We start from the raw sequence: 131,273 nt of genomic DNA on the forward strand, positions 1-131,273 counted from the left end.
CTTCTACTGCAGGAGGCAAAGTTTCAACCCCAAGATCCTGCATGCCTTGTGGCATGATCCACCCCCCGCCCCCCAAAAAGACAAAATATTTGCAAATCATTTAGCTGATAAAAGGCTTGTATCCAGAATACTGTATATAGAGAAATCTCAAAACATGATAATTGGTAAAACAAAACAACCTATGAGCAAAAGATTTGAACAGACGTATCACCAAAGAAGATACATATAGATGGCAACTTAAATGAAAGCATGATCAACAAATGAAAGGATAATCAACATCATTAGTCATTAGGAAATGCAAACTAAAGGCTCAATGACATAGCAGTCATTATATACTTATTAGGATCACCAAAATTAAAAAGGCTGACTGTACCAAATGTTGACAAGAATATAGAGGAGCTCTATATGCTACTCGTGGAGTGGAAAATAGCTCTACCATCCTGGAAAACAGTTGGACAGTTTCTTAAAAAGTTAAATGTACACCTACCATATGATCTAGATGTTCGTTTTTAGATGTTTATCCAAGAGAAATAAAAGTATATACCACCTGAAACTATCACAACATTGTTAGCCATCTATACTCCAATATAAAATAAAAAGTTAAAAAAAATTTTAATAACATATATTCAAACAGACTTGTACATAAAAATCCATAGCATCTTTATCTGTAATAGCCAAAAATTATAAACAACTCAAATGTTCATCAGCAGATCAAAGGATAAATAAATGGTTACACTCATACATTGCCATAGTTTTCAACTATTTTTCAGCTAGAAAAAAGGAATAAATTAAGGATACATGTGATTATATGGATGAATCTCAAAATAGTTATACTGAAAGAAGGCAAACATCATATATCATATGATTACATTCATATAAAATTTTAAAACACAATCAGTAATGATAGAAAGCAGGTCAGTGGTTGCCTAGGGAAATGGGGGTGGTGGGGTGGTGGGAGAGAGTGATTATAAAGGAGCATGAAGAAGCTTTGGGAACTGATGCACATGTTCATTATCTTGATTGTGGTGGTGCATATATATGTCAAAACATCAAATCACACATGTTAAACGTGTAATCCACTGTGGGAAAATTATACCTCAAAAATGCTATTTAAAACAGAATTGCAGGGCAGGAGTGAAGAGGGGGCTTGACTGTATGCACATAATAGGATTTGGGGGCATGACGGTAATGTTCGTCATCTTGATGGGGTCTGGATCAGTCATGTGTATGAATTTATTAAACTCATCAAATGGTATATTTAGGATTTGTGTATTTCACAACATGGAAACATTACCTTCCCCCATCAAACAAACACCACCACCCTGTAAACAACTATTGAACTGCAGTTAATAATATAAATGCTGAAATGTTTAGTGATGAATTGTGTTGATGTTTGAAATTTTCTTCTAAATGCATAAAAAATAAGGATGGATCAACGGTAGGAAGAAGAATGGCTGAATTGATAAGTATGTGATAAAATATGGTGAATTGTTAGGTGTAGAATGTAGGTGGTGACTATTCAGATGTTCAGAGCATAACTCTACTGACATTTTTGAGTATTTGAAAATTTTTATATTTATAAATGTTGAGGAAAAAATTAGGTATAGGGCTTTGGAAGATGTCTTGTGTGAGTCAGGGGTCCCTGAAGATTAAGCTTTATTACTAATACTTTCACAGTGAATCTGCCTCTGCATGTGGGTCTGCCAGAGCATGTATAACCTATAAGGGAGAACTTATGATGTAGTCCCTATAGCTACAGAGAACAAAAGACTTCAAAGATGAAAATAGTACTATGGTAGTACTAATAGTACCCTATGATTAGCTTGAGAAAAGCCTCATTTTCAGTGTTCAACCTGTCCTTGTTGATTCTTCTTTTTTAAGAATGTTCTAGGTTTAAAAACATCAAGAATAAATAAAAAATTAAAAGGAATAGAAATGACCCACAATTTTATTCCCCAGAGATTTATTCCCCAGATTATACGCTCCAATTTATTTTGCCTATTTTTAAAAAATTTTCATTTTATGGAACTATAGTTGCATTAGTTTCTGGTGTATAGCAGAGTGATTCACTTACACATGTAAATATATTCCTCGTTTTTGAGATTCTTTTCTCATATAGGCTATCACAGAATATTGAATAGAGTTCCCTGTGCTATCAAGTAGGTCCTTGTTGGTTATCTGTCTTATATATAGAAGTGTATGTTCATCCCAAGCTCCCAATTGACCCCTCTCCCTGCCCCCGCCTATTGTTGTCTCCTCAGTGATTGGAACAATGCCCAGCACATTGCTGTTGAATGATTTGGGATGAGTGATTTGGGATGAATGATTCAGGCGGAAAGAAAAGCAGTGACAAGTAGAGGTCACCTTACCCAGAGCAAACGTGTAAAAAAATTCAGAACAAACAGGTCACATCCAGGAGACATGGGTTTCTGATAACTCTTAGGCTAATATATTTAGTTTGTCCTATACAGCATAAAAATAACTTTTAATGAAGTGCCAATCTTTAAAAAGATGGACAATTTACCAAAAATGTGACAAAGTGGATGGCTCTGGAAACATTGGGGTCCTGTTCCTATATGATAAAAATAAGCTGCAGCTGAGCAGAGGCTGCCCTTTCTTCCCAAAGTTCACCTGTTCCCTGAAGTCTCTCCTTCGGGCTCAACTCACTTTTTAGGCTCCCACTAGACCTCACAGGGAGAAGGCAGTGGCACCCCACTCCAGTATTCTTGCCTGGAAAATCCCATGGACGGAGGGGCCTGGTGGGCTGCAGTCCATGGGGTCGCTAGGAGTCAGACACGACCGAGCGACTTCACTTTCACTTTTCACTTTCATGCATTGAAGAAGGAAATGGCACCCCACTCCAGTACTCTTGCCTGGAGAATCCCACGGACAGAGGGGCCTGGTGGGCTGCCGTCTATGGGGTCGCACAGAGTCGGACACGACTGAAGCGACGCAGCAGCAGCAGCAGACCTCACAGGTATTAGAGTTTGCAGTCTCTCTCGGGAGCACTCTGGGACCAGATAATGGAGATGAGGTTGGTGTCAGAGATAAAGGCCTTGGGGATCCAAAGGGAGATTCTGTACTTAGTTCAGTGGGAAAGAGGAAGGATCAATGTTTGCCCAGCTGTTTACTGCTGTCACAGTTCACCTGGAACTTAGTGGCTTAAGACCACAGCCATTTATTTAGCTCATGGTTTTGTAAATGGGCCGTCTGGGCTGCTTCTGCTGTGTGGTTCTTCTGGTCTCAGCTGGATTCATCCCTGTGACAGCTGCTGGCCTGGCTAGTCTAGTATGACGGCTCCATGTAACCTCTCCTTCTCCAGCACCCTTGCGCAGCTTGCTCCCGGCGGGGGAGGGCTCCAAGAGACGGGGTGGAAGTTTGTAAGGCCTCTCGAAGCCTGGGCTTAGAACCAAAACATGATCACTTCAACATTCTATTGGCCAAAGCCAGTTACAGCACCAGCCCAGGTTCAAGTGGTGGGGATGTAGATTCTACTTCTTTTTTAAAAGAAAAGCTGTTTATTTTTTAATTTTTAGCTGTGAGGGGTCTTCATTGCTGCGCAGGTCTTTCCTCTAGTTGCAATGAGTGGAGGCTACTCTTCATTGCAGTGAGCGGGCTTCTCATTGCAGTGGCTTCTCTGGTTGCAAAGCACAGCCTCTAGGCTGCGTGGGCTTTAGCAGTTGGGCTCAGTAGTTGTGGCTCCCAGGCTCTAGAGCACAGGCTCAATAGTTGTGGTGCACAGGCTTAGCTGTTCTGTGGCATGTGGGATCTTCCCAGGCTATGGATCAAACCCATGTCTCCTGCATTGGCAGATGGATTCTTTACTACTGAGCCCACCAGGGAAGCCCTAGATTCGACTTCCTGATGGGAGGGGCTGCTAAGTCACAATGCCAAGAGGTTTGAATCCAGAGAGAGACACATTTTTGTAAAACTATCAGAGTTATTATCAAAGGTGTATTTTTGACAGTATCATTGGGAGTGGGATGGATTACTGGAGTTGTTTTCTATTTGTAACAGAGAAGTGCTGCTCCCCTGTATCCATAAATAAATCCATGCTGAAGGATTTGAGAGAAAAAGATGCCCAGCTCATGTTCTTCCAGCTCCTTGTTCAGGGACACAGTTTCAGTTTCAACACTTGGCTTAATAAAAGGAAGACAGTCTCTTTAAGATTTCTGTGAATGAATGAACAGAAAGTTAGACAAGCTCAGGAACTGACAGTCACATTAGAAACAAAGACATTTCCATATTACAAAACAGTGTAGAAACTGCACTCCCCTTGATCTGGCTGGAGTCTAAAACACCATCAGCATTCATGCCTTTGGAATGTGATGTTCCCTCTCACCTGGACAACTTTTGCTAGTTTATTTTTATTTTATTTTTGTAATTTTACTTGGACAACTTTTAAAATACAACTACCTTGTGGGAGATGTAAGCTCACATCTTAGTGTGAATTAGTCTCAGATATTAGATTCTCTAATACCAGGAGGACCTGGGTTTAAGGGAGCCTGGAAAGAGGAGGAAGAAGACAAAGGAGAATTTGAAGGAGAAGAAGGTACTTGTAGAAAATACTGTCAGCTTCTCATCCACCCTGAAGGATAATTCTTCAGGAAGCACCATTGAGTCTGCTCTTCTGTGCTATGAGGGCAAAGAGAAAGTTTCAGGTAGAAGCTAGGCCAAAGTTTTGATTTTGTTAGGGAAATTAAAACGGAAGTAGTCTTGTTCAGGCTTCAGAAGCAGGAGAGCGGGCCGCAGACTGACTTCTGACCCTGCCTGGACCACGTGCCTGCTTGCAAACACACCAATTGTTACCAGGAAGCCAAGCGGCACTTTAGATCAGAGAGGGAATGGGTCTTGGATTTCCTTGAGCCCTTGGAGGCCTGGCCTCCCTGGGGTTTCAGAAAATCTTGTGACTCACGAGGTGAAACAAACAACATTGTAAAAATTAAAGAAAAACCATCACTGCATTTTTGCATGCAGACCGATGCTCACATCAGTGGGCAGCCTGGGATTATAAGCAGGAGATCCCCAAACTGCAATTTGAAGTCTCACCCGTGGGGTAGACGCACTGCCAGGGACCTCTTCCCAACTGGGACTCCAGATTGCTGTTAACGAGGGACTTCCCAGCACTTCTGAAGTCTGGAGGTTGTTTGGCCTAATTTGGTGATGTATGTGCTATTACTTTTCTCTGTTGTTTTTCTCTTCTTTTAATGACTATATATTGAAATGAAATCAATCAATCCTTTATTAAATATTGAAATTGTTTATTGTGTGTGTAACGAGTGGTTTCTTTTGTTAATGAATCTTTTGAACTTAAAAGTAAAACTTTTGGCAAAACAGATTTTCATTCCAAAAGGTAGGGATGGGGGCAAAGGAAGGGGAGGGATGAGATACCCTCTCTAACGTGACTGTTAGAGTGATTCCCGGTGGACCACCAATAAACAGGCCAGAGACTTCTGTAAACAGTGGCGCCATCCTTGGGGGGACTGCCTCCGAAGCCTGGACACCTATCTCTTTAGTTTCTCTCTCAGGCATTTAATCTTCATTTACCAATGCCCTCCACCCCCAGGTCTCTAACTCAGGATATTCTCACCTGTGTGCCTCAGGATACATGCTCAAGAATGTTTACGGGTGAGGTTCCTAAAAGGACGATTAAAATATCCGTAGATAGAGGAAGGGGTAAGTAAAGTGCATGGTTATCTAAGTGGCCTACTATACAGCAGTGGAAAAGAATGAGTTTAAACCATCACATTAGCATGGATGAATTTCAAAACATTTCTTCATACTAACTGATCAACTGAAGAAAGTGGTGGTAGAATATAGCATGATATCACTTACAAAAAGTCCTTATACATTTGTGCTAAGCTGCTTCAGTTGTGTCTGACTCTTTGTGACCCTATGGACTGTAGCACACCAGGCTCCTCTGTCCATGGGAATTTCCAGGCAAGAATACAGGAGTGGGTTGCCACTTCCTCCTACAGGGGATCTTCCCAACCCAGGGATCAAACCTGCATCTCCTGGGGCTCCTGCATTGCAGGCAGATTTTTTACCGCTGAGCCACAGGAAAGCCCATAATTTAGTGTACCTTGGTTATAAAACCATAGACAAACCTTTACCAGAAAGTTAGGATAGTGGCTCCTCCTGCAGGAGGGGAGAGGAATGTAAAAGCAAGGGATGTGGAGGTCCCTTTCTGAGTTAGTGGTAATGTTCAAGTCTTTAACTAGGAGTGGATATGTGATATTCTTTATCTTCGACTTAAAAAAATGCACATATATATTTAATCATTGCTGTACTGTGATACATATCACAATAAAGATAGGAAAAACATGATTTTGTTTCTTTGAATACTGTAGCAACTTCAGTGGAAACACTTCCCCAGTATCTAGATATACTGCATGTGAATCATGTTCTCTTGTATCTGGAGCTTCGTGGAAAGCCTGAGAGATCTGGATCTAGAGTAGGGGAGGGAAACATTCCCATTGAAGGAGATGGTATAGGGAAACTACGGAGGAGCAGCTGATAACATGGTGAAATAAAAGTCTCAGTAGAGGAAATTACCCCAGGGTGTTGATAAAAGAAAAGGAAGGAAGGGAGAGAAAGAGTATCAGTTCATTCGCTCGGTCCTGTCCGACTCTTTGCAACCCCATTACTGCAGCACACCAGGCTTCCCTGTCCATCACAAACTCCCCGGAGCTTACTCAAACTCATGTCCATCGAGTTGGTGATGTCATCCAACCATCTCATCCCCTGGCGTCCCCTTCTCCTGCCTTCAATCAATCTTTCCCAGCATCAGGATCTTTTCCAATAAGTCAGTTCTTCACATCAGGTGGCCAAAGAATTGGAGCTTCAGCATCAGTCCTTCCAATGAATACTCAGGCCTGATTTCCTTTAGGATTGACTAGTTGGATCTCCTTGCAGTCCAAGGGACTTTCAAGAGTCTTATCCAACACCACAGTTCAAAAGCATCAATTCTTTGGCACTCAGCTTTCTTTATGGTCCAACTCTCACATCTGTACCTGACTACTGGAAAAACCACAGCTTTGACTAGACAGACCTTTGTCAGCAAAGTAATGCCTCTGCTTTTTAATATACTTTGTCATAGTTTTCTTCCAAGTAGCAAGGAGTGTCTTTTAATTTCATGGCTGCAGTCACCATCTTCAGTGATTTTGGAGCCCCCAAAAATAAAGTCAGCCACTGTTTCCCCATCTATTTGCCATGAAGTGATGGGACCAGATGCCATGATCTTAGTTTTCTTAATGTTGAGTTTTAAGCCAACTTTTTCACTCTCCTCCTTCCCTTTCAATAAGAGGCTCTTTAGTTCTTCACTTTCTGCCATAAGGGTTGTGTCATCTCCGTATCTGAGGTTATTGATATTTCTCCCAGCAATCTTGATTCCAGTTTGTGCTTCATCCAGTCTGGCATTTCACATGATGTATTCTGCATATAAGTTAAATAAGCAGGGTGACAATATACAGCCTTGACGTACTCCTTTCTCGATTTGGAACCAGTTTGTTGTTCCATGTCCAGTTCTAAGTTCTTGAACTGCATACAGATTTCTCAGGAGTACGTAAGGTGGTCTGGTATTCCCATTTTTTAAAGAATTTTCCACAGTTTGTTGTGATCCACCTAGTCAAAAGCTTTGGCGTAATCAATAAAGCAGAAGTAGATGTTTTTCTGGAACTCTCTTGCTTTTTCGATGATCCAATGAATGTTGACAATTTGATCTCTGATTCCTCTGCCTTTTCTAAAACCAGCTTGAACATCTGGAAGTTCATGGTTCACGTACTGTTGAAGCCTGGCTTGGAGAATTTTGAGCATTACTTTGCTAGCATGTGAGATGAGTGCAATTGTACAGTAGTTTGAGCATTCTTTGGCATTGCCTTTCTTTGGGATTGGGATGAAAACTGACCTTTTCCAGGCCTGTGGCCACTGCTGAGTTTTCCACATTTGCTGACATATTGAGTGCAGCACTTTCACAGCATCATCTTTTAGGATTTGAAATAGCTCAACTGGAATTCCATCACCTCCACTAGCTTTGTTTGTAGTGATGCTTTCTAAGGCCCACTTGACTTCACATTCCAGGATGTCTGGCTCTAGGTGAGTGATCACACCATCATGTTTATCTGGGTCATGAAGATCTTTTTTGTACAGTTCTTCTGTGAATTCTTGCCATGTCTTCTTAATATATTCTGCTTGTTAGGTCCATACCATTTCTGTCCTTTATCGAGCCCATCTTTGCATGAAATGTTCCCTTGGTATCTCTAATTTTCTTGAAGAGATGTCTAGTCTTTCCCATTCTATTGTTTTCCTCTATTTCTTTGTACTGATCACTGAGGAAGGCTTTCTTATCTCCCCTTGCTATTCTTTGGAACTCTGCATTTAAATGGGTATATCTTTCCTTTTATCCTTTGCCTTTTGCTTCTCTTCTTTTCACAGCTATTTGTAAGGCCTCCTCAGACAGCCATTTTGCCTTTTTGCATTTCTTTTTTCTTGGGGATGGTCTTGATCACTGCCTCCTGTACAATGTCACGAACCTCCATCCATAGTTCTTCAGGCACTCTATCAGCTCTAATCCCTTGAATCTATTTGTCACTTCCACTGTATAACTGTAAGGTATTTAATTTACGTCATACCTGTATGGTCTAGTGGTTTTCCCTACTTTCCTCAACTTAAGTCTGAATTTTGCAATAAGGAGTTCATGATCTGAGCCACAGTCAGATCCTAGTCTTGTTTTTGCTGACTGTATAGAGCTTCTCCATCTTTGGCTGCAAAGAATATAATTAATCTGATTTCGGTATTGACCATTTGGTGATGTCCATGTGTAGAGTCTTCTCTTGTGTAGTTGGAAGAGGGTATTTGCTATGACCAGTGCATTCTCTTGGCAAAATTCTATTAGCCTTTACCCTGCTTCATTCTGTACTCAAAGGCCAAATTTGCCTGTTACTCCAGATGTTTCTTGATTTCCAACTTTTGCATTCCAGTCTCCTATGATGAAAAGGACATCTTTTTTTGGTGTTAGTTCTAGAAGGTCTTGTAGATCTTCATAGAACTGTTCAACTTCCGCTTCTTCAGCATTACGGGTTGGGGCACAGTCTTGGCATTCTGTGGTATTGAATGGTTTGCCTTGGAAACGAACAGAGATCATTCTGACTCAATGAAACTATAAGCCATGCCATGTAGGGCCATCCAAGACAGATGGGTCATCGTGGAGAGTTCGGACAAAATGTGGTCCACTGGAGAAGGGAATGGCAAACCACTTTAGTATTCTTGCCTTAAGAACCCCATGAACTGTATGAAAAGGCAAAAAGATAGGACACTGAAAGATGAACTCCCCAGGTCAGTAGGTGCCCAATACGCTGCTGGAGATCAGTGGAGAAATAACTCCAGAAAGAAGGAAGAGATGGTGCCAAAGCAAAAACAACACCCAGTTGTGGACGTGACTGGCGATGGAAGTAAAAGTCCTATGCTCTGAAGAACAATATGGCATGGGCATTGTGGCCAGCACAGCAGGCAGGGCTTGGAAGTGGCTGATGCACAGTTTGGGAAAAAGAAACTGAGACAGAATTAAAGTTTTAAAGACGGGGCTGGGGGACCAAGACCTCTTGGGTCAAGAGCCCTGTTCCTTGGAGCCTCTCTACTTTTACTGAGTGTCTTGGCAAGCACAAAGTACCTGTTGTGCTACAATGAAGTCAGCCTCCTGGGTCCCCGGTCACGTCTCCCATTTTACTGATTACTTTAAACTATCTTTGTTATTTTCTTGTACCAGGGCTCTCACCTAGCTGGAGGTCATAGACCTGCATATGCCTTGGGAAAACATCTTAGTGTGTGTACAGGCAGCGTTCTGAACTGGCGCTGACCCGGCGTTCCAAGGTCCACTCTATGTTTTTCCTTAGCTTAGCAGGGTATGATGACCCAACTGATCAACCCAATGTACCTTCATTTGTGTTACACTGTATTGCTATATTTTGCTTTTATTCTTTTCCCATGGTGATTTTCTCATGGCTTAGCCAGAGCAACAGGTGGCTGACTATTAACCCCTGCACATAGGAACCTGGAATGTTAGGTCCATGAATCAAGGTAAACTGGAAGTGGTCAAACAGGAGATGGCAAGAGTGAACATCGACATTTTAGGAATCAGTGAACTACAATGGCACTGATATGACACTGAAAGATGACTCCCCAGGTCGGTAGGTGCCCAATATACTACTCCTCTGAGCTACAGAAAGCGTACAGGCTGGAATAATCTGCCTTCCCAACCCACTTTAGACTAGACAATGCCCTTCGGGCAGGGTTTCTGAACTCCAGTGCTACTGATAATCTGGGCTGGATAATATTTGTTGTAGGGGTTGTCCTGTGCATCCTAGGATGTTGAGTAGCTTCTGTCCACCAGATACCAGTGGATATGTCCACGCCACCCCACCTCCCCTGAGCTGTAACAGCCAAAAATGTCTTTAGACATTGTCAGTGTCCCCTGAAGGGCAAAACCACCCCTGGTTGTGATACACAAAGAAAATCTTTCACAAATGTTCAGTAACACGTGTGGTCCATGCTCTTTAGACCAGAAAGAGCCCTACCTTTAACAGAGGGCCTCCTGGAGGGTTCATAGGCACGGCAATCATCAATGATCTCCTGCAACTCTGAAGGGCAATCTTCACCCACTGGCTCCCGGTGCCGGGACTCAGCCACCAGCTGGTAGATCTTCTTGGAATCACAACCTGGCGTGGAAATGATATGACGGGAGGCTTAAAGATTGCTCTGGCACCCACACATCCCTCTGGATGCTGCCGGCTGGCATCAGACCTAGGGACTCTGAGAACTGGAGACATAGGAGCTTCCAGTGACCCCATTGACCAGCGCAGGCAGTGCCCACATTGAAGAAGAAAGCGTCCAGGACAGCACTGATGTTTAACTCTAGTCTACCTTCTAAGTCAGCTTTCACACTGGTTACCTTCAAATGGGCTCTTCCCAGTGGCGATCTCCCAGAGGACAATTCCAAAGCTAAAAGAGAAGCAAGAAAATGAACAATGATAACAAGTTTCCTTTTTTCCATGCCCCTGTAGCCATTTCCAGAAAACATAGAGAATTTTCTTTCTTTTTTTTTTGCACTGTGTACCTTGTAGGATCTCAGTTTCCCCAAACCAGGGATTAAACCCAGGCCATGAAGTGGGAGTGCTGAATCCTGACCACTAGCCCACCAGGAACTCCCCACAGTGAACTTTCCCATTACCATCAATCACATTCCAGGGATGCTCCTCCCTAACGGCATTTGACTTGGACTTTCTTGTCAGGTTCATCTGAGAATTGGCATGAGAACATAGACATACCTGTATATTTCAGCTTTTATGTCGTATTTATTATACACATTTTCCAACCTCTGGGGTGAGACATATGCGGCAGAACTGACTCTCTCTGCTGCTTTTCCTCTAGTTTGTCGGCTGATGGAAGTCTGTGTTTTGCTCAACTCAAATCCTGCAAGCTAGAGAGAGAGGTGACTCAGAGGCAGAAGGAAACGGCACGATCTCGGGTGGGAAGTAGAGGGCAGGGACTGGTGCTACACGTGACTGTCAGGGGACGGTCTTTTTCCTTTGGGATGTTTCCAGTGAGGTCTCCTGGCCGTGTGGCTACTCTCCTGGCTGCATTCCAGGTTCGATCTATTATGGTGCATTGACCGAGAGAAACACAAAGTTTCTTCTCTGTAAAAATGAGACAGTGAGGATTACTTGAAATGATGGTTGTCAAGCACCTGTAAAACTTGGTATTTTTTTTTTAATTAAATAGTTGATTGATTTTTGGCTGTGCTGGGTCTTTGTTGCTGTGTGTGGACTTTCTCTAGTTGCAAAGAGTTGAGGCTACTCTCTAGTTGCGGTGCTACTCTCTAATAGCGGGGGGGGGGGGGGGGGCGGGGGCAGGGGCTACTCTCCAGTTTCAGGCTTCTCACTGTGGTGGCTTCTCTTGTTAGGAGCACAGGCTCCAGGTGCATGGGCTTCAGGAGTTGCAGCTCGAGGGCTTCAGCAGTTGTGGCTCACAGCTTAGTTGCTCCACTGCATAAGACTTGGCATGTTGTAGTTATTCTAATATTACTACATTAGATGTGTACAGGGCTTCCTCAGTTGATAACTCAACTCCACTGTGCTAGGATGGACAGGGGTGCCTGGAACTACCGATGGCTCGTTTTCTCTTGGAGGCAGACAAAACAAAAACAAAGAAACAAAAAACCTCCAACAACACAGGGGATCCTCTCCGTTGTATCTGACCCTACGTGGCCAATGCCATGCTCTTAAAGAAGGCACAGCACAAGTCATGGGAGAGGGTGTTCTTCTTGCTCCGTGTACATCTGTCATTAGCACCATTTGTATGCAGGGGGCTGTCTGTGCCAAATGCAGCCAGGGAGCCAAAGCTAGGGGCAAGAATTAGATACTTATGTGGCTCCTCCCTCTTATTCACAAGTTCAGGGAGAGCTGACATCCTCTGACGTCTGGCTCCACACTAACCACCAGGGGTGAGAAGCTGAATAGCACATGTTACAGTCACATGTGATGAGCACCAGGAGAGTGGTATAGACACCATGCTTTGGGAACACTTACTTATATTACACCAATGGCGGGGAGATCCAACCAGTTCATCCTAAAGGAAATCAGTCCTGAATATTCATTGGAAGGACTGATGCTGAAGCTGAAGCTCCAATACTTTGGCCACCTGATACAAAGAACTGATTCATTGGAAAAGACCCTGATGCTGGGAAAGATTGAAGGCAGGAGGAGACGACAGAGGATGAGATGGTTGGATGGCATCACCAACTCGATGGACATCCGTTTGAGCAAGCCCCAGGAGTTGGTGATGGACAGGGAAGCCTGGCGTGCTGCAGTCCATGGGGTCCCAAAGAGTTGGATATGACTGAGCGACTGAACTAAATTGAACTGAGTGGTGGGGAAAGACATCTGAAGGGCAGAAGAGACCTGTCTCTTGTTATTCAGAGAAAGCTATCTATAGATGACAAAGAATATATTCTTTTAGCATTTGGGAACTGTGGACATGGGGTTAACAAAACACTTTCCTCATCTACAGGACAATCTGAATGTCAGTGAACTTTTTATTTCTATTCCCCTGGGAACCTGACAAAAGCAGACTATTACTTATGCTCCTAAGTAATACATGTTGCTGCTGATTAATAAACGACCAGCGACCAGTAAGTCATTTATGGACGAGAGGTCGGGGCGGTGGGGACTGTGAAGAGCTAAAGGGGTGCTGGGCTATGTGGTGACTCATACCTGGCATGCCCCTTGCGGGGATACTGGAAGGCATGCCTGCAGAGTTGTTATAAAAGAATATTGAGGACTTCCCTGATGGCCCAGTGGATCAGAATCCACAGTGGATAAGAATGCAGGGGACACAAGTTTGATGCCTGGTCCAGGAGGATCCCACATGCTACAGAGCAACTAAGCCCATGAGCCACAACTACTGAGGCCCGTACCTAGAGCCCGCAGGCTGCAACTACTGGAGCTTGAGTGCCTGGGGCCTGTGCTCCACAACAAGGAAGTCTCTGCAACGAGAAGCCGTTACTTGCTGCAACTAGAGAAAGCTCTTGCAAAACAATGAAGACCCAGTGCAGCCATAAATAAATAAAAAACGCAGTGGTACCACACACACACACACAAACTCCTCCAGTTAAAAAAAAAAGAATATTGACTCCTGTGAGTCGTGAGGCTTCTAAGCTTCTCCTGCACCCACGGAGATGAGCCTCTTTCTCTCGCACTTGGGCTGAGGGTGAGGAGAATATCTCCTGGAGGATTGTGGGGGCTTCCACGGGATGGAAGGATTTGATGCTGCCAAGGAAAGTTATGACCAACCTAGATAGCATATTCAAAAGCAGAGACATTACTTTGCCAACAAAAGGCCATCTAGTCAAGGCTATGGTTTTTCCAGTAGTCACGTATGGATGTGAGAGTTGGACTGTGAAGAAAGCTGAGCACCGAAGAATTGATGCTTTTGAAGTGTGGTGTTGGAGAAGACTCTTGAGAGTCCCTTGGACTGCAAGGAGATCCAACCAGTCCATTCTGAAGGAGATCAGTCCTGAGGTTCTTTGGAAGGAATGATGCTAAAGCTGAAACTCCAGTACTTTGGCCACCTCGTGCGAAGAGTTGACTCATTGGAAAAGACTCTGATGCTGGGAGGAATTGGGGGCAGGAGGAGAAGGGGACGACAGAGGATGAGATGGCTGGATGGCATCACTGACTCAATGGACGTGAGTCTGGGTGAACTCCGGGAGTTGGTGATGGACAGGGAGGCCAGGCGTGCTGCAATTCATGGGGTCACAAAGAGTCAGACATGACTGAGCGACTGAACTGAACTGAACTGAGGTGGCATGCTGTGTTTCCTGCATGATACCCTTCTGATTGCCTCCAGGTGCCAAATGTGGGCCACGGCCAGTCTGAGTCTGGATGCCTCCTTGGACCTAAGAAGATGTCCTCATGGGTGTTGCAGGACACAGAAGTGGTGTCCAGGCATCTAAGAGGAGACGGCCCTTAGCCCACCCCTCCTGGGTGGGCAGTGGGGGAGACCAGCATCAGAAGGGCAGGGAGGATTGAGTCTGTCCAGTGCAGGGCGTGTGGGGCGCTGTCCAGGCATAGGAAGCGCTGAGCTCAGTTCCACGGTGAAGGCAGAGAAACAAGCAGGCACAGGCTTTCAGGGAAACATGCACGCCTCTCCCAGCACCAAACAGTCACATGGGTCAAACTCAGAGGGTGCCCGGAAGGCCACGCTCACCTTCACGTTGTAGTCTTTCGTCACCAGGAAGCTCGTGCTACTGATATTCCTGTGGAGTTCTGAGGGTGTTTCTGAATGGTGCAGCCTAACGTGACCAAAGGCAGGGTACGTTAGTGACCTTTGCACAGACTTTCTTTTTTTTTTAAATAACCTTTTTATTTTATTTTTGGCTGCGCAGGGTCTCTGTTGCTGTATGGGCTTTTCTCTAGTGGCGGAGAGTGGAGGCCACTCTCCAGTTGCAGTGCTCCTCTCTAGTTTGGGGCTTCTCACTGCAGTGGCTCTCTCGTTGCAGAGTGCGGGCTCCAGACACGTGCGGGCTTCAGTGGTTGCGGCACGTGAGCTCAGCAGTGGCAGCTCCCGGGGTCTAGAACAGAGGCTCAGCAGCTCTGCAGCATGTGGACTCCTCCTGGACCAGGGATCGAACCCATGTCTCCTGCATTGGCAGGTGGATTCTCTACCACTGAGCCACCAGGGAAGCCCCTGCACAGACTTTCTTGAAAGGCATGACAGTCACTACCGGGATAATGAGGTTGGTCAGTACCAAGCCTTCTTCCTGGGTAGGTATCCACGGGTTAGTGGGAAAACCAGGATGCAGAGGTGAGATCTGACAACTGTGTGCTGCACGCTTCTGTGGGGCTCTGCATGGGAAGTGGTGAGCAAAGCAAAGGGCTGAGGTGTGGCTGGATGGTTGGGCCATATCTCAGACCCTTCTGCTTGAAACAGAATGGAAAGCTGGGGTTTCCACCAACTCAGTAAGTGGTGGGGACTTCCCAAGTGGCACTAGTGGCAAAGAACCTGCCTAAGTTCTTTGGATGAATGGAGCTCCTGCCTCCCATTTTGGGCTTCTATCATAGAGTCAGCCTCAGGTTGGGTTCTCCCAGAAGCAGATCATGAGCATGGACTGTACAAGTGACTGATTATGAAGGTATTTCCAGCAATTAAGCCCTCATGCCACAACTACTGAAGCCTGAGGTCTGCAATGAGAGAAACTACCACAGTGAGAAGCCTGGGCTTCACAACTGGAGAATGGCCCCTCTCTGCACAACTGGAGAGCGGCCCCCACTGTGCATAACTGGAGAACGGCCCCCGCTGTGCATAACTGGAGAACGGCCCCCGCTGTGCATAACTGGAGAACGGCCCCACTCTTCACAACTGGAGAATGGCCACTGCTCTGCACAACCAGAGAATGCCCGTGCAGCGACGAAGACCCAGAGCAGCCAAAGATAAATCAGTGAGTGAAATTTTAAAAGAGAAGATGGTCCCAGGAAACCAGTGAGGGAGCTGTGGAAGCAGGGCAGAGAAGGAGGAGAAATCAAGCAAGGGCATGACTTCAGGTGAAGTTCCAGGCTCAGCCTAATCCCACGGGGACCTCTGGAGGATAACTACCCCTCAGGGTTTGTTCTGCATGAAGCAAAGGAGCTGGACTTCTATACCCACACCGGTTGTTCAGTGACTATGGGTTGGGGTAAGGGAGGAGAGGAGAGAAACAGGGTCAGGGACAGGGGGCTCTAAAGTTCCCGGGCATTTTCAGCTCTCAGGGCCTAGAGGCTCTAGCACCCGTGGATGTTCCTCTACCGATGGTGGCGATGAGCTGTTAGCAGCAAATATGCTGAGTGGTGGATGAGAGTGCAGATCAGGTAAGAAGGGTCAGCGGTCCTCTGGATAGGCACTAACAGTGTCCCCTACAGTCCAAATCCTTCTCACAAAACCCACTAGTGTACGAAGTTGAGAAGGATAAACTGTATGATTTCCAAGAAAGAGTAAGGAAGTATTCCCCAAAGTATGGGATAAGTGGCATTCGAGGTGATACATTAAGAAAGGTATTCTTTTAATTCCAATCTTTCTGATTATGTTAAGAAGAAAGTCTCTGTTTGGTGCTGGATATCTTTGACACTTCTCTAAATCTGCTAACATCTCCTCTGTGAAAAGATAATGCTGGTCTGAATTGCAGATCTTTTGCTAGGCGTTTGCTACATCGTTTGCTAGGCAACATTTAACCAGAATTTAATAACCTTGTTTTGGTTTTATTTGTGGTCACCTATTTGTGCTAAGTGATTCTGGTCTCCAATTTATGGTAGTAATAGAAAATGTCCCCTGTTTTTTCCTAACTTATTATTAATATTTTTTTTACAAAGTGAGCTAATCGAAAGAAAAATATTAAATAAATAATGGCATTAATGTGAATACGGTAATAACTACGTATGTGGTCTGTTAGTGACTGACTTTTGGGGGCCCTTGGGCTAAAGGAACCATAGAGTATATGTGAGAGTAGGTAGAGCTGGTGGATAAAATATAGGACATCCAGATGATTTTGAATTTTGAAAAATCAATTCTTAAAAAAAAGAAAGTACTAAAAAAGTGTAGGATTTATATGGAATTCTGTATATCTGAAATTTCAGTAAAAGTATATCTGGTGTCATACTTGGAACATACATTGTACTAAAATTGTTTATTGCTTATCTGAAATTCAAGTTTAACTGGACCTCTTGTATTTTTATTTGCTAAATGTGGTGATTTGCTCAAGGAGGCTTCCAGCCTCTTCTCTGCTTGTCTCTGGGTCAAGCGGAAATGGAGGCAGACTCATCCTCTCCCTCTGGGCGCCCTCTCCCCACGCTGGTACCTGTACAAGCCTCTGGCTGCCCCCACGGCCAGGATGATGCGCTTGGCCAGGGTGAGGTCCTTTTCCCGATCCAGCAGCTCCCTCAGGGTCCCGAGCTCACAGTACTCCATGACGATGGATAACTGAGGGGGCGTCACTGATGGAAAAGAGCCGATCGCTGTGAAGATCCATCCCTGCTCAGAGGTCCTGCTTACTGTAGCCCATCCCACCCTCTCTCCAAGAGACAGACGCAGCTCTGCTGTGTTTCTCTGTCCCCATCTCACATGGTTTGACTCCCTGAATGAGTCCAATACCCACAGAGTCCCCATGCCTCTTCTCTGTGGCATTTGGCATGGCAGAACTCTACACTTCCCCTAGTTACTTGAGTAACTGACTCCCTGACTCAACACTACAACCCAGGAGAGCAGGGCCTGCTTTGTCCAGACAGTGCTCATGGGAAGTTGAATAAATATGTTGAGTAGGGGAGCTCAGACAGGAAGCTGAGGCCTCAGGGCAGGGCCATGAGACGTGCAAGAACTGATGTACACGGAGTGAGTCAGTCACCCTGGCTGTCACCCAGGAGGATAAATATGACTAGAGGTTTCCCTTTAGCCTGGGATTCTATGCTCCAAAGTCAGGTCACCTGAGCCTGTGCAGAAACTTCCAGAGGGGATCAGAAGGGAGCTGCTCTGTCCTCTCTGTAGGCAAAAGCAGCAAAACATAACCAGCAGGAGAAGCCACATTGTGAGAGGAAATGCAGCCACATTAAAAAAATAAAAAACAAAAAAGAAACTGAATCTGACAAATGAAGTTCTTGGTAAAAGGGCAGGTTAATTTAGCTTTTAGATTCACTCTACACTAATGATCAAGGTTAGATTCCTTGTTTGGGTCAGTCAGCTTTGCAATGTTTTATTGCAACAAAATACACTCATCACCCAGGTCAGCATCTGAACAAGCATCTCCTTGGTTCCCAGTGAATCAGCAGGAAGAGATGTGGTTGCATTAGTGCAAACCAGCCCTCAGGCTGAAGCCAACTTCAAGCCTCTTCACTTGAAAGAAGATGGGAACCTGCATCATGGGATGCGAAAAAAATGAATGTCAATAATAAAAGCACCGTGCAGATGCCACCCTTTGAGCTGTTGTAGTAAAACAACGCAGTAACGCACAAAGATAGAAGACAGACCACAGCATACCCAGTCTTCGAGGCACCTCTTACCTGTTTCATCAATGCAAATCCCAAACATGCGCAGGATGTTGGGGGAATCAAATTTCTTCATGGTTCTGATTTCATTATTGAAAGTATGCCTCACTATTCTATGAGAATAAAAAGGGAAAATAGGATTTCAGGTTGGGAGGTCCTTCAGAAAACATTCAGTGTAGCGACCGTCTGTATATGCATGGGGCTTAAGGGATCATCGGCCATTCTTTGGTGGCTCAGATGGTCAAGTGACTGCCTGCAATGTGGGAGACCCAGGTTTGATCCCTGGGTCAGGAAGATCCCCTGGAGAAGGAAATGGCACCCCACTCCAGTATTCTTGCCTGGAGAATCCCATGGACAGAGAAGCCTGGTAGGCTACAGTCCATGGGGTCACAAAGAGTCGGACACGACTGAGCGACTTCACTTTCACTTGAGGGATCATCAGCATCTCCCAGGGGTGAGGATAAGGCATATACAACCTGTTCTAAAGAGTCACCTGGTGATTCTTAGTCAACTTAATATATGCATACCCTATGATGCATCAGTTCCTCTCCTGGCAATACAGCCCCAAGAAATTCCCATACAGGGACATAAGGGATACCTATGGGAGCATTATTTTTGATGGGCAAAAGTTAGAAGCAGGTTGTGTTCTATCACTGGAAAAAGAGGCAAACCGTGGATTTCCACCATGGATAGCAGTCAGAAGCAAAGGACCACAAGCGCAGTATAAGTTTCACGACGCTGAGTGAGAATGGTAAGAAAAGCAGGCGGCAGACGTGACACACCATCATCTGTGAACATTTAAAACGCACACATATGATAACAGCGAACATTTTGCAAGAACACATACAAACAAAATATTTTATCGTCTGTGAAAGGGATGGGAACCCAAGTAACAGCAACGAAAGGGAACCTGCCTTTAAAAATATCTAAATACATGAATAAACAAGAGACGTTTCTAGAATTGACTTTGGAAGACGTACCTTTAAGTCTAGACTGTGTTCCTTAATAACAGAGAGCAAATATTTAACCCTCTGGGGTCTGAGTTCCCCCATATCAGAATATTGAGACAGTCTGCCCCTCTCCTTGAGTTACAGACAGGAAGTAACTAGGGGAGAGAACCGTACAAAACAACTTACCCAATGTCTTTGGCCTGGGAGTTGTTGAATACTTTTATGGCCACTGGAGATTCGTGGTATTTTCCTTCATAAAGTGTGCTGGATTCATTTTCCTTTAGTAGGATCCAATCGGCTTCTGGAAGCTCCTCCTTCTTAATCTCCTTGATTTGATCTTGTGGGAACCCCTTCTTGGGTTTCTGTGAATCTGACCTCATCCCTAGGAGAGAAGGTAATAAAGAGTCAACAGCTGAGGAGGGTGTGTTATGAGGGAAGAGGCATCTTAGCAACGCTTGAGGGGGAAGCCCCCCCTAGTGAACCAAAGCTGGGTCTGCCTGGAGCTTCTGATTGCCTCCTTCCAGGAGAGAGGTCCCCATGCCTCTGAGTGACTGGTGGAGACACAGCCGATGGTAACAGAAATGTCTCATGTACTTCTCTCTCCTCTTCTTCGGATCCAGCCTGTCTCCAGCCTACACCCCATCTCAATCCATCTCTCTCATCTCCTCCTACTGCACAACAGCTTGGCGCCTGAGCGTTTGGCATCTTGTCTGGTGAGTTCAATTCTAATAGGCAGACACACAGTTTAAGCTCAGGAACCCTACTGCTGTTGTGTGTCTCTCCTCTCCCTTACTCCATGCCATGGCTGGGAACTCTCAGAAGGCAGAGTCTTTCTCTGTATCTTAGTTTCCTCTACACACAGGCTCTAGCATAAAGCAGAGACTCACAGATGTGTAGAATGGATAAGCATTTTTAATTTGATTTGAATTTCTTTTTAATTTTTAAAAACTTTTAACTTCTATTCGGGTATAGCTGATTAATAAACAATGTTGCGATAGTTTCCCAGGTACAGCAAAGGGACTCAGTCATACATATACATGTATCAGAGTTTGAATTTCTTCTTGGAAATTCAGCAAATGAATTGAAGCTTTGATGCTATCTAGAGGAAGTCATCAGGGGACTTCCCTGGAAGTCCCGTGGTTATGATTCTGAGCTTCTACTGCAGGAGGCACGGGTTCAATTCCTGGTCAGGGAACTAAGATCCCACAAGCCACAAGGGGAAAAAAAAAAGAGAGAGAGAGAGGAAGTTGTCAGCACTTTAACAGGCGCTGGAAGATATCTTGCTGGTCAAGAAATCCCCTTCAAACATGACCCCATGCACAAAAGCCTAGGCCAGCCATGAACACATCCCCAAAACCTGTGGGCTGCTTGCAGCCATCCAGCCCAGAAAATGGACCAGGGTGGGGCGAGGGAGCCCAAAGTTCCTAACAAACTCATGACTTCTAGTTTGGGGCAGCCAGAAGCAGCAGGGCACACGGCAACTCACAGCTCTTCACGGCTTCGATGGTTTCCTCCAGTTGCCTCAATAAAGTTTTTACAGTTTCTTTCTCTGCAAGAAAAACAGCAGCAAATACTCAAAAACAGAAATGTTCAGTGAAAGCACACCAAGATACCCTTTTCTCATCTCTCATGTTCATTACAGTAGAAATGATTACCGTTCATGAATATCTGGCTCTCCACTTCCAAGCAGACAGGAAGTGCCCTGAAGCATGACTGTGTGCCTTGCTTTGGCCAAGAAATGAAGTGAAAGAAATTTTCAGGGAAGTCTGTGTCAACATGAAAGTGTCACCATACTGAAACATCCTGGAAGGATGACAGCTACCTTAGAGAGTCTCTTGGACTTTTCTCTGAATGAGAAAAAGACATTTCCTTCTCAAAGACACTGAGGTTTTTTTTGAACCATGGTATAATCATATCTATCCTGACATATATTCAGAAATATGTTAAAAATTGATCATATACTAGGTAGGGTGACCAACCATCCCAGTTTTCTCAGGACTGAGGAGCTCTGAGGATATGAGACCTTCAGTGCTCAAACCAGGAAAATCTCAGCAGATAAACACATACATGGTCCTTAGCAGTAATATTTCTAAAACCTATGTGGAAGTTAATCTGCCAAACTCTATCAAAGTTTTAAAATGTCCATACTCTTTGATCTAGCAATTAGACCCAGTAACTCAACTTCTAGGAATTTTCCCTAAGGAGATCCTGAAATACATGCAAAAAGACTCACTGTAGAACTATTAACAATAGTGGAAAACTGGACACAATTTAAATATCCATCAATAGAGAGCTCCTTGAATATATCTGGTCCCTATAAACCAAGGATACTAGACAACTCTAAGGGTGTTTATATGCAAGAATACGCACTGAGCTTACTTAATGAGAAAAACAAGGAGAACAGTGTGCTTAGTATGCTATTGATTGAACAACAACAAGAAAGAAAATATGTACTTGACTCTCCAAAAGGCTATTCAAGAAACTGGCAAGAGAGCATGTGTCTGGGAATGGAACTTTGCTGTCAAGGGTGAGAGGCAGATTTCCACCTCATGCTGGGTCTTTTTGTGCCTTTTGTATTTTGTCCTTTGTGAAAGTATTACCAAGTCCAAATGTTTTCACACAATTGCAGGAAGTATATCCTTTCCTCCAAGTTGATGGCATGGAGGTGCCTCCTTCTACCAGAAAGTGGACCAATGAACGCTGAAGATGAGGAAGGCCAGGGACCACTCCTGCTCTTTGGCAGGATCAGCTGCTGCGATGCTTTCAACATCACTTCAACCCAATTCCTGACTCTGGTTTTCTTTGGTGGTAGGTGTTTGGTTGAGGGAATTAAAAATGCCTCACTTTTCCTCAGCAAACAAACAAACAAACAAAAAACCATTTGCCTACAGGTCTCTTCCGTATCTGGTTTGTGATGCTGGAGAGTCTCCTGCAGACCTGACTGGGGATGCACCGTCCTCCACATCAAGGGTGAGAACGGTTATCCCTCTGAGTTCCAGTGCCTGGACGGTTCATCGAAACTCAACCCTTAATTCCTCTCCCTCCACCCACAACCCTAATAAGAGGGAAGGATCTGGAATTAACAACACCACGATCTGCAAAAGTGTAAAGTCATATCTGTTTCCCTTGTTTCCTCTCTAGTCCAGCGCGTATCTCATTCCCTTGGAGCCCTGCCCTCCACTCAGTCCAGCCCCGGCCACTCGGACCCAAGCCACTGCCATGTCTTCACAGCCTCTGACGTGGTCTCCTGACAGCACTCACACTTCCCCTCTTGCCCCTGGCTCTGCTGAGTTACTGGCCCCAAGTCTTCACTCCCATGTAGTCATATCATACATCCAGCCTCATGGTGGGCACCCCTCTCCACTCAGACGTCTGGAATTCTGAGTCTCGTCGACAGATACCTGCCAAAACCTCTTCAACCTTCCTGATTTTCCAAAATGAGACGAATACACCTGTATGTGCATCCCCCCACCTGAAAAAAGTCCTCACCACTCAGTCCTTGGATAGCTTTCCTGTCCTCCTCTGCATCCTGTTGATCTTCCTGTTGCCAGGACACTCCTAGGCTGAGGCTTGACGTATGCCTCCACTGATCCACCTGGAGCAGCAGAGAGAGCTCCTCCCAGACATCGCTCAGCCTCTGGTTCACCCCACCAAAGATTATGCTGTCATGCCCTGCTGTTAGAAACTTCTGGATATTGGACTTATTGCTGAACTTGTCTATCCGCTCCTTAGCTTCCTCTAGGGCATCCTGGAAACGGCTCAGCGCGGCGGTTATCTGGGGAGGCAGGTTCCTCTCTCCTTGGTCCTGGAGCATTTGCAGAGGCTGCAGCAGGCTCTGGACGCGGTTCCCTAGACGTCGGCACTGTTTCTGGCAGTATTTCATCTCCTCACACTGGTTGTAGATAAGCTGGCCTAAGGAGATGATCTGCTTCAACTGATCCATACCTGGAAGAAACTGATGGAATCTGTTTAAGTTCCAGGAATCTCCTTCATATTTACTTCTGGGATAAGGGAACATCAAGGGTGTCTGTGATTTAAATGGTTGAAGAGGTCTTCCTATTGTTTTCATGTAAGGCAGAGATGGCTTGCGTCCACCAAAACCTTCCAGTTTTAGCTGAGAAGTACTGGCTTTGCCAGGGCCTTCCCTGGTGGCTCAGCGGTAAAGAATCTACCTGCAATGCTGGAGATGTGGCAGGAGCTGTGGGTTTGATCCCTGGGTCAGGAAGATCCCCTGGAGGAGGAAAATGGCAACCACTTCAGTATTATTGCCTGGAAAATCCCATGGATGGAGGAGCCTGGACGGCTACAGTCCACAGGGTCACAAAGAGTCTGATATGACTTAGTGAATAAACAACAAATTGGCTCAGCTAGGACTACATCTCCCAGACTTCCCTGCAGCTTGATGGGGCCATATGACTATTTGTCACAGAAGGGGTATGAGCAATAAAGTGTTACTTTGGGTTTGAGTCAGGTTTGTCTCCTCCACACACTGTCAGCTGGTTGTATAGGAGGATGTAGCCCTGGGTGTGGTGGAGCCCAAGAATGTAGAATCCTGGATCCCTGAAGCATCGCTTGGAGGAGAGCTGCTCACAAACCTGGAATGACTGCCATGGACTGCTAAGTGAGCACGGAATAAACTGCTATTGCATTTGAATCATTACATTTTGGGGTCAATTTGTTAAAGCAGGTCAGCCTATTCTAACAAACATATCCTGCCAAAGTATAGAGCTGACCACAGGACAGTGGGTTGAAACGCGCAGATCCTGTCTAAAGAAGGTAAGGATTATCTAGTAAAGTCAACAGCTGCTGCTCTTCAAGGATAAAGGGCCCAGTGGTAGAAGATCTTCTAGTTTTTAAAGAGCAGTCAGAAATCTGGATTTTTATATTTAATCCCTCAATTTAAAATCCCACAACCAAGTCAAAAAATGTTTTAAAAACTATGCAGTCCAACACTGTCTTGGTCAAATACATTTTGTTTGCTGACCGAAGATTGCCTTTGAAGCCTCAGTTTACAACCTTGGCCACAGCCAGCGGAGGATGTTCAGGACTGTAATAGAAGCCGGCTTCGGTTAATCTCAAACTTTTCTTTCTGTCTCTTTTTCCAATGCTTGAGCATGCCTGCCTCCATGGTCCACACCTTCATCCCTCTCTAGTGTGTTTTCAGCACCCTGTAAATCTGCTTCAGCCTCCCCACTGGCCGATGCATCCGTAAGACTTCTTGTTATAAGTGCTGGTCCCTCAGAGGCATTTGCATAAAGACTAAGAAGCTTTCCAGGCTCAGCAGAGGTGTGGGAGACATTTGTGTTGCCTACACAGTCTCCACTTCTCTGCTCCTAATACGCTGTGTGTGCTCAGCTGTGTCCTACTCTGAGGCCCCAGGGACTGTAGCCCACCAGGCTTCTCTGTCCATGGGATTTTCCAGGCAAGAATACAGGAGTGGGTTGCCATCTCCTACTCCAGGGGATCTTCCCAACACAGGGGTGGAACCTGAGTCTCTCGCCTCTTCCGCGTTGGCAGGCGGATTCCTTACCACTAGTGCCACTTGGACTACCTTCATATTTTCTGTAACAATCAACAGCAATCCGTTTGTGGATTTAAGGTCTATCCCATTATTCAATTACAGGCTTCAAGAACCAATAACTTTCTCTATTGCTTAAGCCAATTTGAATCATATATGCTGTACATGCAACCGAAAGCAACTGGGTTCAGTTGAATGATGAATGATGCTAACAGCGATGATCACGACTCGCTCTATTCACTTGCTGCAGGCTAGTGATTCGGAACCAGGAGGTCACAGCGTTATCTTAATTTTGTACATGAAGACACTAAGTTAGGGAGAAGGTTGCATTTAAATAAGTACAGGGCCACGGAAACAGTTTCCAAAGCAGTTTTAAACAAAGTTAATCTCAACAGTTCAATGAAACAGGTAGGAGTAGTAGTACTAGTTTGGAGAAAGTAGTTGGTCTGGAACCAAATCTGGCTTAAAAACTAGTAGAAGTGAAACCAAGTAAGCAACTAATTGATACTTTTTGTTGTTATTGTCTTAGCGTTATATTGATTTAGGAAGGGGAGTAACAGGTGTTGCTGCTGCTGCTAAGTCGCTTCAGTCGTGTCGACTCTGTGCGACCCCATAGACAGCAGCCCACCAGGCTCCCCTGTCCCTGGGATTCTCCAGGCAAGAACACTGGAGTGGGTTGCCATTTCTTTCTTCAATGCATGAAAGTGAAAACTGTTAGGGCATGCCTAAAAAAGACTCAAGGTGTCTCAGGCTACCCAGATATTCCTAGCTGCTAAGCAGAGAGATTCAAGGCCATTTTTTGGGGACTCCTGGGGGCAGTGAACTTTATGCCTTTCTCTGGTCCACTGGAGACAGAAGCAGTGGTCATGCTTCTGTCAGTTCCCCCAGTTGCTCAGGGAAACTTGAAGATTTCAGCTTCATAGCTCCAAGCTCCAGTTATCTTATTCAAAAAAGCCATATCTCAGCAATAACTAGTCAAACGATAATGGGGAAAATATCCAACTCATCAAAACAACGACTTAAAAGAATACATTTCACAGGAAAAGTGATGATGTGGTATGAAGAAAACCATGGAAAACAAATCCTCAAGAAATGGAGAGAAGTATTATTTATTTTGGCAGGGGAGATTAAAAATTACAAACCTGGCAATCCTTTTTCAAATATAAATCTAATTTAATGCAGTTCCAGTAAAACTCTCAATGGTACATTTTGGTATTGAAACTAAATGATCCTCAAAGTTCATTTGAAAGAGGAAATTAGTAGGAATAGTCGGGATTTTTGTAATAAAATAGGGGCCCATCTATCAGATATTAAAATTATAATAACTAAAATTGTTTAGGGCTTATTGAGTATAGGATAAAGATATCAAAAGGATGAAAGGGAATATAAATATATATACACTTTTACTCAACAATGTGAATTTCTAGGAATTTGTGCTGTAAAGAAGCTCATATGTGTATAGATAGATGGATGCTAAGGATGCGCACTGAGGTGCTGTTTATAATATGTAAAACTGCTAACATCCCTAATAATGATATGTTCATAGGTTTCTTGCAGGAAAACAATGAGGGGTAAAAGTCACTAATTTTAAAAGTGAAAAATCTTAAAATGGTTAGTAACAATATAAATCCATGAAAAATTCTGATGCCATTTCCCTCTCTCCTCCAAAAACTGGCATCAAGCAACCTTTTCTGATGAGACTTTTAAAAGAGTTATTCCTCTTGTGCCTAAAACGGGCTCTGGAAAAGGAAGGGGGCATTAACCATTAAGACGTGGGATCAGCTCCCGGCAGTTTCCGTACTGACTGCTCGCAGCGGTGCTGTGCAGGGCAGTGGGTCGGTTTCCGGAGGCACCTCCACGGCGACCCCCACGTGTCCCCTCTCCTACACCGCGCCTTCTTCAGCAGGAAGCGGCGGGAGAGGGAGGCCGCACCCTCGGGGCCGAGGAAAAGAAACCAACCTGGTCCTGAGTTCCGGGAAACGGGCCTGTGGCTCTCCCCTCACCGCCCAGGATCCCGGCTGCACCGTGCAGCCCGCGCGCCCCGGACACCGCGCGCGCCGGGAGGACCGCCGGACTCACCCAGCCCTTCCCGAGGCCGTCCAGTCGGTCCGGGGCGCGGTTCCCGGAAGGCCCGTCGGCTTCTCGGACGTTCAGCCCCCCGACACGAAGTCTGCGACTGGGGACCCCGGGGAGGTGCCAGGTCGCGCGCTTTGTGTCCCGCCGGCCGGCAGGCCCGGAACGGACGCCAGCGACGGGGTGCGGGCGTGCCCCTCGGAAGTCCGGCGGCCTTCTGCTCGCCGGCCCTGCACCCCGCCCTCCCCGCGGGCCCCGTCAGCCTGTCGAGCGGGGAGTCTGACGCGCCTCCTGGAGCTGTGACAGGGACCTTGCAGCCGCCCCCAGGCTCAGGCGCCTTGGTTCCCTAGAGCTCTTTCCAGGTGGTTCAGGCAGAAGGCCCCTCGCTTCCTCTTGGTCTTCTCCCCCCGCCCTGTCCATCTCTCCCCAGCCTTACCGAAATTTCTCAGTAACTTTATGGAGTACTCCTGGTGCCACGTCCTCTGCTTGGGGCTGGGGACTCAGGAAAGAATAAGGTCCCGGAAACTAGTATAGAGAGCACCCAGTATGGGAAAGATTAGATGAGCAGAAAAAACAGAACTAGAGAGAAGGTCCTCGTGTCTGCTTCTCGGTGCCTCAAAATACCGAGTGTGGCGGGGAGAGAGCCAAGGGAGACACACACAGCTGGGATGGGCTCAGGAGAGGCGTGGGCCGCGGTGGGTGCGGCTGAAGCCAACTTCCTCCTCTAAGGTCCCGCAGAGACCTCTGCTTTATTAAAGTTAGCTGGGTCCTTAGCTAGGAAGTCTGAGCAATGTCATTCATTAACTCATCAGACTGTCCAAAAGGATAGAATTGGACCCTAAGAGAAGACTTTTTGAGTAGGGAAGACCTGGGTGGAGGATGTCTGGGGTGTTTATTCATTTACATTCTCTTGTACTGTTCTTTGCCTACTGCATTGTCAGTTTTCTTCCTAGGTCGGGTTCCCTAGAAGTCTGAGGAAAAGAACCGGGCACACGTGATTTACTGAAGGAAGCCTCTCAGGATCGAGGGTAGGAGGGGCAGTTGGGGGAAATTAGCTAAGCAAGGACAGCTGGTCTCCGTGGAGACTAGCTTCAGCCAGACTCCATGGAGACGTCTGGAGCAAGCAGCTCTGCAGCTAGAGGGAGCTCTGCTCTGGATACATCAGAAGTTAGGTCACAACATGTCTTAACAAATTGAAGAGGACTGAAATCATACCAAAAGATGACCATCCACTGTGGTCATCTTTTCTGACCAGAGTGGGATGAAACTAGAAATCAATCGCAGAAGGAAAACTGGAAAACTCATAAATATGTGGAAATTAAACAACTCTTGAACAATTCGGTCAAAAAAAGAAATCCAAAGAAAATCAGAAAGTACCTGGAAACAAATGAAACACAATGTAGCAAAACTTAGAGCTGGGACAAAAGCAGTGCTAAGAGCACAGCGATATGCATATGTGAGTTCATAGCAATACACGCGGACATAACGCAGGAGAAAGCGCCTTCCCTGCTGGTCCAGTGGTTAGAACCTGCCTGCCAACGCAGGGGACAAAACTCCAATGCCTGGTCTGGAAGGATCTCACATGCCACGAGGCCACCAAGACTGTGCGCACAGCTGCCGATCCATGGGCCCTGCAGCCTGCGCTCTGCCTAAGAGAAGCCACCGCAGTGGGAAGCCGAAACACCACGAGGAATAGCCCCGTTCACCACACTGGGCTTCCCTGGGGGCTCAGGTGGTACAGAACCTGCCCGCAGTGCAGGAGACCCCCGTTCAATTCCTGGGTCGGGAAGATCCGCTGGAGAAGGGAAAGGCTACCCATTCCAGTGTTCTGGCCTGGAGAATCCCAAGGACTGTCTAGTCCACGGGGTCACAAAGAGTCAGACACAGCTAAGCGACGGTCACTTTCACTTTCTCACCACAACTAGAGAAAGCCCACGTGCAGCAAGGAAGATCCAGTGCAGTCATAAATTAAGAAAAGGAGAAAGATCTCAAACAACCAAACTTTACACTTCAAGGAACTATAAAAATAAGAACAAACTAAGCCCAAGGCTAGCAGAAGAAGGCAAATAACAGAGTAGAAATAAATGAAATAGAAAAATAATAGAAAAAATGTGAAATGGAGTTTATTTTTTAAAGATAAACTCTACAAACCCTTAGCTACATTAAGGGGAAAAAAAGAAAATTTAAATAGAATCATCAATAAAAGACATTACAACTGATATCACAGAAATAAAAAGTAATCAAAAGAGACTGTAATGAGGAATTCCCTGGTGGTCTAGTTTTCACTGCCATGGGTCTGGGTTCGATCCCTGGGTGGCAAACTAAAATCCCACAGCATAGCCAAAAAAAAAAAAAAAAAAGACACAGAGAGACTCTGATGAACAATCAATTATAGGCCAACAAACTGTGGAACCTAGAAGAGACAGATAAACTCCTAGAAACATACAGCCTCCTAGGACTAAATAATGAAGAAATAGAAAGTCTGAGCCTGGTGGCTCAGTTGGTAAAGAATCTGCCTACAATACAGGAGACCCGGGTTGGATCCCTGGGTCAGGAAGATTCCCTGTAGAAGGAAATGGCAACCCACTCCAGTACTCTTGCCTGAAGAATCCCATGGACTGAGGAGTCTGGTGGGCTAGAGTCCATGGGGTCGCAAGAGTCGGGCACAACTTAGCAACTAAACCACCACCTGCTGCTGTTGCTAAGTCGCTTCAGTCGTGTCCGACTCTGTGCGACCCCACAGACAGTGGCCCACCAGGCTCCCCCACCATAATTAATAATGGAGATTGAATCAGTAATTAAAAACCTCCCAACAAAGAAAAGCCCAGGGCCAAATGGCTTCACTAGTGAATTCTACCAAACATTTAAAAATGAATTAATGCCAATCCTACTTAAACTCTAGCAAAATACTGAAGAAGAAAGAACACTTTGAAGCGCATTTTATAAACTCAGCCTTATCCTGATATCAAAACCAGACAAAGACTTAAGAAAATTACAGGCCAGTATCCCTGATGAATATAGATACAACAATGCACAATGAAATACTAACAAATCAAATCCAACAACACATTAAAAGGATCATACACCATGAGCAAGTGGGATTTATTTCTGGGATGCAAGAATGGTCACATATGAAAATCAGTTAATGTGACACACCACATTAACAGAGTAAAAACATATGATAATCTCAATAGGTGCAGAAAAAGCATTTCACAAAATTCAACACTCTTTAATGATAAAAACTGTCAACAAATTAGGAATAGGAGGAAATTATCTCAGTATAACTAAGGCCGTGTATGACACTCACAGCTAACTTCATACTTAATGCTGCAAAACTGAATGCTTTTCCTCCAAGATCAGGAATAAGGCAAGAATGCCAGCCTCCACCACTAGTAATTCTCCCCCATGTTCTAATCCTTCCATTTCTGTAACTCCTTATTTCTTCAATTGCCTCCTAAATAAACCACTTGCATCCATATTCTTGTTTTAAGATTTGCTTTTTAAGGAAAAATAAGAAAAAGAAGAAAAAATATCGTTTTGATGAAAGCATGAAGGTGGGAGCCTTCATGCTTTCATCAAAACGATATTTTTTCTTCTTTTTCTTATCACTCCTTTCCCCCGGATATAAGATGATAAGGTGTTTCAGATGGAGAGGAGATGAGAGTCTTGGCATTTTCCAAATTTCACATTCATCCCATAGCATCCTTTATTACTTCTCTGTAAAGAAATCTCTCTCGATTTTTTGCAGCCATCATATCTTTATAGAAAGTTGGAACTGGAAAGTTCATATATATAGTTTCAGCTTTTTCTCAAAAATAGTAGATGAGATAAAATAATAAGTTAAGAGAACAGGTAAGGTGGAAAAGAGATGAAAATTTACAATCACCGGTTCCCAGTCACAAGGGCGCAGAGCATCATGCTGTTGTCAGGGGGCAGCAGAGGCCAGGGGACAGGGGAAAACCAAAGCCCAACAATGTACCCTGCCTGAGATCCGACAGAGACAAAATAAGGGAATCGCTCAGTCATGTCCGACTCTTTGGGAACCCATGGACTACAGCCTACCAGGCTCCTCTGCCCCTGGAATTCTCCAGGCAAGAATACTGGAGTGGATAGCCATGCCTTTCTCCAGGAGATCTTCCCAACCCAGGGGTCAAACTTGGGTCTCCTGCATTGCAGGCGGGTTCTTTACTAAGCCGCCAGGGAAGCGACAGAGAGGAGACCAACATTTACTGGGGCCTGTTACAAGTTGGGCTCAGTGCTGGGTACAATTAAAAATAGTACAAAGTTCAAAGGCAGAGAGAAAAATCACACGCTCCAAGTTTCAGGCTTTTCCATCACCCTAGATGTGTTGGCATCTTGATAATGTCCCCTGCTGGCTTTAGCATCGAGTCTTTGACTCCTCCTTAGGCCTCTTGCACTTGATGAAATTCTCTAGCTCTAGCAGATGATCACTGAGTAGGGAACGACACTACGAGTGCCAACTGACTTAAGGTTAAGGGCACTTGCTATGTTAGTCTCCTCTGTAGGGTGGGGCTCATTCTCTTTCTTCCCAAGGCCTTGTGGAAGTTCCTAGCCCCCTGGAAAGTTGTAGCAGGCACAGCAGAATGCTCTGAGAGACTCAGTCTAATATTCACTGAGTGGACATTTTCATTAACAGATTGACTTCCCCCCTCCCCAAATCTTCTCATCGCCATGCTACAAACTCGCATATATTTTGGCATTTCTTCCTAGTTCTGTTTCAATCTCTTTAAAGAAGGTTTTTGTTTTTTTCTCCAATTAACTTTTTACTCAAACATGCTCATCTTAGACCTGCCTCCAGTGAACTCCTGTATTTACAACTAGTTGGTCTTCTCCTTTCCCTGGGGAGTGATGCCCCGTGGTTGGATTCCCAGCACATTCCAGGGAATGGAGGTCGGATTTCTGCTGCTTGGACTGCCCGGGTCCAGCAGCTTGAGGGATGAGTGGCTCAGTCAGGTGGCCCTAACCTTCAGGCTGGGAGCTGCTCGAGCAGGGACTGGCAGAAGGAGTGGGTGTCCTCCCATGGGCCAGAGCCTTGCCAGCATCAGCTTGTCTCTTTCATTTTTGCCTCTGCATGCTTGGGCAGGCAAATCCAGAGCCCACCTCTGCCAGACTACTGAATCAGACCCTGAGTGATAAGGACTTGGAAAACAGTAATGAAACCCAGGAAGAGGATAAGGATTGGTCTGCTTTTTACCATCAACTATACCCCAGCAAATCTGCACAAGCTGGTCAGTCACCAAGCCAATACTCCTTCCTATGGTCCTTGGCCGCCCCCTCCCACCCTTCTGTGCCCCCCTGGCCTTAACTAAATCTGTGAGTTGCCATCAATAACTTGCACCTCATCTTTGGTGGTTTCTTTTCCAATGTTTTTATTTTTCAAAATATACAATTTATTTACACCTTTATTTCACAATGGTAGTTTGTATATTTATTCCAAAATCTTTAAATAACTCCGCAGTAAACACTACAAATCACATGATCGGTCCAACTGCTTCCCTTTAACCTTTACACACGTCGAGTTTCAAGTAGTAATGGTTGGTGGGGAAGAAGGGAACAAAACTAAGACCAAAAAAAAAATTTTTTTTTTTTTTTTTTACATAAGCTTGACATGTAGGATTAGAAAGGGCAATCTGAGCAGCTACTTGGTCCGGGGCCCACTAAGGGTATTTATATAGTTTATAAATAAGACCCTCTATGGGCATCGAGGGTTTTGGTTACAGGAGGAAAGGGTGGGAACACACCCGCGGGGCTGAGGCGGTGTTGCTGGGAGATAAGGCACCGTGTCAAGGCTCCTTCTCAGCTCGAGGAGGCACCGGCTGGAAGGGTCCTGAGTGAGGCGGGCGGGGGCCCACCTATGCCAAGGGGAGGCTGAGAACGCCTGGGGACGGGAGCGGGTTCCCACACATGGAGAGGTCTCTTTACCCTCCTTTGGGGAAAAGCTTTGTGAGTCTGGAGGCCAGGAGAGACGGGAGAGTCGGTTCCTAAAGAGAGGGCTAGGGGCTCCCTCCAACCTTGAGCCCACCAGCACAGACAGCTGAGGGCTGCTGTGTGGACGCTGAAGGTGTCTCTGCCCAAGGCACCTGGCGGTACAGCTGGAGTTGGTCATTGGCAGGGACAGAGGCATCGCCCAGGACTGGCTGTGGGCCACGAGAGGCTTCATGCTTTCTCTTCTGAGACCGCTTCATCCATCTCTGTGTTCTCCAGTCCAGAACTGCCACACCCTCTCCAGGAAGGGAAGGTGGGCCCCGCAGACCCCCTCTTCGCTGTGCATGTAGCAGCTCCAGGGCGGCAGGGGGCAGCTCCTAGGGAGCCCAAGGTGCTAAGACACAGGCCTGGGCCCAGGGGTCAGTTGCCTTCACTCCCCTCAGGAATGTCCCCGCCAGCCGGCTCCTGGAGCAGTCCTGGGGGCTGGGGCCCTAGGCGGATGCTAGCGGAAAGGCTGGGGTGCTCCAGGGAAGAGCCGGTCCCCGAGGGCTCTTAGGCCACCCAGCAGACGGGGCACTCCTGAACTGGGTCAGGAGGGCAGGCTCAGGGTCATCCTTGGTCAGGGTCTCCCCAGGACCCTCCACCAAGCCCAAGGGCTGGTCAAAGCCCACACTGTCCAGCCAAGCAAACCTTCCTTGCAGGATCTGGGCGGGGTGGACTGGGGTGGTGGCCATGGCAGGGCTGAGGGCGGGGTGGGGCGATGTCACTGTGTCTTCTGGTGGGGCTCTTCCGGAGTGAGGGTGTGGAAAAAGTGATCCCAGAGTTTGCTGCTGATGCCGAACCCTAGGGCGGGAGACAAATGGGGAGAAGGTGAGGCACTCTTGAGCAGTGGGACATCTTTGCTTGGAGGGAGCCCAGGTGGGGCGAGCACATGGGCAAGTTTCAACATCACCCCCGACGACCTTCCTAACTTCCAGGGCCATCCTGGCAGAGGTCAGTAGCAGGGTACCAGCGTGCCTAGGCTCCCAGGGGTGCTGTGGGAAGAACCTCAAGGCTCTTATCTGGCCTGCCTTCCTGGGAGAGCCTGGCGCTGCCTGCCTCTTCCTCTCTCCCCCAACAATCCAGTTGCCTCCTTCTCTCTGAAGATGCCAAATTCATTCCTGCTTCAAGGCTTCGGACCTGTTGCTCCTGGGATGCTCTTTCTCGAGGCGTCAGATGCTGGCTTCTCCTAATTTAGGTCTCAGCTCTAATGGTGTCTGTGTAGTGATGCCTTCCTAGACCACTTCAGCTAGCATTCTGCTCTCCAGTAGGGCAGCCACTAACCCATGTGACTCCTGAGCATTGGAAATGTGGCCCCGGGCTACAGAGGAACTGAATTCGTAATTTTATTTAATTTTATTAATAATTAACTTCCATTCCAGTGTAAAAACCTAACCTTGCTTCAGTTATTGGAAAACCTATAGGCACATTTGGAGCAGTTCATATATGTGAATCTACTTTTTTGACTGTCAATTTTATAAATTCTAAACATGGATGAAGTATTTCTAATGGAGATTTAGCCCTTTAATGGAGATGAGCTTGTAAAGTGCAAGATACACACCAGATATCAAAGACTTAACAGAAGGACAGAATGTAAAATCTCTCATTAAAAATCTTTTTAGCCATGCTGCACGGCTTGTGGGATCCCAGTTCCCCAGCCAGGGACGGAACCTTGGCCCACAGCAGTGAGATTACTGAGTCCTGACCACTGGACCCCCAGGGCATTCCCAACAGTGTTTGATCACATGCTAAAATGATAATATTTCGGTTATATTTGGCCTGATAAAGTGTATTATTTACATTAACTTCATTGGTTTAGTTTTACTTGTTAACGTGGCTCCTCAAAAATGTAAAATCCCATCTATAACTCACACTGCGTTCTATTCACGAGTGTGGGACCCCCTCCCACTGACACGGTTTCCTGACGGTCACCTGGCTTTCTTTTCTTGCTGGCACTTATCCCTGCTCTGGAATGATCTTTGCTCTTTATTGGTTTCCTGGTTTTTCTGTCTCTGTACAGCCCCCTGCTCCAGGGCCTAGGATGGACGTCCCCGGCTTGCCTTTCTGACTGTGAACCCCAGAACCCAGGCTGGCCCCGGCTGGAAGCTCAGCGGAGGCTGTCAAACGGGAAATGAGCAGCTGGGGGAAGGGGGTGGCGCGGTGGGTCCTCACCCGACCGATGGTGTGCAAAGTGGTGCTTGACATGGTGGGCCTTCAGGTGGTACAGGTAGGAGCCCTTGTGAGGGGAGCCGAAGTGCAGGTAGTAGTGGGTCAGGTCGTAGATGACATAGCCCAGAAGGCTCCCCGCAAACACGGTGCCCGCCACGGCCGCGGACAGGATGAGCCGTAGCACCAGGTAGAAGAAGGCTATCGCCAGGGAGGCCGGCACGGGCGGGAAGACCAGGCGGGAGGTGTCGAAGGGCGCCTGCGGACAGAGGCTCACGCGTCAGGACACAGCCCGGGGCCCCGGAGCCCGCCTACGGTCACACACCACACGCTGGCCGGCGACGCTCCTTCGGGAGAGGGGCTGGAGCGGCCCAGACGGGCCAGGGAGGGCGCAGGCCCCGTCGGCGGCTTGGGAAGGGCAGGCCACCAAACCTGAAGCCCTGGAGAGCCTGTCCGGCCCCAGTAAGCCAGGACAGGAGCTGGAAAGCTCCAGGAACGTGGGGGTGGGGTGGTGTGGGCAAGATGCTCACAGGTAGGAGCAGCTTGCCTGACATGCTCCGCTCTGCGCTCAAGAGGCCACTCTGGCTCTGGAACTTGCTAGGTGTGGAGAGGAGCCCCCACCCCCACCCCGAGGACCATGCAGGGCACCGAGCTCGAGGCCTGAGGGCAATGAAGGCACACATGCTGGGTGACCCCGGAGCTGCTAACAGGCAGGTCTCCCCTGCAGGTGGCCTTCTTTGCTCCAAGTGGGTGCTGTCACATTGAACCAGACCACAAAACAGCCTAGACTTTGGTCCTGGGGCTTCACAAGCCAAGGGCCTGGCAGAGGTAAAATTTTAGAGACTCTGCAAGTATCCCGAGACCCTCTCTGGACTGAAAGAGGAGACAGCGAGCGATCAGGTGACCGAGACAGAACGCTACACTGACGTGGGCCCTGCTCCCCGCTGGCTGGAGCAACAACAGGACCTGCGGGGCTCCGTGCTGGAACCCCAGCTCCTGGTCATAGGGGAAAGAGGGCAAGGGGAGGGTGGGCACCCTGCACCAGGACGGGAACAGCGTGGGGCAGGGACATCCTCTGGATGGACCTGGCTTCCAATCCTGACTGCCGGAACCCTCGTGTGTGCCCCTGAAGGAGCCCCAGGGTGGGTGGATGACCGGCAGCATAGACTCTGACGTCCACAGGGGACGACGTGCTAGGGTGACCTTGGGTGAATGGCTTAGTTCCTTTATTTCCCCAAGCCTCAGTCTGCCACTCTGTGGAATGGGGAGAACGGCAGCACCCGCTTCAGAAGGAAGCTCCACAAGGTCAGTGATTCTGGCCTGTTTTGATCGATGGTGTCCAGAAAAGCACATGGCACATAGGGAGTGCTCAGTGAGCGTTTGTTGAACGAGCAAATGAATGAGCTGTTGTGAGGATTAGCATTGGACATGCATGCTCACTCTGTCCACAGCCGGTTCAGGCTTGGACCCGATCACATGCCCTTGACTTCTCCTCGCCCTCAACCCAACCCCCACCGAGATGGGAGCTCCTGAGGGCGGGCGTCAGCAGCATGGCCTGGGGGGGCACTGTGCCGCTCACCTTGTGGTGCTGGCCGTGCATGGCGAAGTGCAGCATGATAAGGTAAGCGCTGTCGCTGGGCGGCTTCATGTGGAACAGGAAGCGATGGATGAGGTACTCCAGGAGGCTCCAGAGGAACAGCCCCACCAGGAAGAGGCCCGGGAACGCCGACTCGGGCATGGCCACCGAGTACTCTGCATCAGGCCGGAGAGAGGGAGGTCAGGGGCTGGAGGCCCCTGAGGCCCAGCCCTGTCACCTTGGGGGCTGCCCACAGCTGCAGAGCCCGACCCCACTGCTGGGGCCCGACAGTCAAAACAGGAAGGAGACTGTGAGGATGTGTGTGGGCTTATTTAGGACGAGTCCTGTCAGAGGACGACTAATGTGGTGGATCCCATTGATTTCAGGTATTGAACCACCCTTGCATTCCAGGAATAAATCCCATTTTGTCATCGTGCATAATGCTTTAATATGTTCTAGGATTCAGTCTTCTAGTATTCTGTTGACGACTGCTGCATCTTGATCCATGAGTGATAACTGCTCTGGAATTTTCTTTCTTGTGGTATTTTTGTCTGACTTTGGTATCACGGTAAGATATGACTAGAGACCTGAGATCTTCCTTAAAGGGACCGTAAGAGGAACAGCCACGGCCAGTGCTGGACCTCTGCCTGGTGCTATGGTCTTCATGTGTTCTCTCAAATTCACATGCCGAAACCTAACCTCCAAGGTGATGAGAGGTGCTCAGGTCATTAGGTGAACAGGACTAATTCCCTCATAAAAGAGGCTCGAGAGAATCCTCCCCTTTTTGACATACAAGTATTCAAGGAGTCTTTGACCTAGAAGAGGGCTCTCGCCTGACTATGCTGGCACCCGGACCTCAGACTTCCAGCCTCTAGAATCATAAGCAATCAATTTGTTGTTTACAAGCCACCTAGTCTATGCTATTTTGTTACAGCAGCCCAAATGGACTGACACCAGAAAAGAGTGACCTTGCCTCAGTGGCATGGAGGAGAGGGCAGGGTGATCCTGATGCAGCCAGCAGATCCGGGGGCTGTTGATGGAAGATGTTAACAACCATCTTCCAAGGGAAGATGGGATCGGGGGGCCAAGAGGGTCAGGAAAACCCAAGGAGAGAAAGGTTCATTGAGAACATCTGAAACCACAGCATATGAGGGAAATGTGAAAAAACGGAAGATGATTTAGCCTGGAGACCAGAAGACCAGAGTGATGTCATCATTATCAAGTGAGGCCCCCGTGCCCAGCTCCTGGAGGACAGCCTGCAGTCCTCACGGCCTTTGTTCCTTTTCTCCACTTCACTGATTCTCTAACTTCACAGGGACTTCAGCTCTCACTGTTTCTTCAGGTCTACCGTCACCCTCTGAGTTTGACTTCTTTTCTCCACTAGCCACTGCTTTGGTTATACTTTCTCTTTAAAAATGTGGCAGCTTTATTTAAATATAACTCACATATCTTACAATTCACCCATTTAAAGTGTACAGTTCAGTGATATTTGGTATATCTACAGTTGCACATCCATCACCACAATTTTAGAGCCTTTTCATCATCCAGACAGAAACCCTTTACCTGTTAACAGTCATTCCAACCTTTGTCATTTCCCAGAGCCAGGAAACCTCTAATTTACTTTGTATCGTCTTTTCTGATTCTGGACCCGTCATACCAATGGAATCATACAATATGTGGTCTTTTGTGACTGGCTTCTTTTGTTTACAATATTTTTAAGGTTCATTCATTTTGTAGCATGTATTAGAACTTCATTCCTTGTTAATATGGATGCACCATAATTGTTTATCCACTCACCAGCTGATGGACAGCTGGGATGTTTCTTTTTTTTTTTGGCTATTCTGAATAATGCTGCTATGAACAGTCGTGTTTTTAGTTATCTTGGGTATACACCTGGGAGTAGAATTTCTGGGACCTTATTGCAACTATGTTTAACTTTGGGGGCACCACTAAACTATTTTCTAAAGCTAACCTTGACCTCAGCTGCCCCCATGACCTCCCAAGCCTGGATGAGCACAAAAGTCTGTCTCTCACCCAAGACCCAAGCCGCTGAAGATGGAGGAGGAGCCATGTGTAGCCATGAGTCCGGTGCCTTCAACCTCAGCTAGGCCTCAAACACTGCCTGGAGATCCTCTCATGTCTGCAGGTCCAGCTTCCTCCTCACTGCCCTCAAACACCCCCTTTCCCTTCCATCCAGCTTCCTACTTCACAGGAAAAAGACTCCTTGGGGTAGAAGAGAGGAAGGGGGAGAATGGCTCCTTCAAAAGCATCCACCTTCAACCAGCCCTGATTGTGCTTCAACCCTGTAACTTCGTGCTCCTCCGAGAAGAAGCGTGCACTCGGGTGCCCGGGCGCTGGATGGTGGTTGGCAATAGCAGCAGCAGCAGCAGCAAATGCTGCCCTACACGCCAGGCGCCACTCAAGCGCTTTACACTTTACGTTCGTCTCACTCCAACTTGACGAAGGAAGTGCTGGCATTGCCCTTGTCACTGAGGGTGTGGAAGTACAGACAACTTATTACATCACTGACCAGCTCACCCTCAGTCTGCCCCCCACCACCCCTTCATCCATCTCCTCTGGGCATCTTCAGCTTCTCCTCCACTGCTCTTCTGCTCATATTTAAGACTTTCTCATTATAGGTGCAGTCCCTTCATAGCCAACCCCCCTGAAAAGGTCAGTTAGACTTAAGTCTACTTCACCTCTTTCCATTCGCTCAAGCCTAAAGTCTGCCTTTTTCAAAGAACCATGAAAGCCATTTGTGATGTATTTCTTGGCAGATCGAAGTAATTTTTTCAATTCATCTCTAAAATCGGCTGTGGCATATGATGCTGGTGACCACTCTGTTTTTGAATCTGTAACCACAGAAGTTCCCAGCCTGAGGTTTAGGAACACCCAGAGAGTCCTTGGTTGGATTTCAGAGTGAACCTGTTGACATGGTATTCCAAACAGTGCACCTGTGTGCGTCTTTCTGGGGCAGATCCCCAACTTTTCAGATTCGCAGAGCACTGGGACCAACACGACCTGAGCACAGAGCTCCACTCCCTGCCTGCTGGAACACTTGGCTCTTCTCTTTCCACATTTTTTCCCCTTTTCCTTTTCTTTCTTTCCTTTTTTTTCTGCCATGGGGCTTGTGGGATTTTTAGTTCCTCAACTAGGGATTGAACCGGGGCTTCGGCAGTGAGAGTGCAGAGTCCCAGTCACTGGGCCTCCAGGGAATGCCCTCGCCTCTTTCTAGGGGCCCTCTGTCAGGCTCCACTGTGGAAACTGCCTCTGTCTCCAGGGTCAAAACCTTGACCCTCCGCTCTCAAATGCCCCTGTTTGATCTAGGACGTCAGTCACACCCACCTGTTGACAACCTCCAGATCTGTGTCTCCAGCCCAGCCCTGGATAGCCACTTGCTACTGGCCATCTCCACGCAGCTGTGCACAGCCCCACCTGCAAGGTCAGCAGCTTCCAAATGAAGCTAATCATCCTCTTCTTCCTTCCCACCCAACCGCAGCCCAGGGGGAGGTTAATGACTCCACACATTACCAAAGCCTTGACTTATTCCTCTCTCCCACGTCCAGCCTGTGTCACCAGGCTCTGTCAGCTTCCTCTCCTTAATATCTTTTGATAGATAAAATTAAAAAAAAAGCCAGACACAAAAGACCACGTACGGAGGAGTCCATTTACATGGCACGTCCTGAAAAGGCAAGTGTACACAGAAGCAGGTCGCTGGCTGTCGGGGCTGGAGGAGGGGGAATGGGGAGCAGCTGCTCAGGGGGATGGGGTTCCTTCTGGGGTGACGAAAACTTTTGGAACTAGACAGAGTGGTGGATTGAATTGTTCACTTCAAAATGGTGAATTCTGTATGTATCTCATCTCAGTTAAAAAACATCTCTTGGGTCAGTTCACCGCTCTGACTCCCCCATGACCTTATCAGCACCCCACAGCAGCTTCTTGCTCCAACTCTCTGCCCCTACATGCTGCTAAAACCCTCTTCTGGTACCTCTTTCTCCTCAAGTAAAGTCCAGCCCCCCAGCCTGGCACTCAGGGTCCCTTGAGACCAGCCCTGTCCAGCACATCCCTGCCTCATCTCCCCGCCACCCCGTCTGGGGTCCACTGAACCACGTGGGACCCCTGGGGGCCCCAAGCTCCCCTCCCCTCCCCATAGTCCCCTCCCCACACATTTTTCCTTCACTGGGATCCCCTCCCTCCCTTCCTCTGGTAAGAAACTGCTGCAGATGCCCTTTGCCCTGACCTGGGTGGGGTTTGAGCGAGGCCTTCCACATCATCCTTTCTGTTTCACTCTTTCGCCCCCACCGGGTTATGAACAGAGAGGGTACTTCATGGGCAGAGAGGGTGTTCTGTTCTGTCTCCTGTGCCCTTAACACAGCAGATGCTCAGACACTTGTGGGAGACTCATGGGCCAACCCATGCCTCTCTAGAGGGCTGGACATGGATAAGATTTGACCTGTGCTGTTCCAAAGGCAGCCTCTGGTTCTGTTTAAGGAAGCAGATCTGAAGGGCTGTGCCCAGTGTGAATGGCCACAGGGAATCACTGCAGAAGGAGAGAGCCCAGGAAGGTGGTGGGGAGGAGAGGTGACTTTCCAGCTCTCTGGACCAGATTCCGGGCCGCTATGACAAACGGTTCCAAATGAGTCTCTAAACTAAGGAAGGATTTTTCATGCCTCACCTGGAAACTAACACGTAACACAGCCAAGATTCAACCCCCCAAGGACCCGTCTCTCTCAAATCAGGTGGTAAGCTGCTCTGATGTCTCTCATCAGCAGGGCCTGCGGTGTCCGCACCCGGGCCTGACACTTGCCTATCAGCGCTGCCTTGGCTGGGCGGCTCTGGCTGACCAGGTCCCCCCTCTGAGGGACGGCTGGCCACCTCCAGGGTCCTTTGGGACACCCTGCTGAAGGGCAGGGTTCAGGTCTCTGCCCTGTACTATCTACGTGCTTTCTCAACAGTAAAATATCCTACCACCTGTGAAGGGCTGTTGCTAGAACACAGGGGATATAATACCTGGCTGTGTGATAAGTATGTATCTCGGAGGAGCCTGGTGGGCTACAGTCCATGGGGTCGTAAAGAGTCAGACATGACTGAGCGCCTTCAATTTCACTTCACTTACATGTAAGAATAATATACTGTGTATGAACACATCATAATAAATAACACTCTTCATATGTTACAGGTTGCTGCTATGATCTTTAAATGTTATCTGTCAAAGACGTCCAGCCACAGTCCTCCCCGGGCGGCATTTTCTCGGTTCTTGCAGGGCTCTGGAGGGTCCCTGGTTGGGGGAGGAGTTTCCCTCCTAAAGTGCAAGAGTCCTTTCTTGCTGCGTAGCTCACTTCTCAGCAGGGAAAGGACTGGACATACAAAAGCATTCCCTGGCCCCAGGCTGTGGTCCTGACCTTTGCTGGGGCTCCCACCACAATCCCTGCCTAGGATGTTCCTCGGCACCCACTCTAACGCACCTCCAGGAACTGTGCTGGGGGCCGGCTGGGAGGTGAAGACCCTCTCTGCTTTCCAAAGCATTTTCACACACATGCAGCTGCGAGTTTCAGCCTTGAACTGCTGCCTGCGTGCAGCTCCCACTGTTCCTTGGCACCCTGAGTTCCTGCATTTCCTGCAGCCTATCTCTTGTCCAGGAGCTGTGCTGGGACCCTGCCGAGTCTCCACTCGCCTCACTTCGTGGCTCTGTTTTCCCTGCCTGGGCCTGGGCCTTGCCTGGCAAGCTGGGGGTGAGGGAGGCGTGTGCGGCTCTCTCGCCACCATTGCTGGCATCCTGGTCACAGGCCCACTAACCCTACACTGGACCTTTATTGGCACATTTCAGCCCTCCGCAGCGCTGTCAAATCACCCTCCCGGCCTCGCACCAGAGTTGCCTCCTATAGGTCAAGGCTCTGCCCGCCCCCTCACCCCAGCACCACCCCTGTCGGCCCATCAGGCCGGAGCTGGTACCGAGTGGCATCTCCGGAGGACTCCTGCAGAGGGACCTGGGCCAAAGCTCCGGCGTTTCCTTCTCCCTCCGGCCCCAGCCCTGTCGGCCCCGCCACTGTTGGCGATTGTTCGGGGAGCACTGGGCAGAAACAGTGGGCGATTCAGTGAGCAGGCCGTCTGAGCAACAAGCCCTGTGCTGTGCCTGAGCTATTCAGCGTGGGCAGAAGTGGGTAACCTTGGCTTGAGGGGTGCACACCTTAACCCTTGGTGTCTCGGAGAAGCCTTAGCTCTGGGGGACTTCCTACAGTTGGCTCAGCCCCACCCCATCCTGGACCAGGTGGGAAAACTGGGGCTCCCCGCACTGTGGCTGTGGCCCCTCTCATCTAGACCATTCAGCCCTCAACTTGTCCTCCTGGAGGAGGTGGGCAGGAGAGAGCCCTGGAGTGTGGAGAGAAGGAGCTTGCATTTGGCGCACACAGGGGTTCAGAGGTTCATAGTCAGGAATGTGACGTGTGATCAGGAGAGGTACCTCTTCCACCTGTCCCCCCCTCCTGGCTTCTGTCTGAGCCACTCACCATGGGCGAGCATTTTCCCAAGGCGGACTCTGCCAGGATGTGCAGGTTACCTGGGCAGGTGGTCCGGACCTGGAGGCCTGAGGTAGGTGATGAACTGGTGAGGCAGGCTGACAGCAGAGGCCATGCCCACACCGTGCTGCCCTGAGACTCAGCCTCACAGGCTCTTCTCTCTGTCCCCTGCCTGCCTGGGTGACACCTGGCAGCTACATCCTAGCCACGTGAACCTAACCTGCTTGTGTAACTTCTTAAGGTTCCATTTCTTTATCTCTAAAAAGGTGTAATGATAAGTCCCTTGCTTGCGGGCTGTTGGGAGGGTTAAATGAGACGGTCCCTGGCAAGTCCCAGGCATGCGATGAGTGCTCAGCAGAGGTTACTGGGTTTACTCCGAGTCAGGCTTCTGCTGATGGCCCTTTGCCCGGGGAACACTCTATGATGCCTAGGATCTGATCTTTGTTTCCAATCTTTCTCCTCCAGGTTCTAATCTCTGTTTTGTTCGTGAACCATTCTGAGTTCAGCTCTGCTGTCCTACCTGGTGAAATGACATCATTTAGTTTCCTGACAAACAACACTAGGTCATACTTTTTCTATTCTTTGACTCAATGGAAGTCCCCTTCTTTATTGCTATACCACCTGATGAGATGATTTAATTTAATGTGTGGCTATTTCTTTTTTTTTTTAACTCCTCTTTTGGAGGGTGGGGAAGTCTGACCTTTCTTTCAGAAGAGTATTTCTACAGATAGACCTCATTTTAAAATGCTTGTGATCTGGTTCAGGGTTCTAAGGTCTCAGAAACTCAGGAGCAGGGAGAGCACCAAGGTCCCCGCCCCCAGGAGCCACGGGAGCTGCACAGCAGGAAGACCAGACATCACCTGTGGCGAAGGGCGCCAAGAGCTGGACGTTGCCCTGGGCAAAGGCGCCGTAGTAGGACCAACTGCAGTACAGGACCAGGGGGATCCAGACGATGGGGACGCTGTACCTGCAGGAAGACCATCAGGGTGAGAGAGATACATGCACAGCAGCTTGAGACGGCCCAGCTTCCCGAGAGACATACCTCTCCACTAGAGGGGGGACGAGAAGGAACTAAAGCAGGTGCAGAGAGCACATGGAGACCTGCTGTCAAAGGGACACTGCTGCGGGCGTGGGGGGGCAGGAGGAGGAAAGAAGAGAGCAGCTGTGAGTCTATCTCCCTCAGTCTCTGAGTTACTGGAACGGAAAACAAAAAGAATCCCTGTGGCTACTGACAGTGCAGTTGTATAGGTGCTGACCTCTCATGGCAGAGGAGGTAATTGCAGGCAAAATAGCCCCCCAAGGGCTGCTGCTGCTGCTGCTGCTAAGTCACTTCAGTTGTGTCCGACTCTGTCCGACCCCATAGATGGCAGCCCACCAGGCTCTGCCATCCCTGGGATTCTCCAGGCAAGAACACTGGAGTGGGTTGCCATTTCCTTCTCCAATGCATGAAAGTGAAAAGTGAAAGCGAAGTTGCTCAGTCGTGTTTGACTCTTTGTGACCCCATGAACTACAGCCTACCAGGCTCCTCCATCCATGGGATTTTCCAGGCAAGAGTACTGGAGTGGGGTGCCATTGCCTTCTCGGGCAGCAGAGGCTAAAAACGCCTCATAGGAGTCTGGAACAGAACAGGAGGGACATTGAAAGCAGCTTCTGGCTACATGTTGGGTTGCCACTTGGTGGAAAAAACCATGTACAGGAATAGATTATGCCCATGGCATGTTCCACTGTCGCCAAGAGCTTGCAGTACCACTCTGGGCTCCAGGGAGGGACCCTTCCCCTTTGCATCTGCCTGGCACCATCAGGAGAAGGGACAGCCCACCATGACCCCAGGGCAGGACTCACCAGACAGTCTTGGTGAGGGCCTCGACAAAATCTGAGTGGAAGAGGCGGATGGGCCTGGACACTGGCTGGTGGACCCACTCATCGTACTTCTCTCCCAAGTGGCCGACCTGCCACAGGAGGGGCTTCTGCCAGTCCACCAGGTCCTTCAAGAGACAAAGCCAAGCGAACACTTGAGATTCACACCTCTTTGTTTCCCTGGTTACGGCACCCATCCCCAGCTCCACCTCGACTCCCATTTTCTGTATGGAGCAACCCACCCTCCCTACTGCAGAGATCAGGAACTAACCGTTCATCCTAACCCTTAGGCCACAGAAATGGGATCCAGGACAGGCCCATGGCCTAAGCTGGTGCAGGGAGCCATCATACACCCTTTCCTCTCGCTGGGATGGCTAGGTTTGTGGGGCATGACCCTGGAGTTGCCAGGGGAGCCTGTCTGAGGACTCAGTCAACACAGAGGATGGTCAAGCCAGGAACTGGAGACACCAAATTCTGTTGATGACATCTGAGTGCCCAGATTCAGCACTGCATGCCTGAAGCTTGAAGTCTTAACCAGGATTCTTCAAGTACAGGAATCAATACATTCTGTAGGAGGAATCAAGTAGGCCCTTTCTCCTCCACCAAGGTCTTTCTTCTTAGTGGTGGCCTATGCAATTCATTCATTCATCCATTCAAACAATCATTCATTCAGCACTTTGCTTGATACACATGCTGGTTGCTGGGGAAAATAAACAACAATGTAAAAGACCATCTTTGCTTTACATAGCTTAGTGCCGAAGCAGAGCTCAGGCTCCAGAGGCGGGCGCTGTCACTTCCTGTGTGACTCTGAGGAAATGACTTGACTTCTCTGAGCCTCAGTTTCCCTAGCTACCAAATGGAAGTAATAATAGTGCTACTTGCATAAAGTACTCAGCAAGGTGAGACAAGCCAGGCAGGATAATTTAATGGTGATGCAGGCAGGCTGAGGTTCGGAGGCGAATGATTGGTACAAATGTCTGAGTCTAGGGTGGGAGAGGAGGGCTTTGCACAAAAAACTGGGGTTTGGGTTTGGGTTCATACAATATGGAAGACTTAGCAAGAGGGACAGGGAAATGGAAATGGGGAGGGAGCATGGGAGCAGAAAGAAATCTGCTGAGGGCTTTAGATGACAGACACCCAGCATCAGGCCCAGAGGCCGCCACTTCATCCTCCAGGCCAGCTGTCCCCAAGGTGAGGATGGGTGTGTACTGCAGAGGTAACACAGGCTGATTCCCAGAGGTGGGGAGGAAATACTAGAGACTGCTCTTGATATATTTCTCTCATATATAGACCATATTTGAATGCTTTCTAATGTACGTAATACAAGAATATGTAAGTTCATGCAAATAATTTGTGGATAATTAAAATGGACATATAATGAAGAATATGCTCAAAATGTTTTACTTATATGGACACAAGATCAAAAAAGTATGGAGGCCACAGCTCTGGGCAATGAGCAGCCCTTGAAGATTTCTGATGAGTCGGTGTAGTGAAGATTAATCTAGACCAAAATCAGTAAAAAAAAGAAAAAAAAAAAAAGACCTTGGAGTCAGGCGACCCCCTTCAAAGCCCAACCCTGCGGTTTATGAGCCGTGGGATCCTGGGCAAGCGTCTACCTCTCAGAGCCTCTCGCCTCTCGTGTCTGTGAAGCCAGGTGTGCCTGGACCCCCACGCGTGATAGGAGACAGGGGTCCATGCACCCTGTGTCTGGTGCTCAGGGGGTTCAATGAACCTCCAGTGCAGGGGGTCAGGCTGCCACCGCGAGTGAGAAGGGAGGTGGTGTCCGGAAAGGAGTGGAGAGAACAGATGTGGATACGTGTGGAGGATGACCACGGAAGCCAGGGAGGAAGCATCGATTATAGTCCACAAGCCCACCTTCCCACAGCCCCAGCTGGAACCTGCTCCTTGCACAGGCCTCCGTGCCACAGCTGGCCCGGGCCCAGCAAGGGTCCCCGCCCTGCCATGACAGCCTTGGAGCAGGGAGCGGAGGGTCTTGGGGCAAGTGGGGAAGGTCCCCAAGCATTCTCTCTGTGCCTGAGCCCAGGGGGAAAGGCCCAAAGATGCCGTGGTTCTGGCCACATGAGCCTGGCAGGTCCCAGGTGCTGACAGCCTTCATGCCTCACAGGCTGGAAGATGACCCAGGGCAGCCCAGAGCCATCCCACACAGCACCAGCTACACCCGGCGACCGTCCAAGCCCTGCCCGACCGTGACACTCCTCCTGGCCCCCGTCCTCACTCCTCCTTGCCTTGGGTCTAGCAAACAGATCACTGGGCGCCGACTGACTCATTCCTGCCATTCCTCGGCCTCTCGTCTCACACACACACACATTCTCTCTGTGTCTCCCTTACACATACCAGCAAAGAACTGGAGGAACCAGCTAGTGGCCTGTGTTTACATCTTACCTTGCAACAAACCACAGAAGCCCACCTCAGAGTAGCTCGGTCAGGAGCACAGCAAGCGCATGGGGCTTTGTCCCTGCTGTGCCAGCACCGAGGCCAGAGCATCACAGAGCCCTGGTTGCGTGCCGAGCGTGGCTCTAGACCCTTCCCGGGAGCTCAGCCCTCCAACCCCCGCCGGACCCCTCACGCGGCAGGCACGGCGTTGCTGCTGGCACGCAGATGGGGAAATGGGAGCAGAGGAACTTGCCAGAGACCGCTCAGTGAAGACACTGTGATGAATTGGCCCCTTTATCACTGGGAAATACAGGCTCTGGTAGGACTTCTTGTCCTGAGCCCATTCCATCTGATTCTCGTAGAAGCTTCCTCATGCTTAGTGTCTGCATGGCCTGCCTTGCCCACCCTTTCACTTCCACCTTGCTAACGTCTCACGTTTGAAGTGCGTCCCTTGCAGACAGTGTATAGTCGAGTCTGACTTTTCCATCCAGTCACTCTCTGCATTCTTATCTTTAATTTTTTTGATCCTGCTGCACAGCATGTGGGATCTTAGTGCCCTGACCAGGGATGGAACCCGCATCCCTAGGATTGTAAGTGGGGAGTCTTAACCTCTGGACCGCCAGGGAAGTCCCCCCTCTAACTGGAGTATTCAGTCCATTTACCTTTCAGGTTGTCTTGCTATTTGCCTGCTCTGCTCTTCACTTCTTGACTTGTTTGCACTGACCAAGTATTAAAAATATTCTAGATTATCTGCTCATCTTAGTGATGCCTTTTTTTTGGTATTTTTCTTAGTTGCTACCGCCTATCTCTGGTTTTTATGTGTTCCACTTTTGCATACACATGACACTTAATTCAGACTCAGCTACCTTAGACAAGGAACGTTTCTAGCTGTGGCACAGGTAGACTGTGAACAGGTAGACCTCTTTCTTAGCCAAGAAGCAGTTTGGGCAAATTTTTCCTGTTTTCCCTTTATTGTGTGAAGCGCGCAGAAAACAGCTTGGGATTTGTGAGCTTAATTCACCTGAGACCCAGGGAGAAACATCTAGGTGAGCAAAAAGCAGGGATTCCAGCCCAAAGGGGAAGGAAAGCAACCCTTCCATCTTAAGCATAGAAATTCAGCTTGGCTGACTTCCTCCCCAATTTGAGAAGGAGGACTCTCAGGCCCAGAGGGGTTAGGTGGCTCTTGAGCTGGAGCTGGTTGGTCCTGTAGCAAGAGCCTCCCTTCCTGCTGCCCCCAGCTCACAGCGTCCCCCACACACTCTCCTAAGAGACCCAAGTGTGTCTTCCCAGTTCTCTTCCAGTCCTGCTCACCGAGGCTTCCCAGGTGGTGCTTACAGTAAAGAACCTGCCTGCCACTGCAGGAGACATAGGAGACACAGGCTCCATCTCTGGGATGGGAAGATCCCCTGGAGGAGGACATGGCTACCCACTCCAGTATTTCTGCCTGGAGAATGCCAGGGACAGAGGAGCCTGGCGGACTACAGTCCATGGGGTCGCAGAGAGTCAAACAGGGCTGAGCAGCAGCAGCATCCTGCTCACTGATGAGCATCTTAGGTGGGTGTTGGAATACACTCAACACCGCTCACTCTCTGGTCATTTCCAACAGGCAACTGGCCCAGGAGCGAGGACGGCAAGACATGAAAGAGATGACAGCTTGGACCCAATGAGGTGGGAAGGGACTCAGGATAAATGTCACTTCCTGCTCTACCTGGCCAGGACAGCTTGGCCACTTCACACACATACACACACATGCGTGCGCACGTGCACGCGCATGCGCGCGCGCACACACACACGCGGCTCTCTTCCTCCGGAGCTGGACCTGCTCCTGGCCCCTTCGCACCCCTACTTCCTGAGGCTCGGGACACAGGGAAGGTGTCAGCAAAAGTCTCCCTGCCTCAGAAGAAGGTTGGGTGAGGGACAGGAGTGGGGACCAGACCAGGCGTGTGGGGGCTTCCATTGCCCCCCCTCACAATAGCAAATCCTCCTTTTACAGCCGTGGAACCTGATGGTCAGAGAGCGTGGCATCGACTCAGTGCAGCCAGCTAAAGCCAGACCGCACGGATGAGGGTGAGGACCAGCCCAGACACCGCTCTGGAGTGCGCTTGTTGGGGGACCTGTGTGTGTTGGGGGGAGAGGCTGGGATGAACGCAGAGACCTGGGGCCACAGGCCAAGCCCCAGGAAGCGCACAGCAGTTAGTGTGAGCGTGGCCCTGCGTCCCCCTCCCTGCCCTACCAGGAGGCAGAGGGCGGGAGTCTCCCGACTATGCCAGGAATGCAGCTGCAGCAGGGCTGGCAGGGGGACAGGGCAGCCCGCTGCCCGGAGGGCGGGTGGAAGGGTGCTGCCAGGGTGGAGGGGGCTTCTCGTCTTGCCTCATCCTCTCCCCAGGGGCCCCTCGTCCTAGGCGGTGCGGGGCCGGGCGGCACAGTCCTCTTTCCGGGGCAGTTCGCGCTCGGCAGTGGGAACCTGCTCATCCCCAGGCCAGGCGAGGCGAGGCACAAACGGGGTGGGGGTGGGGGTGAGGGGCACGCCGAGGGGGCCGCGGCTCTGCGTCAGCAGCTCCGCCCACCACCCCACTTGAGCCGAGGCGATTGTTCCCAGCAACACGCACCCAAGCCCCAAGCGCACCGCTCCAGGGCAGCTTTCTGGGCCAAGGAGGCGGGAACGGGAGAAGGGAGAATTCCGGGGAGAATTCCAGCTCCTGGGCTCAGACTCCAGGTTTACTGTTCTTGGAAGCCAGAATGTTGCTAGTCGATGCCTTTGATGAGCCCATCTGACAGATGAGGAGACTGAGGCTACAGCCCAGCTGTGCGTGCCGCTCAGCTCCGGGCCGAGGTCCTAACCTCAGCTGGCTCAGGACCCCCAGGGCAGTGAATTCTCCGGCACAGAGGCTGTGAGGGACCCAGCACTGGAGTCTGGTGTGTGACCCACGGGGGCTCTTGGTGGCCTCACAGGGGTCGCTGCAGGTCCGTCCCATGAGGTCTAATTGGGGTCTCCCAGATGGACAAGCTCCAGCCCACAGGAGGGGTTCTGCCCTGCATACAGGCTCCCTAACCTCCCTGCACCAGAGGAGGGGACCTCAGGCTCGCTCTGCGCGCTCCAGTAGACGAGCGCTGGGAGGCCCGCAGAGAGTAGGGAAGGTGCACAGCGAACACACCAGCGCCCTGCAGCCCCGCCCAGGCGCCCAGCCCACACCGGCGGGTGGACTTTCACCGGCAGCTCACTTTCTGGTCCCCGTTTGTAGGTTCTTCCAGATCCTCCCGACAATCCCACACAACACGGGGCAGGAATAATCTCCTCCTCTTGTTGATGGGAAAACAGACCGGAATTGTCTGTGGTCACCGGGCGGCCGCTCCTGCCCCCAGCCTGCCTGGTCCAGTGCCCCTGCAGGGACAAAGAGGGCAGAACCCAGCCTGCCTAGTGTCTCCCTGGGGATAGTTTTGAGCACTGCTGAGCTCTTAGGTGAGGGTTTCCTGGTGACTCAGTGGTAAAGAATCTGCCTGCAGTGCAGGAGACCTGGGTTCGATCTCTGAGCTGGGAAGATCCCCTGGAGGAGGGCATGGCAACCCACTCCAGTATTCTTGCCTGGAGAATCCCATGGACGGAGGAGGCTGGCGGGCTGCAGTCCACTGGGTTGCAAAGAGACTGAGTGATGGACAATGAGCATATGGGGCGGATCGGAGGTGGGGAGGGGAGGAGCAGGGAGAAAACTGGGCCAGGAGGACAGTCTTGGGGAAGCCCCCATGGGTTCCTCTGCAGCCAGGCCCTCCAGACTGCTACTCTGGGTGGGCCAAGGGAGGGAGGAGGCTCACCGGGGCTCCAGGTGACTGGGGGTCAGAGTCCTGGGGAGAGAGCCTGGACCATGATGTCAAGACCGGCCCTCTCCAGGAGAGCTGCCAGGGGGCCCTGGTTCCAATCCAGGCTCTACTTGCCCGAGTTCTCAGTGACTTACCTGGGGGCTGTGAAAGGATAAAACCCAGGTGGTCAACATCAACATCTTTGCCAGGCAGCCCCTGATGCCAAGGGTGTGTGTGTGTGTGTAGGGGCAGGGAGGTTGAGGACCTGCTGGATGACTCTACCTGTCTTTTAAAGGAAGAGAGCGGCTCACTCCCACTGGAGGCCTCCAGGAGCCTGAGGGAAGCAAGCGCTGCTGGAGTCTGGCTTAGCTTGGGGAGGGATGGGAAGAGGCCTCCCGGAGTGCCTGCTCAGACCCCCCTCACCTTCTGCCACCCCGTCTCCTGGTCATAGGCCTCAGGGTCTTTCTCTTGGCCAGCTGTCAGGGTGAAAGTGTTCTAGGACCCATGGAGGGGGCAGGTCAGGGGGCTCAGCTGTGACCCCTAAGCTAACCAGCAGAGTGACTTTGACCTTGGGCAGGAGACAAGCTCTTCCTCATGAGTTAAATCAGGATCATTATCTCTTTGTGTTGTTGGAAGAATGAAACCAGATCTTTGTTCAGTTGCTCAGTCATGTCCGACTCTTTGCGACCCCCTGGACTGCAGCACGCCAGGCTTCCTTGTCCTTCACCATCTCCTGGAGTTGCTCAAACTCTTGTCCATTGAGTCAGTGATGTCGTCCAACCATCTCATCCTGCCCTCACTCTTTCCTAGCATCAGGGTCAGCTCAGACTTGAACCAGATCCCTTCCAGCTAAGCTAGAGGGGTGTCCATGATAACTATTTGCGACTCCATGAACTGTAGCCCTCAAGGCTTTTCTGTCCATGGGATTCTCCAGGAAAGAATACTGGAATGGGTTGCCATGCCTTCCTGCAGGGGATATTCCTGACCCAGGGGTTGAACCTGAGTCTCCTGCATTGCAGGTGGATTCTTCACCCATTGAGCTACCCAAAATTAGATAAAAGATAATATTTTTAAGGAACCACCATACTCTTCTTCATAGTGGCTGTATCAATTTACATTTTCACCAACAGTGTAGAAGAGTTCCTTTTTCTCCACACCCTCTCCAGCTTTTATTGTTTGTAGATTTTTTGATGATGGCCATTCTGACCATGCGGAGAAGGCAATGGCAACCCACTCCAGTGCTCTTGCCTGGGAAATCCCATGGATGGAGGAGCCTGGTAGGCTACAGTCTGTGGGGTCATGAAGAGTCAGACATGACTTCACTTTCACTTTTCACATTCATGCATTGGAGAAGGCAATGGCAACCCACTCCAGTGTTCTTGCCTTGAGAATCCCACGGATGGGAGCCTGGTGGGCTGCCGTCTATGGGGTCGCACAGAGTTGGACACGACTGATGTGACTCAGCAGCAGCAGCAGCGTTCTGACCATGTGAGGTATTCGCTTCATTGTGTTGCATTTCTCTAACAATTAGTGATGTTGAGCAACTTTTCGTGTGCCTCTTGGCCATCTGAATGTCTTCTCTGGAGAAGAGAAGTGTCTAGTTGGGTCTTCCACCCATTTTTTGATTTTTTTTTTTTTTAATTTAACTGCATGAGCTGTTTGTATATTTTGGAGATTAATTCCTTATCAGATGCTTCATTTGGAAATATTTTTTCCTATTCTGTCGGTTATCTTTTCATCTCATTTATGGTTTTCTTTGCTGTGCAAAAGCTTTTAAATTAATTAGGCCCCATTTGTTTATTTTTGTTTTTATTTTCATTACTGTAGGAAGTGGGTCAAACAAGATCTTGCTGTGATTTATGTCAAAGAGTGTTCTTCTTATATTTTCTGCTAAAAGTTTCATAGTGTCCAATCTTACATTTAGGTCTTTAACCCATTTTGAGTTTATTATTATTTTTAATAATTAATTAATTTGGCTGCAATGTATCTTTAATTGTGGCATGTGGGATCTAGTTCCTGGATTAGGGATCGAACCCAGGCCACCTGCATTGGAGCACAGAGTCCTAGCCACTGGACCACCAGGGAAGTCTTGAGTTTATTTTTGTGTATGGTATTAGAGGGTGTTCTGATTTCATTCTTTTACATGTGGCTATCCAGTTTTCCCAGCACCAAGAGACTATCTGAAGAGATATTCTTACCGAAGAGACTGTCTTTTCTCCATTGTATATTCTTGGCTCCTTTGTCATAGATTAGCTGACCATAGGTGCATGGGCTTATCTCTGGGCTTTCTATCTTGTTCCATTGGTCTATATTTCTGTTTTTGTGCCAGTACCATACTGTCTTGATGACTGTAGCTTTGTAGTATATTCTGAAGTCAGGGAGCCTGATTTCTCCAGCTCTGTTTTTCTTTCTTAAGACTGCTTTGGCTATTCAGGGTCTTTGTGTTTCCATACAAATTGTAAAGTTTTTTATTTTAATTCTGTGAAAAATGCCATTGGTAATTTGATAGGGATCGCACTGAATCTGTAGATTGCTGAACTACCGTATGATCCCACCACTGGGCACATGCCCTGAGAAAGCTGTAACTCAAAAAGACACGTGCACCCCGATGTTCACCGCAGCACTAGTTACAATAGCCAGGACGTGGAAGCAGCCTAAGCGTCTACTGACAGACACATGGGTAAAGATTTGGCACATATATACAATGGACTATTACTCAGTCATAAAGAAGAATGGAGTTGTGTCATTGGTAGAGATGTGAATGGACTTAAACTCTGTCATACAGAGTGAAGTAAATCAAAAAGAGAAACACAAATATTGCATATATTATGGAATCTAGAAAAATGGTACAGATAAACCCACTCATTGGAAAAGACTGATGCTGGGAGGGATTGGGGGCAGGAGGAGAAGGGGACGACAGAGGATGAGATGGCTGGATGGCATCACTGACTCGATGGACGTGAGTCTGGGTGGACTCCGGGAGCTGGTGATGGACAGGGAGGCCTGGCGTGCTGCAATTCATGGGGTCACAAAGAGTCAGACACGACTGAGCGACTGAGCTGATCTGAAGGCAGGAAAAGAGATGCAGACACAGAGAACAGATGTGTGTAGACGGTGGGGGGCAGAGAAGGCAGGGGGGATGAACTGGGAGATTGAGACTGACATATATACACCATCATGTATAAAATAGGTAATTAGTAGGCACCTGCTGTATAGCACAGGGAACTCGGCTCAGTGCTCTGTGGTGACCTAGATGGGTGGGATGGCAGTAGGGTGGGAGAGGAGGGGATATATGTATACATACGGCTGAGTCACTTTATTGTACAACAGAAACTAAGCACATTGTAAAGCAACTATATCCCAATAAATTAGAAAGATAAATAATAGACATAATTGAGAATGACAACTTCAAAACAATAATATCATCAAAGTGTTTAGCGTACAGTGTTTGGCGCAGGGTAAGAGCTTAATAAAAGAAGAACTAATTTGGTGCTAACCCCACTGTCCAGGGGAATCTGGGCAGGGGGTTCTGCAAACCTCTCAAACCATTCTAGCTCAATCTAGTTCCCAGGAGGCTGGCACTCCAAGTGGGAAGCCCTGCCAAGGACACAGTGAAACAGCAAGGACAGAGGGACAAATGGGACAGGTGTGCCCAGAAGCCAGGAGCAGTGGCGCTCCAGCAACTGCCACTGGGTAAGGCTCCACACAGGCTGGTGTCCAGGAAACAGGGAGATGTGCAGGACAGAGTGTGAGGCGAGGAGCTTACCTGGTATCGTGTCCCACAGGGAAACTTGGGGTCCTGCCCAATAGGTGACGGAAGGTATAATTTAAAAATAATTCCAATAAAATCTCAGGCAGAGCTTGAAAGCCAGATGATGCTGCAGCTCTAAGCAGGGCAGGGCCTGCTGGGCTTGCTTCCTGGCCCTTTCCTTTCAGAATCTTTACCCTATGCCTCAGCACCCCATCCCTGTTCCCCTCATTCTTCTCAGCATGACTGACTCTGTCCCCAGCTTCCAGGGCCAGGTGGCCGGGCCAGGGGACCCGAGACGTCCTTCCTTAGCATGAAGGGTTAGCTTTGGCAAGTCCACCCCAGATCCCTGGCTTCAGCACAACTCCTGCCCTCTTGGCCTCTCTCAAGAACTCCTGGAGGCCCCTGGACTGGGTCAGAAACAGATGGGGATCTCCCAGAAGGGCTGGGACAGACCACACGGTAGGTGAATTTAAAAAAGGGAAAAAGCAAGGAAAGCACAGTTCGTTCTCCCTGGGAAGTGAGCTCCTTGAGCTGGGTCTTCTCGGTGCCTGGGGGAGGCACGAAGCTGACCCCCCATTGCTCGCAGCGGGTCTCCATGGCCTCTTGCGCCCCAGTCCTTGTCCCCCTCTCTCAGCCCAGGGATGCAGGAAGAGGGACAGGAGGAAGAGAGAAAGTGTGTGCAAGAGAGAGACAGACAGAGGCGGGGTGCGTGAGTCAGGTGTGACCTGGGCATGCTGGCGAGGGGCCAGGGGCTGGGCCTGGGGGAGGGGGGGGCTGTCTTCACCTCAATGGGGGCAGGGGTGGCGACACAGGCCTGGGGGACGTGACCCCCCGCCTCAGGCTAGGGGAGCCCAGGGACATCGGGAGGACCCCTCCCCAGCACAGGGCTGTGATCTGCCCATCCTCAGCCAGGCTCATGTGACAGCCCCCTCCCTTCTAGGGCGATTCTTTCTGGCCACCAACCCCAGGCCTGGTCAGCTCTCTCGAGGGTGCTTTCCTTCCGACATTCAGTCCCTAAGCCAAGCCCCACGCGCTGGCCCAGGGCCCCCTCCATGGGGTCCTCTGAGCACCGCCCACCGAGCGCAGAGCCGGATGCGCTGTGGCTTCCCACCCCCTGGCCTGCCTCATCCACAGCCACCTCAGCTCCCACTGTAGCACCTCCTCTCTCAAGCCCAGGTCCTGACCTCACTAGCTTGAAGCCCTTGTCCCTTCACACTGGCTGTCTCCCCCTCCATCCTCGTCACGTCAGAGCAAGCCCAGAGCCCCAGAGCTTCCAGAGAAGCCAGCCATTGGTACCGAGAAACCCATCCTCTGCTCCGGCCTGGGCGATGAGCAGTCATGCCTGAGTCTGGCGTCAGGGTCAGGAGACAGGTCCAGTGGGCCCTCTGGGAACATCCTGCCCTCGACCCCCCCTTTTGGTCGCAGGCCTCCTTGAAGGGAACGAGGCACAGGGCCACTTGTCCTGGACTCTCCATCGAAGGACGCAGAAGCGCCTTTGCCCTGGGCTGACGGGCTTCCCTGGAGGCAGTGCCAATGCCATCTCTGGGCCCCTGGGGTCAGGGCCTCAGGAGTCCCGGTCAGATGGCCCAGCAAACCACCAGTGGGCCCCTCCGGTCAGCTGTGCTCCTTGGGTGTGCTCCTCGCATCTCCCCACGTTGTAATAACATGTTCTGGGGGAGATCTGGCCTCCTCACCAAACTGAGCTCCTTGAAGGCAACGGCCTGTCCTGCCTGTCTTTAGTTCCCAGGGTCGAGCACGGGTTGGGAACATTTAAGGATGTAAACACTTGCGTCTATTCCAGGAGGAGATGGCAAGATGACAGCGGGCAAGTCCCACGAAACAGGCTGGAGGGAAATGCACCCAGTCTGTTTCCCTCCTGCTGCTGCTGCTGCTACTGCTGCTAAGTCTCTTCAGTCGGGTCCGACTCTGTGCGACCCCATAGACAGCAGCCCACCAGGCCCTGCCGTCCCTGGGATTCTCCAGGCAAGAACACTGGAGTGGGTTGCCATTTCCTCCTCCAATGCATGAAAGTGAAAAGTGAAAGTGAAGGCGCTCAGTCGTGTCCGACTCTTAGCGACCCCATGGACTGCAGCCTACCAGGCTCCTCCGTCATGGGATTTTCCAGGCAAGAGTACTGGAGTGGGGTGCCATTGCCTTCCCTCCTGCGCCCCCGGGCAATGCCACCCCGCACGTCTTGGCTCCACCGCCACTGGCGACCACCCAACCCCTCCAGGAGCCCCTGACCAGCACATGGGTGCGCCTAACCAGGGCTGGATGCTGGTCTCCGAGCGAGCGCTGAGAGAGGCGAGGGGCTGGTCTCCGCACCCGCCTGATGCAGATGGCTCCCGCCTGTCCCGGCCTCCTGCCAGTGGTCACTGGCGCCCGGGTCGCTCTGCCTTGTGCACTGGTCAAGCTGGGCGTGTCTGCCTCGTCCTCGGGCCCTTCTCAGCTTCAGGGATCCCGGTGGGGGACCTCCCTCTGGGGTCTTTGCAGCCAGAGCTTGCATGTGGTTTCCAGGGACCCACCACCACAGTGGGCCGAGTTTACTGCCCCAGGTCAAGCTCATGAGCTGTCGGTGCCTGCCCCGGGGTCCTCGTCTACCCTCATCATGACCAGCCATGCTGGTGGCTCCGCGTCCCCTCTCCTCAGCCCCTCGAGCCCTGGGTGCCACCCTGCCCTGCCCCGTGCCCGCTACCTTTTCCCAGTCCACCGCCTTGAGCTTTGGCTCCATCACAGGGTCTGTCTTCTGAGTGCTCGCAGAGGCCACAGGCCCATTCTCCACGGGACCCTGGGGAGTGAAGACAAGAGCAGATTACCGATTGCGACAAGGGAAGAGAGCCCTGTGCAGCCCGTGCCGAGCATGGGAGCACAGTGAGGGGCAGGATGGGCGGAAGTCGAGGGTTCTGAGCGCACTGGAAAGCGGGTTAGCACTGAGTGGGCGGTCTTATTCCTGGCACTCGTCTTCTCCCTTAGAAATACACAGTAAAGCGAGAGGCAGAAAGATCCAGGGGAGAAGAGAAGCTGGCAAAGAGACTGGAAGGAAACGAGAGACGTCAGGGGGAATGTCCCGGCCCAGGGGAGCCCTGCCAGCCCCTCCCCAGGCTCCTGGCAGTTTCCAGGCCAAGAGTCGCAGGGTGGCACCCAGGAGGCTTGCCAGGCCACGCCTGATGATGACACGCCGTGCCTGTTTTCCTGGTGAGTCTACAGGGCTGGTGAGCCACAGGTGGGCATCTAGGGCCACATGCCCGCAGAAGAAGAGCCCACAGGGCACGTGGACCAGCCCTCCAGGAACTCCCAGGTGTGGGTCAGCAGCTGGACACGGGGCGGGGCTGGCAGAGGAGAGCCCAAATGGGCTCAAGGTCAAACACAAAGGGCACAGAGGCAGAGGAAGGAGGAAATGGAATGTACCTCAAAACTCACATGGTCCCAGCTGGCCCTGATGTCATGTGGGGTGAGGTCGGAGAGGGCTGGCTGGCACGTAGGTGAGGAGCACATTTCCCTCCAGGAAGGGTGGGGCGAGCCCTCGCCAGTAGGAGAGGCCTGTCCTGTGAGTCCCTGAGACCAAAGGACGGCGTGGGGCTGGGGGCCATGGGGAAGGGGGCCTGAGAGGTTGGGGAATTGCAAGAAGCTGAGAAGACTGCTTGAGCAGCCAGTTGGGGTTTCTGCTGTTACGATTCTTTTATTTTCGCTTCCAAATGAACTGACAGAACCTGATGGCAACAGAGATGCTGTCATTTACTGGGAAAGCCCGCATACAATCCAAGTAAAAGGCGCTTTTGTGGTCCTGTCTTGGTCTGGGCATCTCAGTATTTTTAACGTGTGTCACCACGTTAATATTTGAATTCTTTTTTTTTTTTTTTAAAGCATCTCTGAAGATCTCTTGAGGACAGAGAGAATTTTATAGTATTTCATACAATGAAATTCCCTAACTATCCAATATAAAAATGTCATATAATAATCTTGTCCCTTTCAATTTTGTGCTATCCTCAAAACACCCTCGAGTGCCTCTAACCACGGTTCTCTCCCTCCCGGATAGCTCCTGTCTCCCGGTCCCTCCAGGTCTTTTCTTAAGTAGGGTGATCGAATCCTTCTCTGCACCCCAACCCCACTCACTCACTCCAACTCCACCCATCTCTCTCCACAAAAGGCTTGTCTTGGGGTCCGCCCATCCCAAGCAGGGAAGGGGTTATCACTTGAATCAGCGTGTGATTTTTTTGTCTGCGCTACACTTTTCAGACATCCCTGAGTGGCAGACACAGGTCTATTTAGGGCATGTGCTTCGAAACAACCCCCGGAAGCACCGGACACAACACTCATCTACCCATCCCGTGCTTCTGCTCACGGAGGCCTTGGGGAAATCTGCCCTCTGCTCAGCTGCCGCAGTGTTCAGGGACAACTTCTGGCTCTTGCCCTCTAGGACTGTACAGGCTGTTCTCACCTGGTAGCTTATATATGCACCCGAGAACAGACCACTGCCATCTGCTTTTCCCTAAGATTCCCTTAGGACATAATAGGGTCTCTACGCATAATGACTGGTTCCTGTTCCTCCTCCAAGGTGGGTGTGACTGGGAACGCAGACAGCACCCAGCAAGGCCCGTGCCTCCCCGTCATGGAACGTCCTATTTCAGGCCATGGGAGCAGAGCTCCCATCAGCACTCTAACCACCATCTCATCTCATCTAACTTCTGGCCACCTGAAGTTGTTGTTGTTGTTGTTTTAACGGACTGCTGCTGCTGGCATGGTGTTGAGAGCTGGTGTGGCCCGGGAGGTGATTCGGACCTGCAAACCTGTTCACTATGATGAAGACTGGGATGCCTGGAATAGTGATGAACAGGAGGGCATGAGGCAATGGAAATCAGAGAAACCCTAAGAAATGGGATCATCGAGGGGAGTTTGCAGGGATGGAAGCCCTGGCTCCATATCTGCCTCCTCTTCAGGGGCTGGTGGTGTCAGTGAGCATCACTATGGTCGTTTCCCGTCCTACACGGATCTCATCCACACCCACTGCCCTCGCTGACTCATCCACAGACAGGTGTCTGAACATCTGCAGCGTGCCACCCACGCATCAGCTCAGAAGATTCTGCAACGTCCCTCTCTCTAACACTGGTCCTGCTCCTTATCCCAGGGAGGATGTTCCCAAAGGCTGACAAGATTGTCTGATCCTCTGACCAGTTTCCTAAGAGTGACCACACTAGTATCCTCTGCAGGTTGGCTTGTCCTTGACTTTCCTGTATTTCACATCTTTCCCTCATTATTTCCAAACTCTTGTCCCGTATGCCCTTGAATTAACCCAGACTTTTCCCTTGAGCAATAGGGATGAGTTGCCATTTGCCTTGCATTTTTCTCCTCAAATGCCATCCTACCTATCATGACAACAATGGTCAATGTGCACGAAGCCTTACCATGAGCCCAGCCCTTTCATCTTCATAACAACCGAATGAGAGAGGCATGATTATTATTCCTACTTGACAGGTGAGAGGACCAAGGCATTAAGCAGCCCATAGTTAATGAGAAAGTGGAGCCTGCAGTTGGGCTCGGGAACATTTTCCTGACCACCATATTCTTTTTGCCTAACCAGTCTAGCCAGAAATGATGTCTTCATTTTCCAACTTAGGAAAAAAAAAAAAACAAAACACACTTTCCATGTGTCCCACCGCCTCTGTTGGTAGTTATAATTTTCTGCCTCGTGTTGTTTTTGCATGTGTGGGCCATGATCGAGTTTGTCCAATGGTGCTACAGATTCCAACAGGGCAGGAAACTACTGTTTCCCTCTCCTAGGCACCTAGGATGGGCACCTGAGCATACTTCATGCTCCACTCATATTTCTAGACTGAACCACGTTTTGGCTCTCTGCAACCCAGTCACGATCCCCTGAGATTCCAGACCTCTGAGTCGCAGCATGGGTCGCAGGGGACCCTGGCTATGTTACTGGGTGGAGCCCTGAACTTCCACAAGGCTCCTGCTCCTTGGAAATGTAAATCGAATGGTGTGAGCACGTCTGCCTGGAAGCGATGTGGCGCAGGACGCTTAACACACCACCTGAGAATGCCGCCCCAGGCTGGGTGGGCCGGTGCCCGGACACAAGGGCCAAATCGCAGTAACCTGAGCCGTACATCATCCTTAATGCCCTTTGCCCCGTCCACGGGACAGACGTGAAGAGAACTGAAACTACATTAGTCTGATATGAAATGACAAGCTTATTTTGCCAAAAAAAGATGTATTTTTAAAAAAGTATTTTTTCAAAAAAATTATCATTAGCAGCATTTCATAAATGAAAGAAGTAGGTAGAAAACACACCCTTGCAGCATAAAAGGCAGTTCTTCCCAAGGAAGGGCATCTGGAAACTTCACATGAGGATTAAATAATAATAATTTAAAAAAAGATTTCATTTAAAAATATTTATTAATGAAGAAAAATGACAACCTAAATTTTTGTTCTGTGAGCATTAATTGTACGTCATTGTTTTCTAGGTTCACGAGGGTCTAATCTCTGTGTAACAGGAAGTGGATCAAAGGCACTCTTTGTTCCAGCTCTAAGGTTTTCTTAACAAATTACTGAAAATCTAGTTTCACTGAGAGATGTTGGCTGAAAATGAAAACAGAACCTTCAGAGGACTTTGCTGCTGCTGGTGTTCGGCTGGAAATACTTCAGGTGAAATGAGGGAGAAGGCGGGAGGGCCCCAGGCTCTCGGGCCCTCTGGTCCTGCTCAGCGTGGGCTCCCGTCTGCCTCCCCATCCCCAGGCGGTCACGCTGCCCTTGGATCCTGCCCCAGCGCCCGTCTAGGGCTGCCCCAAAAGGTGGGGAGAGGGGGAAGCGGCAGGAGAAGCTGCCTCCTCCTATCTTCCTGTCACCTCCTGTTGTCCCAGCCCCAGGTAAGCACAGCCCAAAGGTCGTGGAGGCGCCAGGCAGCCCTGTCGTGAGTGGGATGCTTTCAGCCCGCAGATCCCAGGCGGGCAGCATGAGCAAGGTGCTTTCCGGGTGGCCTCATCTGGACCACAGCCCTCCCTGGGAGGAGCCCAGGTTTATTAACCATAGGACTGTACACGGCTCTAATATGGGAGGAGATTTCAAGGAGAACCAGAGCAAACAGCACATGGGAACTGCCAGGAGCAGAAATGCCCTCAGGGACAAGGAAGTGTCCTCTGCTGCTGCTGCTGCTAAGTCACTTCAGTCGTGTCCAACTCTGTGCGATCCCAGAGATGGCAGCCCACCAGGCACCACCGTCACCGGGATTCTCCAGGCAAGAACACTGGAATGGGTTGCCATTTCCTCCTCCAATGCATGAAAGTGAAAAGTGAAAGTGAAGTCGCTCAGTCATATCCTCTAGTTGACTCTTTTCCCAGAGTCTAGTTGTGAGTTTTCAAAAGGTCTCCTGAATCAGGGCAGGGGGTGGGTGTTCCAGGAAGGAAGTCCTTCCGGGAGCCATCACATTGCACCACATACACTGATCTGGGCCATGCCTTCCAGACTTCCTGGACTCTGTGTTTATTTTATAGGTGAGCTGGGCTCAGCCTTGAATTCCATGGTCAAACACCAAACATGAATCAGAAGTGTGTAAAGGTCATTCCCAGGGACTGAGGTACAACTCAGACTTTAAAAGGCCTCTAAAAAATTTCTTAGAAACTTCCACAATGCATTATTTAACAGACTCTCCTGATCCTGGAAGCAAGCCTTAAAACCAAAAAGCCTTAACCAAAAAGCATGAGCAAGTGAAGAATACTTGCGCACTTTTCCAGGTTTAGGACGTTGTTCTGGGTCCTGCCATCAGACCGCATGGCTGCAGACTTTGGGAAAGGGAAGTGAATAGTTCTAAGTCAGACACACAGTGGCTTTTGTAAGAATGATCAGCCTGCGTGCTGACAGGTGAGGCTTGACACCTGTGCCCGATGACAGCTTTCCTGGAGGGTCTACCCGAGCGACTCCAGACTGTTCCAGGGTAGCAAGGATAGAGCTCCTGAGGATTCCACCCTGGGAAGGCAGGCGGCAGATCTGGCTAGAAGCACATGTTATGGTCAGGTCCAAGGTTGTTTGTGAGGAGCTGGTGAGCTCAGCAAAGCCGTTCAGGGGCTGAAAGAATGTTGCTTTGCTGTGCCTCTTGTGGGGACTGCCTCCCAAGCCAGAGTGCAAGCCCCACGAGGGTAGAGACCCTGATGCCCCGCTCCCTGCTGGGCCCTCGGCTGCTGGCACAGGGTCAGCGCGTGAATGTGTCCTGAATGGGACGCTGTGTGTAGACGGTGGCCTGGTTAGGCTCCGGGGGTCCCCGCAGGCAGGATGACTAACGGGGGAGGGGGGAGGTCAGTATGCCCCACTAAGGAGACTGGGTAGGTGGCACTGCCCACCCACGGCTGGAAGCCACTGGACATGCTGGGCAATGTGGAAGGGGGGCCCTGAGCTCCTTCAGGCCTCCCAGCCATGGCCCCAGGCCACAGGGAGAGAGGTCAGTGAGACGTCAGCACCGGTGTGATTTTCTCCCAGTGCAGCCACTCTCAGCTGCCCACGGAGCGCGCTGTCCTCCTGGGTCAGCCCAGGCCCCTGCTTCTGTCTCACGGGGACGCTCTTGCAGACAGCACCCCCCACTCTCCAAGGCTCCCTGGGCCGCCACCTCCTCTCCCATAAACTGAGTTCAGACCTGAGCTCACAGGAGACCCAGGAGTGGTTCCCTGCCGGCTCCCTGAAGTTCTAGCCGCTTCTCCCAACACGCCTGCCTCTCAGGGAGGCAGCCTTGAGGAAGAAGAGTCCAGGGTCAGCCACCCAGTCCAGGCCCTGCAGATTCACTCTACTGCAGAGACCAAGCTCTAGGCCCAGATCCCTCATCGACCTGCTCTGTGACCTCAGGGTCTTCCTCTTGGAACAAGAAATGCTTCTCTCTGGCAAGGGCACCCCAAGTTCCTGCTCTCCTCAGACGCTGGGCAGGTGCCACCCACGAGCGAAGCAGGCAGAGTGTGGCACATGAATCAGACTCCCATTGTTTGTAATGAAACACACAGGAATACTCTTCACTTTTATGAGGAAAGATGCTCGCTCCCATTTTTCTTAAAACAAGAGGCACCAAGAAACAAAAAAACAAGCAAAACCGTGAGGAGCCCTTTTGCTGGAGACAGTGGTACAGAGGAAAAAAAAAGAAATGCAACATGCGCAGTCATCGGTGGTCGCTGTCTTGCGGTCGTAGTATGGGGAAGGCTGTAGGGGAGGGTGGGCACTGCAGCAACCTGCAGGGGTTGCCCCCACGGGAAGGGGGCAGCCCTGACTTAGGTCCAGGTCAGATTAGTATGGGGCCCAGTGCCCAGACCTTCTGATTTCTAAGAAAAGCTGAAAAACTAGACTTCTCTCTGAAATCTCCAGAATTTAAAAATCTGCCTCACATTTAAAACGAATGACGTGGGCCAAACCAATCTGTCTGAACCCAAGCACAGCCCTTGGGGCAGCCCTTGGCCTGCCCGTCTGTAGCACCTGGGGGAGCTCAGCCCTCCCGCCCCGGGGGAGCCACGGGGAAGGATGGGTGTGGACGGGAAGAGCAAGGCTTCTGTCCCCTGGGAACCCACAGGGCGTCCAAGTGTGCCCACCCAGCTCTGCCAATGCCCACAGTGGGTTGGTGACAGACTGGCTCTGGGGGGAGCAGAGCCCTGTGAAGTTCAGTGGATGGTAACCGGGCCTCACCCTCCATCCAGTCTAGGTGAGTGGATCAGGTCCAAGGAAAAGAGGGGGCCAGGAAGCGGAAGCAGGCCGGGGATTCTGACTTTCACGACCTCTCTTCCCCCTCATGGTGCCTGGAAAGGAGATGAACCCATGGGGGTGAAGCGACTGCAGGGGAGACATGGCCGGGCACCAAGGATGTGCCTCCAGGGTCTCTCTCCCCTGAGAAGCCTGACCTGGTCCTCCCCACGCCCAGCCCACCTCCAAACTCCTGTGCTGACATCCTAACCCCCAGCACATCAGAACGTGGCCTTATCTGAAAGTCGTTGAGACGAAATGATACGGGTGGGCCCTAACCCAGCATGCCTAGTGCCCACACAGAAAGATGAAATGCGGAAAGAGCACACATCCTGGAGAGCACCCTGTGAAGAGTCAGGGCCAAGCACCTGCAAGCCCAGGCCCCCAAAGCTTGCCAACCAACCAGCCACAGCCAGGGAGCGGCCTGGGATGGTCTCCTTCACAGCCCTCGAGAGGAGCCCAGCCCGCCACACCTCAGAGCTCTGGCCTCCGGAACTGACACGCCAACTCCTATTGCCCCGGCCACCTGGTCTGCAGACTACACTGCAGCAGCACCAGCAAGCAAATCAAAGGCCTGGACCAGTTTCCCCTGGGTTTGACCCGGGGCCCCAGAAGGAGAATGAGTCCCAAAGGAGTGAGAGCAGATGATGGAGGCATTCAAGGAGACGTGGGAATGGGACCCAGGGCCGCAGCAGATGCCGGGGCCTTGCCATCGGCACAGCCCTCTCCCAGGCCCCTGGAGGCCCACACAGATGGCCCTGGAGGGTGGGCATTTGGGTACCCCCTCCCCAGCCCACAGGCCCCGTGTAGAGCCAGGGTGGCTGTGACCCCCTTCTTCAGGGCCTGAGCGGTCTCGCTCCAGCACGTGGAACGCTATGTTGGGGTGGCAGGCTGGCCTGGGGCTCCAGCGGACTGCAATTCTCTCTGATGTAGACCTCGGCCTACTTGGCCAGCCCCACACCCACCACAGTTGCACAGCTTCCATCGGCACCCGCTTCCCAGCGAGGGCCGGTCCCACCTGCGCGTGTGGCCGTCGGCTCACAGCCATCAACACAATTCTCCCTGAGGACGTGCTTCCCGCATGAGGGAAACTGAGGCACAGAGGACCCAGTCACTGATCTAAGGGCTCGCCAACAGCTGCTGGGAGCGTTGGCTTGGAAGCTGCTTCCAGCTGTCCTCACTGACGGCCTCCACGTGCTCACCATGTCCCCGCCCGGGGGGGACTCACCGGGATGCTCCGAGCCCCTGCCGTGGGCCCCCTAACACCGCGCCCGAGCCCCAGACTGTCCCCAGAGAGGGTGTGCTTAGAGGGTGCGTGAGGGGGAGAGCAGGGAGAAGAGCAGCAGAAAGCCTGCACTGTGTGCGGCACACAAACAAGCCGACCACAGAGGCTGAAAGGAGGCTGTGTGCGGCAGGCGGGGGAGCTGCATAAAGGGGTGTTGTTCGGGAAGGCCGGGGCTGGGCACCGCGGGGCAGACAGACGGCCTTTTATCCTGCAGCCTGGGCTTGGCCTGAAAACTCTTTTTCTGAAATGGGATGGTGCCCCGGGTCCTGTGTCCAGCTCTGCCCCACTCCCTGGGGGCCCAGCGGGTGCTGGGGGTCCAGGTGTCTCATGATACCTGGGCACGGGTGGGCCAGGCAGGCCCTGGGAGAAGGGGGACCGCAGCTGCACCAAGGGGCGGCCCGGGAGAAGCCTGTGTTAACAAGCCCCACCCCGCGGTCCTCAGGGAGCAGTGTCCCTGGAGCCCATTTGTTTTTGTCACCAGAAACTTGGGGGCAAAAATGAAGGCGGCAGGACCTGCTTGCTTCCATCCCCAGGAGGCTGCCGTGTGAGGAAGTCGAAATCAGAAGCCAGGTCCTGTGGCCTATCCGAGTTTGAGGACATCATAACAAAGCCTTGACGCGCAAAAACCCCAAACCCAAACCGAAACCAGGCCTGGCAGATGACAGGCCACAGAAGCCCCAGAGCACAGCCACAGGCTGCCTGCCCGGCCAAAGGAGAAGAGGCGATGAGCAGAGGTAGGAAGCGTGTCCGGAGGTATGCCTCATGCCTCCACTCAGGAGCTTTGGGGATGTGGACAAGACTGTCCCAGCCTCCATGCATCCCTGACGTCCGTTTCAGCAGTGCTGTGACCCCGCATGGCTCCTAACTGTGAAGTGAGCCCCCTTGGATGACGTCACCAGCAACCCTGTCACCAGAAGCAGGAGCCAGCATAGGTGGGCATTCCAAGACATCAGGAAAGGGGGACAGTGGATTGAAAGTACTAAATTACCACCCCAGACTCACGACAGTGTCCCACAAGTCTCTGGGCTACTAATTTGACTCTCTACCAAGTCCTGATATGGACCGTTTGCATCCACACAGATCACTTCTGCTCAGATGAGGGCATCATTTCCAGGAAGTCACCAAGAGGCACCTCCTCAGTCCTGCTGTGCCAAACCTGCTCTCCTGTAGTGGTCGGATGGGCGGGACCAAGAGCTCCAGCTCTGATGAGCAGCATCAGCAAGCTGCTCAAGCTCAGCCTTGCATAGATTCGACGGGACATTTCTGGACTGTGGTCTCTCAAGTCCGAGACCTCGAGGCACCTCAGGTAGGCTGACAGAATGTGTTACCCATAGGGAAGACACTCTTAAGCCATCTAAAATATGTTATCTGCTCACTGACCCAACTTATATAAAAAACCAATTTCAGATGTATCACTCCTTTCTGTAAGGATTAACCTCAAAATGCTATTTTGCTGTTTTATTAAAAGAGAAGCAAGACCATGGATTTACAAATAACCTCAGATATCACTATCCCAGAGGCAAGATTTCAAAATGTGCCTTTTATAATCTAATAATTTAAGAAAGAAAAACACTGCTGTTTTCCTCTGTTTACAAAATGGCAAAAGATTATATTGCCAGAAACGATAAAAGTCACTGAGCTATTTTATAAACAAAGCAATAATAATAAAAAAAAAAACCCTGTCTTAAACCCATTACTTCTTTTTACTGATTCAAGCAATTTCCCCTCTCCCTGCGAGGCATGGAATTTTTCCCCATTCACAGTTGAGGACGCTGATGTACACAGAGGTTGACTGGCTTATCTCCAGTGATATGGTTAGTTTGAGAACACAAGACTGTCTAACTCTAAACCTGTTTTCTTCTCCACCTTCATTTGACCTGACAACTTCCAAATCCACTGCCTGTTTCTTAAATTAGCCAAGTCTACACAGTGAGCTCTAGAACTAGTACCTCTTCAGGAGTTATAGCCTACAGTCCCAGTTTGATGTTCATTAAACACCGTTTTATCCTCCTCACGCTAATGGTGCTCACCCTCAGCGGGCGAGGTCCTTGAACAGCCCCAGGGCAACTTGGCCTTCTGCGTGGCCAGTGCCTCTCCCACAAGGCCATGTATTGGGGACATCACTGAATACACGGTCTGGTGTGATTAAGCAGAGGGAGAGACAACAAGAAGGAACCCACGGTGAAGGAGGCAGGGACATCAGCTTCCTGGAGCGGAATCACCAGGTCAGGATGCCACCAGCCTGGAGAGAAGTGCCTTGGGACTCTGGGCCACAGCTCTTAGACCAATGCTACCCAAAGGAACTCTCTGCAATGATAGAAATGTTCTAGATCCACCCTGTCCAACATAGTAGCCACTAGCCACACATGTCTACTGAGCACTTGAAGCGTAGCTAGTATGACTGAGGAACTGAATTTTTATTTTATTTCATTGAAAATTAAATTGCCACATGTGCCTTGGGGATACCTTACTGGACAGCAGACTTCAACTACTATTTGAAATCTCTCCCTGGGTGTTTCCTGGGCCTCTCACACCCAACAGGGCCCCAGTGAACTTTAACTGCCCCATCCCAAACCTGGACCTCCATCCCAGTATTCATCATTCCCACAAATCAAAGTGCCTAATTGCTCAGGTCAAAACCATGATGTTACCCTCAGCTCTTCTCTTTCCCTCACTCCCAGCATTTACTCCCTCAGCAAGTTCTACTGGTTTTACCTCCAAGTCATTTCTATCTACGTCTTTGCATCCCAACGGCTGTGCGGTCCAGGGCACTTCTTTCTGTCATCTGTACCACAGTGATGGCCTCTTAGCTCTCTTCCTGTTTCCGTTCTTGACACCCTTCAAGCCACCATCCACGTGGCAGCCAGAATGTTCCAACAAGCTACAGAGCGACGGTGTCAGTGTTCCGCTTACAATGCTGCAGCCCACTGTCCTCAGAGTAAACTCTGAGCCCCCACAATGACCAGCGAGCCCCCCTGAGGTCAGGCTCCGGCTCCCTCTCCACTCTCCCTACCCTACAATCTCCCTTGCCCGCCATGCTCCCAGCAACGCCAGAGCTGCCCTCTGGATTCCAACCCTGCCATACCCCAGGGCCCTTGTACTTGCTGTTCCTCTGCCTAGAATGCTTTTTACCCAGTTCCTATGACAGCTCCTTTTCACCCCTCTGATCCCAGCTCCCCAGAGAGGCCTTCCCTGACCACTCCCATCAGAGGCTGCAGCTGTCATTCTGCCACAGCCCCTGCTCTAGAATTTATTCACTACCTATTCATCCATCCATCCAAAGAATGTTCTGTTACAGCTCTAGCCACCACCCTTGGTGCCCTGTCTTCCTCCTGCATTCCACGGGCAGGGACGCCCTGTGAGGACAGCAACCAGTTGTCCTTTTATCCCCAGCATTAGGCTCAGCGGGGGCATGAGGAGACCAGGACCACTGTCTGCAGCTGAACAGAGGAAGGAGAAGGAGGCAGCCCTACCAGCCCCGGGGACCACTGGGGTGGCCGCCAGCCTCCGTTTTGGAGAGACAGAAGGTCAGTGCAGACCCCACCTGCCCTCGCTGCGGGGAGAGGCAACTCTGAGAAACTGAACGTCGCCACGCGCATGCAGCTACAGGGGGTAAGTGGCCTGACCCAGGAGAGTCTGAGCACATAGCAACTTAAGACTCTAAAACCACGCGTTCCTCACCGCCTAAGAGGAACCTGCCTTTTCTTAGTGGAAGCTGGGCTGAAAGGGCTCATAATCATCCCATGTCAGTTAATCTCCATGCTCCATTTTACTGAGCTCACATGATCTCACTGTAGCCACACAGAATCCTGCAATGGGGCAGTGAATGGGGAAATAAAGGCCGGGAGAGTCTTCTGACTCATGCAACGTCACGTAGCTGACGAGACGCAGAGCTGGACCAGAGCTACAGGTCCCCGGACGCCCCCACTCTCCTGGAAGGGGACAGGTGCAGTACCGCACAGCTGCTCTGCACTGAGCTCCACGCTGGGAGCTTGAGATGCTGACTCTTTAGTAATCCCACGAGACCTGCCCACCAAGCCACTTTCAGTGACTCCAGCTCTTCCCTCTCCATTTACCCTCCGCCCTTAAACTTCTAGGACAGTGGGTTGCAAAGTTTATGTTGCTTCTGAGGCACACAGGGAGCTTGTTAAAAGTGCAGGTTTTGAGGTCTGGCCTTCAGAGATTCTGATATTGTAGATGTGGGGAATGGCCCAAGAATATGAAACGTATATATACATACACACACATACATCTATCTTCTTGTTAAAGTGAAAGTGTTAGTTGCTCAGTCATGTTTGACTCTTTGTGATCCCCTGAACTGTAGCCTGCCAGGCTTCTCTGTCTATGGGATTTTCCCAGCAAGAATACTGGAATGGGTTGCCATGCCCGGCTCCAGGATATCTTCCTGATTCAGGAATCGAACCCAGGTCTCCTGCATTGCAGGCAGATTCTTTACCATCTGAGTCACCATGGAAGCCCGTATATATGTATTTGTGTGTGTGTGTACACACACATCTATCTCCTTGTTAATTATCTTAATTAATTTTCTAATTTAGTTAGATTTGTATTTTTTCACCTCAATGAAACATCAAACTTTTCACAAGGGTCTTAAATAGAATCTCCATTGCTACTAGAGCCATTTTTCTGAAATACCACACAATTTCCAGTGCCTATCATATTTACTTCCATCAAGGTTATCTGAGTGGCAGAAGTTATTTAAAGATATCTGTATTGGGAGGAATAGTGTCTCTCTGCACAAGACACAAGTTCAGTCCCTGGGTCAGGAAGATCCTCTGGAGGAGGGCATGGCAACCCACTCCAGTATTCTTGCCTGGAAAATCCGATGGACAGAGGAGCCTGGTGGGCTACAGTCCATGGGGTCGCAAAGAGTCGGACACAACTGAAGTGATTAAGCATACACACATGCCACCCATGTCAAGTTCATGCCCACGCAGAACCTGGTGAGTGTGACTTTATTTGGAAATAGTGTCTTTGCATTCATCACGTTGCGATGAGGTCACACTGGGTGAGGGTGGGCTCTAAGTCCAGAATGACTGGTGTCCTCATAGGAAGAGGGGAAATTTGGACACAAATGTAAGACACAAGGAAGAATGCCTGTGTGAGACTGTGGCAGAGACTGGAGTGAAGTATCAACAAGCCAAAGAACACCAAGGGTTGTCAGTCCCACCAGAAGTTAAGAAAGAGGAAAGTCCCCTTAGAGGCTCCAGAAGGAGCCAACCTGGCCAGCTCCTTGATTTCAGACTTCTCACATATAGAACAGCAAGAATAAATTTCTGTTATTTTAAGTACCCAGTCTATGGAACTCTGCTAGAGCTGCTCTGAGAAAGTAATACAGTATCACTAGAAACGTGATGCCTTGTTGCATGTAACCATTCACGTGCTGTTACCTTGTTTAATTCTCCCACCCATTCTTTAAGAATTTGGGGGTGATGTCCATGAGGCAACTACCAGTATTTTTCCAACATTTTATTATGAAAAAATTTAAACATGCAGCCAAGGTGAAAGAATCTTACTGTGAGTCCCTGTATCCCTACTACCTAGATCCTACCATTCACATTCTATTTCTTTTTAAAAGCCTTTTTTGTGTATATCTTGATTAAAAAAATACTTCAGTGCTAAAAAATCCTACCCATCATCTGGGCCTTCAGTGAGTTATTATCTTTTTGCTGGAGGAGGGTTTGAAATACCACAACAATTACCAAACCGTGACACAGAGACACAAAGTGAGCGGATGCCCCTGGGAAAAAGGCGCCAATAGACTTGCTTGAGGCAGGGTTGCCAGAAACCTTCAACACAACAACAGTATCTGGGACGTGCAACAGAGTAAAGCACACTAAAACCAGGCCTGCCTATATGACTATGTGATGCCACTTCTGTAACACTGTTTATGTCTGAGAGAGGAAGAAGATAGGGGACAAAGCAGCACCTCACAGGATGTGGACAGTTCTAAGTAAAACGTTGACCCTGCACCCCCACCTGCTAATCACACGGCCACCCCGCCCCGCCCCGCCCCCAGCTCTTGGAAACCCAGTCTCTGTGTCACGGTGCGCTCCTGTACCCACAGGACACACACTGGGACCTCCCTGCTTCCTAGAGTCTTCCTCCAAAGTCATCCCCTCACCACAAAATCCAAACCAGCATTCCCTCAGTGTGCTCCAAATGTGCCCAGTTATAGTAGCAAAAAAAAAAAACAAACTGATTTACATGATTGATATTAAGATTTGAATGACCAGAGACAATTCCTTTAACCTGTCAGAGTTTTCATGCTTTTAACTGAGCTAGGATTTCTAATGCGACCCCATAGATGGCAGTTGATACATAATTACCACTAATGGTAAAATGATTAAGGGGGGGAAATGGAGATTGAACTCTTCTAAAGTATTTTCTTCTTTTCCTTTCTCTTATATCAGTAGGTGCCCAAAATAAGTTATTGCAGTTTATCATTCAACTGTAAAATATTTTGAATCAATAATATATTTTCTGTTTTCTTTTGGTAAAGACTGGCTTTTATTAATGCACTTTCTATCCTCGGTAAACTCTTTTTGTGCTGAATGTTGGGACTGACTACGCTAAAAAAAAGCTAAATAAAATTTGTTGCATAATTTTTCTCTTCTTTACTGAACAAAACATATGAAACAAAATATGTGAAACCTTAAAAAAAATAATGGGGGGAAGTAATTTTTAAAGTCTGGTGCATACCAACATCTAACTCTTACAATCATGAGGTCATATCTTTAGAAGCAAGTTATTTGCCTCCATTTAAAAGAAAATGGGTATTGCACTTCCCTGGTGTCCCAGTGGTTAAGAAGCCACCTGCCAATGCGGGGGACAAGGGTTCAATCGCTGGTCTGGGGAGATTCTACATGCCTGCAAGACAGCTAAGCCCCTACGACATGCACTGGGGCAGCTCAGCCCCTGGGCCTCAACACTGAGCCCGGGTGCCTACGGCCTGCGTCCACGACGAGAGAAGCACCGTGAGAGCCAGCGCAGCCCAACTAGAGAGGAGCCCCTGCTCGCTGCACCGAGAGAAAGCCTGCGCGCGGCAACGAGGGCCCAGTGCCGCCAAAAATAAGTAAATGAGTAAATCTTAAACAGAAAGAAAGAACAAACAAACATTGGGTATAAATTTCATATGGAAAAAAGCCACCAGTCTTAAGTGTACTGTACAATACGTTTTGACGGTTATATGCCTTCTTGTAGCCAATGCCCACATCAAGATATGAAACACTTCTGTCATCCCAGAAAAGTCCCAGGAATCTGCTTTTAATAAGGCCTCATTTGATTTTGATGAAAGGAAACTGGAGGGGATAAGTATGCAGTTCCCCTGACCAGAGGGACGTGAAGTTTTAGATTTACAGGGCTTTGCAAGAGAGGCGCGGGTTCCCTCGCTGGGTGCCCCCCAACTCTCCGAGCTCCCTCACCCTCCATGCATGCGCAGAACTTGACCTGATGGCCCTCCTCCGACCACAGGCTGGGGACACAAGGCAGGAAGACACACAAGACCCGCCGCCACGGAGGCAAGGCTGCCTGCACGTGCTCCATCCACACCTCTCCCCGTCTCTGCAGAAACACTACCATTCCACAAGCACTGCATGCTCAGTGTACACGTCCTCCCCACGGATGTGCAGACTGTGGCTGTGCCCTGTGTGGGCTTCTCAGAGCCACGTTCCCCCTGCTCCAGCCACACGACCTCAGGGTCAGGGCGCGCTGGTCAGCCAAAGCTCCTGAAAGTCAGACTTGACCGTGTTCCCCCAAGGCTGGCAACATGACCCAGAGCTGTTTCTCAGGTCTTGGCCTGCCCTCTGTTTTCTCCAGTGGAGCAGGTGGGAGCAGAAGTCTGGCTGGAATAGAACAGAGGAGCAAAGAGGGGGAAAAACCTAATGCCTAAAATGTAATAAAGCGTGAGTGGTTTCCAGGGAGCTCAGCCAGGCACTCTGTGACAATCTAGAGGAGTGGGAGTGAGGTTCAAGACAGAGGGGATATATGTACACTTATGGCTGATTCGTGTCATGGTACAGCAGTAACCAACACAACACTGTAAAGCAATTATCCTCCAATTAAAAATAAATTTAAAAAATGAGTGATTTCATTAGTATAGAATAGAGTCCAAGAATAAACCGAAATATGGAACTTCTCTGGCTGTCGAGTGGCTAAGACTCTGCACAGGGGGCCCAGGTTTGACCCCTGGTCAGGGAACTAGATCACATATGCTGCAACTAAGACCTGGCACAACCAAATAAATAAATATTAAAGAAAGAATAGTCCAAAACATGTGTGTGAATGTTATGTGATTGCTCGGTCACTAAGTCACGTCCAACTCTTTGTGACCCCTTGAACTGTAGCACGTCAGGCTTCCCTGTCCCACACTATCTCCCTGAGTTTGCTCAAACTCATGTCCATTGAGTCAGTGATGGTCTCCAACTGTCTCTTCCTCTGCTGCCCCTTCTCCTCTTGCCCTCAATCATTCCCAGCACCAGGGTCTTTTCCAATGAGCTGGCTCTTCAAATCCAGTGGCCAAAGTATTGGAAGGTTCAGCTTCAGCATCAGTCTTTCCAATGAGCACTCGGGACTGATCTCCTTTAGGACTGACTGGTTGGATCTCCTTGCTGTCTAAGGGACCCTCAAGAGTCTTCTCCAACACCACAGTTTGAAAGCATCAATTCTTCGGTGCTCAGCCTTCTTTAACAGTCCAACTCTCACATCCATACATGACTACGGGAAAAACTATAGCTTTGACTATATGGATCTTTGTCAGCAAAGTGATGTCTCTGCTTTTGGACATTCTGTCTAGGTTTGTCACAGCTTTCCCAAGGAGCAAGCATCTTTTAATTTCGTGGCTGCAGTCACCATCTGCATTGATTTTTGGATCTCAAGAATATGAAATCAGACACTGTTTCCACTTTTTCCCCATCTATTTGCCATGATGTGATAGGACTGGATGCCATGATCTTCGTTTTTTGAATGTTGAGTTTTAATGTGTGGAAAGGTGGGGGTTTTTTTTATTAGTGAGAAAAGATAGATTATTCCATAACTCTACTGGGAAAACTAGGTGGTCATTTAGAGAATTTGGAACCCAAAATAATCTCTATTTTGTCACTTATAATACCCCCCTCCATTTCCAGTAGATAAAACATTTAAGCAAAACCAAACAAATAACAGAATCATTAAGGATAAAAACTATGAACAGGATACTATTTTTGTTTTTATATATAAAATCATAAAGTAGAGGTGATCTTCCTAAGAATGCCGAAAGCTAAAAGCTTTAAATGGAGGCAAAAAACATTAAACAGGGTAAAAGACAAATGAGAGCTGGATGACAAGTAGTAATGTGCATGATGGATAAAGGCTAATATACTTTATATATAAAGAGCGGTATAAATCACTAGGGCTTCCCAGGTGGTACGGTGGCAGAGAATTCACGGGCTAATGCAGGAGACACAGGAGACACAAGGGATCAGGTTCGATCCGTGGGTCAGGAAGATCCCCTGAAGTAGGAAATGGCAACCTGCTTTCAGTATTCTTGCCTGGAAAATTCCATGGACAGAGTAGTCTGGCGGGCTACAAGTCTATGAGGTTGCAAGCAGTTAGAAACGACTGAGTGAACACACACACACACACACATATATTAATAGGGAAAAGATTAACTATCCAACACAGATGGACAAAGGACCTGAATAGGCAGCTTACCAAAAAGGTGTAAACAGTTCAGAAACGTGTAAAATACACATTACAAGACCTTCTCCTGTAATTCATAGAAGTGAAAATTTGAACAAGGAGCACTAAAAGTGAAATAGTATCTATAATTTAAAAACTCCCTACAAACGAAAGTCCAGGACCAGATGGCTTCACAGGAGAATTCTACCAAACATACAAAGAAGAACTTACACCAATTCTTCTCAAGCTCTTCCAAACAGCTGAAGAGGAGGAAACACTGCCACAGGCATTCTATTAAGCCACTAGAACCCTGATACCAAAACGAAGCAAAGTCACCACCAAGAAAATCACAGACCAGTGTCTTTGATGAATACAGATGCAAAGATTCTCAAGAAAAATATTAGCAAACTGAATCCAACAACACATAAAAAATATACCCCACAACTGAGTGGAATTCTTCCCAAGTTCACAAGGATGGTTCAACATATGCAAGTCAATCAATGTAGTACACCACACAAAGTCAAAAATCACATGATCATCTCAATAAATATAGAAAAAGCATTCGACAAAATTCAATATCCATTCATGATAAAAACTCATATCAAAGTGGGCAAAGAGGTAACATATCACAATATAATAAAAGCCACTTAAGACAAACCCATAGCGAACACAATACTCAACAGTGAAAAAAAGCTGAAAGGCTTCCTGCTAAATCTGGAACAAGACAAGAATGCCGACCCTCACCGTTTATATTCAACATAGTACAGGAAGTCCTAGCCACAGGAATCAGAGAAGGAAAAAAAATAAAAGGTATCCAAATTGGAAGAGAAGAGCTAAAATTGCCACTGTATGCAGATGATATGATACTATATACAGAAAACCCTAAGGACTCCACACAAAAGCTAATAAATGAATTCAGCAAAGTAGCAGGATACAAGATTAACATTCAGAAGTTGATTACATTTTTTTACATTAACAATGAAATATCAGAAAGGGAATGTAAAAGACCATACCTTTCAAGATTGCACCCCTCCCCGCAACAAAGCCCAGGAATAAACCTGACCAAGGATGTCAGGAAAGGACCTGACCAAGGAAAGACGTATATGCTGAAAACTATAAAACATTAATAAAGGAAATAAAAAAGGATTCAAAGACATGGAAAGATAGCCCATGTTCTTGACTGAAGAAAACTTTCATGGCTGATGTGGAAGGAAGTACAAAATACATCATTAGGTTAAAAAAAAAAAAGCAGCAAGTTGCCAAGGAGCCTGACCATACAACTCCTTTACATGGGAAATAGAAAGAATAATATATGTGCTTCTCTGAGGTCACCAGAAATTGTTGATAGTGTTTACACAGGGACTAGGTTGGAAGGGGCACCCAATTTTTTTTGCACATTCCTTTTAGTGATTTAAATTTGTGTATGAACTATGTTCACAGGTAATTATGACAATCGAGAAAAGGAGGGACAAGCTGATGGCTGGGGTTACTACCATCTGACAACATACAACGTAATAAAATGAAACCTGACTGCAAAGTGAAAATTCAAAATCAATGCAAAAACTTACAAAATTTCATGAAGTCAATGAAAGTGAGAGAAAACTGTTTTAGTTACAGTTCCACGGTCAAGTAAGGATCTGGCAAATGTAGGCTGTTTAACACTGAAACACAGGCAATCGACAAAGGATGAAGCCCTTCAAAAGAGGAGGGCTTGTTTACCAAGGATCAAAAGAGATCCTCAGCCCTTAAATGCTGTTGCGAAAATGACCCTCTTTACGACCGTGCTGTGAACAGCCAATGCAGAGCTTAGAATGCCACACTGCTTTCATACATACTGTCAAAAAAAACCCCACACATCTAAAACAACTACTTGAATGCATTATTTGCTCAATTTAAGAATAAGCAGCCCAGTGCAATCCTAATTTTGCTGTCAGATTTTTTTTTTTTTGGCCAAAATCTAACTGCTCCTTATTTCTCCATGGTAGTCAGTCTCAAAGTGTGGGCCTTAACTTGACTTAAAAACGTGAGATCCTTCTTAGATTTTTGTGGGTAAGTGATCTTGTTTCATAGAAGTTCATTATTACACAAAACTAGGGGCTATATATTAGCAATTAAGTGGGTTATTATGGACTACTAACATTCGGAATTTATAAAACGAAACTAGCCATTACTAAAATCTCCAGTTCCATTTTCCAGAGGGAAGTGTGAGCACTGCACAATGCTAAACAATGTGAAAAAGGCTCTGCTGAGCATACAAGAATGTACAGAGCTATTCCCTCTAAATTCTACTTGTCTTAAAGGAGAAAGTATGACCGATTCACTTAGGTAATTATCAACCACGTTTGATGTAGATTGCATGGTTCACTCTTAAGTGTGTAGTCACGTGTAGTTACATCAATGGAATTTTTGGCTACAAGCTTTCTTCTAACAGGACCTTAAGACATTCTGTACACATTGCAATTCAAATATATTAAAACAAGTCCCCTCAAATTTGCTTATTTGGTATTGCTGTTTTAACACCTTGCAATATACTATCGCAATAAAGAAACAATGCATTTGAATAACTGTGTTTTAGGGCAAGGCTTCACAACAACAAATCCTGAGTGAGGTTTCTACTTCTCAATGATAACTTTACAGCTCTTCCTAGCATCAAGTTTGGTATTCTCCAACCTTACTATTATGACTGAGCTTGGTTTCCATCAGAGGGCAAGAGCAGGTGGGAAGAGAGGTCGTTAGAATCTTCTGTCCATTTTAGATAAACAGGAATTAGAGATGATTGAGAATCACAGTTTGGAGATGACACGCTTTAGAGAGTTTTGCATGAAAAGACATAGGAAAGAGTCAACAGAACTGGAAACCCAGGAACCTGGGTTCTACCTCCACATATCATCCAGACACTTACAGACACACGGTTACAAGCCACAGCGCTGAGAGCAAGCAGGGTTCTCAATCGGCATTTCCTATGGTTACTTTTACTTCTACCCTTGCCAGGGACTCGGGTAGGAGTGAACTGCAGTAGCCTCATGTGGAAGATGTTTTGGCAACTCCTTCCGGCTGATGAAAAACTGAGGGCAAAGGCAGAAATGAGGGACTCACCTGATAGTCCTCCATACTTTCCATCAGCTCACAATCCTTTCGGCTAACAAAGAAGAAACTGGAAAGAGGTTTGTTTGCGTCTCCATATCTTACTACTTGAAGCATCCTGTGCATGCCATCACCGCTTTCCTTTGCAATTTGGCACATATCTCGGCATTTGGAAACGCCGATTGAGAGCTATCCTTGCTCTCAGCAGCTCGTTCATTCATTCATTCAGACATTTATTACTTCCTGTTGGCAGGCACGAGGGTGCTAGTGTCTCCCAGGGAAACCCAGATGAGTCCAGCAATTTCAGTCTTCAGGGAGTTTACAATTTAGTCGAGAAGATAAGACACGCAGTGAAAGCAGTGAATAGGGAAGAACATTTTGAATGCTGTAATGTAGGTAGAGGCCAAGTGCTGTGTGAGTGTGCGAGAAGGAAAAACCTAGCTCTAGATGGGAAAGGAAGGAGACTGAAGAAGTAGAATGGATAGTTATCTGAATTAACTCCAAACTTAACTAAGTGTTCCGGGTGTGGAGCTGTGGACGCAGCAATTGGGAGCCACTGAAGATTGAGGAATACCGCTGTAATATAACCACATGTTCTTTGGAAAGCTTCACAGGCCATGGGCTGCAGGGAATGCTGGGAGGAGAGAACTGCCCAGGGGGCTGCTGCAGTAATGAGTATAACGAGGCTCTGGCCACGGCAGGGGAGTAGTGGGCAGATGTCTGAAAGGAAGACTCAGAAGGCCCATGAGGATGAGCAAGGGTCTGCCCCAGCCACCAGTCTGCTTTATCCCCCACTCCCTTCTATAGCCTCTGGATCCTTTAGGACAGAGCAGGGAATGGCGTCAGCAGGACAACACAGATCATCTCCCAGATGTAGTACTGAGTAAAAAAAGCTGTATCGCGGGGCACGCCACTGTGTGGTTCCATTTAAGCTCTATGTGCCGTTCTGGGAAACGAGGAACAAGAGGAACTAGCGGTGGAGACTGAGCACTAACAACCATAAGGGGTGAAGCAGGTGGGATAATGCACTCCCTCCAAAATCTACATCCCAACACCTGGAACCCGTGACTATGTTACCTTATATGGCATGGAGGACTGTGCAGTGTGGTTAAACTAAAGACTTTGTGATGAGATGATCCTGGATTGTCCGGTGTGTGTGTTGGAGCGAGGAGCACCGCGTAACCATAAGGTTCCTTATAAGTGAGCGATGGAAGCAGGAGAATCAGAGGCCAAGAACGAGAAGAGACAGAAGAGCAGAGGAGAGAGCAACGTGACTGGTAGCTGGGGCCAGGAGCCAGGGAACATGGGCAGCCTCTAAAAGCTAGAAAAGGGGGGAAACAAATTCTCCCCTAGAGCCTCCAGAAGGAAGGCTGCCCTGCCAATTCATGTCTGACTTTTGACTCCAGAATCAGAAGAGAACATGGTGTTGCTTCACCGCACTGAGTTTGTGGCAATTTGTTACAGCAGCAGAAGAAAATAAATGCAGCTAGAACGCTAAGGGAGTGAGGTATCCAGAAGCGAGGTGAACACAGCCTATCAAGGACAGGGGAGTGATGGCCATGTCAGAGTTCTGCCAGGCCAGGTGAGGACTGACCATCAGGTTTAGCCAGGGGAAGGTCCCAATGACCCTGACAAGCACACTTTCAGTACCACGGTGGATTTCAGAGAGAACAGGATGCTCACTACTTGTCTGTCTAAATGAACGGAAGGCAACGTATGGACCAATGGTGAGTGTGTGTCTAAAGATAAATAATAAAGAAAGTGAAGATGATGGAGGCTGCTCAGGCATCAATTTTGGTTCTCTGCTGGGAATGTTTCCAGAAATGATTACTCTCAGGTGTTTCTGAGATTCCTGTTTCTTTTTATTTCCCCCATAGAGTCCTAACTTCCAGTGACAGTGAAAGTCATTCAGTTGTGTCTGACTCTTTGTGACTCCGTGGACTATACAGTCCATGGAGTTCTCCAGGACAGAACCCTGGAGAGGGCAGCCTTTTCCGTCTCCAGGGGATCTTCCCAACCCAGGAATCAAACCCAGGTCTCCTGCATTGCAGGCGGGTTCTTTACCAGCTGAGCCATAAGGGAAGCCCTAATTTCAACCTTCCCCTTAATTTAGGTCTTGAAGCCCCTTCTCTGAATTCCGGGGTGACATCAGGGGGCAGTCCTGGAGCCTGTGTTTACCCCATGTCACATGGAACCACAATGGCTTGGGTCCCTGGCTCTCTCCCAGCTGGCGCTAGCTTCATCCTCCAGGTAAAGCGCACCTGCCACCACAAGGCCCGGGCAAGTAGCAAAGGATGGTAGCCGCTGATGGGCCAGGCAGGCCCATTTAGGGGGCCCTCCTGTAGGCTAAGCAGATCTTGACCCCCGTCAGTCAGCAGACTTGTCATGTCCACTCTGCTCTGCAGGTGGGGGCAGTTTGGCAAGTTCCCCAAGCACCGGCTGTTATCTGAACTCTCAGCTCAGACCGGTGCTCCAAGCTGCACTGTGCTCAAGCTGTTCCAGAGCCTAGGGTGGGGTGGAAACCCTGAGTCTTCCTGCACTTAGAGCTCCTCCTTAATTACTCAAGCTCTGAACCTCTGAATGGCCGGACCCTCAGAGCCTGGCAGAAGCACACATGGCAGAATCTGTGGCTTTCTCAGCCACTCAGAGATAGGTATGCCTTGCGGGACTAGGACACGACACCCAGAGACATTCAGAAAGCAGGGTTAGCCCAACAGCAGGGCCTCGGAGTCAGGGCTTGCCTTCCTCCAGGGTCTCCTCAAACAGGGCTTTTCTCCAGGGCCAAGCTTAGACGTCTGCCCACAAGAAGCGTTCTTGAGGTCTAGCGGTGTGAGATGGTGGGGGGAGTATGGTCTGCCCTTTCAGAGTTATTTTCCTCATCGCGGCAGGTCTGGAGTGAGGGAAGGATTCTGGCTGGACTGTGATGGAAGCTGTAGCTCTCTCACCAGAAACATGCACAACCATGCGTTTTTACACACAATTTCATCTCTTCCATCAATCTCAGAAAATACTCCGCAGATCACCAGGGTTAAGAAGCTCTGCTTCAGGTGTCTTCCAAAGTGTGATACTCACTCCACAGATGCTCCTCAGGATTTTAGGGGATGGGAGGATGAGCATTTATTTTAACAGCTCTATTTTCAGTGTGCATGTAAAATCTGTGATTTCACTGGTAATAATGCCTAGGGCAAGTAAGTGGTAAAATAGATAGTGAGTCTACTTACAGATAAACATTAAATAGTTCAAGTCCTACGCCAATTTGAAAAAAAACTGGGACACTGATTCATGGATGACCTACGTCTGGGAAACACAGTATGCATGGCCTTGGGAGGTCATTTCTTTATTTCTTAAAAAAAAAAAAAGCCGGTTGCAGCTCAATCAATGGGGTTCACACCCCCTAACAATGTGAGCCACTCTTACCTAAGCTTGCAGTGAGGAGCCCAGAGCACCTGGCTGAGAAGAGGGCCAACTTCCCTGCTCAGCCATCACTGATTCACCTCTTCCTCAAGTCCAAGGCTATAACAAACCTTGTCTCATCCCACAGTATGTTGGCTTAAACAAGTCTGACTTGTTTCACGTGTGTGTGCTTTCCTGTGCGTGTGAATGAATGTGTGTGTAAGTGTATATACAGAGGGGGTGTGGTAAAGTGGGGAACAGGGGAAACCAATGGGGCTGAGTCTTGTCCCTGCAATTTTATGGCAGAGCTCCAGCAGGCTCCTCGCCAAGGACTACACTTGGGAAGAAGGATTCTGAGGATGGGCAACATTCAGAAATGAGCCCCAAAGAATAGAGCTGGTTCATGATACTCCCTTGCCTGTCAAGGCCCCTCCTTGTCCTCACGTTACAGGAGCTGGCTTCTAGCCTCAACAGGTGTCAGCGTCCCTGGTCAAGTCCGAGCAGAGGAGAGAGGTGGAGAAGGCAGCACAGGGGCTGCTAGGACGGCTTAACCAGAGAGAAGAACAGAAGTGTCTTCTCTGTGTTCAGGCCTTACAAGGAGGGCTTCTCTCTGATGGGACAGCTTCTCTAGATTTCTCCTCTGGCTACCTCTCCTCCTCAATATAAAGACAACCCTACACTTGTTTCCAGAATAGAAATCTGCAGACAGAAGCAGATGAGCAACTGGAGTATTGGGTGATTATGGCCATAGGTCAAGTCTGGGCCACGGGTTTGTAAGTATGATGTTAGTTTTCTCCCCCATATCCTCAGGTGGGAGCCCAGTTATAAGGACACCTGAAACACGGCCACACTGGGACTCTTGGAGTAAAAGGTGAGGGCAGGTGTAGGAAGCAAATTGAGAGCCTTCTCTGAAGGTCAGGTAAAGCAAAGCAAGTGAAAGTCATTCAGTTGTGTCCGACTCTTTGCGACCCCACAGACCACACAGTCCATGGAATTCTCCAGGCCAGAATACTGGAGTGGGTATAGCCTTTCCCTTCTCCAGGGGATCTTTCCAACCCAGCGATTGAACTCAGGTCTCCCACATTGTGAGCAGATTCTTTACCAGCTGAGCCACAAGGGAAGCCCAAGAACACTGGAGTGGGTAGCCTATCCCTTCTCCAGGGGATCTTCCTGACCCAGAAATTGAACCGGGGTCTCCTGCATTGTAGGCAGATTCTTTACCAACTGAGCTATGAGGGAAGCAAAGCAAAACAAAGCCAAATCAAACCACAGTGCTGGGTGGCTAGCAGAGCCGGGAGGTGGAGCCATCTCAGGAGAGATACTCTGGACGGTGCTGGGAGGAGAGGTCATACCCTAGGCTCCTGTTGATAGGTTATAGTTACAATACAGGATGCCTTCCATAAACCATCACATGCCTGGAAGTCTCTAGTATTCTGGCCTCTGCCTCTCATTTCCTGCACTCAGCTTCAGTTATACCTACAGCTAAACCCCTTCGGCATGACCTGACACCAAATGTCAGCTTCCAACATTAAACTGGGCTCCTGCTGCAGAATAGTGAGTCCTGTCATTTTACCTATGAAGTCTCCCAAATTCAACCTTCCCCTCTTCTTGGTCAAAGCCACTGTTACCTCTCACTTGGGCTACAGGGTAGCCTCCTGCCTGGTCTCCGCACACCCACTTTGGCTCCCTCCACTCCTTCTCATCATTGCAGCCAGGATGCTCTTCCAAAGGTGCAAATCTGACCATGACACATCCCCGCTTGAATCCATTCCCTGGCTTCCGGTTGTTCTTAGAATCATGCCCCAAATCCTGACCACAGCCGCCTGGCTGATCTCCGGCCTCCTTCCACTTCCCTCTCCGTGCCCACCAGCTTCTGGTCACATTGGTTTTATTTCTGTCCCTTGACTCTGCCAAGTCCTTACCCTTCAGAGCCTCCAGGTATTCTGTTCCCTCTGTCTGGAGTGTTGTTCTCACCACATTCCACCTGGATAAAGCCAGGTATCCACTGATTAGCTCCCAGAGTAAACAGTACTTTCTCCAGAAAGTTCTCCCTGATTCCTACTCTGATAGCACCAGGCAACTGAAGAATTACTATAGCATGTTAGGTCCATGAATGAGACCATATTGTTTTGTCCATTGGTACCTCAGTCCATTGGTATCAGTACCTAGTTCAGTGCTGCCAATCATTAACACATCAAGTGAGTGAATCAATGATTAAAGAACTGGGCAGGATGATTCAGTGAAGACACCTGGAACAGTGAGAGTCAAGTCCTTTCATCCAAAGACCTAAAAGCATTTGCTGGGACCATCTTGAACGAAGAGCTAGAAGCAGGGAACAACTGTTGGTTTATGTCCAAGCATGATGGCCCCACTGTCCCCAGTCCTACAGCTGGGCCTGGGGTAGGCCTGAAGAGTCAATTTGCCTCTGGCCCAGGCTTACCTGGAGCCCAATAGATAAGATCATCTCCCACACCCAAATGTCCTTGGAATGGACAGCGTACTGATTTTGGAATCAGACACACCTGACTTTTCTACTATCTAGCTCAGATTCCCTCAGATCACAAACTGACCGCGAACTACTATAGTGTCTCTTTGGGTCCCAGTTTCCACATCCTAAAATGGAGATAATAAAATACACCCGGGGATCAGACAGAGGTTTGAATATCATCATGAGCCTGGAATGCACAGCTGCATGCAGCCCAGAGTGCTACTTCCCTCTCCCCAGCAAAACTGGCATACCCCATCACGTCACTCTGCTGGACACCCAGGCCAGCACGCAGGGCACTAAACGAAGGGAGATCTGAAGGGCGGGAGGACACAGGCCGTCTAAGACACTGCCCCAACTTATCCACTCGGCCAGGGAAGCCCTGGAGCAAAACAAGGGTGGCACAGGGAAATCTAAGCTGAGAAGGGTGACCAGTCTGTGCCTTTTGGATGCAGGAGTAGAGTGAGATGGGGAGGGGAGGACAGGTGAGCCTGGAAGCTATTATTCAAACAGAAATGAAAAGAAGTTGCAAAAAGGGAGAGGCTGATAAGGGAACAGGAAGAAAAGATTGGGTGTGTGAGGGGCTGGGAGGGAAAAAGTGACCCAAGACGTCAGATGGCCAGAGGCTGCAGTAGGAACCAGCAGGAAGTAGGAGATACCTTGGGCGGTGGGAGAAGTAGCAGACAGCAGAGGGTCAGGGGAAGTGCTGGAAAGGAAGGGCAAATTCCTGGTTGGGGAGCCAGTGGTGGCGGGCAGGGGCTTGTTACCCGGAGAGAAGGAGGTGGCTATCACCTTGGGCCCTCCTGGAGCGCAGGTGCAGCCGGTGGTGGGGGAGGAAGCAGGGGTCCCGTGGGACCACCGCTCGGCTGTACCTGGGGATCTCCTTGCAGGTCGCCCACGTAGTACTGCTCCAGCCAGCGGCGCGCGTTGGCCGAGTGCTGGTGCGGCGGCCCGTCCAGGTCGGCGCTCACGTCCTGGCCCGCGCGCGCCCACAGCAGCTGCTCGCCTCCCGGGTGCTGCCGCACGAAGCCGGTGAGGTCGTAGAGGCGGGCCCCGCGGCGGACCCAGCAGGCGCCGGCCGCCAGGCGCCGCTGGACCTCGGCGGCGGAGAAGCAGGCGGCGGGGGGCGGAGCGGGGGCCATGGCGGGAGAGCGGAGCTCGCGGATGGCTCGGCGGCTGCCCGGCGCGCCTCTGGCAGCCCGCGGCCGCCGCCGCCTTGACGGGCCGGCCGCCACCGCACCTGCTCATTTGCATGCCGCGCTCCCATTGGCCGCGCGGCGGGACTCCGCGGGGGCCGCTTCGCCATTGGCCGGCGGGACGCCTGGCAGAGCAGGGCGGGCCGGCGAGGGCGCGCTCGGCCAGGTGGCCCGAGGCAGGCCGGGGTCCACGCTGCACCGGGTGGTCCTAGGCAGGCCGAGGGCGCGCCAGCCGGGTGCGTCTCGTTGCCGAGAGCACAGGGGCAGGCGGATGGGGGCGGGGCGAGTCCTCCTGTCGTCGGCGGCGGTTCGGACAGACGTGCTCCTTGGCCTGATCGCCACCGCCGCTGCCTTATCTCCACCGATCTCCCAGATCGCCACCTGGGAGAAACCTTCAGGTTTCCATCCTCAGGCTCCAGGAGTGGGTGACGAGGAGGAGAGGCAGTGTGACTAGAGTAACGCAACCAAGACGCTGGCCTCTGGCGCCCCCAAACCCTGGAATCACAACACATAATATTTTAATAATAAAGATAAATATTTTAATATTTAATAATGGGTTTCCCTGGTGGCTCAGAAGCTGAAGGATCTGCCCACCAATGCAGGAGACGCAAGAAACACTGGTTCCATCCCTGGGTCAGGAAGATCCCCTGGAGGAGGAAATGACAACCCATCCCGGTATTTCTGCCTGAAAAATTCCATGGACAGAGGAGCCTGGTGGGCTACAGTCCACGGGGTTGCAAAGAGTTGGATATGACTGAGTGACTAAGCACACACAATATTTTAATGTAATATTTTTAAAATTACATAAATGTGCTTTGTGCCACTGAACTGTAAATTTTAAGATGGTTTAAAAGGTCACTTTTATGTCTACTTAACCAGGATAAAATAAATATATATATATATATATATTTTTTTTTTTTTAATAGGAATACTTGCAAACCAGTCAGTGGGCTGGCCACCTGCTTTTGTCAAGTTTTAGTGGAACTAGGACTGGTGAGAGGAGTGAAGCAGGGTAGTGAACATGAAGGGTTGGATCTTGTCTTTAATGCTTTAAGTTTTAGTATTTTGTTCATCATGGATTTTTTTGCACTAGTTTTGAATTTTTTAAATACTGCATTATTATTATTATTGCCATGTCGAATTTGGGATTCCCAAATGCCAGACCCAGGATTGAACCCTTGCCCCCTGCAGTGTAATACTCAGTGTAACACAGGGTCTTAACCACTGGACCACCAGGGAGGTCCCTAAAGTATTATCTTGATTACTGAGATTTTTTGGCATACCCTTAAATTTTGCACACAGAGCGACTACCTGAGTTGCCTCAGTCTAGTCTCATCTTCTGGAGAGGGCTCTGAAGGAAGAACTGAGAATCACATTGCCATTACAGAAAAAGAAATAGGGATCTAAAGAAGTGAAGCCCAGTGACCATGCTGGATGGGAGGGAAGACCAAGGGTGCTCATCCAGGTTTGTTTATAACACGGAAGAACTGCACACAACTTTGCCCACTTCAGCTCGTGGTTTGTAATAAAAGGATCCTGGTACTGAGGCTGCATCCATTTAACTGGCTTTGTTCTCTCCCAGAAAAAGGTATTTTCAGGGTCACTCCTGTTTATGCTGTTGTTGGGGTATGCCTCTATGCTGGGCCAGTGCTGTGGGAAAAGCCTAGCTCAGATGCCCCAGGGGCTACCTCAGCTACAGACATGTCCAAGGTCAGGTGGCGCTAGTTGTAAAGAATCCGCCTGCCATTGCAGGAGACACAGGAGACACGGGTTCGATCCCTGGGTCAGGAAGATTCCCTGGAGGAGGAAATGCAAATGGCAACCCACTCAAGTATTCTTGCCTGGAAAATTCCATGGACAGAGAAACTGGCGGGCTTCAAAGAGTCAGACACAACTGAGCACACGCACAAGGTTAGGAGCGTTGTCCTTCCTTCTCTCCCTTCCAAGCCTTTTCTGGCCCACTCTCCGGGAAAAGGCAAGAGTTTGGCTGAGTCCATAGGTTGGCTGTGGAATTGCTGTCCACCAGGCATGGAGGGAGGCCTTGCATCACTAATGTCGTTTTCTCAAGTAGTGAATACCTAAATAGCCCCTCTCACTCCACTTTCACATCTACTCTGTTCCAAATATCTTGCATGTGCAAAAAGCATTCCAGTACTCACAGGTATCCTCAGGGACTTCTTGATGGTGGTATCTGTAGGACTCCCATATTTGGGTTTTCCACCATTGCCTTAAACTCCTATTGTCTGAAGTTAAATAATCAATTTAGTCATCTGTTCAGAATTATAATACATTTCTTACCATAGTAATTCCACTACTAGAAATTTAATCTTTCCGCTCACTATATAAAGATGTGTAAGGGGAGGAAAAATAATTTTCCTTCTACCCTTCCAGGTTCTGGGCTGAGATACCCTCTGTAATAAAATAAATATTAACAGAAAACAAATTTAATTTCATATGTATGGGGCCCCAAATCTATGAGAGCCAAAGAAGTGACCAGGGCAGGCAAATTTTATAATTTTTAAACAAAGAAACAATAAATTTGTGAAGAATTGATAGGACAAGTTTGAGCTTGGAGCAGTAAATTAGTAAAGAAGTAACAAGCTTCGTTTATATAGCCTTCTCAGCCCTGAATTCCCTGTTTCCGATAAGGATGTCTCTCTACCTTCTGGTATAGGAAGGGCACCTTTCAGATGGGAGATTTATTTCCTCCACCTAAGGTGATGAAGGAGGGTCAGAGCGTTTTTCTTGTGCCAGTTGTTTTTTAAGTAAATTTAATTCAAAATAGTCAATATGCCAAGTGAAAGTGAAAGTCGCTCAGTCATGTCTTACTCTTTGCGACCCCATGGACTATACAGTCCATGGAATTCTCCAGGCCAAAATACTGGAGTGGGTAGCCTATCCCTTCTCCAGGGGATCTTCCCAACCCAGGAATCAAACCGGGGTCTCCTGCATTGCAAGTGGATTCTTTACCAACTGATCTATCAGGGAGGCCCCAATATGCCAAAGTGGCCTATTTTGTGGTGGCCTGTCCTGAACTCCATCAGAGGCATGCATAATAATATTAACTGCAATACTGCTTATAGATTAAAAAAAACCCAATAATCATCCTTAGGGTGGACTGATTAAATAAATGATGGTGTAGTCAATGGAATACTAATCATTGGAAAGAAAGAGGTATATCTACATGTACTGATAGGGAAAAATCTCTACGCTATTTTTAGTGGAAAATAAGAATATACAGTATGCGAATGATTATTTTACTATTTTAAATTATTTAATTTTAAAAATATTTTAAAGGTTTATAAAAGAGTATATATAAGTTTTAAAGCAAAAATAGTATAATTCAATGAATTTGCCTCCCAACTCAAGAGCTGCGTGCATGCATGCTAAGCTGCTTCAGTTGTGTTCACTCTTGGTGACACTATGGACTGTAATCCTCTGTCCACGGCATCCTCCAGGCAAGAACCCTGGAGTGGGCTGCCATGCCCTCCTCCAGGGGATCTTCTGGACCCAGGGACTGAACTCTAGTCTCCTGTAGCTCCTGCATCACAGACAGATTCTTTATCACTAAGCCACCGGGAAAGCCCCAACTCAGATATCAGAATCTGCAGATGCTCAAGTCTTATATAAAATGGCACAGTATTTCCATAAAACCTACCTACATCCTCTTATATACTTTAAATCAGATTACTTATAATACCTAGTACAAAGTAAATGCTATGTAAATAGTTGCTGATGCATGGCAAACTCAAGTTTTGCTTTTTGGCACTTTCTACAATTTTTTCCCCCAAATATTTCTGATTTGCAGTCGGTTGAATCCACAGATTCAATCCACAGATATGGAGAGCCAACTATATAGTTCTATGGGCATCTTTTATACTATTATAAAGATCAGGGATTTTTTGTTTTGTTTTGTTTCTCCTTTTGCCAATACCACATTGTATTTATTATTATAGCTTTATAATAAATCTTGGTATCTGGTTAGTCTACTGTTCATACCCTGTTCTCCTTTAGTGGGTGTCTTGGTTTCTATTTGGGTTTTCCTTTTTTTCATATAAACTTTAGAATCAATGTGTCAATGTCCATGAAAAAGCCTATTCAGATTATGAAAGGAACTACATTGACTCTACAGACTGATTTGGAAAGGATTAAGATGTTTGGAAGGTGGCACTACTGGTAAGGAATCCACCTACCAATGCAGGAGACATAAGAGATGTGGGTTTTATCCCTTGGTTGAGAAGATCCCCTGGAGAAGGAAATGGCAACCCACTCCAGTATTCTCAGCATGGAAAAATCCCATAGACAGAGGAGCCTGGTGAGCTACAGTCCATAGTCTGTATCCAAGAGGCGGACACAACTGAGCGCTCACACACACACACACACACACACACACACAATAGGTTTACAGTACCAAGTCTTCTTATTTATGAACTTGAGCTATATCTCCACTTATTCCAGTCATATGTGATATTGTTCCATTAAGTTTAAAATTTTATGCATACAGGACTTACACATATGTGTTCAATTAACTTACAAGTATACCTTATAGGGTTTTGTTTTTGCTATTGTAAATGGCTTCTTTTTTTAAAAAAAGTTTTTTCTTGTTGAAGTATGACATCCATAGAGAAAAGTACACAACATCGTAAGTGTACAGTTTAATGAAGTTTCACAAAATGAACACACTCTTACCAGAAGACAGAACACTAGCAACTCTACAGAATTGTCCCTAATGCCCTTTTCACAGTTACTTCTTCCTTTCTTCCCCAAAGAAGATCACCATATTGGCTTCAAAAACCGTACACCAGTTTTGTCTGCTTTTGAACTTTATATTAATGGAATCATATAGGTTGTGCTCTTCTGTAGCTACTTCTTTCACTCAAATTATGTTCATGAAATTCACCCCTGTTTTGAGGTGTAGTAATCATTTGTACATTCTTGTGGCTGTATAGTATTTCACTATATGAAAAAGCCAAACTTATTTATTCATTCTATCATTGATAACTATTTGAGTTGCTTTCAGCTTGGCGATGTTTAGAGTTGCTAATGAACATTCTTGTACATGTCTCTCTTTTTTAGTATAATTGACCTATAACAATGTTAGTTTCAAGTGTACAATGTAGTGATTCAGTATTTCTATACATTACAAAATGATCACAAGTCCACCTACCATCTGTGACCAAAGTCATTCCAATACAACTGACTATATTCCCCACGCTGTATACGTCATCCCTGTGACTCCTGTATTTTGTACCTGGACATTTCTGTCTCTGAATCTCTCTCGCCTAGTTCACTCATGCCCCTTCCCTCCCCTGCGTCTGCTGGCCATCTGCATGTCTTCTTTGGAAAAAGGCTCATTTTAAAATCATATTGTTTATTTATTTGATGTTGAGTTGTATGAGCTCTTTGTATATTTTGGCTATGTAAACCCTTACCAGATATATTGTTGGCAGACACCTTTTCCCATTCAGTAGGCAGCCTTTTCATTTTGTTGATAGCTTTCTTTACTGTGCAAAGGCTTTTTAGTTTGCTGTAGTCCAGTTTGTTTATTTTTGCTTTTGTTTCCCATGCCCAAGGAGATAGATCCAAAAAAGAAAAATTACTGCTTAGACCCATGTCAAATAGTGTATTGCCGATGTTTTCTTCAGGGAATTTTACGGTTTGAGGTCTTAAAAGTTTTTCCTTAAATCAGTAGCCCCCCTCTAGATTGCCTTATTTCTGTCCATGATACTACCACTTACATAGCCCTGACATGCAAAACCTTAGGATCATATAGAATCAAGACCTATAGCACAGTCTTCTCCTTTAAAATGCATCCACTATAACTCGCATTTTCTTTTCATCATAAAAAGGACAGAATTAAAAGTGTCCCCAAAGAAGGTACATGGTTCAATTTTATCATTTGATGAGGAAGATGAGACCTGAGACCCTAGAACTAGTAAGGAATACAGCTGGGGGCCAAATTTAACTTCAAATCTAATGCTAATTTCTCTGTTGCCACTCGATGTGAGCGACTCAAGGGCAGGGGCCGTCTTGCCTCCATCACTGTCACTTTGCTTCTCACAGAGTTTCAGACACATAGTAGGTGCTTCAATGTGCTGAAACGGAACTCCACACTCTAATTCAGATGTTCCCCTGATGTTTAGACTGGTGCTGTAACCTAAAAGCCTCTTTTCCTTCAAGCTCTGCTTCTTCTGATTCAACACCACCAAAGAAGTGCAAATTAACTGAGCTCGCATCATCACCCTTCTCAGAAACTGTCGGAGGCTCCCTCTTGCAAAAATGATGTGATCCAAATTCAAGCTGGGATAAAGCCCCAATCACTTCCTCAGACTTGCCTCGCCCTCCTTCAAAAGGAAAGATCCTCTGTCTCTCTGCCTGGTAGGCCTGACCGCCTGTATCCGAGGACCACCTCTCCAAAGAATCTTCTCTGACCCCTCTACTGTCTGCCCCACGCCTTCCGCCCTCGCCAATGGTGTCCTGTAGTGTCACCCTGCTCCCTAACGAGACTGAAAGTACTCAAGGGCAGGGAATGATTCCAAGTCAGTTTGAATCTCCAATCCTTAACACACACTAGAAAATCAACAAATATTTACTTAGATTGAGTTGGCCAAAACATTCGTTCCATTTTTTTCATAAGGCGTTACGGAAAACCTGAACAAATATTTTGGCCATCCCAGTAATTATGCCAGTATAAACACAAACTTGTCTCAAGTAAACATACACACATTTTAAGTACTCCTTTTTTTGGCCACAAGGCTTATGGGATCTTTGTTGTCCAACCAGGGACTGATTCCAAGTCCACAGCAGTGAAAGTGCTGAGTCCTAACCACTGGACTGCCAGGGAACTCCCTCAAGTACTCTTTTTTTTTTCAGTTCAAACCCATTTCCCTTTTATTAAAGTCCAAGGTACATTACATGGTTTGGTATTCAACAAAGGAAAACTAGTTCAAAAAAAGGTAATTTGTTATCACTGGTATTTCTAGGTGACTGTTTATAATTAAGTAGCATTGTTAATAAATCCGTGGGAAGCCCAACCATGAGGTCTACACTTTGTGGAGGCCCAGTTCCTCTGGACTGGAGATTCCCAATTCATTTAAAGTTGGTCTAAGTTCCTGGATGACACAGGGATAGATTTCCTTATGAGGTCCTGCTTTGCTCTTAACGACCTCTATGATGTGAACTGTACTAGCAAAATCATTTAAGCATAGGTACACTCACAAACCAGCAACAGTGATTTTGGGTTCTGGAACCAGATCATAGCCAGCAAGTATATTCTTCCCCTTACGCAATTCTTGAGCAGCAACATCTGACGTTTTGAAGTATGTCACCCAGGGGGTATCGCGTTCCTCATCTGTCTCCTGTGACCTGTGGGAGTAGCAGTGAATTGACTGGATGGCGGGGGCAGGACAGGGTGCAGCAGCCCTCGAGGGCTGGTCCCGGAGATGGCAGCTGCGGCTATCCGGCCGCGGCCAACAGCTTCTTCCATCACGATGGTGTGATGGCTGCCCACGGGCTAAGGCTGAGCTCAAGTACTCTTTTGAACACCGAACACTATGCCTATATTAGGAAATATACTCTTTCTCTTCCACATGTTATTGACTATGTACCTCCTTCATTTTGGGACAAACCCTGGGTTTGTTATTTATTTTTGGTGGCCTTTTTATTTGTTGGTTGGCTTGTTCGTTGATTGGTTTGCTAAAAGTCAACATTGTACATGATGAAGCACTGAGTGTGGGAGGTTTGTTTTTTCGATTTGATTGAGGAGTACATCAAGGCTGTATATTGTCACTCTGCTTATTTAACTCATATGCAGAGTACATCATGAGAAACGCTGGGCTGCAAGAAGCATAAGCTGGAATCAAGATTGCCAGGAGAAATATCAATAACCTCAGATATGCAGACGATACCACCCTTATGGCAGAAAGTGAAGAGGAACTAAAAAGCCTCTTGAAAGTGAAAGTGGAGAGTGAAAAAGTTGGCTTAAAGCTCAACATTCAGAAAACTAAGATCATGGCATCTGGTCCCATCAACTTCATGGGAAATAGATGGGGAAACAGTGGAAACAGTGTCAGACTTTATCTTTTTAGGCTCCGAAATCACTGCAGATGGTGACTGCAGCCATGAAATTAAAAGACGCTTACTCCTTGGAAGGAAAGTTATGACCAACCTAGACAGCATATTCTAAAGCAGAGACATTACTTTGCCCACAAAGGTCCATCTAGTCAAGGCTATGGTTTTTCCAGTGGTCATGTATGGATGCGAGAGTTGGACTGTGAAGAAGGCTGAGCGCCGAAGAATTGATGCTTTTGAACTGTGGTGTTGGAGAAGACTCTTGAGAGTCCCTTGGACTGCAAGGAGATCCAACCAGTCCATCCTAAAGGAGATCAGCCCTGGGTGTTCTTTGGAAGGAATGATGCTGAAGCTGAAACTCCAGTACTTTGGCCACCTGGTGCGAAGAGTTGACTCATTGGAAAAGACTCTGATGCTGGGAGGGATTGGGGGCAGGAGGAGAAGGGGACGACAGAGGATGAGATGGCTGGATGGCATCACCGACTCGATGGACGTGAGTTTGAGTGAACTCCAGGAGATGGTGATGGACAGGCAGGCCTGGCGTGCTGTGATTCATGGGGTTGCAAAGAGTTGGACACAACTGAGCGACTGAACTGAACTGAACTGAGTTGTAATTGACATACATCTGTGTGTGAGTTGAAGGTGTCTAAGGATCTTACTTCTGTGTGGAATCTTAAAAAACCAAAATCATAGAAAATAGGTAACATTTGTGGTTATCAGTGGTGAAGCATTAGTTTTTTAGTCTGAAGCCCTAAATCTGTTAGGGCTTCCCTGATAGCTCAGTTGGTAAAGAATCTGCCTGCAATGCGGGAGACCTGGGTTGGTCTCCCACACTGCAGGATCCCTGGGTTGTTCGATCCCTGGGTTGGGAAGATCCCCTGGAGAAGGGAAAGGCTGCCTACTCCAGTATTCTGGCCTGGAGAATTACCCTGTATCTATACAGTCCATGGGGTTGTAAAGAGTCAGACACAACTGAGCGACTCACTTTCAACATTGACCCTGGTGACTGTAGCCAGCTTCTTACACTAGTGAACACTGGTTTCTTTTTTCTTTTTTAAAAATTGAGTTAAAATTCACATAACATAAAATTCATTGCTTTAACCATTTTATCATGTATAATTCATTGGTATTTAGTATATTCACAGTACTGCGCAACCACCACCTCTACCAAAACCTTTTCATCACCCCAAAAGGAAACCTCACAGCCTTTAGCAGTCACTACCGGCCCCTCTTCCCCATTCCCTTCTGCTCCCTACCCAAACATCTGCTGTCTCCAAGGATTGGCCTATTCTGGGCATTTAATACAAATGGAATCACTCAATTCATGGCCTTTTGTATCTGTTTTGTTTTAATTTGCATATTTTTTGTATCTATTATCTCACTCCTTTTTAAGACTGAAAATATTCCATTGTATGGATAGACCACATATTTTTTTTCACATTTAGTGTATATGTTCATCAGCTGATAGATATTTGGTTTGTTTCTTTTGGGTTGTTCACCTTTTGACTCTGTGAAGAGTGCTGCTATAAATATTTGGCTTCTGTTTAAAAACAGGGATTAAAAAAAAAAAAGCTGGTCTGGCTGTTGCAAGGACTGTTGTGAAACCAAATGAGAGCGTGTAAAAGAGCACCTCTCAGCTGCCCGGCCCCGTGCCTGCGTGTCCCAGGCGTTGCTGGTGGTGGAGCCTGTGGTTAGGGTTATGCTATGGGCAGGAGCATCTGTTCTGGCCTCAGGGAGAGACAGGGCTCCTGAGCCTTCGTCTGTGCCACCCTGTCATCCATCCAGTGCTCAGTGCTGGGTCTGGCAGAGACCAGCTGCTCACAGTTGAATCCAGACATTCCTTCTCAGTCGTTTCAGATAAAGCAATCCTGGGCAGAGGGGCTATTGTGTACGAGGACAATAACTTGCTTTAGGGCTCTGAGTCATAATTTGGTCTTGCCACCACTGGGACTGAGTTATTCATTGGTGAGTGGAGTAACATCTGAGCAGATATTCTGGGCGGGGGCATCTCAACAGGTAGGCTAGGCAGTGAGAGACTGGGTTGTTGAGAAACTCCTCAGTGCTCTATGCTAGTCCAGAGCAGAGTGACCTTCATTTCCTCCATCCTGGCCAAGTGCCTTTTCTCTCCTGAGCTGGGGACACCAAGACAAGCCAAGAAAATCATCCCCTAAACACGCAAAGCTAGAAGGTATCTGTAAAGGACATCATTTTAAAAACTGTCTTAACTGCTATGGTGCTAAGTGCAGAGTGCAGTGGGGGAATGTGCTCACTAAGTGATGGTTTAGGGACTTCTCTGGCCATCCAGTGGTTAGGAGTCCGTGCTCTCACTGCTGAGGGCTGGGGTTTGATCCCTCAGGTCAGGGAACTAAGATCCCACAAGCCACAGGACATCCACACCGTCGATAGGATATACCCAGTGTGAGGTCAGAGGGTTCGTCCCCGCCCTCTAGAGGGTAATACGAGCCACATGGCTCACCTCTCCACTCACGCTCCCCTGAGACTGAAGATGGAAAGGGGGCACAGAGGGCCAAAGCCACGGAGCCTCAGCCCCTTGTTGAGAGCAGGGCGCTCTCCCCCGTCACTTCCGCACACCAGTTTCGGCCGCCGTGAACCTGTACTGAGTGTCCCTCAGCATCTTAATGATGACGACTCTCCTCCTTGGCTGCTGGACACAGTGTCCTTGTGGATGCTGCCACGCCTCCTGACACTCTTCTGATTCTTTGCCAGCCTCTTTGACAACACCTTCCTTTTTCCTATTTCTGGCATATTTTCTTTTTCTGGCGATCTCCAAGGTGGGGCTCTTTCACAAGGTGTCCCCCACGTCTCCATGATTCCCCTGTACTCTTTTTGGGTGACTGTCCACGTCCTTGATCTCAACAACCACTTCTAATTGATGAATTTTAAATCCACAGCCCCCCGCTGATCCTCTCTGAGAGAGGTGTTTCTCTCTTTTTGGCCGCACTGTGTGTAGCATGAGAGATCTTAGTTCCCCGACCTGGGATGGAACCCATGCTCCCTGCGGTGGAAGCACCGAGTCTTACCCACTGCACTGCCAGGTAAGTCCCCAAAAAGGTATTTCTGACCACCCTGTGAGCCTCCTACATGCTCAACATGCTGAACTCAAAGCCAATCACTTACCCCTAAAACCAGCTTCTCTTATTTCTGCAGTGACATCAAAAGGCTTTAAATACCCAGTATTTACTAATAGCTTAATAGCTGTGTCAATTGCATCAGTTCTGCCTCTGAGGTACCTCTCATCTTCCCTGTACCTTCACCATCCACCACTCACTGTACCATCAGATCAGATCAGTCGCTCAGTCGTGTCTGACTCTTTGCAACCCCATGAATCGCAGCACACCAGGCCTCCCTGTCCATCACCAACTCCCGGAGTTCACTCAGACTCATGTACATTGAGTCAGTGATGCCATCCAGCCATCTCATCCTCTGTCGTCCCCTTCTCCTCCTGCCCCCAATCCCTCCCAGCATCAGAGTCTTTTCCAATGAGTCAACTCTTTGCATGAGGTGGCCAAAGTACTAGAGTTTCAGCTTTAGCATCATTCCTTCCAAAGAAATCCCAGGGCTGATCTCCTTCAGAATGGACTGGTTGGATCTCCTTGCAGTCCAAGGGACTCTCAAGAGTCTTCTCCAACACCACAGTTCAAAAGCATCAATTCTTTGGCGCTCAGCCTTCTTCACAGTCCAACTCTCACATCCATACATGACCACAGGAAAAACCATAGCCTTGACTAGACGAACATTTGTGGGCAAAGTAATGTCTCTGCTTTTGAATATGCTATCTAGGTTGGTCATAACTTTCCTTCCAAGGAGTAAGCTGGACCATAGACTCTGATATTATATCATTCAGTAAACAGAGTTGGGAAAATTAGCTAATTACAGGGCAAGTTAACGTATGTGAGTCAGTTTGGAGCAAACATATTAGAGAAGTGTGGTCGAGCTGCCTATTTGAGGAAGTTGGAAGATGTTACTAGAACTTTATTAAGATGTTACTGGCACTTCATCTTCTGATTCCATATTATATTTCCTGCTTTTATTCCCCTGAAATGAGCACAAGTGGATAATGGGAAAAGGAAGAATAACCTTATTTAAGTTAATGGATTTATTTACATAGGTGATACACAAATGTGTTATTAGTGTACGAAAGTTCTATAGGGAACAAAAATCAGATCAAGGGCTAGTGGGGAGGGAGAGGGCTGACTACAAAGGGGCATGAGGGACCTTTAGGGGGGCGACAGAAATATTCTATGTCTTGATTTTGGTGGTGGTAACATATCTGTGTGTATTTGTCAAGACTCATAGAATTGTATACCCATTCAGATGGATTTTACTGTATATAAATCTGGTTTTGGGCTTCCCAGCAGTAAGTCTTTTTGACTCAGCGGTAAAGAATATGCCTGCTAACGCAGAGACACGAGTTCGAACCCTGAGTCGGGAAAATCCCCTGGGGAAGGAAATGGCAACCCATTCTTATTCTTGCCTTGGAAATCCCATGGACAGAGGAGCCTGGCAGGCTACAGTCTTTGGGGTCGCAAAGAGCTGGTGACAACTTAGTGACTACACAACAACAAATCTGACTTTAACGGCAAGTGTTACATGAAATAGAAGTTTCAAGAGTGAGTCAAGCAAGCCCTCTTTCAGGGGTCATGTCCCCAGCCCAATCTCCCCAACTCTACTTCTCTGACAAGAGAGAACCACTATTCACAGTCTGGCTCATTTCCTTCTGGTCATCTTTCCACCCCCACTTCTGCCCCACATATACTTTTTTTTTTAATTGAGATATAATTGACATATTACATGTGCTGGCTTTAAGTAAATAACATAATGATTTGATATATGTATACACTGTGAAATGATTACCACGATAAGTTTAGTTAACATCCATCACCACAGATAGCTATTACTATTTTCCCTGTAACGAGAACTTTTTTTTTAATTTAATTTTATTTTATTTTTAAACCTGAAACACTGTATTAGTTTTGCCAAACATCAAAACGAATCCACCACAGGTATACATACGCTCCCCATCCTGAACCCTCCTCCCTCCTCCCTCCCCACACCATCCCTCTGGGTCCTCCCAGTGCACCAGCCCCAAGCATCCAGTATCGTGCATCGAACCTGGACTGGCGACTCGTTTCATACATGATATTACACATGTTTCAATGCCATTCTCCCAAATCTTCCCACCCTCTCCCTCTCCCACAGAGTCCATGAGACTGTTCTATACATCAGTGTCTCTTTTGCCGTCTCGTACACAGGGTTATTGTTACCATCTTTCTAAATTCCATATATATGCGTTAGTATACTGTATTGGTGTTTTTCTTTCTGGCTTACTTCACTCTGTATAAACTCTCCAGAAAGCAGGAATAGAAGGAACATACCTCAACATAATAAAAGCTATATATGACAAACCCACAGCAAACATTATCCTCAATGGTGAAAAATTGAAAGCATTTCCTCTAAAGTCAGGAACAAGACAAGGGTGCCCACTTTCACCATTACTATTCAACATAGTTTTGGAAGTTTTGGCCACAGCAATCAGAGCAGAAAAAGAAATAAAAGGAATCCAAATTGGAAAAGAAGAAGTAAAGCTCTCACTGTTTGCAGATGACATGATCCTCTACATAGAAAACCCTAAAGACTCCACCAGAAAATTACTAGAACTAATCAATGACTATAGTAAAGTTGCAGGATATAAAATCAACACACAGAAATCCCTTGCATTCCTATACACTAATAATTAGAAAACAGAAAGAGAGATTAAGGAAACAATTCCATTCACCATTGCAACGGAAAGAATAAAATACTTAGGAATATATCTACCTAAAGAAACTAAAGACCTATTTATAGAAAACTATAAAACACTGGTGAAAGAAATCAAAGAGGACACTAATAGATGGAGAAATATACCATGTTCATGGATCGGAAGAATCAATATAGTGAAAATGAGTATACTACCCAAAGCAATTTATAGATTCAATGCAATCCCTATCAAGCTACCAACAGTATTCTTCACAGAGCTAGAACAAATAATTTCACAATTTGTATGGAAATACAAAAAACCTCGAATAGCCAAAGCTATCTTGAGAAAGAAGAATGGAACTGGAGGAATCAACTTACCTGACTTCAGGCTCTACTACAAAGCCACAGTTATCAAGACAGTATGGTACTGGCACAAAGACAGAAATATAGATCAATGGAACAAAATAGAAACCCCAGAGATAAATCCACGCACATATGGACACCTTATCTTTGACAAAGGAGGCAAGAATATACAATGGATTAAAGACAATCTCTTTAACAAGTGGTGCTGGGAAATCTGGTCAACCACTTGTAAAAGAATGAAACTAGAACACTTTCTAACACCATACACAAAAATAAACTCAAAATGGATTAAAGATCTCAACATAAGACCAGAAACTATAAAACTCCTAGAGAAGAACATAGGCAAAACACTCTCCGACATACATCACAGCAGGATCCTCTATGACCCACCTCCCAGAATATTGGAAATAAAAGCAAAAATAAACAAATGGGACCTAATTAAACTTAAAAGCTTCTGCACATCAAAGGAAACGATTAGCAAGGTGAAAAGGCAGCCTTCAGAATGGGAGAAAATAATAGCAAATGAAGCAACTGACAAACAACTAATCTCAAAAATATACAAGCAACTCCTACAGCTCAACTCCAGAAAAATAAATGACCCAGTCAAAAAATGGGCCAAAGAACTAAATAGACATTTCTCCAAAGAAGACATACAGATGGCTAACAAACACATGAAAAGATGCTCAACATCACTCATTATCAGAGAAATGCAAATCAAAACCACTATGAGGTACCATTTCACACCACTCAGAATGGCTGCGATCCAAAAGTCTACAAGCAATAAATGCTGGAGAGGGTGCAGAGAAAAAGGAACCCTCTTACACTGTTGGTAGGAATGCAAACTAGTACAGCCACTATGGAGAACAGTGTGGAGATTCCTTAAAAAAACAAAAATAGAACTGCCTTATGATCCAGCAATCCCACTGCTGGGCATACACACTGAGGAAACCAGAAGGGAAAGAGACACGTGTACCCCAATGTTCACCGCAGCACTGTTTATAATAGCCAGGACATGGAAGCAACCTAGATGTCCATCAGCAGATGAATGGATAAGAAAGCTGTGGTACATACACACAATGGAGTACTACTCGGCCATTAAAAAGAACACATTTGAATCAGTTCTAATGAGGTGGAGAACTTTTAAAATTTACTTTCTTAGCAACTTTCAAATATATAATACAGTATTGTTAGCTCTCGTCACCATGCTGTACATGACATCCTCAGGACTTATTTATAATTTGAAATTTGAACCTTTTGACCACCCTTACCTACATCACACCCTCCCCCACTCCCATTGGTTGTCTCTGCAACCACTCAATTGTTCTCTGTATCTATGAGTTTCTTTTGGTTTGTTTTAGATTCCACATATAAATGAGATCATACAATATTTGTCTTTCTATATCTTTTTCACTTAGCACAATGCCTTCTAGGTCCATCCATATCGTCACAAATGATAAGATTTCCGTCCTTTTATGACTGAATAATATTCCATTATTATTATGTATTATATATAATAATGTATGTTGTAATGTATTTATATTATAGTGTAATATATTATACATATTAATATGTATGTATGTATATAATACATATATATTTCATCCATTTGTCCATGATGGACACTAGGTTGTTTCTGTATCTGTACTTTTCTTTTTCTACTTAACAATATAGCTTAGAAATGACTCCGTATCAATTCATAGAGATATTCCTTATTTTCTTATACAGCTTCATAGGGTTCCACTGTGGGGATATAACATAGGTTACTGGATCAGTATCCTTCCTGTTTAGATTATTTCCTATAATCCTTCCTATTTAGAGTATTATCAGTATTTTGCACTTAGAAATTGTTTCATAATGTTCTGAGGCAGACATTTTTTAGAAGGCAGGGAGAGGAGGTACATTGAGGTCATCCTATGACATGGCCTTATGCTGCTAGAAGCCTTGCTCAAGCTTGGGAAAAGCCCTATGTGCCGAGAGTCCTGCAGTTCTCAACACCCACATTGTGTATACCAACCCCTCACCCCCACACACTCATTCTCATTCAGTGCCTTAGTCTACCCTAGTTCCATCAGATCCATATTCAAACTCTTTTTCTCCTTTGGAAATCCTGTGGGTAAGTCTTGAATGGGGCAATGTGTAGCCCTGAGGGCCAAATCCTGGCACAAAAGCCAGGGCAGGGGCCTGCTAAGGAGGATATTGGCCACATGGTGAACTTGTGGGAATGAGGCCCAGCAAAGCCCCTCTTGTCCGTGACCACACCCTTCTTTGTAGTTTCCCAGGCCAACGACACATCTAGAAACACACCAAGTGGCTTCCCAGTGTCAGCCCACAAGATAGACTTGAGGTCTAAGTGGGGTAAAAGAGAAGCCCTGCAAACTGTTCATCTATAAATAACCCATCCTGCCAGCACCACGAGCATTCACCCCGGACCTGTGCTGCAGAGCTCTCTCCAGGAGCTAGTGCTGACATGCCACCAGCCGCTGTGTCTTGCCTCTCTCCACGTTCCCCAAAAGGGGGGATGATCTTACCATAATAATACTGAATGCCACGTAAGAAAATCATTCCTTTGTCAATTTTTCCTCCAGTCCTTCTGGTTATGTCAAAGAGAACACTTCTGTTTGATGCTGCTGCTGCTGCTGCTAAGTTGCTTCAGTCGTGTCTGACTCTGTGCGACCTAGACATAGACGGCAGCCCGCCAGGCTCCGCCGTCCCTGGGATTCTCCAGGCAAGAACACTGGAGTGGGTTGCCATTTCCTCCTCCAATGCATGAAAGTGAAAAGTGAAAGTGAAGTCACTCAGTCGTGTCCGACTCTTAGCGACCGCATGGACTGCAGCCCACCAGGCTCCTCCGTCCATGGGAGTTTCCAGGCGAGAGTACTGGAGTGGGGTGCCACTGCCTTCTCCTTGTTTCATGCTATTAAATGCTAACAGCTTGCTGAAGCTTAGAGTCTTTGGATCAACCAAAGCCTGGCTAGTATTTATTAACAATCATGTCATTCATTTGCTCTTGTTGTGTTTGTCTTTATAGTTACCTTATATTTTTGGCAAGGTATATTGCCTTTTCCATTTGTGATAGTGGTATAAAGCTTTCTTTTTATATGTATTTATTTCAGTAAAAAAAAAAAAAGTGAGTCCTTTAATGGCTATACATCACAGCAAGAGGAAGCAAAAAGAAAAATAAAGGAACAGAGTGAACCGGTGAATACATCTCACAGAACAGCCTTTGCCTTCTCTCCAGCTATGGAGCCAAGGAAGCAACTTCTGCTTCCAACATTGCAAAGAATTTTCATATATTCTTTGCTCAGATTCACCAATTATTATTTGTTTCATTATTTTCTTTCTCTCTTTTTATATGTATACATAATTGTATTATATATGGAATACAAAAATGCACATATCTGTATCTATGTCCATGTAGACACACATACTTTTGCAAAACTATATGAAAGTATATTAGACACATTATATTCCTTTATCCCTAAACACTTCAGTATGTCTTTTCTAAAAGCAAGGACATCTTACATAGTACCACTATCAGGATCAAGAAATTTAACACTAATATAACTCTATTGTTTGGATATTCAATTCCATAGCCAGCCATTCAAATCCATATTCAAATTTCACCTATTTCCAATAAAGTCCTATAAAGCAATTTTTTCTTCCTGGCCCAGGATCCAAGCCAGCTCATCACACTGCATTTAAGTTTCCATGTCATCTCTCCTTCCATCTGCAGCTGTCTTTCATGACCTTGACATTTTTGAAGAATTCATACCATTTATTTTGAGACTATCCCTGGATTTGGGTTTTGATTTCCAACATTGTTGACCCTCTCGTGGAGAATGACATCAACTGCAAATCCCACAAATGGACCTAAACTTATAAGTTCAGAAAAGAAGTAGAGGGGAATTCCCTGGTGGTCCAGTGTTAGGACTCCAAGCTTCCACTGTAGGGGGCATGGGTTCAATCCCTGGTTGGGGAATTAAGATCCCACAAGCCCCTCAGCACAGACAGAAAAAAAAAAGTGGAGGAAAGGAGGAAGTCCTGTGGGGATGCAGAAGAGGAAGAATACGGTGAGAAGCGCCCCCAAGCATGGGAAAGCAAGCCCTGCAGCTCTGTGCTGGGAGACTTGCACTTTACTGCTAAGCTCTTCTGGCTTTGGGCTGCTGCTTTGGGCCTGTGAGAAATGGTTGCACAAGGCAAAGATTTTGACAGGAGGAAACATTCTGGCTGGGGGTCAGGCCCTAGGTCCATTCCCAGGGGTTCCCCTCAACCAGGTCTGTAGAAAAGGGGGGAAGCTGGTCCTCTTCCAGCAGCACCGCAGGCCGAGCAGGCACACATCTGCAGGTGGAGTACCTGGGCTCAGACCTCCAGGAGTCTGACCATCGCCACTGGTCCTGGGGAGTGGCACTGCCTAGGTCAGGGGGCCCGTGGGAAGATGCTCTCATTCCTTTTCTATTTCTCGGGGTCTCCTTGGTGGATGGAAGGTAACTTTGAAGATCCATTAATATTTGGGGCTCCCGTAGGGCACTTGATCACTGCACCTCTGTGTCCAGGGTCCTTTGCCATAGGTGGACACAGTGGTGCTGGTTTGCTGGCTCTGTACCCCGCCCTGCAGAATGCACCTACTCTAGGAATGCCAGGGTGGCCACATCCTCACCCGCCCAGCTTGCCCACCTGGGCTCCCCAAAGCTCCCCAGAGCTTTCACCTGAGCTCTGAAGCAGCTCTGGGCTTCCCCCAAGGGCCTGGAGCTGACGGTACAGGGGATCGTCATCAACTAGTTTAGGGGAAGCAGAGCCATGAGGGACAATGGCCATTGTCTGGCACTCTCCTGGAGGACGGCTGGACAAGGGCTAAGTATTAAAAACTGGCAACTCTTCCTTGATCTGGATGCCTTCCCCAGCTCAAGCTGACTCTGCATCCTCTTGCCCTCTCTGCCGGCTGGAGCCACACCAGCAGCAGCAACCCCATCACATCACCCCGAGAAGACCAAACGGTCCTGCTCCCCTGCTTACCTAGGTGTGAGCTCCCAGCTCCCCCAGATCCTGCGCTGCTCCTAAAGGGAACTGTGGGGGTACTGAGAACTTTTCCACCTCCCCATCTGCTCCTTCTTAAACCAAGGAAGTCCATGTTTGGGGCTGAAAGTGCATTTCCCTAAGAAACCTCTTCTACTCTATATACACAGGCACACAGGTGAGAACCATTTGTTCTGATGGTGTAGTCTAGCAACTTCCAGATGAAATTTTCCCTCCATCTGATAAGTCCTCTTTATCTTAGAGATGATGACGGTGCAGAATAGGGATGGCTGGGCAAATAATGGCAGGTGCTCCAAAGAGCAGCCTGATTCTCGTACGGCCGTGGGAGACACCACAGGCAGGACTGTGCAGCCTAGGGGTTCCCCCAAAGTGTGACTGTGGCAGAATTGTCGGTGTCCAGCCCAGATCCCCGAGCTGGGGTGTGCACTTGTCCTCCAGCCTTAGGGTGTTGGCTATTAAATGCTCACCCCTACATCCTCCTCCTGGCCTTGGCCAGCCACTATTGCTTTATCTGGAGATGCCTGGAAGGGTTGGCACCAGCCCCAGAGGCCGTCCGCGGCCAATGACTGCTCAGCACTGTGGGAGTGTAACAGCCTGGCTCCCTTGTGTCTGGGTGCGTGTGGGAGGGCACCTCTGTGACACATTTCACAGTCTAGAGCTCCCCTGGGCCCAGGCTGAGGCGACGCTCCATCAGAGCCTGTGTCTCTCCTTGGCTCACCCCCTGCCCTAGCCTCCATCCCTCATCAACTTATGAATTTCTTCTGAGACCTTTCTCTGCGTAAATCTCCTGCACAACAATCACCCTTTCAAATCCTGCTTCTGGAAAGCTCATCCAATAATACTGTCCTGCCCCATACCAGTCTTAGAGACAGATATGTAAGAAATAAGTTCCACAGTCAAATAAGTGGAAGTAACCCTGCAAATTCTGTTCCCTTTCTAAAGGACTAAAATGCATATTAAAGGTTCAGAGAGATCTTGCAATAAAGAAACCTGCTTAATTCTGTTAGTACTTACTTTCGCACATCCAAGCCAGTCAGATTAAGACTAAGTAGGTTGGGAGTGAGAAAGGGATATTAGGAAGAATCATTTGATCGAGAATATTCTAAGACTAAGTCTATTCTGAGGCTGGCTTTGGGGTTTGGGTTCAGTTCAGTTGGAGATTAGAGGGAGGATTTGTTCTGTGTAACCATGGGGAAGCTCCCAGAGCAGTAGTCACCCAAGCCTAAGCTTAGACACAAATGATAAGACTAGGGCCAGCTCGAATCCCAGGGCCTGGGTGTAGAAGCGTTATCCCTCTTGCCCGGCTGGCTTGACTGCTGACTCCGAGCTGTGACTCCTGTCCCTTGCTCTATACAAGGACCGCGTGGGATGACCACCTCCCCCCCTTTCACTGCCAACTGGGAAGAGTACTGTTTGACGAAGGAGAATGTCTGGCTTTTTATCTTAACTGAAGATGTTCCAAAGCCAAATTCTGTCTAGGAGATTGGTTTGCCAGAGTTCATCTTTTGTCTTCTCCAAGAGGGTGTGAGGGAAATTATTCTCTATCAACAACAACGTGTTGGCAGGTCCACAGTAATGGGGAAAACATGAGATCAACGTGAGCACAGCAGAACTGGAAGATCAGACGATCATGAAAGGCACAGGGGAGGCCAGATGGAACCGGTCTCCTTTCCACTGACTGTCCCTGTTCCTGCCTTAGGCAACGCCAGGATGTGCGGCAGCCAGTGCGTGATCCTGAGCCGTCACAGTCCTCTTTCAAGGCCCTTTGTGTCCTTTCCACTCTGGATGCTTCCATCTGATTGGAGGAAGTGCACTGCCTGGAGAATGTAGGGTCCAGCTGGATGAGTGGTGATCCCACGTGCCAAAGACCCTCCTTTCAAGGGGCTCAATGCTTCCCAGAGCGTCTGAGTGAGGTAGCTGGCTTTTCTGCCCAACCTCTAAGGCTACCATGAAAACGTCTAACCACTGAACCTCCAAATTGCTAACAAAAAGCCAACGTACATTGAAAAGAGGAATCTGAAATGCCTGATTATCTGAGTATATAATTCCACGTAAGATGATAAAGTCACAGATGAAACCTGCTTGAACAGGCCAGTTTAAATTTAACCAATAGTTGAAATGTCTCCAGATATTAAAAAGCCACAGAAACCAGTGGCTTGGATATAGGTCTGGAAAGAAATAAAATAGGGATTTCCATGGTTCTTCAGTGTCTAAGACTCCACTTTCCAATGCAGGGGACTTGGGTTTGATCCCTGGTTGGGGAACTAAGATCTCATATGCCTACTGAGCCCACACACTCTGGAGCCTGCGTGCCACAACTAGAGAGCCCATGCCTGCAACCAAGACCCAGCGTAGCCAAAATTTAAAAAAAAAAAAAAGAAAGGAAATAGAAGTAAACTTGATCAGAATACCAGCCTGTGGTGACTGGTGTACTAGAACCAGAGCCTGAGTTTTGTAGATACTGAGTGATTAACTGCCTACAGTAGTCCTTGCAAAAGCCTAAGACCAAGAAGGTGGGAGTATGGGAGGAAATCTGTGGTGTGTGCATGGAAGGCTGTGTGCTTCTGAGTGGACTTGCGGTACAGACACAAGGCTGTGCGCGCTTGAGGGGGCTAAGGTGTGACCAGAGTGCCACAGCTAGGACCTGATGCAACCAAATAAATAAAGCCATGTGAGCACAAAGGCACATCCAGTGTGGACCCCGAGTCTGTGCAGGTGTCTGAGGAAAGCGGTGATGTGGACAAGGAAGGCTCCAAGAGGACTTGTGTGGTGCATACGAGGGTGTGTGTGCTCAAGACAACAGGTGGCATGGAAGCAGAAAGCCGTTTGTTCCGAGGACTTCCCTGGCGGTCTAATCTTTGACTCTGCACTTCCACTGCAGGGGGCGCGGGAGTTCAATCTTTGGCTGGGAAACCAAGATCCCACATGCCTGGAGGTACAAAGAAAGCTGTTTGTTCCCAAGACGATATGTGGTGTGGACAGAGATGTGCCAACATGCGTCCCTGTGTGATGTGGGCATAAAAGACGGTGTGTCCCTGAGGAGACTTTCTGTGTGGACAGGAAGCCACGTGAACCTTGGGGACTTGTGATGTGGACACAGAGGCTGTGTGTGTCTGAGGAAACCTGTAGTGAGACAAAAAAAGGCTGTGTGTATGAGAGTACTAGTGATGCAGACACAGTAGAACACAGAAGGTGGTGTGTACCCAGCTGGGATTGCAGTGTGCATACAGGAGACTCTGAGTGCCTGAGGTGACCTCTGGTGTGGTCACAGAAAGCTGTTTGCATCCAGCAGACTTTAGGTTTGGGCAAAGAAGCCTGGCATACTGCATTCCATAGGGTTGCAAAGAGTCAGACACAACTGAGCAACTGAAATGAACTGAAAGTAGGCTGTGTGTAACCCAGACAACATGTAATAGAGACACAGAAGACTTGTGTACCTCAGAATTGCACGAACACAGCAAGCTGTCTGTACCCAAAACAATTTCTGTGTTGGACAAGAAGGCTGTGTGTACAGGAGGCAAGGAGGTAGAGTTTCTAAGCATCTGAGGTGACTTGTGGGGTCAACAAAGAAGGTTCTGGATACCTGAGACTGTGATATCCATGCTGTGTAACACAGTAAGCTGTGTTACCCCCAGGGGACTTACACACCATGCAAGGCTGTGTGTGCCCAAAGGGGACAAGTGGTGAGGAGGCCAAAGCCATGAGGGGGCTTGTGGTGCTGACGGAGAAGGCTGTGTATGCCCAAGGGGTCTAGTGGTATGGATACAGGTCTAATAAAAATAATACAGATAATAACAAATGTTGGTGAGAAGGTGAAGAACCATTATCTGCTGGCAGGAAAGTAAACCAGTATACCCACTTTGGAAAACAGTCTGATAGTTCTTCACAATGTTAAACATGAAGTCACCAGATGACTCACATACTCAGGGAAAATGAAAATATATGTCCACAGAAAAACATCCACCTAAAGGAGATCAGTCCTGAATACTCACTGGAAGGACTGATGCTGAAGCTGAAGCTCCAATACTTTGGCCACCTGATGAGAAGAACTGACTCATTGGAAAAGACCCTGATGCTGGGAAAGACTGAGGGCAGGAGCAGAAGGGGACAACAGAGGATGAGATGGTTGGATGGCATCACTGACTCAGTGGACATGACTTTGAGCAAGCTCCAGGAGTTGGTGATGGACAGGTAAGCCTGGCGTGCTGCAGTCCATGGGGTCGTAAAGAGTCGGACACGACTGAGTGACTAAACTGAACTGAAATATTCACAGAAGCATCATTCATAATAACCCAAAAGTAGAAACAACCCAATGTCCATCAGCTGATGAATGGATGAATGAAATGTGATGCATCCATATTTGAAACATTATTTAGCCATAATAAGAAATGGGATTCAGATATGTCCTACAACACAGATAAACCTTGAAAATGTCATGTTAAGTGAAAGAAGCCAACCACAAAAGACTACATGGAGCCTATTATACATAGTGAAGTAAGTCAGAAAGAGAAATACCAATACAGTATATTAATGCATATATATGGAATTTAGAAAGACAGTAACGACAACCCTATATGCAAGACAGTAAAAGAGACACAGATGTAAAGAACAGACTTTTGGACTCTGTGGGAGAAACTGAGGGTGGGGTGACTTGAGAGAATAGCATTGAAGCATGTATATCACCATATGTAAAATAGATGATCAGCGCAAGTTCGATGCAGGAAGCAGGGCACTCAAAGCCAGTGCTCTGGGACAACCCAGAGGGATGGGGTGGGGAGGGAGGTGGGAAAGGGGTTCAGGATGAGGGGAACACAGTTATACCCCTGGCTGGTTCATGTCGATGTATGGCAAAACCCACAACAGTGAAGTAATTAGCCTCCAAGTAAAATTAATTTAGGAAAAAAAAACCACGACTACATGAAATGTATATGAAATGCTCATAATGGGTTAATCTATAAAGACAGAAGGGCTTCACTGATACCTCAGCTGGTAAAGAATCCACCTGCAATGTGGGATACCTGGGTTTGATCCCTGGGTTGGGAAGATCCCCTGGAGAAGGGAAATGCTACCCATCCCAGTATTCTAGCCTGGAGAATTCCATAAACTATACAGTCCATGGGGTCGCAAAGACTTGGACATGACTGAGCGACTTTCACTCACCTACTTAACTTACAAAGACAGAGAGTAAACTGGTGGTTACCAGAAGCGGGGGAAACTGGCGGGTATCTGGAGTCTATTTGTTTCCGAGGACTGCCATGATAATTACCGCAAACCTGAAGTCTTAAAACAACAGAAATTGTACTCTCTTCCGGTTCAGGAGGCCAGAAGTCCAAAACCGAGTGCCAGCAAGCTCAGTCCCCTGTGGGGACTCTGCGGGAAAATCCTTCCACGCTGCTGTCCTGGCTTCTGGCCGCTGCTGGTGGCACGGATGCTCCCGGCTGGCGGGGCTCTGTGCCTCAGCTCTGCCCCCAGCTTCACACTGCCGCCTCTCTGTGTCTCTGCGTGGTCCTTTCCTCTCTCTTATAAAGACTCATCATTGGCTTTAAAAGCCCTAATCCAGAATGATTGTATCTCACAATCCTTACTTTAATGACATCCACAAAGACCCTCATTCCAAATAAAGTCACTTTTAGAGATTCTAAATGGACATATCTTTGTGGGCCACAATTCAATCCACACCTGGGGTGCTGGCAATGGGGTACAGGGTTCCTTTGGGACATACTAAAAACTAAATGTATGAATATGATAGTTGGACTATAACAGAAGCTGAGTGCTGAAGAATTGATGCTTTTGAACTGTGGTGTTGGAGAAGACTCTTGAGAGTCCCTTGGACTGCAAGGAGATCAAACCAGTTAGTCCTAAAGGCAATCAGTCCCGAATATTCATTGGAAGGACTGATACTCAAACTGAAGCTCCAATACTTTGGCCCCTGATGTGAAGAACTGACTCATTGGAAAAGACCCTGATGCTGGGAAAGACTGAAGGCAGGAGGAGAAGGGGACGACAGAGGATGAGATAGTTGGATGGCATCACCAACTCGATGGGCAGGGAAACCTGGCATGCTGCAATCCATGAGGTCACAAAGAGTCAGACACAACTGAGCGACTGAACTAAAAAAACTAAATTCTAAAATTGATTGTGGTGATGGTTGCACAACTTTATGAATATACTGTAAGCCACTGTATACTTTAAATGGTGAACTGTATGGTGTGTGACTTCTATCTCAGTAAAGTTATTATTTTGAAAAAAGAGTCACAGGAAACTCCCAAGTGGTTGGGACTCTGCGCTTTCACTGCCAAGGGCCTGAGTTCAACCCCTGGTCAGGGAACTAAGGGCCCTCAGTCCTTGCAGAGCAACCAAAAAGAGAGTCAGAGTATGATAACACACCTGCTATTACTCAACTATAAGAAATAAATCTGTTTCTTCATAGATCCATGAATGATTCAAACAAACAAAGCCTTGCCTCACTCCACACCTGTCTAGCGCAGTAAGGCTCCTGAAAAATAGAGCTGAATATCCTACTCAAAAAGGGTTTTTGAAAGAGAAAATTGGTTGGTTAGCAATGTCATTTCAAAGTCCCCTGGAACTCAAAGATTATCACAGTAGCAGCTGAGTATGATTTCCCAAACCAAACTGAGTATTAAATTAATGTAAATTTGTACTGTATTTTTAGAAAACATTGTTTAGATGTCCTTGAAAGGAGAACAACTTTTCCAGAATGTTTATCTACGACTCACTACATGACATAAATAGTACGCACATGAGGCCAGATGCTGAGATTAAGGTTCAGATATCAGAATATCCCTTACCTTGATTCAACCCTTTTCTGGAAAGCCAGGACTCGTGTGGCTGTCGGGTTTTCATAGAGCAGAGGTATATGATGCTGTCTTCCATGCTTTCAGAATGGAGACAAAAGTTCTGACGAGAGGAAAGCTCACAGTGAGTCTGTACCCTTGAAACTCTTGCTGATGTCTGAAGAAACTGAGTACCACCTCAGATGCCACTCCTCCTTGAAAGCCTCCCTGATGCCTTGGGCACAGCTCTCCTCCCTGTGTACTCCAGTGATACTTGATACATTCCTCTCTGCATGGCCTGGTTCAGGATAAATCATCAATGAATTGCTTAAGTATAAACCTAATAAAGTATGTTTTACAGAAAATTATGTGGAGGCCACCAAAGAAAACTTAAATTGTATAGTAGTCATACTGAAAAGATAAGGAAACAGGTGAAATTAATTTCAACAATATATTTTATTTAACCTAATATGCTTATGAACTGTGGTGTTGGAGAAGACTCTTGAGAGTCCCATGGACAGCAAGGAGATCAAAGAGTCCATCCTAAAGGAAATCAGTCCTGAATATTCATTGGAAGGACTGTTTCTGAAGCTCCAATACTTTGGCCACCTGATGCAAAGAGCTGACTCTTTAGAAAAGACCCTGATGCTGGGAAAGATTGAGGGCAGGAGGAGAAGGGGACGACAGAGGATGAGATGGTTGGATGGCATTACTGACACAATGGACATGAGTATGAGCAGGCTCTGGGAGATGGTGAAGGCCAGGGAAGCCTGGTGTGCTGCAGTCCATGGGGTCGCAAAGAGTCGGACACAACCGAGCGACTGAATAACAGCAACAACAATATATCCCAAATATTATCAAGACAATATGCCATCGCCATAGAAAACTTTAATGAGGTTTTCTGTTTGTTTTTTTTTTGGCTAGGCCATTCGGTATGCAGGATTTTAGTTCTCTGACCAGGGAGGGGTTGAACCTGCACCTCCCACAGTGAAACTGCAGAGTCTTTAACCACCTGACTGCCAGGTAATTCCCCACAACAGCTATTTAACACAAACAAAGGCTGTAAGAAAGGTGTCTTTGAGGATGAGTTCACCAGACACAGAAGTTTGGGAAATAGAACTGTGCAGTGTGAGAAGATAAAATCAGAGATGTGGGTGGGATCCTCATAATCATGCAAAGTCCAATAAGTCAGGGCAGGGAGTTTGGAGTCTGTTCAAAGGGCAAAAGCACAGTGGATTCTGTGACTCTGTCTCTCCCTTTGGCTTTCTTCGTCTCTCTGAAATAGATAAAGTGAGTAGCACGTAGAGTCCTGAGGGGGCCTCTTGCCTCTTGGGGACCCCTGACTGGCACAGTATAAACAGAGTATAGAAGACAATCCAGCTAGGTTTGGGTCATCAAATAATTAATCAAGGAAAGAACAACTTCTTTGAACACATAAGTTCAGTTCAGTTCAGTTCAGTCTCTCAGTCGTGTCTGACTCTTTTTGACCTCATGAACCGCAGCACACCAGGATTCCCTGTCCATCACCAACTCCCAGAGTCCACCTAAACCCATGCCCATTGAGTTGGTGATGCCATCCAACCATCTCATCCTCTGTCGTCCCCTTCTCCTCCTGCCTTCAATCTTCCCAGCATCATGGTCTTTTCAAATGACTCAGCTCTTCACATCATGTGACCAAGGTATTGGAGTTTCATAAGAGTAATAAACAATTAACTGTTTTGATGTGTTGCTATAAAGGTGAATGTTTATACAAAATTTCAACAATTTTCCTGCACTCTAGCTTACACAGCTCATTTATCTAACTGCATTTCATGTGAAGTCTACTGTCTACTTGGATGCCTTCTGGAGTATTATGGTGCTGATTAATGAGACTTAATTTTATAAAATACCTCTTGATGACAGCCTGAACTAAATCCTTTCAAGTGCTTTCCTAGTGTCTCTTGGCGACTCATGAAAGGTGAAGAAGCCACACCAATCCTTGCTCTCAATCGAAGGTGCAGGAAACAGGGACAGGATAATTTCCCGCAAGCATGTCACCATGTGAGCTGAGTAACTGGTGGCCTGGAGGGGCTCAGGGTTACTGTGCTTGAAAAGCAGTTGTTGAAGAGACTTACAGTGGAATTCATAGGAAGCTTCAGAGGAGGCTGCAGACCTGCACCGCAGATTTAAGCAGAGGAATTTTCTTTTCTAATTATACTTTTAAGAATTTTTAAAAGATTTTTTCAATTAAAATTTTTTTAGTTTTCTTTAAAAAATTCAGAATGACAATTAAAATTTAATTTTCAAGAATGACAGTTATCCCATGCCTTGTCTTTGTCAGAGACTCCACTTTACAGCAAGTACATCTGGCAAGTTACAAGAAGAATTTAAATGGAAAACTATTCCGTCCCACCTCCCTTTCTGTGATTCTTATCCTCATTCTTATCCTACTTCCCACTTTTAGTCCATCCTTCTTAAGATATGTTGACAGCTTATGGGATTTCATTTATTCACTCAACAGTTAGTAAAGCACTACCCTTATCCTTTGGTTATACAAAGCTGTCTGTGTTAGTTGTGATTCTTGGTTATAAGCAGCAGAAACCAACTCAACACACAGGAAAAGAATATTCTGGAAGAAACAGATGGGAGGGAGGAAACCTAGGTATGGGAAATGGACAGGAAATAAGGCAGTGGTGGAGGGCCAGCAAGCAGGAAGAGACAACCATTTTCAGCAGAACCACTGCTCAGGTGCCACACCACAGAAGACCACTGTGGCCGTGAGCAAAGCCTAACCATCTCACCTTCTTTGTGCTGTTAGTTCAAGACTCTGTGTTCCAGGTAGGAGAAGTGATTGGCCAAACCAGGTCCCGTGTTCACGCTCTAATATCTGGAGAAAAGGAAAGGGTGTTTCTTTTATGCTTTCACAGGGGAGGGAAACTCTACAAAGGCAGCACAAGGGGGAGCTCAAAAATAGGAAAGAATGTGGCAGCCAAAAGCAACTACACACTTCAGTACATAAGGCACTGACTTTGTCCTTAAGAAGCCCTCAGTCTTGAAGGAAAGACACACAATAAACAGACGAAACCCAACACAGAATAAACAGAGACACGATCAAGAAAAAGTACAGTGCCAAGGCTCGGAGCACAAGCTGCAGACAGGTGGCTACATCCTGGTTCTGCTGGGTGTAAGCTGCATGACTTTGAAAAAGTGTTTAACCTCCTGTTGCCTCGTCACTTGCAAAGAAAAGTTAATATTAGTAATCTCTTCAGAGGACTGCTATGAAATAAAGCATGCAAAGCAATCAGCATAGTGCCTGGTACACAGTAACACTTCAGTACATGTTAGCAATGATTAGTACTATAAAGGGCAACTGGGACTCTATTAGAATTGGCAAAAAGTCCATCATTCACTCATATAAAATGCCGAACTATGGGCTTTATCTGTTCCAGAAAATGGATTCATTTTAATTTTGTCTTTGGGAGCAGATAGCCTAAAACTGGGACATAAATTGTCATCATATCTTTTCATCTTTTCCCCAGTTCCTCATTTAATATATAGAAAAATGGGTTGGGTAGGGTGGAGACAACTCATAATGTTTGCATCAGATTCTTGAAAGGTTTAACAACTTCAGAAACCAAGTTGGGGCCTCCACACTAGAAGGAAGGTATGCAAAAAGAGCTTTTAAGAATGATTATGTTGAGAGAGGAACTGGAATTGCATACATACAACTGAATATGGAATCAGAGGAACCAGAGATCAAATTGCCAACATCTGTTAGATCATCGAAAAAGCAAGAGAATACCAGAAAAACGCCTACTTCTGCTTTATTGATTATGCCAAAGCCTTTGACTGTGTCAGTCAGTCAGTCAGTTCAGTCGCTCAGTCATGTACGACTCTTTGTGACCCATATGTAGATCACAACAAACTGTGGAAAATTCTTCAAGAGGTAGGAATACCAGAACACCTTACCTACCTCCTGAGAAATCTGTATGCAGGTCAAGAAGCAACAGTTAGAATCAGACATGGAACAACAGACTGGTTCCAAATTGGGCAAGGAGTACATCAAGGCTGTATATTGTCACCCTGCCTATTTAACTTATATGCAGAGTACATCATGATAAACACTGGGCTGGAAGAAGCACAAGCTGGAATCAAGATTGCCAGGAGAAATATCAATTACCTCAGATACACAGATGACACCACCCTTATGGCAGAAAGTGAAGAGGAACAGAAGAGCCTCTTGATGAAAGTGAAAGAGGAGAGTGAAAAAGCTGGCTTAAAATTCAACATTCAGAAAACTAAGATCATGGCATCTGATCCCACCATTTCATGGCAAATAGATGGGGAAACAATGGAAACAGTGACAGACTTTATTTTCTTGGGCTCCAAAATCACTGTAGATGGTAACTGCAGCCATGAAATTAAAAAACATTTCCTCCTTGGAAGAAAAGCTATGACCAACTTAGACAGCATATTAAAAAGCAGAGACATTACTTTGCCAACAAAGGTCCATCCAGTCAAAGCTATGGTTTTTCCAGTAGTCATGTATGGATGTGAGAGTTGGACTATAAAGAAAGCTGAGCATCGAAGAATTGATGCTTTTGAACTGTGTTGAGAAGACTCTTGAGAGTCCCTTGGACTGCAAGGAGATCCAACTAGTCCATCCTAAAGGAAATCAGTCCTGAATATTCATTGGAAGGAATGATGCTGAAGCTGAAACTACAAATTTTGGGGCACCTGATGCAAAGAACTGACTCATTGGAAAAGACTCAGATGCTGGGAAAGATTGAAAGCAGGAGAAGGGGATGACAGAGGATGAGATGATTGGATGGCATCATTGACTTGGTGGACATGAATTTGAGCAAGCTCCGGGAGTTGGTGATGGACACAGAAGCCTGGCATGCTGCAGTCCATGGTGTCGCAAAGAGTTGGACACGACTGAGTGACTGAACTGAACTGACCTGACCTGAATTTGGATGTCCAAAGAGGCTCGCTGAAGTTTCAAAAATATTACCACCTTTCCCTGGCCCTCCACCCATTGTCCTGCCATTAACTAATATTCTGGGATTGTTTAAGCAATGAGTGTTTCTCCTGATGGTTCTGCAGGCTTGTCATTTGATCTCTGCCAAGTCAGAGAAGTTTTGCACCTCTTGGTTTCATTCTCCAAAGCAGTGCTGTCCACTAGAACTTTCTGTGAGGATGGAAATGTTGTATATCTGTCTAACATGTGGCCTCTAATTAGTGAGCATTTGAACGATGGCTAGTATGACTGAGATACCAAATTTTTAATTTTGATTATTTTTAAAGCGATATAGACAATGTGGCTAATAGCTACCACATGGTTAATTCCATGTGTTCAACTTGACTGGGTTAAGAGATACCTGAAGAACTGGTAAAGTATGATTTCTGGGTGTGTCTTTGTAAGAGAGTTTCTGGACGAGATCAGCATTTGAATCAGCACATTGAGTATAAAAGATCATCCATACCAACATGCTGCTGCTGCTGCTACTAAGTCGCTTCAGTCGTGTCCAACTCTGTGCGACCCCATAGATGGCAGGCTCCTCTGTCCCTGGGATTCTCCAGGCAAGAGTACTGGTGTGAGTTGCCATTTCCTTCACCAACATGAGTGATTGGCAAATAGAACTAAACAAGCAGAGCAAGGGTGAGTGACAGCGCTGCCCTTAGGGTTTTAGAGCAAGACTCTGACATCCTCTGCCTTCAACTACCCTCCTTCAGAGAAAGAGCTCCTGGCTGCTACTGGGACTTAGTGCAGACCGAACACTTGACTGTGGGTCACCAAGTTCCCAGGTGACCTGAGTAGTCCATCATAAAGTGGAGGTTATTAATATCTGGCCCACCATGCCATAATGATGGGTGTGCACAGCAACACTCCATCATCAAATGTAAGTGATACATAAATGATCTGTCCTAAACAGGCCCTGAAGGCACAAGTAGGTTACATGACAAAGCGGCCCAAATGCCTGTGGTCCCCATCGCTGCGACGTTGTCTTGTCTCTCCCAGCCTGTGCTTCATCGTTTCATGGGGAGTTCCCTATGATCAATTGGCAGAGAAAGGATAGACTCAGACTTGGCTTATAGATGGTTCTGTAGATATGTCCACCACCTACAATTGGACAGTTGCCACACTATAGCCCCTCTGGGGGACATCCCTGAAAGATGATGGTGAAGGGGAATCCTCCCAGTGGTCGGAACTTCCTGCAGTGTACCTGGTTGGACATTGAGCTTGGAAGGACAAATGGCCATATTGCAATTCTATACCAATTCATGGACTTAGCCAATGGTTGGGCTGGATGGTCAAGGACCTAGAAGGAACATGATTGGAAAATGGGACAAAGAAATTTGGGGAGAGAGGTATATAGATAGGCCTCTCTGAATGGGCAAAAAGTGTGAAAATATTTGTGTCTCACATGAATTCTCACCAAAGAATGAACTCAGCCAAGAGAAATTTTAATAATCAAGTGAATGGTTGACCTTTTCTGTGGATACCAGTCCGTCTCTTTCCCCTGCCACTCTTGTCATCACTCACAGACTCATAATCAAAGTGGCCAGGGTGGTCGGGATGGAGGCTCACGCACGGGCTTGGAAATATGGACTTGCATTCACTGAGAGTGACCTGGCTATGGCCAATAACTGTCCAGTCTGCCAGAAGCAGAGACTATACTGAGCCCTTGAGATGGAACCATTCTCTGGGGTGCTCAGTCATCTGCTTGGTGGCAGGTTGACTACACTGGACTGTTTCCATCATGGGAGAGGCAGCATTGTGTATTTATCACAATACAGGGAGACCTCAGAGATACTGCGGGTTTGGTTCCAAACCTCTGCAGCAAGGTGAATATCACAAAAAAGTGAGTCACATGAATTTTTTGGTTTTCCAGTACAAATAAAAGTATGTCCACACTATATTGTAGTCTTTTAAGTGTGTAACAGCATAAAATTAAATGCCTTAATTTAAAAATACTTTATCGCTAAAAAATGCTATGCATCATCTGACAACACAGGGTTGCTACAATCTTCAATTTGTAAGAAACCAGTATCTGCAAATCACAACTGAGTGAAGTGCAATAAAACGAGGTGTGCCTGTAGATCCTCTAGATACGGATTTGCCTTTCCTGAACCCACTGCTTCTGTCCATGGACTTACAGGATGTTTTCTCCATCACCACAGTATTCTACACACACTTCTGATCAAGAACCTCACTTTACAATAAAAGAAGTACAGCACTGGGCCCATGCTCATGGAATGTATTAGTCTTATCATGTCTCCACCATCTCGACGCAACTGATTTGACAGAATGGTGGCATGGCCTTCTGAAGAGTCGGTTACAACGCATATCAGGTAGCAATACATTGCAGGACTGGGGCAAGGTTCTGCAAAAGGCTATGGAAACTTGGTAAAGCGCTTACTACATGCCTGGGGCTCTGCCAGACCTGAGATGTGGAGGCAGAGAAAAGCAGACCTTTTCCTGGGGGGGCTTAAGGTCTAGGGAGAGAGGCAACTGCAAAATGGGTGGGGCTACAGAGCGAGGGAAGGAAGCGCAGGGAGAGAGGGGTGGGAGGCACCGACCCTGGGGACCCCGGAACACACATCCATCAGGGTCTTTCCTCTTTTGACTTCAGAAAGCCAGTTTTCCCCCCAGAAACCCTTCATTTAAGAACTAAGAAAAAAAAAAGAACTAAGAAAACTGTCTCCAGGGCTCAGCTTCATTCCTTCATTCTTAGGGTCACCACACATAAGCTTACATATTTTTTAGAATAAAAACGGAAAAGTGAAAGTGTTAGTCGCTCAGCTGTGTCCAGCTCTTTGTGACCCTGTGGACTATAGCCCACCAGGCTTCTCTGTCCATGGAATTCTTTAGGCAAGAAAACTGGAGTGGGCTGCTGTTTCCATCTCTAGGGCACCTTCACAACTCAGAGATCGAACCTGGGTCTCCCGCATTGCAGGCAAATTCTTTACTGTCTGAGCCACCATGGAAACCCCAAAAAAATCTTTGTTAGGTTACTCTTGAAAAATACATTTGGCCACCTCTGCCCATTTCATCCATGCTTCCCATTGAAGGTGGCTAAAAAAATACAAACTTCCAAAAGTTTATACCTTTTTAAGGTGGTGACAGGAGCAACCCCATGTCCAAGGAGTGGTGGCTGTGGGGGCACAGGAGGGCCGAGAGGAGTTACTCCACGTTCAAGGTCAGGAGGGGCGGCTGTGAGGAGATATCCCTCATCCAAGGTAAGAAGCAGCGGCCGCGCTTTGCTGGAGCAACCCTGAAGAGATGCCCGAGGCCCAAGGTAAGAGAAACCCATGTAAGACAGTAGGTGTTGCGAGAGGCATCAGAGGGCAGACACACAAACCATAATCACAGAAAATTAGTCAATCTAATCACACGGACCACAGACTTGTCTAACTCAATGAAACTAAGCCATGCCATGTGGGGCCACCCAAGACAGGTGGGTCATGGTGGAGAGGTCTGACAGAATGTGGTCCACTGGAGAAGGGAATGGCAAACCACTTCAGTATTCTTGCCTTGAGAACCCCATGAACAGTATGAAAAGGCAAAATGATAGGATACTGAAAGAGGAACTCCCCAGGTCGGTAGGTGCTCAATATGCTACTGGAGATCAGTGGAGAAATAACTCCAGAAAGAATGAAGGGATGGAGCCAAAGCAAAAACAATACCCAGTTGTGGATGTGACTGGTGATGGAAGCGAGGCCCGATGCTGTAAAGAGCAATATTGCATAGGAACCTGGAATGTTAGGTCCATGAATCAAGGCAAATTGGAAGTGGTCAAACGGGATGGCAAGAGTGAACGTCGACATTCTGGGAATCAGCGAACTAAGATGGACTGGAATGGGTGAATTTAACTCAGATGACCATTATATCTACTACTGTGGGCAGGAATCCCTCAGAAGAAATGGAGTAGCCATCATGGTCAACAAAAGAGTCCAGAATGCAGTTCTTGAGTGCAAGCTCAAAAATGACAGGATGATCTGTTTGTTTCCAAGACAAACCATTCAATATCACAGTAATCCAAGTCTAGGCCCCAACCAGTAATGTTGACAAAGCTGAAGTTGAATGGTTCTATGAAGACCTACAAGACCTTTTAGAACTAACACCCAAAAAAGATGTCCTTTTCATTATCAGATCACATCAGATCAGTCGCTCAGTCGTGTCCAACTCTTTGCGACCCCATGAATCGCAGCACGCCAGGCCTCCCTGTCCATCACCAACTCCCGGAGTTCACCCAAACTCGCGTCCATCGAGTCAGTGATGCCATGCAGCCATCTCATCCTCTGTCGTCCCCTTCTCCTCTTGCCCCCAATCCCTCCCAGCATCAGAGTCTTTTCCAATGAGTCAGCTCTTTGCGTGAGGTGGCGAAAGTACTGGAGTTTCAGCTTTAGCATCATTCCTTCCAAAGAAATCCCAGGGCTGATCTCCTTCAGAATGGACTGGTTGGATCTCCTTGCAGTCCAAGGGACTCTCAAGAGTCTTCTCCAACACCACAGTTCAAAAGCATCAATTCTTTGGCGCTCAGCTTTCTTCACAGTCCAACTCTCACATCCATACATGACCACAGGAAAAACCATAGCCTTGACTAGACGGAACTTTGTTGGCAAGGTAATGTCTCTGCTTTTGAATGTGCTATCTAGGTTGGTCATAACTTTCCTTCCAAGGAGTAAGCGTCTTTTAATTTCATGGCTGCAGTCACCGTCTGCACTGATTTTGGAGCCCAGAAAGATAAAGTTTGACACTGTTTCCACTGTTTCCCCATCTATTTCCCATGAAGTGATGGGACCGGATGCCATGATCTTCGTTTTCTGAATGTTGAGCTTTAAGCCAACTTTTTCACTCTCCACTTTCATTTTCATCAAGAGGCTTTTTAGTTCCTCCTCACTTTCTGCCATAAGGGTGGTGTCATCTGCATATCTGAGGTTATTGATAGTTCTCCCGGCAATCTTGATTGCAGCTTGTGTTTCTTCCAGTCCAGCGTTTCTCATGATGTACTCTGCATAGAAGTTAAATAAACAGGGTGACAATATACAGCCTTGACATACTCCTTTTCCTATTTGGAACCAGCCTGTTGTTCCATGTCCAGTTCTAACTGTTGCTTCCTGACCTGCATACAAATTTCTCAAGAGGTAGATCAGGTGGTCTGGTATTCCCATCTCTTTCAGAATTTTCCACAGTTTATTGTGATCCACACAGTCAAAGGCTTTGGCATAGTCAATAAAGCAGAAATAGATGTTTTTCTGGAACTCTCTTGCTCTTTCCATGATCCAGCGGATGTTGGCAATTTGATCTCTGGATCCTCTTCCTTTTCTAAACCAGCTTGAACATCAGGAAGTTCACGGTTAGCATTATAGGGGACTGGAATGCAAAAGTAGGAAGTCAAGAAACACCTGGAGTAACAGGCAAATTTGGCCTTGGAATACAGCATGAAGCAGGGCAAAGGCTAATAGAGTTTTGCCAAGAGAATGCACTGGTCATACATAGCAAACACCCTCTTTCAACAACACAAGAGAAGACTCTACACATGGGCATCACCAGATGGTCAACACCGAAATCAGATCGATTACATTCTTTGCAGCCAAAGATGGAGAAGCTCTATACAGCCAGCAAAAACAAGACCGGGAGCTGACTGTGGCTCAGATCATGAACTCCTTATTGCCAAATTCAGACTTAAATTGAAGAAAGTAGGGAAAACTACTAGACCAATCAGGTATGACCTAAATTAAATTCCTTATGACTATACAGTGGAAGTGAGAAATAGATTTAAGGGACTAGATCTGATAGATAGAGTGCCTGATGAACTATGGACAGAGGTTTGTGACATTGTACAGGAGACAGGGATCAAGACCATCTCCATGGAAAAGAAATGCAAAAAAGCAAAATGGCTGTCTGAGGAAGCCTTACAAATAGCTGTGAAAAGAGAGAAGTGAAAGGTAAAGGAGAAAAGGAAAGATACAAGCATCTGAATGCAGAGTTCCAAAGAATAGCAAGAAGAGATAAGAAAGCCTTCCTCAGCGATCAATGCAAAGAGATAGAGGAAAACAACAGAATGGGAAAGAGATCTCTTCAAGAAAATTAGAGATACCAAGGGAACATTTCATGCAAGATGGACTTGATAAAGGACAGAAATGGTATGGACCTAACAGAAGCAAAAGATATTAAGAAGAGATGGCAAGAATATATAGAAGAACTGAACAAAAAAAGATCTTCCCAACCCAGATAATCACGATGGTGTGATCCCTCACCTAGAGCCAGACATCCTGGAATGTGAAGTCAAGTGGGCCTTAGAAAGCATCACTATGAACAAAGCTAGTGGAGGTGATGGAATTCCAGTTGAGCTATTTCAAATCCTGGAAGATGATGCTGTGAAAGTGCTGCACTCAATATGCCAGCAAATTTGGAAAACTCAGCAGTGGCCACAGGACTGGAAATGGTCAGTTTTTATTCCAATCCCAAAGAAAGGCAATGCCAAAGAATGCTCAAACCACCACACAATTGCACTCATCTCACACGCTAGCAGAGTAATGCTCAAAATTCTCCAAGCCAGGCTTCAGCAATACGTGAACCGTGAACTTCAGATGTTCAAGCTGGTTTTAGAAAAGGCAGAGGAACCAGAGATCAAATTGCCAACATCCACTGGATCATCGAAAAAGCAAGAGAGTTCCAGGAAAACATCTATTTCTGCTTTATTGACTATGCCAAAGCCTTTGACTGTGTGGATCACAATAAACTGTGGAAAATTCTGAAAGAGATGGGAATACCAGACCACCTGACCTGCCTCTTGAGAAACCTGTATGTAGGTCAGGAAGCAACAGTTAGAACTGGACATGGAACAACAGGCTGGTTCCAAATAGGAAAAGGAGTATGTCAAGGCTGTATATTGTCACCCTGCTTATTTAACTTCTATGCAGAGTACATCATGAGAAACGCTGGGCTGGAAGAAGCACAAGCTGGAATCAAGATTGCCGGGAGAATTATCAATAACCTCAGATATGCAGATGACACCACCCTTATGGCAGAAAGTGAGGAGGAACTAAAAAGCCTCTTGATGAAAATGAAAGTGGAGAGTGGAAAAGTTGGCTTAAAGCTCAACATTCAGAAAACGAAGATCATGGCATCCGGTCCCATCACTTCATGGGAAATAGATGGGGAAACAGTGGAAACAGTGTCAAACTTTATCTTTCTGGGCTCCAAAATCAGTGCAGACGGTGACTGCAGCCATGAAATTAAAAGACGCTTACTCCTTGGAAGGAAAGTTATGACCAACCTAGATAGCACATTCAAAAGCAGAGACATTACCTTGCCAACAAAGTTCCGTCTAGTCAAGGCTATGGTTTTTCCTGTGGTCATGAATGGATGTGAGAGTTGGACTGTGAAGAAAGCTGAGCGCCAAAGAATTGATGCTTTTGAACTGTGGTGTTGGAGAAGACTCTTGAGAGTCCCTTGGACTGCAAGGAGATCCGACCAGTCCATCCTAAAGGAGATCAGCCCTGGGATTTCTTTGGAAGGAATGATGCTAAAGCTGAAACTCCAGTACTTTGGCCACCTCATGCAAAGAGCTGACTCATTGGAAAAGACTCTGATGCTGGGAGGGATTGGTGACAGGAGGAGAAGGGGATGACAGAGGATGAGATGGCTGCACGGCATCACCGACTCGATGGATGTGAGTTTGGGTGAACTCCGGGAGTTGGTGATGGACAGGGAGGCCTGGCGTGCTGCGATTCATGGGGTCGCAAAGAGTCGGCCACGACTGAGCGACTGAACTGAACTGAAGTTGGTCAAAAGGTACAAATTTGTAGTTACAAGATAAACAGGTCTTGAGAATAAAAGGGACAGTACAGTGACCATAGTTAACAACACTGGATTGTGTATTGCAAGTTGCTAAAAGTGTAGATCTGAAAGTTCTCATCACAAGAAAAAAATGTAACTATGTGAAGTGATGGATGTTAATTAAACTTATTACAGTAATCATTTCACAATTTAGACATATATCAAATCATTATGCTGTATACTCAAAACCAAAATAACATTATATATGCTAGTGGTAAAGAACCCGAATGTCAATGTAGGAGACATAAGAGATGTGGGTTTGATCCCTGGTTGGGGAAGATTCCCTGGAGGAGGGTATGGCAACCCACTCCAGGATTCTTGCCTGGAGAGGCCCAAGAACAGAAGAGCCTGGTAGGCTACAGTCCATAGAGTCACAAAAGTCAGACATGATTGAAGCGACTTAGAATGCAGGCATGTCAATTGTACCTCAATTTTAGAAGTTGAAGAAAAAAAGAAAAATAGATGATTAATATTTACCCTTCCATTGAACAAGATTGTATGTCACTTACAAAATCTGGTGGCAAAGTCATGCAGTGAGAATAAAGCAACGAAATATTTACCCCTTAAATTAGAGAAAAGCAGAGATACAATTAAAGACAAATTTCCTACTAATGAAATGTTTACCTTATTAATAATAACCTTGTTAATTATCAATTACATATGTATTACAGGAATTACACTAATAATAATACTAACAATGTTGTTAATCATCAACAATAAACACTCAATAAATGCACCCACTTAGAACCTGGATACTGAACCTAAACATTGATCAACCTTATCTTGTTTTCTGAGATCTTGACAATTTGTGTAATTTAAAAGAAGACAGCCTTTTCCTACAAAGACACTTTTCTAAATTTATTCTTTTTGAAAAGCATTTCTAGTTAGAACTATCAGAATCTAACAGAACTGACCCATATTACACCTTACAAGAGTGTTTTGCTTGCACATGGAGAGGCAGTAGTCCAGGATTTGTCCTTAATTGCATTCAAAGATTGTAATTTCATTTATTTTATGGCTTCTCATAGTTGTTGTTGTCGTTCAGTTGCTAAGTCATATCTGACACTTTACAATTCTATGGACTGCAGCACATCAGGCTCCACTGTCCTTCATTATCTCCCGGAGTTTGCCCAAATTCATGTCCATTGAGTCAGTGAAGCTATCTAACTATCTCATCCTCTGCCACTCCCTTCTTCTGCCATCAATCTTTCCCAGTACCAGGGTCTTTTCCAATGAGTTGCTCTTCACATCAGATGGCCCAAAATATTGGAGCTTCAGCATCAGTCCTTCCAATGAATATTCAAGGTTGATTTCCTTTAGGATTGACTGGTTTGATCACCTTGCTGTCCGGGGGACTGTCAAGAGTCTTCTCCAGCACCACAATTTGAAAGCATCAATTCTTCAGCACTTAGCCTTCTTTATGGTTCAACTCTCACATCCAACTCATACTTGATTACAGGAAAAACCATAGCTTTGACAATATGGACTGCTGTTAGCAAAGTGATACCTCTGCTTTTTAATATGTTGTCTGGGTTTGTCATAGCTTTCCTTTCAATGAGCAAGCATCTTTTAATTTCATGGCTGCACTCACCATCTGCAGTGATTTTGGAGCCCAAGAAAATAAAATCTGTCACTGCTTCCAGTTTTTCCACTTCTGTTTGCCATGAAGTGATGGGACCAGATGCCATGATCTTCGTTTTTTGAATGTTGAGTTTTAAGCCAGCTTTTTCACTCTCCTCTTTCACCCTTATCAAAAGTTCTCATAGTCGATTTATTTAAACCTTCTTATATTTAGATAAAGAACTGACTTAAAAAGTACTGGAACATTTGAAAGAGTTATACAGACTTAGAGAAAGAATCATGAAGATTTATTTCACCCAAGAAAGTAAACCTTGAGTAACCACCATCATTTTTCTAAGGCAGCAAGAGTCACTTTCACCGTATCAGTACCAACTGCTCAGCTGCACAACCAGTGATCCTGGCTAAAGCTCTAACTTTTGAAAACTTTTCCTTGTTTCAACATCCTTGGTCATTAATTCCTCCGTTTAAGAGCTGGTCAGGCTATAGTCAAACAGGGTCATTCACCTTCTGTGGCATTTGGGGCTCTTATGCCCTCTCGCCCTTGCTTCAGTGACCTCATCCTTTATTTTCTGGGTCGGGGGAAAAACTTGCAACAATGCTTTTAATTTTACTTATTTTTAAAAATATTCATTTATCTTAACATAATACACATTTATTATCATGTAAATCTGGAGGTCAGAAGTCCAAGAATGGGTCTTTGTGGCTAAAACTCAATGTTGTGGCAGAGCTCTATTTATTCTGTAGACTCGAGGGAAGCATCTGTTTCCTTGCCTTTTTCAGCTTCTAGCGGCTGCCTGCCTTTCTTGGCTTGTGGTCCCTTCCTCCATCTGGAAAGCATATCACTCCAACATCTGATTCCAGTTTCACACCTCTTCTCTGTTCAGACCCTACTGCCTCTCTAAGGACTCCTGTGTTTACCTTGGGCTCAACTGGTTAATCCAGAATAATCTATCCAAGATCCTTGATTTAATAACATTTGCAAAGTCTCTTTTACCATGTACCATAGACTGAATGTCTGTGTCCCTTCCCCAAATTCATAGGATGAAATCCCCAATGAGATGGTATTAGGTGATGGGAGTTTAGAAAGTGATTAGGTGATAAAGATGGAGGATTAGGATGTATATATCTTGGGCGGAGGGGGGGGCATAATTCAGCCTAACAGTAAGATATTATACTGTACATTGCCTATAATAATGCTTTACAAAATGAATGTGTTATTGTTTTTGAGTCACTAAGTTTGCAACTATAGGTTGTTAGGTTGGACTCTTTGCAACCCCACGGATGGTAGCCCTCTGTCCATTGGATTTCCCAACCAAGGATACTGGAGTGGGTTGCCATTTCCTTCTCCAGGGGATCTTTCCAACCCAGGGATTAAACCCATGTCTCCTGAATTGGCAGGCAGATTCTTTACCACTGAGCTACCAAGGAAGCCTTAAAAATGAATAGAAAATGGAATTTTAGTTCTGGTCTTGATTTTATTAGGTGAGAGTTTGTTGCCCAATATGGCATTCAAGTAGCCAGAGCTAACCAACCATGGGAACCTCTGAGGGTTTTCAAAATCCCTCCAGGGTTGAGATGTGTAACTACCACTTGAGAGAGCTAGAGACACTGGTTGCTTATGACCTCTCTGCCCTATGAATTAGCCAAGGTATGGCTAGTTTCATACTCCGGGATATTTCCAACTATACTCTCAAGATTACACAACACTCCTAATGACAAAGTCATTAGAAAAAAAAAAAAAAGAACAGAGTCCATGAGGAAGAGGAAGCTTTTACAATCATAAAGATTTAAAAAACCCTTTTAAAGTCACCCCTATGAAAATAATAAATGCCCCAAGCTAAAATGTCTTAATGTAGATTCAATCTCCCATTCTGCCCTTTATTTATTTATTTGTTTATTTTTGGCTGTGTGGCTTGTGAGATCTTAGGTCCCTCACTGGGGATCAAACTTAGGCCCTGGCAGTTCTACCCCTGGATGGCCAAGGAATTCCCTTTCATTCTGCTTTCAAATAACTATATTGAATTTTTAAAGCTAGTTAATATAGAATTAGGTAAGTATATAAAATTATCTTACACTTAGGATTCTCCAGAACAGACTACTACTACTATTGTTTCAAATGCAATAGAAACTGCAAATGTTTCTATAAAACAAGGACAAATCAACAACAGAAATGAGGTAGGTGAGCTGAGAGACAGTAGTAATCTCCATCTTTAGACTGGACATTTGTTGCTTAATAGTGAGGGGAATAATACAGGTTATTTTAAACAATATCTTTACCTGAATGTCTCAAAGCCACCCAATACCCAAGGTCAGTGGATGTCAGCATTTTATATAATTTTATATAAAAGAGATTTTCTGTGTTCAAGATATGCAGATGTCACAATCAATTTGTTGTACCTCCACTCTTTGTAAATGAGCTCATGTGTTTTCAGTGATCTTTTACCCACAGACATGAAGAAATGGAAGAATAAAAGGTGAGATAGAGGGCTAGATAGAGTCTGAGACAATTAAGATGAACAACCAACAGCATCCAGGTCACAGAGTGCCTATGGCTGACTTAGTAATGGTGGAAAAGTAGTCCTGAATTACAGTCCTGTCCTCTCAGCTGAAAACTTGAAACAAGTTTCACAAGAAACAAGATGTTTCACAAGCAACATCTGCTTAATTCCTCAGTGGTGGGGACACTCCTGGTGGTCCAGGTGGTCCAACGCAGGGGACCCAGGTTTGACCCCAGTCAGGAAACTAGATCCCTATATAACTATAACATGTAAACTAGATCATATGCCTCAAGTCAGAGTTCACGCTACAACTCAAGAACCCATCTGTTGCAATGCGGATCAAAGATCCCCAGTGCTGCAACTGAGACTCGACACAGCTAAATACATAAATTAATTAGTTTAAAAACATTCCCAGCGGTTATTTCTTTACCTGAAAAATATCAGTAAGAATGAGATACTTGACCTTGGGACACTTTTCACATTTCATCTGGAGTTCTAAGGTTGACCTGTTAACAAACAAACCATGAAATTGGTGCTGATGAGTGGATATAGAAGCAAAAAAGTGCAGAATCCAATGAGGCAGCAGGAAAGTTGGCTACAGCTCACGTGGGGAGGATGGGAAGTATTGCCAAATTCCATCTACCTACATCAGAAAGTAAAGATTCGTGAGGATGAAATTTGATAGATGACCAAGACTGTATGATGCTCTGGACTAACAAATTTATAATTAGTTGCAATTTGAAGATGTGGACTTGAGAGCCAGACACAGGCCTGGGCTTGGCCATTTGGGGTTTGGTGGATCCAAGTTCCCACCCTTGGAAGCTCTGGCTGCCTTTCCTGGCCGGTTGCCCTGAACCACTCTAAGCTGTGGCAGGAAGCTGGCAATGCTCACTCAGATCCCCTTAAGTGGGAAGTGAGTCTGCAAGTCTAGAAAGCCATAAGTAATAAACATATAGATGGCGAGAAAGAGTTTTAATACAAAGTGTGTCAAATCTAATGTGAAAAGCTGTATAACTGTTGTGCTTCTTTTTAGAAGCTTTATTCAGCTTTCAGTGCTTTCAACCATTTCAGATAAACTGATATACTAGGCAATTTAAAATCTAATTTTAATTGTGATCCTTAGGAAGATTTAACTAATTTAAGTGTGCTGTCAACATTCAAATGCTGAAGAGTTCTGATTTTCTAAAGGTATATGTTTGATTTTTAACATCTAGAAATGCTTTAAAAATGTTACCTTACTGAATATTTTGATTTACTGGATTTGTAAGAGTTATCTACATCTTTAGCAAGATTTTATTGTTAGATTTGTAAAGGTCTCTCGTAGATGCTTGCAAAATTCTGCCTTAAGGAAAAAGCTTAACTTTCCTACATAAACTGTACAGAAGAGTAAGTTCTTTACAGAATAATGCCAGCTTATGAATGTAGAAGGAATGATAGCCCTGGAATAAATATTCTGCAAGCCTTAATAAATTATTCTGGGCAATGATCATTAGTTGCCAAAAATCATGAGGTAAAAAGCTGAGGGGCTGTCTTAACAAGGGATGCATCCAACTGCCTATGATGAGAAATAGTTTTAATATAAACGGTAACATAAATATGAACCCCTGTGTCATTTCCAACACCACAAAAAAGAGAAACAACCAGATCTTATGTGTCTCCTGATAGAAGTACCCAACACTAAATTGAATGTATTCTTGCCAAGAACCCAAGCCTAAATGTGGTAACTCTAGATTATGATTGTCAAACTTAGCAAATAAAAATACAAGATGATAAAATATTGCACAAGTGAGCACTTGTACACTAAAAAGTATTGTTTAGTTAAGGGTAAAGCGTCTGCCTGAAATGCAGGAGACCCAGGATCGATCCCTGGGTCAGGAAGATCCTTTGGAGAAGGAAATGGCAACCCCCTCCAGTATTCTTGCCTGGAGAATCCCATGGACGGAAGAGCCTGGTAGGCTACAGTCCATAGGGTTGCAAAGAGTTGGACACGACTGAGCGACTTCACTTTCCTGTATTTTATCCAGAAACCCTACTCTAAATATAACTACCAGCTCACAAGAAGTAGAATGAATACAATCAGCAAAATCTAGAATGTAGAAAACTCTCTAGGACATATGTCGTTCTACAGATAATCTGCAAAGAGACAATACTTCATTTGATGATTGGGAGAAAAAACAATTTGTTCTCTGACAGAAAAATTGCAAGGATGAAAAAGGGAGGAAACCTATAGATCCTATCAGATTAAAAGAGACTTAAGAGACATGGCAATAAGTGTTTGGATCCTGATTTGAATAAATATCTGTGACAAAATTTAGGAAATTTGAAAAGTAACTGAATATTTAGGAATCAGTGTTAAAAGTTTTAAGTACCATGGC

The 131,273-nt window shown here is 47.2% G+C and overlaps 2 protein-coding genes and 1 long non-coding RNA gene across 7 annotated transcripts; 1 reads left to right on the forward strand and 2 right to left on the reverse strand.

Annotated features, from left to right (window-relative positions):
• Window positions 1-3,934: 3,934 nt before the first annotated feature.
• On the reverse strand, window positions 3,935-28,039 carry MLKL (mixed lineage kinase domain like pseudokinase). Of its 5 annotated transcripts, XM_044932118.2 has the most exons (12): window positions 27,538-28,039; window positions 23,683-23,741; window positions 23,000-23,465; window positions 20,997-21,059; window positions 19,697-19,892; window positions 18,576-18,673; window positions 17,381-17,537; window positions 14,761-14,845; window positions 11,322-11,473; window positions 10,946-10,995; window positions 10,572-10,712; window positions 3,935-4,172 (listed from the first exon to the last, which is right to left on the reverse strand). In XM_044932118.2, exons 3-12 carry the CDS (start codon window positions 23,451-23,453, stop codon window positions 4,141-4,143), a joined length of 1,428 nt encoding a protein of 475 aa, XP_044788053.2. In that variant the 5' UTR covers window positions 23,454-23,465; window positions 23,683-23,741; window positions 27,538-28,039; the 3' UTR covers window positions 3,935-4,140. The 5 variants fall into 5 exon arrangements, with proteins under 5 accessions (XP_044788053.2, XP_044788054.2, XP_044788051.2 ...); XM_044932119.2 differs by lacking the exon at window positions 23,683-23,741 and having other exon boundaries at window positions 23,000-23,455; XM_044932116.2 differs by lacking the exon at window positions 23,683-23,741 and having other exon boundaries at window positions 27,538-28,022.
• Window positions 28,040-32,474: 4,435 nt separating this feature from the next.
• Window positions 32,475-85,991, reverse strand: FA2H (fatty acid 2-hydroxylase). The gene is made up of 7 exons (XM_006063322.4): window positions 85,646-85,991; window positions 57,836-57,928; window positions 45,186-45,328; window positions 44,204-44,310; window positions 36,832-37,004; window positions 35,259-35,511; window positions 32,475-33,890 (listed from the first exon to the last, which is right to left on the reverse strand). The coding sequence occupies exons 1-7, from the start codon at window positions 85,913-85,915 to the stop codon at window positions 33,811-33,813; spliced, it is 1,119 nt and encodes a 372-aa protein (XP_006063384.1). The 5' UTR covers window positions 85,916-85,991; the 3' UTR covers window positions 32,475-33,810.
• Window positions 49,044-57,130, forward strand: LOC112580188. Its single transcript, XR_003104436.3, has 3 exons — window positions 49,044-49,499; window positions 49,588-49,661; window positions 56,942-57,130. It is a non-coding gene; the product is annotated as an uncharacterized LOC112580188 (long non-coding RNA).
• Window positions 85,992-131,273: the final 45,282 nt, after the last annotated feature.

Source organism: Bubalus bubalis, chromosome 18, assembly GCF_019923935.1.
Source record: "Bubalus bubalis isolate 160015118507 breed Murrah chromosome 18, NDDB_SH_1, whole genome shotgun sequence".
NCBI classification, from domain to species: Eukaryota; Metazoa; Chordata; class Mammalia; order Artiodactyla; family Bovidae; genus Bubalus; species Bubalus bubalis.

Excerpts from the sequence above, each read along its gene's own strand:
- FA2H (XM_006063322.4), bottom strand. The coding sequence starts at position 85,915 with ATGGCCCCCGCTCCGCCCCCCGCCGCCTGCTTCTCCGCCGCCGAGGTC. Across the intron at positions 57,929-85,645 it reads ACCTGCAAGGAGATCCCCAG|GGTCCCGTGGAGAATGGGCC; the intron begins GTACAGCCGAGC and ends TTCACTCCCCAG. Across the intron at positions 35,512-36,831 it reads TGCACGGCCAGCACCACAAG|GCGCCCTTCGACACCTCCCG; the intron begins GTGAGCGGCACA and ends CTCTGTCCGCAG.
- MLKL (XM_044932119.2), bottom strand. The coding sequence starts at position 23,453 with ATGGATCAGTTGAAGCAGATCATCTCCTTAGGCCAGCTTATCTACAAC. Across the intron at positions 11,474-14,760 it reads CGAAAGACTACAACGTGAAG|CTTGCAGGATTTGAGTTGAG; the intron begins GTGAGCGTGGCC and ends CTCTCTCTCTAG. Across the intron at positions 10,713-10,945 it reads TGGGAAGAGCCCATTTGAAG|GTTGTGATTCCAAGAAGATC; the intron begins GTAACCAGTGTG and ends TTTCCACGCCAG.